Genomic DNA, 141,284 nt, shown 5'->3' on the forward strand with positions numbered 1-141,284 from the left:
ATATTAGAACAACAATGATTAATTTGATTCTGGTTCATTATATTATCAATCATTTCAAGGATGACGATGTAGTTGTATTTAGTGATAGAACACCGAAAGCATCGACACACCTTCTCGTAATACCGAGAAGACATATAAAGTCAGTGAAAACACTTAAACCAAGTGATTTACCAACTGGTATGTTGTTAACATCGTACGAGTGTTTATATTCAAATAATGTTTGTTTCGACTAATCAATAGAGTTATACATCTATAGTTTTGAAAATGAAAGACATTGCACAGACTATTGCTAACAGAGATTTCAGTGGGTCTGCATACCGACTTGGATTCCATATACCACCTTTCTATAGTATACCACATCTTCATTTACATCTACTTGTCGAACCGTTTACACCAACAAGAAAACGATTTAATTATACACCTCATCTGGGTGGTCTATGGTATAAATCAGTCGATACAATCATTGAATCATTATCAAAAGATCATATTGTATAGGTAGTTTGTTTTAATAGCTTTATCATATAAATAATAATATTAAATTTTGTAATATATTAAATAGTAATAATAATAACAATATAGATATTTATCTAAAAAAAATCAATTTTTTACAAGAAAATATAATGATCGATAATACAATGATACTAATTCTAAAAAAATTACGCGCGCTTTTTTGAATAACAAACTTGTATCTTTTTTTTTTTTTTTTTTTTGTAATTTGAATTTGTGTTAAGTGATTGCTTTTGCTTATTTATTTAGTTATAATATATCATCTATTTAAAAGATTTATAAATATCTTCATATATAATTAATTAGTATTTTTATTGTTTGAATAATAATAATAATAATAAATAAATAGTTAGTTAGTTGAATATTTAAAAATGGATTATGTTGATGGATCACCTAAACATGATGACGATGACGCCGTTTCATCGCCACCTAGTAGTGTTGGTGGTGAAGATATCGAAGAAGATGTAAATTATATGTATGAAGATGAAAATGTTATTGTGTCGTCCGAGGGTGAAGGAGATGACTTGGAGGACGAGGATCTAATAGAGGAGGACGAAGCAGATATACACAGCGAAGAGGACAACTATGAGAAAGAAGGTCTAGACGAACGAGACTACCAGGAGTTGCCTGCCGAAGAGAGAAGAAAAGTAGAAAAAGAAATAAGAAAGCGTGATCGTGTCGAAAGAAGTCAGAGAAACGAATCTGCAAGACGTGCTTTCAGATTGCCTGTTTCATTGGTTGCAGATGATCAAGATGAATATCTAGAGTTGGACAGTGATCAAGAGAAAGAATTAAAAGGTAAAGTAATCAAAATCAATCAGAATCATTAGTAAATATCAATAAACTAACATTTATATATTTCCTTATAAATACATCAAGTTAAAAGACAAAGATTGGCTGATAACAATAAGAGAGTAAAGAAATCAAAAGAAAAGGTTAAAGTAAAGACTATGATTGAGGATGAATACGACGACGATATAGCATTCAATTTTAATGAAAAGACAAATAGAATCGATGAAGCAGTAAAGAAAGAGGAAGGTGATGATGATGATGAAGAAGAAAGTGACGAAGAAGAAGAAGTATGTAAAACATGTAATATTAAATGTTTGGTAAAGAGTTTTAATTATTAATAATACTTTTTTTGTAACTTTCTTTATAGTATGTCAAAGGACAAGTTAAATTAGAGGATCCACAAGGTCCACTGAAAGAATATATTATATCAGAGGCACCGAGAAGAGAGATCATTCATAATCTAACGGATTTCATTGAGAACTACACCGACAAGAAGGACAACTTGGTATACAGACAGAGAATTCAACAGATGTGTGCATCCAACTTGGAGAGTCTACTAATCAACTATACACATTTGAAGGAACCGTTTGACCAATGGCTGATAAAAGCACCCACTGAAATGTTAGAGATATTCAATGAAGTCGTATTCAAAGTGGTTCTAAAGATGTTTCCAAACTATAGAAACATTGCCAAGTCTATTAACGTTAGAATCACTCATATTCCAACATTATATTCATTAAGAGAAATAAGGTAATGTTAATAACTAAATGATTGCTCCGATATGAATTCATACTAATTAGTAGTTTCAAAATTTAAAAAAGACAAGCGAAATTGGATCAATTGATAAAGGTTGGAGGTGTAATTACAAGAAGATCAAATGTATATCCACAATTAAAGTTTGTAAAATTCGACTGTGTAAAGTGTAAAGTAATCATTGGACCATTCTATCAGAATGGCAATCAGAATATTCAAATCGGTATATGTCCACAGTGCCAATCGAAAGGTCCATTCTCGATCAACTCTGATCTGACAGTGTACCGTGATTTCCAAAAGATTACACTCCAAGAAAGTCCGGGAACAGTACCTGCCGGTCGTCTTCCAAGAACCAAAGAAATCATTCTTTTAACAGATTTAATTGATTCTGTTAGACCTGGTGAAGAAATTGTATATACAAAACAAAATATTTAATAATAATAATACAAATCTAATCTAATCTTTTATATAATAGGAAGTAACAGGTATATTTAAACATAATTATGATTCAAAGTTGAATCATCAAAATGGATTTCCAGTGTTTGCAACTATTTTGGAGGCAAACTATATCAATAAGAAAGAAGATCTTTTGGCATCTTTTATCTTGTCGGAGGACGATGAGAGGGAGATTAGAAAGCTGTCAAAGGAACCCAATATTGGTAAGATGATTATACAGTCAATTGCACCGTCAATCTACGGACACGACGATATCAAGATGGCCATTGCCATGGCGCTGTTTGGTGGTGTACCAAAAGACATCGATAGGAAGCATAGAGTCAGAGGCGATATCAATGTTTTGTTGGTTGGTGATCCCGGTGTTGCAAAGAGTCAGTTTTTAAAGTACGTAGAGAAGACAGCGCATCGTGCAGTCTATACAACTGGTCAGGGTGCATCTGCTGTCGGTCTTACCGCTGCTGTTCGTATCGATCCGCTAACGGGCGAGTGGACTCTGGAGGGTGGTGCTTTGGTGCTGGCTGATCGCGGTGTTTGCATGATCGACGAGTTTGACAAGATGAACGACAAGGATCGTACATCGATTCACGAGGCAATGGAACAACAGAGTATTTCCATCTCAAAGGCCGGTATTGTCACTACCCTGACTGCTCGTTGCTCTGTGATTGCCGCTGCCAATCCAAAGAAGGGACGTTACGATCCAAGCTATTCTCTGCTGAATAACGTCGATCTGACAGAGCCAATCTTGTCTCGTTTCGATATTGCATGTGTTGTTCGTGATACTATCCATCCGATAAAGGATTCACAGCTGGCGCGATTCGTTATCCAATCACATCAACGCTCACATCCAAACAATACCAACGAAGCCAACAACTATTTGGTGAATGCAACTCAGCAATCGCCAATCTCACAGGAAATGCTAAGAAAATATATTATGTATGCCAAGCGCAAGTGTACTCCGAGAATCTCAGAGATCGATCGTGAGAAACTCTCACAGCTCTACGCCGAGATGCGTCGCGAGTCTGGCAATGGTGGATATCCAATGACCGTTCGTCATGTCGAATCGATGATTCGTATGTCAGAAGCACACGCCAAGATGCATCTGCGGGCCAGCGTAACCGATGAAGATGTCAATATGGCCATTCGTATCATGCTCGACAGTTTTATCAACGCACAGAAAACCAATCTGGCAGGTCGTCTACGTAGAAACTTTTCGAAATACATTACCTATCAACGTGATGTCAGTGCACTTCTTTTCTATATACTTCAATCATTGACCGAAGACTATTGTAGTGTATACATGTTGAGGCATGGTGGTGATCCTCCACAAACCATTGAAGTACCACTCGATGAATTTGAAACAAGAGTATGTTTTTATTTCTATTAAAATTATCTTTCAAAAAAAAAAAAAAAAAAAAAAACAAATAACAATAATATTAATAATACTAATAACAATTTAAAACAATCAATCATAGGCAAGAGATATGGGATTACATGAACTAGATAAGTTTTATGGTGCCAATGATTTTACGGAGAAACGATATAAAAAGACAAAAGATAGTATCATCTATATGAGAGTACCAAATGTCAATGGTGCATCAAAACAAAAGTAATTATAATAAATTATATATATATAATTTTTTTTTATTATTCTTTAGTTGGAATAATTGAAAAAAAAACTAAATTAATATCTTGTCTGCATGAAAAATCATTGTAAATTGATTGATTTTTGACAAAACATAATACTATTATCATAATAATCAGATTTAGATAATATCTTGATCCAAATTTCAATTTTTACAAATTTTGCTCTTTTTAAATCTTAAAATGTATGATGACATTTGAACATCAATCAATACCCACTATTAGTCACAAAATATTTGTTTTTTTTTTTTGTTTTTTTGAAACTTTTTTAATTTTTTTTAAATTTTTTTTCATTTTTTTTAAAGTGAAGTCATTAAATTTCGTTGTTTGAATTAAAGCAACTAACAACAAGTGCCAACCAACAACTATTAATAATAGTAATAAACAACAACAACAACAACAACAACATATTAACTTACGATAACATCCGAGACCGATATCGAAGCTTTACTACTATTATTAAATAAAACAAAAAGGTTAATGTTAGATCATCTTACTTCCTATTTGAATTTGAAGTTTGGCTCGAACTCGGCTCAGTTTTTATCTCCCACATTCATTATATATAGTAGTACCACTAATAGATAATAGTCACTAGAAGTAAAAATCAATCTTTTATATAATCAATAACAACCAATAATATAAATTCACAAAAAAAAAAAAAAAAAGTTATAATTAGTTTCTTAATCACATATCCTATTTAATAGTTTGAAATCAAAATGATTGTAAACCTACCGCCAAGGTGGCACTATGAAGGAAAGCATGGTGTTTGTTGTGATGGCAGTTGCGATGGTGGTCATGTAGACAACGATATGAAAGGGCCCAATGACTTTAGCAACTGGGTGGTAAAGGAATATATTATGACTGGTGAATATCCTGGTAACACAAGTGACGAACAACACTTTAAAATATTACAATCTCTGGTTGACAGTGGTATGTTTCTATCAAATTAATTAACATTTAAATAATCATTTATTAATAATATGAATGTTTGTAGGTTTAACATTATTTGTATGTCTGCAGTTGGAATCTGAATTAAAACATTTCAGACCGTATCAAGAGGATCTAAAGCAGATTGCAGCCAAAAAGAATATCGAATTGGAATTTTTACATTTTCCGATTGAAGATGGTGGAGTCGCAGAGAACCTCGATGAGCTATCGGATTTCATTGATTTATTGATAGAAAAGTTAAAGAGTCATCGTATCTACCTGCATTGCTGGGCTGGTCGTGGACGTACCGGTATCATAGCTGCTTGCCTCCTTGGAAGATTGTATCAAGTTTCCGGCTTGGAGGCATGTCGAAGAATACAAGCGTGCTACGAACAGCGTGTCGTCGGTTTTGGTGAGTCCCCAGAGTATCATCCTCAAAAGATGCAAGTTATAAAGTATTTAAAGAATTTACAGAGTAAAGAAACAAACAGTTAATTACTTATTGATCGATTTATTTGTATGAAATAAAAATAATAATAATAAAAAATAACAAAACAAAAGAAATTTAATTATTTACAAAAAAAGGTTTTTATTTTATTAATTGCTTTTTCTTAAAGATAATATTTTATCGGTTGAATATTCTTGCTGGATCATTATGAAGATTCTCTTGTGTCTCTTGCATTAGACCCTTTTTCTTTATACACAATATAGAAATGGATAAGTTAAGAAAAGAGAAAAAAAAAAGAAAAAACAAATTTACAATTTCTTTTTAAATAAGAATATGATATTAGATATTACTTTATGAATTAATTAATGTTTGAAACCAAAACTTACTCTATTATAGTTTGAAGTTGAGCTAGATTGAGTTTCTTGGAGACTGAAACTTGGGGGTGCTAAAGTGGCGTTTTGTACAGAGATAATGGGTGGGGAATCACTGTAATCTCCTAGGAAGTCCTCATGTATCCAAGGTTTCATTGTTGGCTTCTCCATATGTCTAAAAAAGTTGTCCATTTTGAATATTTTTAAATTCTTTTATTTCTAAAGATGATATTTATTTGTTTAAAGAGAATGAAAAATTGATTTAAAACAAAAAAAATGTTCCGACGATTTTATAGAGACAATTGTGTTTTTTTGATATAGGATTGAATTCTCTATACAATTTAAATTCAAATTAATACTTAATTAAGATTAATTAATTTTTAATAAATGTTATATGGTTTATGGTGTTCTTTTTAACTTGAAATTTAAATGGTTGGATTTGGAAAAATAAAAAAAAATACAATTATTGGATAAAAAAGTTTTTGTTTAATTTTTTTTTGTTTGTTCTCATTGCAGTAACTAGATTATCAATAATGAACCCCATTCTCTTTGAAAAAAATGGAATGTGAGAAGTTATTTATCTTTTGCATACCTATATGGATAAAAAAAAATTCGAAAAATTTCCATTTATATAATCTCATTGATATGTTTTTTTTTTTAACCATTTAAATTAACTTTTAAACCTTTTGAACAGTATTTTTGTAAAAAGCACTTCAATAATCATATGATTTTATTAAATTCACCACCACCACCACCACTTTAATATAGTACTATCCCTCTTTCATTTTTAAATGGATATCTTGGACATTGGGATGGAGATGAAAAATTATCATTTTTAAGAGCAAATAAAATTAAAAAAAACCCAACAAATACAAAATGGTTAATTATACCTAAATATGATGAAAGATATAAATGATATAACATTTGATTTTTATTTGACCCCAGGTTTTAACAAAAATTAATTAAAATTTAAATAAGAAATATTTATGTACATATATTTGAATAAGTTTATTTGAATAAAATAAAATAATTTTGTTTAAAAAAAAAAGAGGAAAAATTATTATTATTTGTAGTTTTTGTTTTGTCTAAAAAAAAAGATTATTTATAAAGGAATTCTTCTTTTACAATAAGTCCTTGATCATTCCACTCTTGGAAAGCCCATTGATTCTTCTTAACATTTTCTCCTGCATAAGTAAAGTCTAAATACATTTCATAGGCTGTCAAGTTTCCATCGACAATGACTTTTTTGACTATTATTTTTTTGTTGTAAAAATAAAAGTTAGATACAACGAAATATTTGATTGTTGAAGCGAAACAAATAAAAGTAACTTACCAGTAGCTTCATGAACAACGGCATTCTCAGTGAAGGCAACCTCTGATGCTCTATTTTCTTCTCTACCATGACGATTGGTTGCATCTCCATTCTCATACATTACAATATCATTTGCATAATACTTGTCGAATACCTCCAAAATTCTCTTTTCACCAACTGCTTTCATTATATCCTCCAATTTCTCTCTAATTGTTAAAGTACTTGAGGTCGATGTTGTAGTTGTTGTAGTAGTCGTAGTAGTTGGAGCTGGTTCTTGTGGAGCTGGTGGATTTGATTCCACTGGGTGACTTGGTTCGGAAGCAGGTGGAGGTTGTTGTTGTTGTTGTGGTGGAGGAGCATGTTGCTCTGGTTGTGGTGGTTGTTGTTGTGGAGGATGTTGTCCACCATTTGGTTGCGGTTGATTAGATGCATCAGTTTTCTTATGTCTAGAAAACAATTTCTTAAAGAAACCCATTATTATTCTTTTTTTTTTTTACAAGTTTATGAAAATAAATTATATTGGAAATAAACAAAATAAACTATTTGTTGAAATAAATAAAAATTTGTAAAAAAATAATATAATGTAAAAATTTAATAATATTAAAAACAGTAGTAGTAGTGTTTGTAAATAAATTTAATTAATTAAGTAGGAAAACTATATGTTGTTTTTAATCCAATAATATGTTTAATATTGATGTATTTATATAGTAATAGGATGAAAACATAACAATTTGTTTATGTTGTTGTGGAAGAAGAAGAAGAAGGAATATGAACACACGGTTGAACATGAACATTAACAGTAACAAAATCATTACTATTAATTTGTTTTTGTTTTTTTATTTTGGTTTTTATCACATTGATTTAACCCCACTACACAATATTTTTACCCTCTTTTAAATTAAACCGAGTTCACCTATTTTTTCATTGGAAGTCATGGTTTGTTTTATTTTTATTTTCAAAAATTTCTCTTTTAATTAAATTTACTTTTATTGATAGCGCTCACCCCTTGACACCCCTATTTAAACATTCTCACCTTAAATTTGTCTGTTGAACACAAAGACAAGATGGAACTAATATTCGCGCCGTAATTTAAATATTACTATTTCATATATTTAAAGTTACAACTTACTCTAGATTGTAAAATAAGAACTACTATGATATTATTAATTCATAATTATTAATATTTTATTGATAAGTCTATTAATAAAAAATATTATTTTAAAAAATATCTGGATGTCTTTTTTTTTAGGGATATTTTTTTTTTTTTGAGACTTTAAAGTCAAAGAATAATGTATTTACAGATATTTTTTTATACAAGTTTAAACTGTTTAGGACTCAAGATGTAACAGTTTATTCAATGAAACTTTAATGTTGAATAAACATTGTTGACTTTGATCTTTATTTTCCACTATAATTAATAAAGATATTTGTTAAAATTATAAAATTTTAAAATCACTTTTGAAAATTAGGGAATCGATATTTTTTAATTAAAACTTTTACCTTTTTTAAACCGCTAAATTTTATCATAAACACAAAGTAAAACAAATCAATAACAGTTCCACACATATATTGATTAATTTTAGCATTTCAACAAGATATCAATTTAAAAATAGAGCTTTATACTATGAATTAATTAAGCACCACACTTACTGATTACTAAAGATTCATTTACCGCAGTTGGTCAGTGGATTATTATCCGTCAAACTTCACCAGGCTAACAATTGTGTGTGATCTTTATAATTAATAGTGGTTGTGGATTCCTGAATAATCATGAAGTCTGTTGGTAAGCTGAACCATCCATCTACTATAAATAGTTCTTTAAAAATGTAGTAATCAATCAAACAATCAAACAATCAATCAATCAATCATATAAACAAATAAACAAATAAACAATCAAAAAAGATTTAATTAAATCAGCTTAACTGTACTTTTATAATAAATAATAATTAATAATTAATAATAAAATGGGAGGATCACAAAGTAAACAATTACAATTACATCAAATCATTGATGATATTAAGAAAACAACAACAGTTGTCGATGAGAACACAACTTCGATGAATTTGAAGAATTCAGTTGTCAATGTCTCATCCAAGTTGTTGAATTCAATTATCATTCAGTTGGATGGTACTGACTCTGAGAGAATCTGCTTCAGTCTACCAACATCTGACAAATGGTACAAACAAAAGGATTCCTACTTCAAATTCAACAGTGATACTCTCTACCGATCATTGCGTATCAAAGATCAGTTCCAGTTTACTGCCAACAACGATAAATTCGATGTAACCATATCGTTAAACTCTGATTTTACCATGTTCATCGGTAATCAAGAGGAAATCAAAGATCATCAACTTATGTACTATGAATATTATTATAACTATAGTATGTATCATAAAGTTAAAAACATTCATTTCATTTCACTTTTCTAACTAATCAATTGTAATTTAATTAACATTAAATAGATGATGAAATCATTGATATTCCATCAAAAGTAAAGGTAATTAAACTATCAAACTCATTCAATTCCGATTTGAATCTATTCTTTAAGGATAAACTTGCAAACTCTAATGTTGTCTCGATTTGCTTGGGAAGAGATTTCAATCATTCGTTGGAGAATGTCAAGCTTCCACCTACTTTGGAATCTATTCGTTTGGGTGATTCATTCAATCATCCAATTAGAGCTGGTTTGTTGCCATCGACCGTTACCAGATTGGCATTTGGCAAGGGATTTGCTTCCTACAATGAAACTGTATTGCCAGTGAACTTAAAAGAGCTTGCATTTGAATTCCACTGCGATGTCAACCAGCTACCACAATCATTCCTAAAGTCAATTCCATCAACTCTAACCAGTGTCGGATCTGTAACACCAAGCTCACTCGATCTCCTCAAGAAACAATTCCCATCGATCGAAACGATATCTCTAACCTCTGAGATTCCACAGAATTTAGAGAATGGCAGTATTCCATCGACTATCACCGAACTCACGATCTCTGCACCGACCAATGTAAAACCAGGTTCCATTCCATCAAGCATCAAGCGTTTCAATCTCGGTTTGGGTTTCTTCAGTGGTGAACTCAATGACATCCTGCCAATGGATGCAAAGTACGACAGTTTGGATCTCGGTTACAACCGACATATTATGCCACTCGTAGCCAACTCGTTGCCTTTGAACATCAAGCACCTACGTCTTCCAAGTAGCTACAATCATCCATTGGTTATTGGATCGATTCCCAAATCAGTAGAGTCATTGCATCTCGGTTATGAATTTGACCAAGAGCTTACTACCGGAGTCATCCCCAACTCTGTTAGAGAACTAACTCTCAGCGGTGACTATACCAAACCACTCAACTCTGGATCCATTCCAAACTCCGTTGAAACACTTCATTTCCGTACTTACAACCAAAAGATAAAGAAGAATGTGTTGCCATCCTCCATCAAAACAGTGTCGTTCAGTATCAACGCTTTCCAAGGTAACGATAAGAAACTCATCGAGTCACTTCCAGTATCTGTACAGACCATCTTGATCTATGAATTCACTCAAGCCAAGGTTATCGTCAACTGCAGAAGAATTGAATCAGATCGATTCCTAATGATCAATTGTCAAAAGAGATCATCAATCGTTGGAGGTTTCATCTCTTCCTCATCATTGAATGATTTACTTATAGAGTTATCAAATTCTGAAAATTAAATAATTGTTTAATTTTCGATTCAACATAAAACATCTATGTTTATAACATTTATTATAATATCTATCTATCTAAAATAAATAAATAAATTATAATATTCTGTTAAACATCACTAACTATTAATTTTTTTTTTTTTAAATAAATATGTTTTATTTTTTCTTTTATTATTAAACAAAATGACAATTATAATTTGTTTTGGTCTCTCTTTATTATTACTATTATTAATATGAAGATGAATCGGATACAGTTAAGAATGAAATCAATGTAAATAATTCTGCATTTACATGTTTTTTTACTATTTCACCGGTTGTAAGTGAAACGTAGTAGATGGTGTTGGAAGATACGTTGTCGTGACCTGGCGAAATAAAGTATCCATCCTGGATGATGACTCCGTTACCTCCACAGACTTCAGTCTTGTTGTTGATCGATGTGATCTCACCATTGCTTGGGTCGATTCTGACGAAGGAACGTTCAGTACCTATATACGATGCAGTAGTACCGTAGAGTGCATTCGATGTTGGATCATATGCCAGATTGAACAGATTGGTATCCTGTACGTTGAACCCGGTGAACCAGATGGCATCACTGACCTTACCATCCTTGGTAGAGATTGGAATGATTCCTTCTTTGGTGGTCTGTGTGGAGTTGTCGAATTGTTTGAAAACAATGAATAGCTGTGAAGTGGTCTGATCGAATGCATACACTCCGGAATACTCGGAATCATCTGAAAACTTTCCTGTCTCCAACTTGTGTTTGACAGCACCTGTTGTTTGGTCCAACTCTACAACATCGAACCAACTTGGAACAATTGAATTTGGTGAAATTCCAATCAATTTCTCAGAGTTGGAATCATAAACTAAACATTGTACATACATCTCTGTAGATTCCTAAAATAATATAATAATTAGTATTTTTAAATTAATTTAAATAATAATAACAAACTTACTGGTGAATATCCATTAATAATTAATTGATCATTTGTTAAATCGATACCATAGAGATTGTAATTCAATCCATCACTTAGTAATGTATAGTAGGTGGTTCCAGCGACTGCAGTAACACCCCACGACAAACCATTGTTATTTAGAGTGCTAGCACCTTTAATTCTGGTGACAACATGACCTGGGAATGGATTACTATCGACTTTCGAAGGGCTATAGCTACGAATTGTCATTTCAGTCAATCCATTCTCTTGAGCAAGGAATGTAAAGCCATTGGCAACACATAAATAACCTATTGCTAATATTAATATAGATAGATATATCTTTTTATTAAACATTTTATTTGTTTTATAAAAAAAATGATGATACTATAACAACTGGTTCCTATTATTGTTGTAAAACTTACAGTATATTTACAATTGAGAGAAACACTCAAGATATCTTGAATGATCATTGAACATTCTAAATCAAATTCTAATAAAATGATATCTAGAATGTTTATAAACATTTTAGCATGAATGAAATGTGTAAAGCCATCATAGAGTACTACATATTTTTTGAAGTCCAAAAGTTGGTATTGGATCGGGGAAACGACCCAACAAGAGAGAACAAAAACTACAATTTCAAAATATCTGTGGAACCAAAAATTCATAGGTTCAGATATTTCAAACTAATTCCTTTTGGGAACCAATTTGAGCTCCGAAACAATCAGAAAAAAAAAAACAAAGGTAATATTTGAGAGAACCAGTAAAAGGGTGAACATTCTTAAGCAATATTTTTTTTTTTTTGCTATTTATGTATTTTGATCAAATAGCTTTGTCTTATTCTATTTAAGTAAATTACTTATTATATCTTGTAAATGAGAAGATTTTGAAAAAAAAAATAAAGAACTTAATATTTTTTGATTATTAAAAAAAAAACTTTTGATCAAAAAAAAAAAAAAAACCGTTGTTTTTTATGATTATCCTTTAGTTAAGCTTGTTTTTATTTGGTTTAGTGTTTATATTTTATTTTTATTAGTAGAATATCATATAAAAGATGGGTATTTTAGAAAAGATTAAGGATATCGAGTCTGAAATGGCCCGTACCCAAAAGAACAAGGCCACAGAGCACCATCTCGGTATGCTCAAGGCCAAGTTGGCCCGTCTTAGACAACAACTTTTGGAACCACCAAAGTCATCTGGTAAAACTGGTGAAGGTTTCGAAGTATTGAAATCTGGTGATGCTAGAGTTGCTCTTATTGGGTAAGATCTCAAATCAAATATTATCAAAGATAAACGATCCACGTGTGAATCAAATCACTAACCTATTACAATATTAATAATAATAATAATAATAATAATAATAACAATTATAATCAAACTAGTTTCCCATCTGTAGGTAAAAGTACAATTCTATCAAAGTTAACATCTACACAATCAGCACAAGCAGAATATGAGTTCACAACCTTGACTTGTATTCCTGGTGTCATTCAATATCACGGTGCCAGAATCCAGTTACTTGATACCCCGGGTATCATTGAAGGTGCTTCACAAGGTAGAGGTAGAGGTAAACAAGTTATCTCTGTTGCTAGAACTGCTGTAAGTAATAATATAATACATATAATAGAAGATAGATAGATAGATAATCTAATAATTTGATACAAATTATTCACATCATAGGATCTTATATTGATGATGCTGGACTCTACTAAAGGAGAAATTCAAAAGAGATTATTAGAGGAAGAACTCGAAGCAATCGGTATTAGATTAAATTCACAACCACCCAATATATATTTCAAACAAAAGACTGCTGGTGGTGTAAACTTTACTGCAACTGTAGGACTTACAAAGATTACTGAGAAATTGGCCAAGTCGATTCTACATGAATACAAAGTATGTATTTAGATATATTAGTAACACTTAGTAAATACATAACAAACAGTTATTAATAGTTATGTAACATTTATAGATTTTCAATTGCGATTTAGTGGTTAGATGTGATCCAACAGTAGATGAATTAATCGATGCCATCGAAGGAAGAAGATCATACATCCGATGTTTATATGTATACAACAAAGTCGATCAACTCTCGATGGAGGAAGTAGACAGATTGGCCAGACTACCAAACTCTGTCGTTATCAGTTGTAATTTAAATTTGAATTTGGACTATCTGTTGGATAAGATTTGGGAATACCTAAGTTTAGTTAGAGTCTACACAAAGAAGAGAGGAGGTAACTATCATCAACACTTTGTAACGATAATAACACGATGGATGACTAATCGATTTCTATTTAAACTACTATTAATTAATTAATGATTACAGAGGCACCAGATTTCAATGATGCTGTTATTTTAAGATCGGGTGCAACAGTGGAACATGTCTGTGGTTATCTCCACAAGGAATTGGCAAATCAATTTAAATATGGTTTGGTTTGGGGTGTTTCCGCTAAACATTGTCCACAAAGAGTTGGACTTGCTCATCCACTGGAAGATGAAGATGTCATTCAAATCGTCAAGAAATAGTGTTGACACAATAATCGAACATCAATAATAAAATAATAACAACAACACCACTTAAACCAATAACAATCAGTATAACCAGGATCAATAGTAATAGAATAAATCTCTTATATATTTGATTATGATTTGTTTTATTTTTAATATGAACATTTTTTATTTTTATTGATCAATAACTAAAGCAGTTATTTTTGAAAAAAAAAACAAAAATAAAAATCAAAGAAAATTCAAAGAATTAATTAGATTTTTTGTTGATTCATCCCACAATCAATCGAAGGTTGTTTGCAAATGATGTTTATAAGTTGTTTATTAAACATAAGATGTTGGTGTTTTGGTCTCAGTGCACAAAGTAAACGTCTTACTTCGTATTTCTCAAAAACAAACAATGTATCATGATTCAATCTGGCTGCGTAAAAGACCTCCGATAGCGTAGATGTTAGGCTTACCTAACTTCGTCTCTCATGGTGGATTCGGGACCATGAATTTGGTTCCGATGAAACAAAAAATAACCCCTTGGTAACTTACAAAAAGAAACCAACCACGCTATCGGATGTCGCGCAATCACTGAACAAGACCCACTTTTGTACTTTCAATCTAACTTTTGTACTTTCAAGCTATCTTTTTTTTTCATCTATAAATACAATGCTTTTGTTTTCTCTCAATTAGTTTTGTATATATTTATTTATCTGTATATAAAAACATTAGTCGCGTTTGTATGGTAAAAAATTAACTTATACTTGTTCAATCACAGCATTGTTAAGTTGATTTTTACTTTTTTAACCTCAGACTGGATAGAGTCTGAATCCATCAGTGTGTCAAAAAAATTGTTGTTTTTTATTTATTTTTTGACATGATTTTTTTTTGACCTTGATTGGAAAAGATAATTATTTTCGATATGCAATATATTGTTTTTAGATATCAAATGAATAATGGAGAGTAATAATCAAATAGATAAAATATTCGTTAATCTATCACATTTAAATAAAATAATAGGTTGTTTAGATGAAAACATTCACAGAATATGTTTTAGTTTGGTGTGCAAGAGATGGTTCAATGAAGAGATAAATATTTAATATTCAACACTGATAATATCTATATTAACTCTAATAATAATAATGATATTACTCATAATCATAAACATGCATTGTTGAATGTGAATTTCAGTTTGAAGAAATATTCCCAGAAACATTACAATATCACTTTGAATTGCTCCAATATTTAAGCGATAAGATTCTTTCGATTCCATCCAACGTAAAGATCGATAAGTTGATAATAGAAGGATCCATTAATCAGGAAAATTGTTCACTTTCACTTCCATCTGGAATCACATCAATCAGATTAGATATGACATTGGACCAAGGAGATGGTTTTTAAGAATCGATGGAAATGATCAAACAACTCTGAAAGAGCTACGACTTCCATATTTTGATATCCAACCCCGTGCATTCATACCAAACACCATTTAAGAGTTGGATATTGGTGGCAATTCACTTATTTATTGTTTAGATTTGATCAAATCAATCGATTCAATCAAAACACTTATGTTTTGAAATTTCCAAAAATTGAAATCATATCACCAGAATCTTTCAAAACAATCAACAATATCATCTATACTGTAGAAACTAATAGTAATATTGTTATTTACAGAAAGTTAAACGATAATTATTTTTTAATGTATAGTAATCTTTTTGGAAATATAATAGCCAGAATATTCCATCAATCTAATTTACCAACGAACTTAAACAAACAATTTAAAAAATATATAAAGTCTATTCCTTTAAAATAAATATTACTATATGTTTATTATATATATCATAAATTTTACAAATGATTATTTACAAATTCTATTTTCGAATCGATGTATTCATTCAAAAGGTCATGTAATTCAAAACAATAAGGTAATCTTTTTATCATTTGCTGAAGATAGAGTACCAACTTATCGATAGGTATCGAAATATTTCTGAGAATCCAATGAACGAAACTTGAATTGTGTAAATGCTTCGATTTTTTTGATTATATCAAACTCTATTGACTCGATTGTACATTCAGTACGATTCGCTAGCAACCATCCAAGAATATCTATTTTTTCATTGTTTAACGCTTGAATGAGTGCCTGTTTTGTACATCCTTCACTACGGTTTTCATTTAAAAACCGGATAATCTCCAATTTGTTGAAGGATGCATCACCCATTGTACGCTCACTGAATCCGAATCTGTTTTTTACTCCATCGTTGTTCTGATGGAAGAACTCTACCACTTTAGGATTTCCGAAATAAGCAACTCTTTTCAGTATTTTCTCACTTGGTAGATCACCAGTGTTTTCTTGGAACCACTAAAGCATTGCCACGTCGCCAGCCGATGCTACGACATCCAATATCTGTCCGTGTGAATGACCTTCTGTACGATTCTCTTTCAGCCAATTAACCATTTCCAAGTTAGAGTTAATGGCGGCTATGTTCATTGCTGCTACTGAACATCCTTCTGTACTATTCACATTTAACCATTTCACCAATTCTATATGGCCCGCACCAACAGCTGTATCCATCATCTCGACAGTGTAATTAAGATTACAACTCTCTTTCAACCATGTAATAATATAAAAACGATTTGCCTGTGCTGCGAAATTAAGAGATTTCGATGTACTTCTATGTGTTGTATTGGAATGTAACCATTTCATGGCATCGAAATTGCTTGACATAGCTGCTAAATCCATTACATTGTCTGGGCATACACATCCAACACCATAGATAAATTTGAATAGCGTGAATCTATTTGGATATTTTATTGTTGAAGATATGTATTGTGGTTTACTTTGGTCAAACAAATTGTTATGTAAAAACAACACATATTCTAGGATATGTTGATGATTTGCAGCGAAACCAGAATAAAACATATCGGAACTCGCCAAATCTTCGGATCGATTCTCTGCTAACCATTTGATTATTCCTATATCACCGTAGTAAGCAACTTCATTAAACACATTTCCATCGATTTCAGATCGAGGTTGATCAGAATGCTCTTTCAATTTGCCTAAAAGCAATTTTATCACCAAATCACCAAATCATCGGAATGCGGTGAAATTGTAAAGGCACTAATATAATTCCAGTTGTAGGTTGGAAAGCGGTCGAAAAGATAGTTTATCATATTCATTCTACCGTACATCGAGCAGCAAGTTAACATGGGCTTCATAACTATTGAGAAGACCATAATCTTCGTTCAGTGTGATCTCTACTTTGTTTCTTCTCTCGATTTGAAAGTGCTCCAATAGGTACTCGAATGTATTCATATCATCAGCTCTGATCGCACCAGTAAACACTGGATAGCTATTGTAATTGATAGGTTTGGTTCTATCGCTGAAATAGATTTCAATTGATCGATATATCCGTGAGCAGCTAACACCTCTGGTAGAATGGTTACTCTATCCCATTTATAATGAAGTCTACCATTAATACTTGAAATATCAACTACATATTTGAATATCAATTTATTTAACACTATATTATTAAATACCAATGTAAATTATTTTTTATCCATTTCTTCTATTAAAAAAAACAAATAGATCTAAAAATTATTTAAAATCTTTTACATTTTTAAAAAGTTTTGTTTCAAAGAATGATCACCAACCACTTTTCTTATTAAAAATTATTTTTTTTTAAAACAGATATATAAAATGGAGAGTTGCAGTAATCAAATAGATATTTGTTAATCTATCACATTAAAATATTAAATAAAATAATAGGTTATTTAGATGAAAACATTGACAGAATATGTTTTAGTTTGGTGTGCAAGAGATGAACCATTGAACAATGATAGAGATAAATATTTAATATTCAACACTGATAATACCTATATTAATTCTATTAATAATAATGATATTACTCATAATCATAAACATTTCAAGCCAACTGTGCAAATATTGTTTGACCAGAACGATTCTAATTTTATTCAAATGCAAAAAGAGGAAAAAAATGTTTGTTTACAAAAATGTGTAAAAACATGATTGGAGTATTAAAAAAAAAAGTTATTTTTAATCAAAATTTTTCAAAAACAGAAAATATCTTTGCAGTTTTGATTTTTTTTTTTTTGTTTTTTTTTAGATAATTACCTCTGATGTGAGGTAAAAAAGAATCAATGATTGGCTTCGGGGGGATAAACACCTGATCAAACATCAAGGATATACTCCACAATAATCAAAGTCGATTAGATAAATAGTTATTTCGATTCAGATAACTAACCAAGTTAGTAGCTTTTTCAACATATAATTTTAGTTTTACTTTTGTGCACACAACAAAGACAGATATATAAATATTAATCATCATTGTATGTAATCAGTTTAAAGTTATAATAATAGTAAGAAATTAAAGCGTATTGTTTTCATCCACAAAAAAAAAAAAATCATCGATTCATTTCTTTATGTTCATTGTTGTTTAAATTCTAATACAATTTAACCAAATTAATTATTTTTATTTTCACAACAAGAACAACAACTAAACACTAAAAAAACAACACACCATGTATATCACATGATTTCAAAAACACTCTTAAAAACGAATCACATATAATCACACACACAATTTTCAGCTTAACACTTTCAAAGTATTACTAATTTTTTATCATTATTATCTTAAATTCAACAAGTCTCCTTTTCTTCCCTAATGAATTTACATAGCTTAATGAAATCGTTTTGTTTTTATTTATACAAATAAAAAGTTATGTTTAGTTGTTGTACTAAAATGTTGGCAACAATCTACACCCTTGCAACTATACAACAAAGTATGTTGTTTGAAAATTTTAAATTTATAATTATCCTTTCATAACTTTTTATTTTAAATATGTAGACTTATCTTTTTGGATTTGTTTTTTTTAATATTATAATTTTAATCATTCTTCTATCTATACATAGAATCATCATCACACAATATATATATATATATATTTTTTTTTAAAAGTTTATTTATTTCTTCTTTTATTTTAAAACATAAACTAACAAAATAATTATATTTAAGAGTCTTTTTTATATGAGTGATTAGTTTTAGTTTTGCTCAACATCATGACGATCAGAACTGATTCCAAAAACTCTATACACAGCAATCGTATCATAGAGGATGAGTCAGATAGCGATATAGAGTCTGTCAAAGAAACCAAGAGAAGAAGAAGACCTTTTCAAAAGATTGGAATAACTTTTCTGGGTGTTGCAATCATTTTCTCATTGTTATTAGTTACAGTGCCCGCAGCATTGTTAAATCATGTAAATACTTTTGTAGATGGTGTTTTGTTTCGTGCACTGTTCGCCGCTTTTGTAGCATGTCTCTTTATATGTTTATGTTCGATTTATTATCTTGGTGGTGAAAATCAAGCTTGGGAGGTAGGAACAATCAATCGATCAATCAATCAAAGATATTTTTAGCATCAAATTAATTATTTTTTTTTTTTACAATTCATTCTCTAGGATCCAGAAGGAAATGATCTTAATTTAAGTTTCCAAAATATTACAGTGATTCTAGGTATTGTTATAGAGTTTGTTCAATTGTTTTCATTTTCATTCAATCAGTTAAGTCCATTTTTGGGATCAGAGGAATTAAGAAACTTGAACTACCTAGCAATACCTTATGAACCTGGAAAAGTCTTTAGAGTCATGTATTGGGTTCTATTTGTAGTTTCTTTCTCCCCATATATATTTGTAGTATCAGTTAGATTAATTTTACATTTCTATACTATAAGATTGTAGGTATCAAATCTTTTAAACAACAAACCCAAATCATTAAAAATAAAACTAATCAATCAATCTTGTTTTCAATTGAAGTGGAGAATCATATACATCAAATTTTATAGCTAGAAATGAACAAAGATATTATTCGATATTATGGTTTCTTGTAAACACTATGTATCTACCAGTTATGAGTACTATGTTTGGTGGTGTTGATTGTACATTCCAATCCGATAATAATATAGTTTCTTGGGATTCCGATCCATCATTAACTTGTTTAAGAGTAAGTGAAATCACATAATCTCAGTCTGCATACAACTACTAATTTTTACTAATCAATTTCAAACGTATTATTATTTCAACTTTAGGGAATTCATATAGTTTTCATTGTGTGTTCAATGGTTGCATTGGTAGTTTATTATCCAGCAGCATCATTTGCGCAATCTCAAACACAAAACATTTCGGATATTAAATTTAAACCAACTGTAGTATTTATATTTGCACAAGGTAAAGTCTTATTGGCAGCCATGGCAGGTAAGTTTAAAACAACAATATTGAACATCTCTAAAACTTCCCATTCATTTGTATCTAACAATTTTATTTCAAGTCTTTGCAACTAGTTATATATATGTATATCTCGCAGCAGTTATAGTTGTGAATATTGTATTTTTAGGAATTAATGTTATATTGGAGCCATGTATTGTTGAATGGGTAAATCGTATGAGAACAGTATTTTTTTCATTTTGTTGTATTTCAACGATTTGTTCATGGCTAGCACTGATACCAAATATCAAAGATTTCGTTCCAATGATTTTAATGATATTTGGATGGGTAGCATTTGCCGTCGTCTATTCAATGTTGTATTATTTTGAAATTAATCTTGGTATTTCAGAAAAAGTAAGTAAATTCCATCATCATTTGAAATTAATCAAGTAAAACTAATAAATTAAATCAATCTAGATATTTTCACTTATTCGCGTCAAAGAAACACCAAGAAAACCTCCACCTGAATTAAATAAGAGTAGTAGTCATATAAACCAAAACCTTTAATATCATATATAAAATATTAAACTCTTATTTAAAATATATTTATATCATTAACAACATGCACACAGTTTATTTAAAAAGAAGCTTGTACTTTATATTTACTACCTTTTTTCAAAATCATTCCTTGATCATTGAGTATCGAAAATATTTCTTCAAACTTTTCGATTGGCATTTTGTTTTCTTTCATTATTTGATAGATCTCATTCTTTGAGAATTCATTGATGCCTCTTTTCGTTGATTCACGACTGAGTACCGATGTGTATTTCTTGACCAACGATGCTTTGCTCATTCCAGACGATCTTCTGAAATCCACATTTCCATATTCATCTTCGAAAGTTTCAATGAGTGATTCTTTAAAGATTTCAACCACATCCAATGCGTCTGATTTCGTAACTTCTTCTCTCAACTCTAATTTTGCTCTTGCTTCGGACAATCTGATGAGTGATTCCAATTGTCTGGTAGTAACAGGTGCACTGTCTTGTTTCGATGCTCTGTTTCTAAGTTCCAGATAAAAGTTTTGTATAACTTCGATTGCTTCATCAGAGAGTTGGGGTGTAACAAATTTTTTGGCATAACTAATATACTTTCTCAGAATGATTGGTGAAATCGCTTCAAATTCTTCGTTTGGCTGTAATATGAGTTTATAGAGTAAAGGCATTGGTTTGCCTCCATTTTCAAACTGACTAAGTTGAGAGAACATCTGTGAGGACTGTGATGATGTTGCTTTTCTTTTATTATCATTTCCAGAGTGTAACTATTTAAAAAAGAAAGTTAATTAAATTTTTCTTATAAAAAAAAAACAAAAAAAATAAGTTAAACTTACATCCATAATATGATGAGAAATAATTTTATCCATATTTTGATTCGGTTTATCTAGTAGAATGAATATCAAATCGAATCTGGAAAGTAGAGGTGCTTTCATTTTAATGTTTTCTGCAACGGTTTTAGCTCTACTGTAATGTCCACCAGCTGGATTGGCAGCTGCTATGACTGATGTTCTTGCTGGTAGATTACACACAATACCTGCTTTGGCTATACTAACTGATTGTTGTTCCATTGCTTCCAATAGTGCAGTATGTTCTTTCTCCATCTTATCGAACTCATCTATACAACAACAACCTTGATCACCAAGAACCAAAGCACCAGCCTCCAAAGCAAAATCACCAGAACCACCCTCTCTTGTCAAACTCACTGTCATACCAGTTTTCGTAGTATATCCACCACTGACATATACACCACGAGGCGATATATTCTGGAATGCTTTCAACATCTGTGATTTACCAAGACCAGGATCACCGACAATCAGGACATGCGGATCACCACGAATAGGCAGCTTGTTCTTTTCACTCCTTGCATTGCCACCAAAAAGTGCTAGTGTAAGTCCTGCCTTGACCATCTCATGTCCATAGATAGATGGACAGATCGAGTGAACGATGAGATGAAAGATGTTGGGTTGTTCAGCGATCGCTTTGATTCCATACATGTCCTTCAGTGAGAAATTAACATTATCATTCTTTGTATCATCAGTATTCTTGTTGGAATCTATTGAATTTACATCTATGTACATATAATAAACAGTCTTGTTAGTATTGTGGAAGCCATCATCTTGTTTCAAAACCTTAATGATTCCACTGGCAGTAACAATATCACCAGGCACCACAGATTCCACCAGATCTTCAGTGAGTTCACATTCAATATTCTTTGGAATACCACTCTTTTGATCCTTCTGATCGGGTTCCTCTTGTATCTTTATCTTTTGCCAATCGACGGTGACAGCGGTGTGTCTCAATGGTTCGAATGTCTTACTCTTGCAAGTCAGCTCTTGACAGGCAGTCGGTAAAACAACACGACCCTCTGAGAAATGTTTCAGTTGCTGATGACCACACGATGCGCACCGAAACACCATCGATCTAACCAGTGGTTTCACATAGCCAACTCTAATGACAGTTCCACGAATCGACACAAACTTGCCAACCAGATTCGACTTTAGTTTCTTCATTGGCAAAATCGGTTCAAAGTTGGCAATTCTCACATTGATCTTCTTCTTTTTGTTGAGAGTCTGTGTAGTCTGACTGTATCGTAGAGTGTCATCTTCATCCATTACCAACGGACAATAGAGAATCTGGTACAATACAACACCCATACAATCGATTACAAACTGTGGTTTCTCAATCAGTAGCATATCGAATCTATCGGATGGTTTGAAAACATTATTCTTCAAAGACACATAATCCAATGTAATTGCATTGTTTTCATCTGCAGCATATATATTCTTTTATAACTAATTAGATATGATGATATTCTTGTTAAAAATAAAAAGGTCAAGTACTTACATCTTTACAAAGCACTCTAAAATAAGGTAATAGCAATTGAATGAATGTCAATCTATCTTGATTTAGTTCGAATTCATCTTGTGCTACGTTTAATGCAGATTTAGCTTGACTATCTATCACAGGGAAATACAAACGATAACCAATCAACTCTTCTAAAGTATCTATATTTGGATATACATGTTGTACAACATCCTCATCTACACGCATCAACTGTGTATTTGGTGGGTGATGATTATCTCCATTAAACATGATTCTTTAAATAAATAATATTTATCTGACATATAATAAATAACTCTTATTAAGTTTTATCTACAGAGTTTTGTTTGAAAAATCAATCTGCAATTATATTTTTTTACAAGAAAAATAAATTTTTCGAACTTCTTTTAAAAGGGAAATTTCTTGTCTGAAATCTAAAGAAGTAAATTTAATTGATATAACTTTTAAAATAGACAAGAATTGTTGATGTTCCATATTAAATAAAAGGTTGGTGAAATAGAAAATAAATATTTTTTTCAAATCATTTATTAAATATATGAAAATAAAAATAATAAACTGATTTTATGACCATATACATATGTTGTTGGATCCACAAGTTGACCATACTGTTTGTTGGAATACTCTGATGAGATCAACTACGCTGTTTAGATGTTGTTTACACTCTACTTGTTTCTTTATGGTAAAAGTAGTTGGATCGTAGATATAGATGGTACCGAAAGAACATGCCCATGCATAACTGCCAAACTGGAGAATCTTTGTGATGGGAGAAGACAATTCCAATCGCTTGATAACGTTTCCTGTTTCATTCCAGATGCTGACGGAGCTATCTTGACAGGTAATCCAGATGTTTCGGTCGACGCTACCAATGGAAAGAATAGGTTGACTATGTTCATTGTGAATAGCAACCACCTGGTAGGTCCGAGGATCAATTATACACACCATATTGTCATGAGTACACCAAATGAGATTTTGATGGAGTATCATTTTGTCGGTACCTTTCCAATCGGCGCCACTCTCTGAAACCTTTATCACTTCAATAAGATCTCTACTTCCACACTCGAAAATTAAGAGAACCGGATAGTTTTTGAATGCAACCCAGATCTGTGTGTCCTGTGATGGATTCAAATTGATTGTTATCATCGCAGAAACAATGGGAGTACTTGGTTTTCTTGAGGGAATAGGTGTCAGTGCATTGTTGGTAGATAGAGTGAATGATGTACCCAATGTTGGATTGGAAGTAGAGTTTGATATTGAATTTGTGTTTGTATTGTTATTGGAGTTTGATGACATTGAATTGGACATTGAATTGGACATTGAATTGGACATTGAATTGGATATTGAATTTGACATTGAACTACTTGTAGTACCACCAGTGATAAGAGTGATTTCATTAAGATCAATACGGTCTAGTGGAATATTCTGATTGATCACTCTCGATATGGCCAACAGCCATTGATCTCTTTCAGTGAGTGATTTAAACTCCAACTCTAACTTTCTTGATTCTGGATCCGTGATGTGTAGTGTTACCTTGAGTGGAGTCAAAGCCGATGGTTCTTCAATAGATGATCCGGCCAATATCACAGTACATTTCGGTGATTTATCACTTTGTTTCTTATAGTAGGATAGTGTTTTATTCTTTCTGTCCAATACGAACCAACGTTGTGCCCAAGATTTTCTTCTAAGTGCACTGGTACCTCTTGCTTTCTTATTGATATGCTCCGATTTGAATTGTGCCAAACTATCGTCACAGTTTAATCTCCAAGCATTCCAAATCTTGATGTAGCCATCTTCTCCACCCGTCCAAATATGTTCTTCGTCGACCAGCAACATCGAATGAATCGGTCCTCTATGTAGATTCGTCTCGTAGAGGATCCGCTTACCATTCTCTGCATTCCAAATCATCATAGAGCCAATTGAAGTTGCTCCCCAAACTCTTCTATTCTCCCACAGCAACGATGTAATTTTCAAATCTATCGGTTGTGTTCTCAATGACATTTGTAGTTGTCCACCGATTGGAAGTGTTTCCTCAGGGTTGGCAGTCTTCAAATTCTGATAGGTCATCTGTGGCTGCGAGAGAAGTGGTGGACTAATCATATTGTGACCGATCATCAATGGAGAGATACAAGATTGACTCATACTTGGTGATCCCAGTGCTAGCGAGAGAGAAAGTGGTGTCTTTGGTGACAATCCACTTGGTGACACTGTCAGGGTGATATTCTCACGTTGCAGCATCTGAAGAAGACGCTTGCAGATCTTGGTGAATGTAGGACGTCTCTCAACTTGTCCATCCCAACAGTCTCGGAGCAACGAGCAATAATCTTGTCCAACAATAGACTGTGTGTATTGCGATGGAATCGATGGACGTAATCCACCTTTGATTTCCTCTTCCAGCAGTGAAACCATCGTGTAGTTGTACTCTCGATAAGGATGTTGACGTGTCATTATCTCGTGCATAATCAAACCGAAAGCATAGACATCCGACTTGACTGTGTATTCCTCCTCACGAAGAATCTCTGGTGCCACCCAAGTGATGTTACCAACCGGGAAATTACGTAGTTTATGTCGAAGTGCTTGTATGATCATACGCGACGACAATCCAAAGTCACCTACTTTTGCGCGGATTCTTCCATCCTTGCGAGTGAGTAGAATGTTTGGAGATTTCAAATCACGGTGTAGCAACGGTGGTGAAACTGAGTGAAGGAAATTCATTCCTTTGGCAATGTCCAGTGCCAATGCAATGCGATGCGCCCAGTTGTCATTGAGAATGTCACCAGAGTTGCTATGCAAGAATTTGTAGAGGTCGCCACCATCGACATATTCCATCACCATGGTAAATGGCTGAGTAGTAAAACCTATGAGATTCACTACATTCTTGTGCTTCAGATCACTCATTACGTGAATCTCCTTGCGAAACTCTGAGAAGATACGAGGTGCATCGTCACCTATGACTTCGAGCTGCTTGACGGCAACAGCCACTCCATTTAGCTCAGCGGAATAGATCTTTCCACTCGCTCCACGACCAATTAGTTTTGGAACTTGTATTGTTTGTTCAGCCTGTAACTCTCCCTTCTTTATCGTTCCACGAACGACTAGACTTTGATTTTTCTGGTCGAAATTCACTTGTAGATCGTTGTGTTCGCCAAACGACATTTGTTCAGAGTTGAGTGGGAATCCTTCGGCGAGCTGTGTGGAGTTTGGAATGGTTCCTTCTTTGGTGAGCAGTATGGTCTGACTTTGGTGAATGTCAGTGACATTGGAGTTTGGTAAGACAACTCTGAGTGTTCGTCTTTCCTTTTCCAACTTTATTTGGTCGTATCTCAACTTTTTCGATCCCGATCCCCAAAAGTCTACGAGTGCTACATCCGGAACAAAGCTCTCCAGTGAGATACGTCGAGGTCCACACATTAGGAACCAATTACCATTGGAAGCGGCCGATTCACACTCGTTAAGTGTGAACAGTGTCTGTTGTACACTTGCTTTCAAAATACAATGTGGACATGGAATGAGTTGCGATGCTTCCAACGAATACCAACTGCTACTGAGTGCTTCGATAATCTCGACAATGAGACGTAGCAGTTTGGCAGCCATTCCTTTTCCAGTTCTAAGATCGCTTCTCACCGATACTTTGATGGTCATTGTCGAGGGACTGACTTCAATCAACGACGTTGCCGCTGGAACATATGGATTGGGTGAACTTGCTTCCAACACCAATCCATTACGCCAATAGAGAATTGGTTTCATTGAATACTCTTTGGAAACAATCAAACGGATCAACAAACGACTGAACAAACCGATTGGAATGAACACCATTTGGAACCAACGATTGTATTCAACCCGAAATTGATCGTTTGGTGGCCATAGCAAATCAAAAGATGGACGTTTGTCTGGAAGTTGCGAAGGAATGATGAATCGCTTTGAGAACTCTGGTGCATTGGGATCTTTGAGGGTAAAGCTATTTTGATGAATGATTCCACCTCTTGGTAGTGGTGACATGACACCACTCACATTGCTATCCATACTGGGAACCTTATTGAAATTGGTAGAGGTACCGACCACTGAATTGTAATCGATAGAACTTGATCTTTGACGGTATGAAGTTGGTGTAGATGGTAGTGATTGTTGTGTTGCCAATGCAAGATCAATATTTGATTTTCTATTGGGAGTGGTTTGAGTTGGAGTAGTTTGTTGTGGTGATGATTGTAATTGGAATTGTTGTTGTTGCTGTTGTTGTAATTGTAATTGTAACTGTTGTTGTGATGATATCAATAATGGAGATAACACCTTTTTCATATCGGATTGACTTGGTTTAACACTGGTACCAGTAATTAATGAACTATTCTGTAAACTATTATTACTATTTACTGACTCCAATTGTTGTTGTTGTTGCTGTTTCGATTGGAGATAGGGAGACGATATATACTCCATATTGGACAACTCGAATTCCAGTGGAAACATCAATTCGAATCTCTCTAATAAATTAATAAGCAAAGTTTGAAAAGATTCATCTTCTAAAAACTCAGGTGATTTCCAAATTTGTAATAAATCACTACATTTAAATATTAAATAAGTTTGAAATTAATGTCTGTCTCGTAAAGATTGATTCGAATATAGTTGTTATTGACATACCTCTTTTTTAATATACCATCTTTTATAAATTTATGTTTGGTTGTAATTATGGAAGCAAAAATATCAGTTAACCATTGAGGATCCAGGAAAACATAATTTTCAGTCTGTAGCGAATTTAAATTATTATTGCTATTGTTATTAATGTTATTACTATTACTATTACTGGTGGTTGTCATATTTTGGAAATTTAAATCCTCAAAATAGGCAACACAACCCATTGAAGATAATGTTTTTGTTGCTACTTTGACATGAATTTCATCATGGAAATCCAGTGAAGATAATACCATTAGTGTATAACTATATAATAATAATAAGTTATTTAGAATTAAATTGAATGTGTAAAGATATTTTTAATAACTTACTTTTTCCAAGATAATACAGGTGATGTCAATGATGATCTTTTCTTGATTATTAACTTTTCAAGTTTCATATAGAGATCGGGTACTTGTTGTTTGATGAACGGCATGTCTTGGATAGCCTTTTTCAAGAGGTTCTGGAAGTTATCAATACCAACCAATGAAGTGCAACTCAGTACACATATACCTTTGAGTTTGAACTTTCGGAAGTATTTCATGTAGATATTGTTTAGGATCTGGTCTAGTTCGTCCTCGGTATGAGTTTGAAGGAATTCATCAAGATGAGTTCCAACCAGGATGATTGGGGCATCCTCTGCTTTCATTCGAATCGAATGTAACCAAAATTCAACTTTACTATTCACTTCTGGTTTGCATAGATCCCATACCACCGTATACAATGCTTTATCAGTCAAGAACATCTGATGTGTTGTATAATACAACTCTTGACCTGCACAATCCCAAATTGACATTGTTACTTTTTGACTATGACTCGTATTACTACCACTATTATTATTGCTATTACTACTATTGCTAGTATTATTATTATTACTATTAAAATTATTAATATTACTACCTGATCCTGTACCACCACTTCCACCACCGGATGTTACGTTGTTTGTTGAAGCATTTCCAGATTGATCCATTGTCGGTCCACTATTACTATTATGTCCACTGCCAGCAGAAGAGTTGGTATTTATGTTATTATTATTGTTGTTATTTGAATCATTACTATTGTTACTGGTTATTTTGTTCATCATTGTGTCTTGCATAGGACTGGGTGTGGTTACTGATATTTGAGGTGAAGAGCTAAAGTTGGTGAAACTACCTAAACTTAATGCGTTGTTACCATTAATATAACTATTGTTTGGTATATCCAAAACGATTTTAATTTCATCGATATCGATTCCATCTGTAGAAACATTGCTACCTAGATGATCGGTTGTCTTTACCACCTTCTTTTTCATCTTTAGACACTTGACCAGACTGGTCTTTCCAACATTCTCTTGGCCGACCAACATGAGTTTAACACGGAAACTAGGGTCACCAAGAAACAAATCCTCGAAATATCGTTTAATTTCACCAAGTCCACCCTCGGCAATTCGTTTCGGAGGATTCTGAAGGTAGTCAATGGTTCCGATCAACGTGAGATTCACCAACGATCGACAGTTGATAAGATATAGCGGGAGAATAGATATGATATTATATGAGAGATCCAGACTCACCAGATTGATAAGTCGCTCCAATTCGGTAGGTAAACTAGATATCATGTTGCCAGAGAGGTCGAGACTAGTGACGTGTGTGAGGGTTCCAATGATGGGCGGAACCTGAAGTATTCCAAGTCCGGAGAGGTCGAGTGTTGGCGAACCGGTGTACCAGCACCGGTAGATACGCTCCATTGCTACATCTCTAAACGATCGTTCGAACGACATGTTTAAATCACGATTTCTAACGACTACTTTGTGGTCTATAGATTCGAGGTAGTTGTTGTCGATCGTTACCACCGAGAGATGGTACGGTAGATTGCCGAGTGTTCGCAACCGATTATTCGATAGTTTCAATGTGAAAAGTGATTCAAACGATGGTAGTTCAATGCATTCGATATGATTATATGATAGGTCTAAATTGACGAGGTTCTGAGGTAGATGCGATGGTGGGATTGTTCTCAGGAGATTATGCGAGAGTTCCAGTGTTTCCAGTTGGTGAAGTTGATTGAAATTATCGGGTAGTTCTGATATTGCGTTGTCACAGAGATTGAGACGACGTAGATTGCCCATTTTATTTGGAAACCAGTAGGGTATTTCCACTATGTAATTGCGCTGCATGCTGAGCACTTCGAGTGCACTCATCTGTCCGATGAGCGTGGGAATCTCACCGAGCAGGTTGTCATCCAACTGCAAGTGTGAGATTCGATAGAAATCGATATCACCAAACCATTGCCTATCGAGATAGTGTAACTGTTGTTTCTGAAGATTGAATTTATATTGTTGTTGGAAATGAAGACGTGGTGACGTCAACATGGACAATTGATTTTTAGTGGTTATAACTTGTGATGAGCTTAATCCACTTGTTTGATTTTGCTGTTGATTGCTAATATGGTTATTGTTATTATTATTATTCGATGATCTGTCATCTATATAACTAACAGATCTATTTTTTCCAAATTCCAATTTTTGTTCGACATGTTGTTGTTTTATCAAATTTGAAACAACATTTTCATCTTCGTTTTCCTCCAATATGATATCCAATGTCTTTGGAATTTGATTGATAACAAATGATCGATTATCACTTATTACATCAATATCCATATTTCAAAAATCAATCTATAAAATTCCAGATTACTAATTTAGTTAATATTTTGATTGTAATTAAATTATTTGGTTGATTAGATTGATTTGTATGATTATTTATAGTAGATGTAAAAACTAATGATTAATTATAAAATTTACAAAAATAGAAATACTAAGTAAATTTCATTAAATACTAAAAAAGATAAATTGTTTGATTGGATATTTTATTATGATAAAATAAATTTGATTGGATTGATTTGGATTGATTATATGTTTTTAAAATTTGATGAGAGATTTTGATAATATTTGTTGATTATATGGAATTAAATTCATTTGATATAAAACTAACTTTTAACTTTTTTGTAATATGTTTGGTTTGAGTGGTTAGCTAAATAATAATGTGGTAAGTGATATTTAAATAAATAAATTAATAGTATTCCAATTTTATATTTTATTTATTTATTTATTGTTTTTGATTCTAGAAAGTGTGATTTATGTGCTTGACTGACTGACTAGTCTGGCTGCATTGTATGGTTCGGAATTTTATGTAAGTTTTTAATTAAATATATGTTGTTGTTGATGATGATGATGTGCTTTAAATTTTTATTTCTATATGATATATTTGGTTATTGGTGTGTGTGGTTGTGGGGTGGTGGCACAATTAATTAGTTATATCCAATATTTGATTTGTTTTTTTATAATATTTGACACCCCAGATATGATGAGTGACACCGTGTGTGATGTGGGAGCTTTAGTTAGGTCGTTTTTTATAACTTTATAATATTAATATTGATTTGATGTATTGGAATGATCTAAAAAAAGTGTAAATCTTTGATTGCTATCATCGACTGGAATTTGTGATTTGATTTGATAATTTCACTATATAGGAGGTTGGTTTTTAAAATTTTTGTTTCAAAACTTCATATGTTTGTGTTTTTATAAATTTTTATTGAAGGTATACTTTGAATAAAAGAGGAGTTTCTAAAATCTTTTGTTAAATCCCTTTTTAAAAAAATTTATTGAACTTTATTTTGTTGTTGGAAATGTGGATTTGTGATTGTAAATTTGTTGATAGGAATACGAATTTTATTGTTGATTTGATTGATTTACCTTTTAAAATATAAATAAGACTTTAAGTAATACTGTTGTCTATATTCGCTTTATGTCTATTGATGTCGAATAATTATTATTTATATAATAGAGATATTGCAATATACACACAGTTTTGGTTGAATCTTATTTTTAGTTGAAGAGATAAAATGATTAAATAAATAAAAAAATAAATAAATAAATAAATAAAAATTTTAGTTGTTTTTCTTTCTTTTTAATAAATTTTGTTGTTTGATTTAAATTTGAATGTTGTTTTATTTGATTTGATTTGATTTGGTTTGGTTTATTTGATTTGAAATATTGATGGATTGGATTTGGTGTTGTAACAGTTGCTGTTGTTTGTTCGTACTGTTTGAGTGAATGGAGCAAAGACGACATCGAATTAGTCACAATATTATTCTATTTCTTACTTCAAATAGAGTAGTAAGTAACTACTTTATTTATATATATAATCATAACTACAGTAGTGTTTATTTATTGATTGGAGAATAGGGGTACTGTATTAGAGTGAACAAATCACTTATTGATTGATTGTTTTTGTATAACTGTGGTATAGTGTGTGTGTGTAAGTGTATGTAAGTGTATGTGTGATTGTATTATGTGTATGGTGTGTTTGTGTGTGTGTTTTTTTAGTTTTATTTTTTATCAATGAGGTATGTTTGAATTGATTTTCCTCTTGCTACAATAAAGCACTCTTGTATCAAATAAATTACATAGAACATACATACTTACTAATCAAAACCTTTAAAGTCATGAGATTGATGCTGATTTTCAATAGTTATTCATACTACCATTTATTCAATCTTAGATCTAAATGATCAAATTCCATTGATAACACTGTACTAGTAGTCAATGCTCTTGTAGTTCAATGTCTAAGCCATGATATGTTTGTTGTTTAACTTTTTTGATGATATTAATTTTACTGGTTTGCTAACCAAATAGTATTCCTTTGCCATTCATTCTATTTTGAAAAGAATTACTTGGCTCAGGTTTGAATAAGTTTTTCATTTTTACACACTAATTGAAAAAAATAAACTATTTTGTTCGTTATCGAAAAATAAGGGCCTAACTCTTTCAAATTAATTAAAGAATAAAACTTTATATTCTAAATCTACTATAAAAATGCTTATATTTATCTAATTTTTATTAAAATCCAACAAGGTTTGATATTTTATTTAGAATCTCTATCATTGAAAAAAATTTAACATATTGTATTTTCTGTTAAGGTTATGTATTTTGAGACTCTGAAATTTTTCCTAAATAAATAGATTATACGGTTATTTTTCAAGTATTTATTTATTTTTGTTAAGATTATTTAAATAATTAATTAATCTTCAAATTTGGTTGTGGTTTGCAGGTTTCTGGTGGATTAGTATTTGGAAGTCCACAACCTTTTGGAATTTGGTATCCATAGCCATTTGGAGATGCATTGTTTGGTTTGGAAATACCAAAGTGACAATCGGTGAATATATGAGCACTGAAGTTAGTTCCATCGTATCCAGCTACCAAGTTGTTATTGATCAACTGGGCATCGTTATCGATATACTCTAGGGATGGATCATTCTAGATTGGAGTTAAAATGAATGGACCAAACTTGTCCATAACCTCGGCAACTGGAATGACACATGCATATTTTCTGCCTGGTTTGAGTTCAAAGTTGAAGTTTCCTTTGTCATCGGAGGTGGTGTTGGCAGCTGGAGCAGTAAGGTTGGTTTGATCGTAGAGATAAACTCTGACATTTGGAATACCAGGTTCACCACAGTCTTGTCTTCCATCGGAATTGCAGTCGAACCAAATTCTTCCGCACTCGTAGGTGCTGGGTGCCGATGGAGCGTACATATCGACGAGTGCACCAAGTCCGGAGGCCTTTGCGAAATTTCCTGGACTGGCTTGGTTGTAAATTTCGAATCTGTTAAGTCTGGTTCCATTGTTTGTGTCGATGAAAGAAACTCCACCTTCGTAGGCATTCATGATATCGGAACCAGAGGCAACAATACCGGTTGGTCCGGCACGAGCAACACCTCCTGCAACATTTTGGCCACGAGTACCAGAGGCATCGAGGAAGTGATATCCTCCGGGACCAGTTCCTTGTCCGGGGCCAGGTACTGATTGTCTTCCACCACATTTACCATACGCTTCAAACTCGTAATCTCCGTATTTGTTTGGACATGCCAAATAAAGATCTGGCCAGGATGTTCCATCTCTGGTATCTGTGGTTCTATCTCTGACTGCAATGGCCATATCACCAGAGTCGTCAAAGGCCAATTGTGTTATCATTGGTTGTGGTGTAGTTGCGGTTCTTGACCAAGGTGTCCACTTTACTCCTCCTCTTTCTTTGTAATCGAGATCAAATTGAACAATAACTTCCCATTCCTGCTTAGAGTTGAATCTCATAATAACACCATCAAGTTGGTCACCTGTTTCACCTGTACAAACACCTCCAACATAGAGATCTCCCTTAAAGATTTTGACAGCAAATATCTTCCAATCTGCTTCAAATTTACAAGCTTGGTTTGGCACTTTCATCTTGAATGTGTTAGCGGCGGTTGGTTTCGCTTTCAATGGAATATGAACGATTTCATTAGTCCAGAGATTGGAAACAAACAAATAGTTTGGAGTACTGTCCATGTCACCTAACGATGCTTTTCCTGCATAGATCGAAGCTAATTACGTATCGCCTGGTATAGAAGCGAGATTATGTATATTGTCTGGTCCAGAAAATTCATCACCAAAGATTTCGTCTAGATCTACATAGGTGCTAACATTGAATGTACCATTGGAGATTCTGTAGATAGCACCTTGTCCAGATGGTCCAAAACCAGTTTGAAATTTATAGAATGTTTGATATTAATTGTTTCATCAACTTGAAAATAAATAAGATATCATCATCTATCTAAACAAGTATATTATTGAAAAAAACAAAACAAAACAACAACTCGAGATGTTGTTTATCCGCATTCATAAAAAAAAACAAACAAACACAGACAAAACAAAAAAGAAAAAGAAAATTGTGCTAAGCACAAACAAACAAACAACAACATCATCATCAAAAATAAAAACAGGTGTTAACAAACAAAAAGCAAATAAACAAAACTCAATAATCGACAATAATGAATGTTATATCATAATCCAAAAGAAAAAAAAAACCTTGATAGGCTATCATGTGAGTTGAAATTTCGTGTGCATACTGATAACAATAATAGTTGTACTGAATTACCATTTATCAACAACTGAATTATCATTCAGTTCAGTTTTGAAATATGAAAGCGATGATAAAAGATGATATAAAAAAAAATATGTCAACAGTAACTGATAAAGGTGCTGTTCTATCACTGCAGTATATATCATTGGACGGTAGTGTTTGTTTTATGTACGCACAACTCACTGTACCCCCAAGGATATGCAAGTTGAAATATGATCATCGTATTATAAATATTGAGAGGGTGAAGATAGAATAAAAACTTTTGTGCAAATCATTCTGACAAAGTAAATCATTTTTTAAAAATAAATAATACTATTTATTTTATTTATTAATTTCATTTTTGATTTAAGAGCAGAGTTTATTTTTTTTTTCAAATAAAATATTTGATGGGTTTTTTTAATTAATTAAAAATGTAGCCAATGGATTTTTTTTGTTTTTTTGCTTTTCCTAATAAACAAAAGGTGATCTAGATAGAGCTTGGTACTCGTTCTTTTCATCTTATATCTATTTATAATTATTACAAGAATATTATATTATAATTTTATAATCTTGTTTCTTTATTTTATTTATTTTATTTTATTTATTTATTTATTCAATTAAAAAAAACAGTATATTTGTATAATTTATTAATTTTAAATTATAATTAATATGATTACCATGAACGATAATAATGATAATGATGGTGGTAGTGAAATCTCGTTTATAGATGCATGGTTTGCTAATGCAAAGAGTGGCAATCAATCGGAGGTCTGTGAACTTCTGAGATTGAAGAAAGTGCCAATCGACAGTGCCGATCACCTCGGAAACACAGCACTTCACTACGCAGCAACTGCCGGACATGCTTCAGTTGTAGAATCACTTATCAAGAGTGGTGCAAATGTAAATTCTCAAAACAAAGTTGGTGATGCTCCACTTCATAAAGTATGATATCAATCAATCAACCAAAAGCAACTTATTGATTATCTCAATCTAACTTGACCTGATTTTAATATTTTAATATTTATTTATATGTTAGGCAGCAGCAAGAGGAAGATTAGAATGTGTAAAGTTATTGGTTAATCTGGGCAAAGCAAATATTGATCTAAAGAATAAAGATGATGAAATTCCAATCGATTTAACTAAAGATTCAAATATTCAATCCGAACTGCTACCCGTTTGTAATGGTAATGCCTATCACCAACTTAATAATTACAACCAATCTTAAACAATCAACTAATATCACAATTATTATTATATTACTTTTTAGATTTCGATGATGATGACTCTGATGATGATAAAAAAGATGATTCAGATTATGACAGTGAAGAAGAAGGTGATGATGAATAAACTGAACATAGTCATAATCATAATTATATACAGAAATGATACTAGTACAATACATATATATATATATAAATATTTATCTTTTATAAAAAAAAAGATAATAAATCAACCAAACAACAATCAACCATTACCAACATGTTAAATAAATTAATACTACTATATTTTATTAAAATTGATAAATTTAATGATTTGGAGAGGATGCAGATGCACTTATACTTAATTTACATATTGAATTATTTAATTTTAATTTATCTATATTATTTGAGTCTACTTCAATAGTTTGTATACTATTATTGTTGTTGTTGCTGTTATTGTTGTTGTTGTTCCAATAATTTCTATTATTTAAATACCAATCTAGAGTTTGACGTAATCCATGATACCAATCAACTTGTTGAGTCCAACCTAATTCCGCTAGTTTTGAACTGTTTAAATGATATCGTTGATCGTTGAACGGACGATCTTGAACATATTCTAACATGTTTGATTTAGAAACATGATCACCACCGTTGTTGTTGTTTTTATCATCTGGATATAGAATATCAATGAGTGTTTGAGCAACTTGAATATTGGAAATCTCAAAGTCAGTACCGATGTTGTAGATCTCACCGACGATACCACTGTGAAGAATCAAATCGAATGCTCTCACAACATCGTCGATATAAAGATAGCTGCGGACATTCAGTCCATTGCCGTGTATAGTACAAGATTTGCTCTCGAGCAGCTGTGTAATGAATTTCGGGATGATCTTCTCCGGATACTGCTTTGGTCCGTACACGTTGTTGCCTCGTGTGACGATCGCCGGCAATTGAAATGATTTGTGATAGGATTGCACCAGCAGTTCTGCCGCTGCCTTACTGGCAGAGTAAGGGTTGGTCGGCTTGAGAATCGAAGTGCACTCGGATGCACCCATCGACTGGCCACTGGGTGGTGACGATCCATACACTTCATCGGTGCTAATATATATGAATCGCTGCACTCTATGTCGTCGTGAACACTCCAAAAGATAATGTGTTCCCAATATATTATTCTCTGTGAAATTGATCGACGATTCAAATGAATTATCAACATGTGTACTAGCTGCAAAATGAATAACAGTATCTATATTTGATTCCTCTGTAAACAATCTATCAAGCAAAACACTATCCAATATATTTCCCTTTTAAATAAAATGAAAGAAAACAATAAGTTAACTCAATTTAGCTATACACATGTATATATACATACTTTACAAAATCTATAATTATCATGTTCTACACTTGATAGATTTAATAAATTTGAACAATAATCTAATTTATCTAAAACTATTAACCTATATGTTTTGTAGTGTTTCGATAGATATACAGTGAGATGTGATCCTCTATATATTTATGTAAGTAAGATTTAATAATTGAAAGATATCAAAGTATTTAGACATACATAAAACCAGCACCACCTGTAATCAATATAGATTTTGGATGATAACTATTTTTTTGACAAATATCATCATCATTTTCACAAAAATGATTCATTTAGATAAAGATTAATATAATTATACACTTTTAATTAAAAGATCACAAATAAAAGACAACAATATAAAATTAAACTTTTTTTTTAATGAATTAAATATATAAACAAACATACAAAAAAAAAAACATACAAAAAAAACAAAATTATAAATAGATCACCCCATTTACCTCCGATGAAAAATTATTCAAAAGTCTGGAATAAAATGTGGAATAATTAATTGATACATATAAATGCTTTTTTCAAAAATGAATAATAACTATAAAACCCTATGTTGTGAATATTGATTATTATTATTATTATTAAATATATATTTTTTTTAATTAACATATAATTTCTTGTTTAATGATTCCATAGTTTTGAGTATGTTCATTACATCGTTGAGATTACATTGTTCGAGATGATCGACTATCGATCTCGAGTATACCAAGACCTCTTCAATCTTTGATTTCACAAGTTTCTTGAGATATTTGAATTTATCGTCGGCGGTCTGAGGCGATGATGTATAGAGTGCTTTACTTGTGGAATTCAATGTGAATTGAAATTTCCTATAAGATAATAACTTTGATAATTGTTCAATTTCCTTATTTTTTGATTTGGATTATATTAAAAGTAAGTAACAGTTTTGTTTGATTATGTTGTTGTTGTTGTTGTTGTTGTTGTTGTTGTTGTTGTTGTTGTTGTTGTATTATCTTTTAAATTAATTATTACATACTTCTTGAGATGATCTAATGATCTTTGCATAGACAACGAGTGTATCTATATTGGGTGATTTCACAACACGATCATAGATTGCAGCGATGTTATATTTCATATCGTATCGAATGAGCGTGTATACTTTGTCACGATGAGTGTCCAACTCTGACAGAGGTGATATCTTTGTGACTGGCGATGACAGTGATAGCGGCTGAGGAGGTAACTCACTCGTCAGAATCGAAGGATGTCTTAATTGTTGTTGCATATGCATTGGTGGAGAGTTACTTAGTTCCATTCTCTGTGGAATACTATCATTGATATTAATATATTTAATTTGCTGTGGTAATCCATCTCCATTGTTGTTGTTGTTGTTGTTATTGCTGTTGTTGTTCTTCATTGCCTTTGTTGGTGATGTTGACAATGAAACATCATTATGATTATTTATAACGACGTTACATGTATTTGGATGTCTGGGTGATGCTGAAACTTGAATGATGTTTCTTGGTACTGATTGTGTTGGTGTTACTGGATTAGCTGTAGGTACTGTTGGTCTTGGTGAAAGATTTGGTGTTGTTACATTATTGTTGTTGATATTTACATTTCTTGGTGATATAGGTTGTGGTGTTGTAGTTGCAGATGTTATAAGTGGTGATGGTGTTGTAGAGGATGAAGATGTATTAGTAGTCGTAGTTGTTGTTGCTGTTGTTGAAATAGTTAAGGTAATTGGTGCAATGTTCGATGTTTGTTTCTCTTTCATATTTATATCATCTATAAATGGTGATATGCTATTGCTACCACTGATACCATTGCTATTACTACTATTGTTATTATTATTATTATCGATCGTCAATGAATTGGCTACTTCATTACATCTTTCAATCATTCTTTTCTCAAGATATGCAATCAATTTCTCATGTGATCCAATTGTGATGGCACCCAACAATGTGTAGTCTTCAATAGGGTTGCTATCCAATCGCAGCTGTTGGAGTGCACGACAATAGCCAATGGAGAGTGGCACGCTTGAAATCTGATTCTCTTGCAACTCTAGAATCTGAAGACGTGTCAATTTACCAATGGAGTCGGGTATCGATTGAATGGCGTTGCTTTTGGCGCGCAGCTCTATCAATCGATCCATCTCACTGAGGTGTTGAGGCAGTGTTGTCAACTTGCAGTTGCTGACGTCGAGAATGGTGAGACTGACGCAACCGACCAGTGGAAGTCGGCTCAGTGGATTGTTGCTGAGATCCAGATGCTCGAGTTCCGGCAGTGTGAGGTGGTCGTCGCTAATCTCGCTTATGTCATTGCCAGCCAGTGAGAGTGAACGCAGCATTGGCAGATGTTTGAGATCCGATGCACCTCCGAATCGAGTCAGTTTGCAACAGCTCAAGTTGAGCTTCACCAAGGTTTTGAGCCAAGCCGATCCTGGAAGTCCGATCATAAGCAACGATGAACATGGATTACCACTGAGATTCAGTGACTCTAACGATTGAAAATCATTTGACAAATCCCATTTGAAATCGTTCAGTTGATTCCTACTGCAATTCAACTCTTTTATGACCAATGGTTGTAATTTATTCAGTGGTTTTCTCAGCTGATCTGGGTATTTCGTCAATTTCAACTCACTAAGATCCAACTGATTTCCACCACTTTTATTGCAATTTACTATTCTTGTTTTTATCATATTCTTTTTTTTTTTTTCCAAATTCAAATTTCTATAAATAAATAAATAAAAATAAATAAATAAAATAAAACAAAAATATACAAACAAATAAAATTTGAATTTAAATCAAAATAAAAATAGTACCAACCAATAAATCTATTATTAAAGTATAATATACAAAAATATAAATATAAATTGGTTTTAGATACCTTATTATTTTTTGATTAATTAATAATATTTTTTATAAAACTATTTTAACCAACTAATAGTAGTGTGTGTGTGTAAAGTGATGTGTTATGGTGTGTTTTGAAGTGTTTGTTGCTTGTTACTTGAAGAATTAATTATCTGTGTGTTAACTGTTTGATGTGTGATGATTGTTTTTTTTGAATTTTTAATTTCTATTTGCCTGTACACCTATACAATGAATCATTCAATTCTATATCTTTAAATATACCTTTTGAAATTCGAAATCAATTGATATCTGAACAGTATAGATAAATAGGTAGGTAAATAAGGATGTATATGTATTAATTCTTTTTTTTTTTTTGTTTTATTGATTTATGTATGAATGGAATGTGATGGTGATGTAATAATTTAATAAAAAGAAGAAAAGAGGTTATAAATACAATATGTGTATATAATATATAAATATATATTATTTCACAAAGCTAAAGAATAAAAGGTTGATATAAAAAATCATCACAAAATAAGATCATTAAAACTCCATCTAAAAAATCATTTGCGCGTTAATCCTGAAATTTAATTTTATTATAATAATAATTTTTAATAAAACTTTGCAAATCATCATCTTTTCACTGATTTTTATTTTTTGTAAAAATTGAAAATAAGCATTGCGATTGTTTTAAAAATAAATTAACATTATTGATATTTGGAAACTAAAATTAAGCCCGAATTATTTATCCAGATTCCGATTTTAAATTTGTGAGTTTTGTTTGTTTGTTTGTTTTTTTTTTTTGAAAATAAAGAGGGTATGGAATTTTTATTTATTTATTTGAATTCCTTGTTGTTGAGTTTGAACTCTTCGATTAAAGCATCGACGGTGATGGATCCACGAACGACATTGTCTCTGGTTCTGACGTTGACAGTGTTGTTGTTCAATTCCTCTTCACCGACGACCAAGATGTAATTGTATTGGGACAATTGAGCCTCTCTGACCTTCTTTGGAAGGGTCTTGTCAGAGAGATCGACGTCGGCGTAGAAACCGGCGTCAGTGAGAGTCTTGGTGACGCTCTTGGCGTAGTCGGCAAACTTCTCAGAGACGGTGGCGACCAACACTTGACGTGGTGATACCCAGAATGGCCACTTTCCAGCGGTGTGTTCAATCAAGATGGCCATCATTCTTTCGACGGAACCGAGAATGGCACGATGGATAATGACTGGACGATGACGTTCCTCTGGTCCGCTACCCATATACTCCAACTCGAATCTAATTGGCAATTGGAAGTCCAATTGAATGGTAGCACATTGATGTGCTCTCTTCAATACATCGAAAATTTGAATATCAATCTTTGGACCATAGAATGCACCATCTCCTGGATTTAATTTCCATGGCTTTCCAAATTTATTCAATGCATCTCTCAAAGACTATATATATATTTAAAAAGATGTGATTAATATCATTGTATTAGTTTGTACAAACAAACATTTGTTATTCACTTACATTTTCAGCGACATCCCATTGCGCGGCAGTACCCAAATGATTATCTGGACGGGTGGACAACTCGAGTTGGAATTCGAATCCAAAGATACCGTATACGTGTTGCATGAATTCGAGACATGACGAGATTTCTTGTTCGACCATGTCTGGGGTACAGAAAATGTGTGCGTCGTCCTGTTGGAACTTACGGACACGGGTGAGACCAGTCAATGCACCGGCCAACTCGTTTCTGTGCAAGACACCAAAGTCGGCGAAACGAATTGGCAACTCACGGTACGATCTCGAACGATTACCAAACATCAAACAATGCGATGGACAGTTCATTGGCTTCAACGAGTAGTTTTGATCGTCACACTTCAAGTTGAACATGTTCTCACCGTATTTAGCCCAATGACCGGATTCCTCCCACAACTGCTGTGAGAACATGGTTGGGGTGATGACTTCGGTGAATCCACGACGGTGATACTCGTGACGAATAAACTCGACGAGACGATTGTAGATTCTGGTTCCGTGTGGCAAGAAGAATGCACATCCCGGTGAGTATGGATGGAAGAAGAACAACTCTTGGTTCTTACCGACGTTTCTGTGGTCACGCAGAGCAGCCTCCTTCATGAAGTTCTGGTACTCTTCGAGTTGCTTCTTGTCTGGGAATGCAATACCGTAGACACGTTGGAGTGGATCGTTCTCAGCCTTACCCAACCAGTAGGCAGAGGAGTTCTTGACGACGCTGAATGCCTTGACGTAGCTGGTGTTTGGAAGATGTGGACCACGACACAAATCGACCAAAGTACCGCAACGGTACAACGAGACGGTGTCCTCAGCTGGAATCTTGGAGATAATCTCAGTTTTGTATTTGTTGTACTTGAACAGCTGGAGAGCGAGATCTCTTGGCACGGCCAAACGCTCGAATGCTTGCTTCTCTTGGACGATCTTGTTGGCGACTTCGACGATGGTGGCATAGTCTTCGGAGGAAACGATCTTGTTGTCGGACATGGCCATGTCATAGTAGAAACCCTCGTTGGTTGCTGGACCAATACAGAGTTGGCCACCGTAGATACGCTCCATTGCTTGACCGAGGATGTGTGCAGAGGAATGCCAGAAGGTCTTCTTACCGGCTTCAGAGTCGAACTTGCAGAGTACCAAATTACAGTCTTTCTCCAATGGTCTTGCAATGTCCCAGATTTGCTCGTCTACCAAAGACGATACAATGGCGTCGGCCAAACCACGACTGATTCCCTTTGCCACCAAATATGGAGTGGTTTTTCCAGCGAAACCATCGACAACCTTTCCATCTGGTAATGTAATTTTAATTGGTACATCTGGGAGATCTAGTTATTAATGATAAACATACATTTTGTTAGTTATGTTGATTCTCATTTCTATTTATCTTCTTTTCTTAGAATGTGTTATTCTAAAACTACTACATACTGGCAATTTCAGCATCATGCTTTGCCTTTAATTCATCCCAAATCTTGATTCTCTCAGTGATGTACTCTGGGTTAACCAAATTCAATTGAACCTTTCCTGGCTTCTCTTTCTTTGGTTGTTGTTGCTTTTGTTGTTGTTGCTTTGGTGCAGCAGCAGCAGCGGCAACTGGTGCAGCAGTGGTTTCAGCAGCAGCTGGTTGTTGTTGTTGTTTCGTTTTTATTTTCCATTTTGATTTACAATATTACTATAAAAAAAAATAATGAAATAAAGATATCAATATAATAATATGTAATATTTAAAAATAAAAAATGTTTAAAAAAAAAAAAAAGCAATCAAAGTTTTCAACACACAGTTTGTTCAATTCAAAAAAAATGACCTTACGTTATGATTTATTTTAAAATTTTTTTTAAAAAGAATAATTTTTTTTTTTTGTTGACTTTACACAATTTTTTTTTAATTTATTTTGAAAATATTTTAGTTTAATAGTTTTGTTTAATTAAAAACTTAAATGTTTGTTGAAATGTAGATTTGATTTGTTTTTTTATAGTTTAAACAACACTATTTATAGTAGGGGAGAAAGGTGAGAGGGTGAATAGTGAAAGGGAAGGGGAAAAGTGTGAATTGGTGAAATTCTTGAAAAAATAACAAAAAAATAAAAACCAATACCAAAAGATGATATTTTATTGTAAACTTGGTATTACTAATATTTTTCTCATCTAAATATATTCTTGAATATTTATCATATCAATATATTTATTGGTCATAATATACTTTGTAATTGATGTAGTGAATTTTGGTAAAACAACATTTATTTTAATACATAAATCCAAGCGGATTCAAACTTTTGATCAAAAAAAAAAAGTTAAATACAAATGTGAAATATGATTGTTCATTGAAAAAATGACATTGTTGTTGTTGTTGTTTATGTATAAAATTGGCTGGGTATAATAATATTATTATTGATATATATGGAAAAAATCTACCAGTCATTGCTAATATTTAAAGAGTTTGAAAGGGTGGCATCATTGATTACAGATGAGTTGGAAAGATATTCAGAGTCCTGCTGCGATGCTTGATTATCATTGGATTTTACCAAATTGATGCTATCGTTTGATGGATTGCTTTCAATCTTTGATTCGTCACTCTCCACCTCGAGTCCGGTGACTGACTCTACCTCTTCATTGGCCTGATGCTGGTTGCTCTCGGAAATGGGTGGACTGGTGACTATACTATTGTGGTCAGTCTCCGATTGGTTGACTGCGATGTTTGAGCTTGGCGATTCATCACCCTTGTCATTGTCACCACTGTTACTGTTGTTGCTATGACTGCTGCTGCTACTGCTATCGTTTTGGTTCAGGTTGTTATCGCTGCTGCTCGATAGTGCGATGTGATTGTTTTTGTTGTTGTTGTTGGTAGTAGTTGTGGGGTTGTTGTTGTTGTTGTTGGGAACAACCTGAGCACTGGCACTGCTGCTGTTGTTGTTGTTGTCATCGATGGAAAGATTCGATGGTTTCAATCTTGATTGTTGTTTGCTGCTGCTGTTGCTGTTATTGCTGTTGGTGAAATTGTTGTTAAAACCATAGCTGTTCTTTAGCTGTTTATCGGAACCACTACTGCTTGAGGAGTGTCTAGAGTGTGACAGATGGTTTTTGATTCTGTCTTCGAATGACTGTGGAATGACACCATCCATCTCTTCGTGTAGGAAATCATCTTGTTGACTGTTGATCAACTCCTCTCTGCTCAGAATAGAGCTCTCACTACGCAACTCCATATCTAGATTACTGTGATCGTCCAATATCGATGTTGAAACAGTTGCACAGTTGGATTGAAAGAAACGTTCACTACCACTGTCGGACTCTTGATTGTTAATAGATGGTGGTGATGTAATATTAACAATAGTAGATGTATTATTATGATTATTATTATTAGTATTATTAGTTCCATTATTATTATTGCTATTTGATAAATTTGTATTTGTTGTAGTGGTGGTTGTTGTTGTGGTAGTAGTTGTTGTAGTTACAGGAACAATGATATCATCATTATTATTATTATTATTATTATTATTAACTTGTTGTCTGTCATTGTCTTGATCATTATCTTTATCCAAGCTAGTTGTCGTTGACAGCAATGATTCAATATCATTATTATTATTATTATTATTTTCATTGTTGTTTTGATTGTTATCTCTATTTACACTATTATTATTATTTTCACTCTCTTGAGTATTATTTTCACTATTTATATGGTTGTTGGTTTCAGTTTGATTTGATGTAACATCAGTTGATTTCTTATCTAAAATATTATGATTATCATTGTTATTATTCTCTGTATTCTGTTGTTGTTGTGGTTGTTGTTGTTGTTCATTGTCACTGTTGTTGTTGCTATTATTATTGTTGCTGTTGTTTGTGGTGTTGGTGTTATTTACAAAACCTTCATTATTTACAGGAGGTGGTGCTATTAGAGATAATCTGATGGCTTCAAGTACCATTAGTTCCTCGACTTCGGAAGGTGAATAACTTCCACTGTAGAGCATATCTTGGAAACGAGCACTGCTTGGGACTGCAGGTGGCACTTTGGCACTGACTGGTTTGGGTGGAGCGTAAGCAGGTGGAGGTGGACGCGGTGCAATCATAATGGGTGCTGCCACTGGCTGTTGACTACCACTACCACCACTACCACCACTGCCACTGCCACCGCCATTGCTATTCGTCTTATTCTTACTCTCTTTCATTGCCTTTTCAATCTCTTCTTTCTTCATCTGAATGGTCAACTCCATAACCTTGGCTTGTTCCATCTCATCCTTCTGTATCTCTTCCTTTGTCAATGGACCAGTATAAACTACACCATACGATGGTTGATTACAAAATGGACAACTACAAAATGTTAACAATAACAACCTCATATTAATATCACATCCGTTTGATACATCAATCCCCATTCAATCATTGTGTAGTACACTTACCATACACTACTGGCATCAGCCGTTGGTTTCTTTATTTGTAGATAACATTCTGTACATATTCCTTTTTTACAACACTTTGATCTATTTAGACTTGGATAATACTATTTTCGATCGAATATGTATTATATTAGTTTACTATGTTATTATTATTATTAATGTTAGGTTAATATCAATACATACAAGTAAACAAATTGGACATTCTTCGAGTGATGGATTCTCACTCTCGACAGCAGGATATAAGGGAGACAACTTCTTGTCGAGAATCAACTTTCTAACTGTCTTTGGATCCCATTCACAATCTTTGTATATTCCACTGACACAAGTGTACTTACTATCTACCTGATTGTCACCTTTTTTACTAGCCGAGTTTCCCATTGTAGATCAATCACACCAATCAATCTTTAACAAACTATAATACTACTACTAAAACTCGACTTGTAACCGTAACTGTAACTTGTGATATTAACTAAACTAATTGACTTGCTATTATTATTATTATTATTATTATTTTATGTTTATTATATTGTTTTTAAACTATTTTACAAAACACTTTCTAAATAATAATATTTAATTATGATAACGAATAACTAATAATGATAAAAAATGAAAAAATATATTTATATAAAATTAACTATATACAAAAGTAGATTTACAATAATAAACAAATTAACAAAGTTGATAACAACGTTTATTTTTATGTTTTTCAATAAAAACTATAGGAGTTAGTGAGTGAGTGATTCAACCTATTTTTTTAAATGTTTTATTAATATTATTATTTTTATTGCAAACAACAAAACATTTACTAATTTGATTAATATATGAAAAATAAAAATAATATTTAAAATAAAAATAAACACAAGCAAAATTAATAAAGCAATTTATAATTTGATTAAGAGTAAAACTAAAATACAGATAGATATATTTAAATGCTATGTTGTATTTATTACTACTACTACTATTGTTATTATAATTATTATTATCAAGATTTGAATATATTTGTTACTAAAACCTAATAACTAATGATTAGTTGATTGAATTGATATTTTATTATAATATAAATAAATTTTGATAGATATACTGTTTAATATAGAAAAATTTAATTAAAAAATTAAAAAAAAAAAAACACTTCTTTTTAATATAACAATAATTATTGATGTCTTGTAAAAAAAATAACCACACACTCTAAAAAATTAATGTTTTTTTTAAATTAAATATGTGTAATTATTAATTGTTTTTATTATTGTTTATGTTTTTTAGCAGGTCGACCTTTCTTTTTAATGGGGCTATCAGCTTTATCTGTAGTATCAACAACTGGTTCCTGCTTCTCTTTACTGCTGTTATTTGATTTCTTTTTATTATTGATTGGTTGTTCTACTACTGCTTCTGTCTCTGCCTCTTCTTCTTCTTCTGCTTCTGCTTTGTGTGTTGTTTTATGTTTCTTATTTACAGTTGATTTGATGTTTGAAGATTTAGTTGTTTTCGTTACTTTCTTTGGTGGTGATAGACCATCTTTGGTGTCGTCGTCTTCCTCCTCCTCTTGATCATCACTATCGTCTAAATAGTCTTCGTCGGCATCATCGTTGTTTTCGGTTGATTCAATATTAACATTCCATTGTTTTTGTTGTTGTTTCTTTGATTCCTGTGGATCCAATGAGAGATTCAATTTGATAACATTTGATTCATCATCACTATTATCATCATCATCATGATCGTCATCACCATTGTTATTGTTCAATCTACCAGGTAAACTAAATCTAAGATTCTTATAGGGTGTCGAACTGTTACTTGATTTACTGGATACCGACAATCTGAGTGCTGATTTGACACCAGTATTAGTTACATTGTTAGATGTAGCTGTAGTTGTGTCGCTATGGGATGATGGCGAAGAGAGTGCTGACGACAAGTTCATCATTGGTATCGGATTCTGTGGAGCTGAAGTTGTCATCTTCAGTGGCGTCAGTGCAGAGGACAATGAAAGCTTACCGATTGGTGTTGCAAATGGTTTGTTTGGTGTTTGTCCACCAAGACTGTGTCTCTTTGGTGTATGGGAGGTGTTGGCGGCGCCACTTGGTGTGGAACCTGTGGTTGGCGCGACGCCACCGCCAATCGACTGACGCGACTTGGGTGTCTTGAGTTGGGGAACGACAAAGTTGGTGAGATCCGCCTTACCCGGAGTAGACATGTTCTTTCCGGGAGTCATCGATATGCTCTTGCCTGGAGTCAGTGATAGTTTGCTCGGGGTCATGACTCCACCGATCGACAATCGGCTCGGTGACTGCACCGACTTCTTGTTGAATGTCTTCAGGTCGTACTCAATCTCTTTAGCTAGTTGGCGATCCGCAGACATTATATCGTTCATCTCTGTCTTGTAGTCTTTGTACAACTCCTTCAGGTAGACCATAAGCTCACGAATCAGCGACGATCGCTTCTTCTCAAACAGGTGTTTCAGCTGTATCACCACTGGAACAATGAATTCAATGACATTCTTCTTGACGATGTTGGTCAGGAGTTTGGTTTGTGCAGCACTGACTGCTGCTTCGGCAGCACTGACATCCTCATCGACGTCGGCAGCGCCAGCTCCACCACGCGACAGTGTCTGCAGCTTGATTTCCTTGCATGCCAGAATCGACAGGACATCGTACACCACATTGGCACAGGCAGAGAGTGGTATCTTCTCGTCGGCCACCTCTGCCAGTACTTCGTGGGCGAGTTTGCTTACCAGCTGGAATCGATGTTCATCACCGATGTTCTGTAAGAATATTGTGTAGATTGCCATTCTCTTCTTTCTACCTTCATCTCCCTTCAGAGTGAATTCATCCTTTGAATTGGATGTGTTGCCGCCAGTTCCATTGCCAATAGAGAATACCAAATGATTGTTTGCTTCTTTGTTGTAGTTTGGATGAGCAGTGCATTCATTCAACACAAAAATAGTGTCCAAAAAGTGAGAGTAGAATATATTCTTTGAGGATGACACCTCTTGTTGTGAAGCTTGATCCTTGGCTGTTGCTTTCGATTGCTGTGCGGTTCCATATTTCACTTGGAGTACATTCATCAAACAAAAGTGTGCGAATTGTGAAACAGTTGGTGAAGGATCGACCAGTGACTCTACGAATCTATAGAATAACGATCCCTTCCATTTCACATAGTCCTCTTGGAGTAATCTTGTGAGGAGAATCAAAGTTTGTCGACGTACCAACTCTGACTTGTCACGCAAACAACGAGCAATGTTTGGAATGTAGTTATCAACCAGCTGAGTGTAACGAATGCACAGATCACACATGACAATCATTACATTGTTACGAATAACAGGCGAGTCCGATATTTCAAGCTCCTTTGCAAATGTGGCAATACACTTCTTGGCAAGACGGTCGTCACCAAGACAGAGCTTACCGAGTGTAATAAAGGCATGAGCACGTACCGACTGGGGAATAGCCTGATCCTGTGAAGAGATAGCAGATTGTCCACCGTCTGTAGTCAAACTCATATTATTGATATTCGCTTTGGTCGGAGCAATCAGTGCCTGCACCATTGTCTTTATTCTACTTGGAACAGTCACCTGAGGAATCTGGATAATCTCACCAATTACAAACAGATATTGTCCAATCAACTCTTCCTCCTTGCTAATTATCTTATTATTTCCAGAAGCAGTAGCCGTTGTATTATTTGATTCATTCTCATCGACACTAGACGAGGATGATTTGCTATTACCATTTCCAAACACATAACCACTCATTCCTTCATCACATGTATTCAAAATATCTCTTGTCCACAAATCGATTGCTTTTTCGATTTGTTGTTTTGATTGATCTCTATTAATTCTAACAGTAGTCTTTGTTAGATAATATTATTGAATTGTTAGTTTGTTTTATGGATTGATTTAGATGTAAAAATAATAATAATAAACACTTACTTGTAAAAGAATGGCAATGAAAAGATTAACATGCTGTGGATGATAAGTGAATTGTTTAACACGATACATGATGTCAGTGTAGATTTCATTGGCTTGCTTCTCACTGAGATGCGGTGAGATCTGTTCGATCAAGATGAGAATGTTCGATACAAGTTGGATGATTTGGTCGGGTGCAGAATCGTTGTTGATTTCATCACAGTATTTCTCCCAGGTGGAAAGGATCAGTTGTTGATCCAACTTATCGGGACAGCAATATCCAATCTTTGAAAGTAAAGTCCAACTTCCAATCAATCCAGTTTTCATCTCGAGTGCACTCGATTTGATCAATGACTGTAACGCTTTGATAAGCTGAGGAGTGATCAGCTTCTTTTGAGACATCAATATACAACACTTGTGAAGATAGGCAGTCATTTCAAGCTTAACAATACGATCGAGTATTTGTGCTGTTAAACTAGATGACGATGCTTTGCTATCATCTTTTTCTTTACCACTACCAGCGGTAATTGAATCGAATATCATTGTTATCATTGACTCTAGTGATTTGTCGGCAACGGTTGATTCACGGTCAGCAACCAGTGGAAGTACACTGGTTATCCAAGAGTCAGCCAGTTCGAGATCGGTACGGAAGTGTATGAATAATCTGGTCATCGATTGGATTACCTGTTTTCTTATCAATGGTGAAGTATCGTGAATTCTCTTTGACAGTACACCAATGATCATTCGATTGCACTGACTGGTATCCTCTTGTTGCATACAGAGCACCTCTAGCACTTGAATGGCCGACTTTCTTACACCGGATTTCTCGTCGTCTGCACGTTTCGCCAAGAATTTCATCAGTGAAGATTGGTCGCCTTCCGATGCCTCTGCATCCATACCAAAGGCAGCTTTCAAGTATGGTTTGAGTGTATCGATAGTCTTGTCATCCTGCAACAACAATGCCAAACAAGACAGTGCCTTTGAACGAACTGTCGATACTTTATCCGACGATCTCTGTACCAATATACTCAACAACTTTGGAATGAACACACCATTGTCTATATTCTCCAACATCAACTCTGGTTTTTGTAATAAACAAAGTGCAACTTCAACTGAGAACAATCTAAAGTTACTCTTTATATATATATATAACCAAGTTAGTTTCGATTTGTTAATCCTGGATATATAGAGGGAGAGAGAGATTAACATAATATATTTACCTTTGTATTCTTTGAGAATGTTATTAGGAATTGAATGAATCTTTGGGTGTCTGGAAGTGAGGAGATGATTTGGGTGATGGACTCCACAGTGCCACTACGATAGTCTGCTTTCTCAGGTACACGAACACATATATGTTGTAGGAGGACGAGTATTGACTCTTGAGTGCTGGGATTACTCTCGAGTAACTGATTGATGAATGCAATCGAGTTGTCGCGATCTACATAGAGTTGCTTGGGTACTGTTACTGGAAGCGAACCTTGAATGGTGGTGAGTGTCAGCATTGACACCAGCTCCTTTAGGACGGGTGGTAACACACGACTGACAACTCCATGTCGTCCAGAGATGAGGGTGTTCAATACCTGGAAAGCTGACTTCACCAGTTTACTCTCGTCGCCGGTAACACTGTTCTGACTGCCTTTTTTCTGACCGGTTTTCGACTTGGTTTTCGGTCGACGGAAGTTGATGGATCGAGAGAGCGACGCCACAACCTCAACTGTATATTCATAGGTCTCAACAAAGCTATCCAATGAGAATCTCTCAAGAATCCACTGAAGATCATCAAGTAGTTCAATTACACTTGGAAGATGCTTTGATATCTCTTCGTTGGCTGCATCTTGTTGTTGTTGCTGCTGTTGTTTTCCACCCTTTTTCAAAGATTTTCCAGTTGTTCTCTGTGATGATAGTTGATTTGGATTTTCATTTTCATCGTTGCTGTCCATCGCCATATCGGTGTTGTTGTCGTCGTCAGCCTGTGACTGTTGCGATGACTGTGAGAAGATGTCGGACTTCTTGTTGACTGCTGGCTTTGCACGGAGTAACTTGAGCACAGAGCGGTATGCACTTGGATGGAACATACGTCGTGAGAGAACCACCATATACAAATAGACAGAGGATGCCAAGAATTGTATTTCCTTTCCACGTGACTCTCTCTCTATCATCCAATACATTAATATACACAATGACTTTACGGAGATCATCGATTGTTGAATAAAGTCTGAGAACTCATTCGATTGTTGTTCCATCTCCTCTTCCTCTACATTACATTTCTTATTAAATTCAATATCTACATCTTCTTCTTTTTCTTTATCTTCTTCTTCTTCTCCTTCTTTTTCTTCATCTTCCTTCTCCTCTTCTTCATCTTCTTCATCTTCATCCTCCTCCTCTTCACTGTCACTATCTAAATCCATATCATCTGTATTTCTTCCTCTCTTTTGATTGGTAAGTTTCTTCTTATTCTTTGTCTTTTTCTTTGTTTCTGATTTCTTTTTCGATTTTGCAGAGTTGTTTTTTGCTGATTGTTTCTTGTTGACTGGCAGTTGCTTATTGACTGAGGTGTCTACAGTGATGATTTGTGCCAGTCCAACATTTGAAGAGATATCTTTTAGGCGCGACAATAACGACTCTAGTTGATCTGCAGAGATAACGTTTGCGACAGAATCCAAAATCTCTTGATCAAACTCTGTCAACTCTTGTCCTCTCCATATAGTATTACATAATTTATCTGTAATTTGATCTAAACCAACTGATAGAAATATCTCAAATATCTTCTTTTCATTTAAAACTTTACTATTACTGCCACTACTACTATTCGTTTTCTTTTTACTATTATTAGTAGACATTTTTAACTTAATTAAATATCTTACTAAATAATAGTAATTCTATCTATCTATATCTATCTTTTTTTAAAAAATAATTTAAATAATATTCAAAAAAAAACAAAATGTGATTCAATCAATTATTATGTTAAGAATGAATAGTTTTCGCGCTCTTTTTTTTTGAATTTTTGGCGCGCTGACTTCTCACCACCCAAAGTTTCAAAACACTTTAAAAATGTACTCATGCTTATTATTATAATTAGAGTTATCAAAGTAAAAATTATAATTAACAGGATATTTGATTTATATATACAATGATTATAGTTGATTGTTGTGATTGATTTGTAAGTTGTAGTGTTTGGTTTAGTTCAGCGTCAGTGATATCTTGGAGTAGTAGAGTGTGTCCAGCTTTGACTCTGACCTCTTGATAGGCGTTGTCTTCTTTCTCTTGTCTTATAATGAGGTCGGTGTTGTATGAGTAGACCGCTATGTTTCTGTTGGTTATCTGGTGTGGCTGGTTGAGGTGTTGCTGCTGGTGTTGCTGCTGGTAGATCGCCTCGTCCGGTGTCAGTGCAACGCTCGACGAGTCCAAGCCGAGCGTGAACGTCTCGCCACAGCTCTGGAAGTGGTGCACTCGGACGAGGTGCGTGGCAACCGCGTCTTTGGTGAAGATGTTAAAGTCTGTCGATTCGTCTTGTGGCGGGTGTGTCACCACGTAGCCAGAGTTGTGTGGCGACGACACTGGCGATCCATTGCTATTGTCACTGCTGCCAGTCGACTCCACCGATAGCTGCATCATTCTCGACGAAATAGCATTGCCACTGCGTCTCAGACAGTCGGTTTCCGACGGAATAAAGATAGAGTCGGTCTCCCAGCCACCACTGAAAGTATAGGGTTTGAAGTGTTCCAACTGCACCGGTTGCAACGGTTTCTGTCTGTGGAACAACTGCAGTTGGTTTCCTTTCATTAGCACCAGTGATCTTGTATAGCCATCGAATGTAGAGAACGGTCCAACCGTACTGACAGTAGCTATACTCATGAGTCAGTTGAACAATATCAAATGATCATTTGTCAGATTCACTTAAACAACATTGTTGATCTTGTCATTCTTTTCTTACTTACCGGAAGATATTCTCCAGGCGAAAGGATCCTGTATTGTCATTGACTCTGGTTCGATGTGAATTTGCACTGATTTACCTTTACCACTCTTCCAAACCATATGTTTGTAATTTGATGAATCCTTTGCATACCACTTCATTTTTCAAATAAAATAATCACACTTATTGTTTAAATATTCAGATTAATTAACTAATAGTTAATAAAAATTACTTTTTTTCCTATAAGAATTTATAATTAATTAAAAACATATAAAATGAATAAAAAAACCACACAATTAAATAAACATGTAACCCTGGGTGTTTTATTTTTTTTTATTTTTAATTTAATTTTATTTTTTTGATATTTATTTCTTTTGTTAATAATAAAATGAATGGACAAAAAACAATGAATTTTCATAAACAATTAAATCTAGATTTGATCAATTTATTATTATGTTGATATAATAATTATTAGTTAAAAAGAAATATAATGTTATAAACATTGTTTGTGAATTTGCCAATATTGCAAATCAATGCAGAGCTTTCAGTATGGCATTTGGGTGTAGAAGTTAAACCTGAATGAATAGGCGGCATTGGTGTTTCATATCACTTCTTCTTATCTAAATCATATATTATGAAAATCTTACTAGTTTTACTCGGATTGGAATGTTTTGGTTTAAGTTTTGAGTATAAATCCAATACAATTAATTAGAAAGATATGAAGTTGTTTTGTAAAGAATCAATAATAATATGTCACTGATATCTATATGGCAAATCGTTGTGAACAGACAATGTCTCACATTTACAATAAATAGTTACATATGACAGTTGTTTTCGAAATTTCGAGAAAAAAAAAAAGAAAAAATGATATGTGTGAGATGAAAAAGAGTTTTGTTTGAATTTATTCAATAAAGTAAATAAAAATATGTTTAATATTAGTAGTAATAGTAATTATGTACAGTTAAATGAAAATACATGGTTTCCTCTTACTCAGAGGAGAACCGATTCGGTTACTTTGAAGATGAAACTGAATCCGCGACAGGCACTCAAGACATTCACATTGCCCAATCAAGTACCGTTTACATTGATGCTAGTCGACAATCCATATGAAAGTCTCTCTTTCTACTTACATTGTCAAACTGGAAATCATAGCACCGTCAAAATAGATTATGAAATAACACTTAAACATCCTGAATATAAAAATAAAGATATTAAAAAATGTATGTTAATTATTACTACAGGTAAACGTTGTATAAATATTATATAAACAAACTTAAAAATTATTATTATATTGATTGATTGATTGATTGATTGATATATAGGTGGATCATTTGAATTCAAAGAAAGTAATTCGTATATATATGAAGAGGATTTCTTGGATTCTTCAAAAGTTAAAAGATACACAAACAACAATCAAGAGATGACATTGGTGATAAAGATCAATCAGGTGCAGGAAAAGAAAAATGGAATATTCAATCATATAGTGGATGAGATCGATAAGGTCAATAAGTTGTTTAAGTACAATGAGATGGCACAGCAATCACTGATACACTCTTTCTACTTTATGCCTTTCTTGAAGCGTTGCATCCTCGAGATACCACGATCCAATTTGAATGCAATCGTCGAGTCGGAACCACAACAATCGCGAAACTGGGTGAGTGAGTTGCAGTCGGTGCTCTACCGGATGTCGAAAGGACAGGATATCACTGAGAATCGGCTGACCTCTGCCATCAAGATGTCGGGTTCACTCGGTCTGGCGCCGAGCAACATCTACGAGTTCGAAACAATCACCACGAAAATGATCAAAAAGATTGCGCAACTCTCGGACGAAGCGAACAAGGAAGAATTGATCTACCACTTCTATATGGGACTGGGCGGTGTCTACAACGAGACCGATATGCACGCCATCAAGGTGGAGGGAGACATCAACTTGGACATACTGAACTACATGAAGCGCGAGTCACTAATGGTACGAATGATCGAGCAGTTCCCACCGGTACTCTTCATTTCACTGCCGACCAGTGATATCGCGGGTAACGACCATCTCAGAAACATATCGACCACCTTCCGAGAGGATTTCTACTTTGAGGAGGTGTTGACCGAGGACGAAGTAATGGATCCGCGATCCAAAGAGAATCACTATATCCTCTACAGTGTTTGGTGTCATGAGCATCCCTCAAACAACGCTAAACAGGGTGAGTTCTTTACTTTCTTGCGACCACTGGATCAACCTCACTGGGTTAAAGTCTCATCGAAATCAGTCGAGGAAGTACATCACTTTAACTATGTATTGGGTTGCTCAGCTGGAAAAGCAAGATCTGAACTTGCCGATAATTCAAGTGGCTTCCCTCAGGAAGCAAGAAGTTGGAAATCAACAACTAGTTATGCTTGTAAGTTGATATTTAAATAACAATTATTATTATTCATACAGTGTTCATATATTCTAATAACTTGTTTTTTTTTTGTTTTAGATATGTTGGTATACGTTTTAGAATCAGAGACAAAGAAACTCTTTAATGAAGAGGATTCAAGATATAATATAAATTTAGACGATCAGTATGTTTTTAAATATTTATATTTGATGATTATGTTATTAATTAAACTCTCTCTCTCAATCTTATTTATAGATTATCAAAAGAAAAAAAGTTATCATATGATGAGATGAATGATGCAATGCAATCAAAAGATGTTAACACCACGACAACAACAACCACTACTACCACCATTTCACCAGCAGCAGAGTTGCTACCAAGTATTGATGATCTTTCATTGGAACAAATAGAAGTACCAAATTTCACTGGAATGGATGAATTAAAGATATTCGGAAGTCCTATAGATGATAGTTTCATTAAGAAGGGTAATGGAAAGAGTAGCAGTAATAACACAACATCCACTACTACTACAACGAGTAGCAGTGGTAAAAGTAATACAACCAATGCATCATTAAATAAATATGAGAGACGTTTGGGAATATCAAAACTACAGAATGAGAATCTAAAGAAGGATGTAGAGTTTATAAAGAAGAATACCGATACAAACAAGAAAGAGCTGGACAGACTGAAAAAGACATCCGATGACTATCGCAAACAAATAGACCAGTCGAATGACAAACTGAAAAAGGCAAACAAAGAGAGAGACAACATTAGAAGCGATGTCGATCGTCAGAAATCGTTTGCCAACAACCAGCTCAAGTCGCTCGAAGCTCTGAGAAAGGAGTTGGCTGCCACCAAAAATCAAAAATCCGCGGTCGAAGCTGAACGTGACACCATCCACAAACAAGTGCAAGAAGAGAAAAAGAAATCCAACAAAACCGATCCAAAGTTACTTCAAAAGCGTTTGGAAGCAATGGAGTTAGAGAACAGTCAGCTCAGTGGCGAATCATCTCTTACACAATTGGATCATGAACAACTAACAGTTATTGGACATAAACTTAGTAAATCTATATTCAACATTAATGAACAACTTTTGACACTTGTAAATATGAATTCACATAATAATATATATATATACTAATAATAGAAAGATAATAATACTAACATTTATTTCTTATTATAATATTATAGAGTAAAGCAAGAGTATGTGTCATTTGCTCAGAACAAGCGAGAGAAATATGTTTCTTGCCATGTAGTCATTTCGTTACTTGTTTGAATTGTTCGACTATCATTACAAAATGCCCAATCTGTAGAAAGGATATTAATAAAAAGATTAAAGTAATTAATAACTAAACAAAACAAACAAACTAATGTTACGCTATTCTTATTTTTTATTTTGTACAATTTGTTGGTTATCCTTATAAAATGTTACATTGACTATTTGATTCCATATTTTTTGCATCGACATACAATGTGTTTTCCAATTCTTTCAAATTAATGAATGCAATGTTTGATGTTGATGTGAGAATGAAGTGATCTTCATCGATTCTCTCGAGAGAGTAGAAACTATTGACACCGTAGATGTCGATCTTTATGATGGTCGATTTGATTGAACCGACACCGTATCGATTGAGAAGCTCGATCCGACAATGAATCGTTCTAATTGAATCTGGAAGTCTCTGAAAATCTATTTCCGACTTGTAAAAAGGAAAGCTAAATGTTTCGACAGAGTTTGGTATCGATCGAATATCGACAGGATGTTCTTGATCGTTTTCGAAAATATAGAGATTCTTTGTCGAAGCCGGTATCACTCCTTGACAGAGATACTGCGATTTCAAAGAGGGAAGCCGTAGCGTTTCAATGCCAAACGGTAGACTTCCAGGAACCAGTGGCTGATTATAGCCAAACAATACGAGTTCTTTGATGTTGGCCGGCAAATGGCCGGGTAGAATGGCAGACTTGAAGTCCGATATACAAAGATAGTCGTAGTGAGCATCTCTTGGCAGTACATTCGATTCTACATCGTAGGTACTGCTGATAGTCAGATGTTTGATTGACGAAGGAATATACAGAGAGTTGGACGTGCCAAACGTAGACAACGACAGATCCAACTTTGTTAGAGTATTAGGGAAATCGCCTTGTTCCATAAAACCAACTGGAAAATCAACGCTTATCACCAATGACTCCAAGTATGGAAGATGCTTTAAATGTTTGATCCAACTCAAAGGACAATATTCAATTGTTGTCAAAGTTACAGGTAGTATTGTTCTATCTATTAAATCGAATTCATAATCTTTAAAGAAAAATCAATATAGAAATTATAGAGATAAGTATAATATTAATGAAATACATGACTCTTATAGTTCATGATCGGTATGTTATATACATACTGTATAACAGTAATTTTTTCAAACCTAAAGGAAGATGATTACTCTGTAGTGGAAAGCTATAGTCTGATAATCCTAGAGTATCAATGTTTGATGGTAAACTACCAGGCTGCAGTTCTAGGTTGTACCTACGCAATGAAACCGTTCTAACATTTGATCTCTCCAAGTGTGATTTCATTCTAGAGATATCGAAATCTTTTATCTCTAAAAGTGAAACACTACTGAATATAGGTGATATTACTGATTCCTTCATAAATGTATCTATTGTAAATCAATATGAATATTTAGATATTGACTGATTTCAGTTTGTTCTAATTAGATGATATATACCTGTTGTTGTATAATTTAAACGATTCTTAAAATGATTAGGATTCTCTACGATATTCAAATTCAATTGTTTAGTGATATTATCTTTTTCACAACAATTGATATAGGAATTGAGAGATCCATTCGAGTAATACTTGGCTAGAACCAAATAGTGTAGTCTCTCTTGAAACCAACGTCTACAAACTAGAGTGAATCTGATTCTATCGATATGATCATCAAGAAAACTGATGATTTTCTTCAACAACAAATGTGATAGTTTAATAAATACATTATTATTATTTGAGTTATCATTATATTCTCTATTCATTTTATTTACTTTATATATTACATCTTATAAACTATATACACACTGATAATTATTGCAAAAAAAAAAAACATTCAGATCACATTCCGAATCTAAATCAAATTAGTTAATTAATTAATTAATTTTTTAAAAAAATTAATTAAGATTAATTTATTATACAAAAAAAATGATCGATTTATTTAATTAAAATAATAGACAAACTATTGAGTACTACAATTATTATTACTCTTACTTTCAACTTTAGATTTATCATTGATTATCTTTTGGTGAACTCCTGCGGAATCGATAAACCATAAACCAATATATGGTGAAACGAAATAGTTGCTATAGATACGATTATATTCATAGAGATTTTCACTTTCGTCTTCACCTTTAATCTTGGTCACTGTTGGTTTGATCGAATCTATGCCATATTTCTCTATTAGCTCCAAACGACACTCAATGGTTCTAATTGAATCTGGTAGCAATGAGAAATCGATTTCTGAAGTATAGTCTCCAAGATTTAGATACTCAACAGAGTTTGGAATGCATCTAGCATCGAATGTACCTTCTGTCTCCACTTGAAACAAATAGAGATTCTTTGTCGAAGAGGGTATAGCTCCCTCTACCATATACCGAGCACTTAGTGAGGGAAGCTTCAAAGTTTCAATTCCAAACGGTAGACTTCCAGGTACAAGCTCTTGGTTATATGAAACCAATACGAGTTCTTTGATGCTAGCTGGCAATTGATTTGGCGTAATAGGATAGGTAATATCATAAATATTAAGATATTCATAGTTGGCTTCTCTAGGTAATACTAGTCGCTCAGTTAAATCTGGAGATTGTCTACTGAGTGTTAAATCCTTAATAGTGGAAGGAATCATCATCTTTGGATCGAGTGGTGAGTTTGACCAGCTGAGATCCAACTTGGTTAAAGTCTCTGGGAAATCGCCAGTCTCCAAGAACCCAGAGGGAATATCATCTGCTAACTCCAAAGTAGTTAAAGATGTAAAGTGTTTCAATGACTTGATCCATCTACAAGGGCAACCGATAATTGTATGCAATGCCGGAGGGAGATGCTTCTCGTCCAGCTTTATACCACCGACGAAACCAGAACCTTTGAGATAATGTTAGGCTTTCGAGTAGAGGTGGCAATGATTCAACTTCATTGATATACTCATAGCCATGATTGAATTCCAACTTTCTCAACGATGAAGGTAGTGTATCTTTCTCCAATCCATAGAAATACAATTTAAATGTCAGCTCTTTCAGGTTTGACGGTAAACTATCTCTTGTCAATCTGCCCACACTATCCAACACCAGAAATTCAACGTTTGATCTCTCCAACATATCACGGTACTTTGAAACATCTAAATTGCGTACAGCAAAAGTAATTGATTTAATATTATCTGATATTCCCGATGCTGCTAATTCATCTATATTATATCAATCGAATCATTCAATTTTAAATTAAAGGATTAGTTACGATTAGTTAAGTTTATTTAATTATTAATATTTGCAAATATACCTTCTGTAATATATTTAATATGATGCTCCTCTAAATCATCATCATCATCATCATCTTGGCTGCGAGTTGAAAGTTGATCTGATGAAATATACAATTCACACTCCATTTTATGTTCATATGCAATTGATTTGTATGCATTTGACAACATACTAGAGTTATACCGTTTGGCAAGAACTAAATAACTATATCTCTCTTGAAACCAACGTTTACAAACAAGAGAGAATCTAAATCTGTCAACATTTGTATCAAGATAACAAACTATTTTCTTTATTAATAAAAATGATAAATTAACAAATATATTATTATTATTATTAATATTAATAGACATTTATTTATTTACTCTTCGTTTACAAATTTAAACAATAAAATGATAATAATAATATTAATCAATTAAAAAGTTTAATTTCTAATAATTAAAAAAAATCTGAAATATCTTTATTTGTGTAGAGTTCAAACTATTGATTATCGATAATAACTTTTTGTCAAGATATTAATATGTTGATTGATCTCAAGGAAGATATCTTCATGAAACACTAATTTGTAGAGCTGAGTTGCACTGATTAAAAAAAGATATGTGAATAGTTACATACACCTTTAGAAGTCAACAATTTGAAGATCTTTCTTCTCTTTAGTGATGTGTTGAGATAGCACATACATAGTAGAAGGTGAATATCTTCAATATCTTTAAAGATCACTTCAATTTCTTAGATCACATGCATGTTTGTTTGAAACCAAACCAATTCATGGTTTCTTTTAATGATCAAACAATGTGTAAATCTACTCTATTTATTGACCTGTCTAATCTATGCTCTATAGTAATTTATTTGTTATAACTTAAAACATTAAGATTGTAAACTGAACATTGTTAGATCACCATCTTAAGTTCGAACGTTTTTAAATAAATAAAAAAATTTTAAAAAATAAATAAAAATAAAATATATTAAAAAATAATAAAAAAAAATTCTTCGAACAAACAACAACAAATATGATAGTTTTTTAATAATTGTACCATTTGTTTTTTTAACCCAAAACAACAATAATAATAAATAAATCTCTAAAACTATTTTACTTATTTATTTATTTATTTATTTTAAATTTTGTTGTTTCTTTAAAAGTTATAACAAATCTTTTGCAAACTTTTTAAAATATAAATAAAAGTTAACTAGTTTTTTTTTTTTTTAGTAAGATCTTAATTAAAACTACATAATATTATATCATTACTTTACAATTATTTATTTATTTATTTAAATACAAAAAAAACAACACCGATTTTGTTTTTTTTTTTTTTTTTTTTTTCTTTTACTTTTTTTTGTTAGATTAGATTTTAGCTTTACATATTTTATAGATATAGTTATATAAATAAACGAATGAGTTCAAAGGTTGCGAATAATAGCGGAGTTGCAACACCAACACCAACAGCAGCAGCACCACCACAAAATGGATCACCTAACAAAGGAAAAGATGTACTTGTAAATAAAGTATTTTGTCATATCTGTCAGAATCCGGATCCCGACATCGTAGAGGACTACGCCAAGGGTGATTTGATTTGTAGAGAATGTGGTGTGGTGCTCGGTGATCGTATTGTAGATGAACACAGTGAATGGCGTACCTTTTCCAATTCAGAGTCCACCGGTTCCGACCCCAATCGTGTCGGTGGTCCAACGAATCCACTGCTCAGAGACTCGGGACTCTCCACCGTCATCGGCAAGGGTACCTCCAAAGATTCTTCGGCACTCTCGAGAATGCAGAATCGTGGTGCACTGGCGAACGGCGACCGTAGTCTGCTCGCCGGTTTCAAAGAGATTGCGCGTATGGCCGACCACATGGGTCTGCCACAAACCGTGCAAGACACTGCCAACGAACTGTTCCGTGAAATGGACGACAAAAAGTCGATGAAGGGTAGATCGGCCGACGGTATACTGGCGGCATCGCTCTACATTGCCTGCAGAATCGAGGGAATCACTCGTACCTTCAAAGAGATATGCGCACTCTCAAACAACGTCTCCAAGAAGGATCTCGGTCGTTGCTACAAGATGATGAAGGAGGCACTGGCCAACCGTATCAATCTACAGGCAATCTCCACCGAGGACTTTATGACTCGTTTCTGTACCAATCTCAACTTGCCACTCGATGTAAAGCGTGCTGCCGAGCACGTCTCTCGTACCGCAATGGAACTGGGCATTGTTGCCGGTAAGAATCCAATCTCTGTGGCGGCGGCATCCATCTACATGGTATCACAACTCAGTCCAGAGAAACGTACACAGAAAATGATATCGGATATCAGTGGTGTCTCTGAAGTCACTATTCGTAATGCCTACAAAGATCTCTATATCAAAAGAGAACAATTGTTACCACCCAATTCACCATTCTTAACCAACGTTGCCAATCTCCCATCGTCTTAAGTTCAACACGTTACTCTGCAAAAAAAAATCTTTATTTTTTTTTTTTACTATTTTTTTTAACTTTTTTTTTTTTTTCCATTCCAACTTTTGTCGTATGACATCTCCCCTTCACATTTTGAAATACTGCATTATTTCGAGTAACCTCTTTCTCTATCACTTCTATTTATATATAAATATTTAATCATTCTTTTCTAGTATCAAGTTATCATAATAATATGATATTATAATTAAAAAAAAACAAAAAGGTAAGATTTACTTTATTATTCTTCTTTACTCTCTCCTTTCTTCTTTCTTCTCTCCTTTCTTCTTTCTTCTTTCAATTGCATTCTTTTAAAAGAACATATTAACTTCTATGCGTATGTCTCTGTTGGAGGAATGCCAAATTAAAATTGAGCCATCACTTTACGAAACACTACTATTATTAGTGTTTCGTCATTATCGGTTCAGACAAACAATTCAAACAAATTCTATTATCTCTAATCTCTCTTTTTTCAATAATTTAAATTGATTAAAAAATTATTCATTACTAACTTGCTTTTTTTTGTAAACAGATAATCAAAAGAAAAATAAATAAATTTAATTTGTATAAAACAAAAATAAAATAAAAATAAAACAAACAAAACATTTGTTATTCATTCAATTAAACTTTACATTATTTTAATTTATTTATTAAAACTTATCTTATTTATTATTTTTATTTGTTTCGTTTTCATATAAAACAACCAAAGAAAAAAGATCCTAAAAACCGTTGATTTTTAATTTCATTGTTGATTTTCGCGCTTAAATTTTTTTGTTTTTTTTTGTTTCGATTCAAAAAATAACAGATTTATAGTTATAGTTTTATATTTATAGAAAGGTGTTATTTATCTCATAGATATAGATAGTATCAAACTATGAGTATCAATGGAAATAGAAAGAGAATAATAGAGGAGGATGACGAAGATGAAAATGAACATTCCAATAACAATAACAATGTTAACAATCAGAGAAGAAGATTAGACATGCAACCAACACAGAGTAGTGGTTCCACACCTGCACCGGCATCACAGAACTACATTACGGTACCACCCGCCAAAGTCTATATGGAGGGTAGTATCGTTCGTGTCAAACTGACCAACTTTGTCACATACACAGAGTTGGAGTTTGTTCCTGGTCCGCGTCTCAACGTCATCATCGGACCGAATGGCAGTGGTAAATCATCGATTATCTGTGCGTTGGCACTCGGTCTCGGTGGTGGACCGGCACTGCTCGGTCGTGCCAAACAGGTGTCACACTTTATCAAGCACGGTGAGGATCATGCTATCATTGAGATCGAGCTGTACGTGCAGACCGGAAACATCGTTATTCAGCGTCTCATTCGTAAGGACAACTCCTCAGAGTACAGAGTGAACCGTAGCAAAGTGACAGCGAACGACCTGCACGAACTCATTCGTAAACACAAGATTCAAGTCGACAATCTCTGTCAGTTCTTGCCACAGGATAAAGTAGTCAGTTTCGCAGCGATGACACCGACCGAGTTGCTTCAGGAAACAGAGAAAGCAATTGGTTTACACGATCTCTATGAGAATCATATGAAGCTCATTGAAGAGAGAAAGAATGTATTACAAAAGCAAACTGTAAGTACAATTATTAGAAACTTTACATTTACTTATTGTTGTTATCGATTGTTTGTTTTATTAATAGTACGTACATCTACTCGATATTCATAGCAATTCTCTGGACATGAGGGTATTTTAGAGGATTTAAAGAAACAGAATGAAAGTTTAGAGAAAGAGGTAGAGAGATTCAAACAGAGAAAGGAATATCTTCAAAAGGTTGATCTATTCCAAAAGAAGAGACTATGGGTGTTGGTAGATATCGCACAAAACGAAGTGAATGAAGCCACTCAAGCCAGAAACGAAATAGATGGCAGAGTTAAAGCTCTTGAAAAAGAGAAAGCACCATTACAAAAAGCAGGAGAGTAAGTTTTATTTTATAGTAGCAGTAGTAGAATAGCTTTACTAATATATTTATATTTTAATTTATTAGTGTATTAAAAGGTAATATAGAGAAATTAGATCATGAATCAACTAAACATAGTACGGATGTCAAAAAGACAGAACAAGAGACACAGAGAAAGAGTGCTGCCATTGAAAAGTATAACGATCAAATAGATAGCTTTCACAACGAGTTGGATAACATACAGAAGCGTGCTGATGAAAGATTGGCAAAGATTGCACTAGCCAGACAAAATCAACAGAATTTGACGGAGAATATCAATAATTTACCAAATGAAGATGTTACTCGTGCTAAAATTGTATGTATTATAGTTTGTTTATTAAAATTAATATGTATTGTAGTTTGTTAATAATTAATTATCGTAATATTCATACCTGCTATTATAATAGGAAGAGAAGAATAAGACATTGAGAGAGATAAATGTTCAACAAGGACAGATAAGATCGGATATTTCAAATGCAAAGAACTATTTGGAGACTTTGAATATGGAGTTGAGACAAGTGAATGGTGGACTCGATGCACTTAGTAATATCAATGCAATCAAGTTGGAATCGTTGCGACGTAATGCAAAGAGTGTCTTTGATGCCTATCAGAACATCAAGATGCGTTTGAAGGATAGATTCAACAAGTATGTGTACGGTCCTATCTGCTTTGAGATGAACGTACAGAATCAGGAGCACGCCAAATACCTCGAGAATGCTATCAATTTCAATACACTCACAGCGTTCGTCTGTCAGTCAAAGGAGGATCGTGAGTTGTTCTACCGTGAACTCGATGCGCAGAACATTCGTGGTATCAATTCTTTTGTACTTGCCGGACGTCAATACCAACTGGGGACGTGACTATCAAATCGATAATCTACAACAGTATGGTGTGGAGTGCTTCTTGGACCAGACATTCGAGGCCGATAAGCTCATCAAGGATGTACTCGTAAGCACCATTCCACTGCAAAACATCGCTGCTGGAACCAAAGCATCGATCGGCAAAGAAGAAGAACTGCATCGTAAGACTGGAATCCAAGGTTTTTTCACTCCAGTCCGTTCCTACAATTACTCACAATCGCGTTACGGTGATAAAAACACAATAACAAGAATCACCGCACTTAAAGATGCTAAACTTTTATCACAAGGTGGTATGTATCATTATATCATTATTATTATCTATCTCATTGTTACTAAATCAATATGAATAACGACGCAGTTAATTTACAAGAGAAAAACAATTTGAATCGTAAAAAGCAAGAGATTGAAGGAAGATTAACTGAAGCAAAATCTGCACATTCAAAGTTGCAAGATCAAGAGCAGGAAATCAATAGGCAGGTAAAGATGATTCATACTGAGAGACAAGAGCTCCAGTCTTTGTTGGACGAGAGAAAGAAACTCTACAGTAAACTCCATCATCTTAATAGACAGATCGAGGATATGTCGGTTGAGGAGAATACCGATCAAATGAAGGCTGACATTAAAAAGAAGATTCAAAATGCACATCTCCATAGAGTCAACAACATCAGAGAGGTCACCAATTTCCTGCTACAGATTGGTATGTCCATGTCGCAACGTGATCTCGTCACTTTGAAGAGAAGTAAAGCAGAGGCCAAATACAGAGTGGAATGCGCTGCTCTTGAGAATCTGATTAGACAAATCAATGATCTTAAAATCAATCTAAAGACTGGTAAGTTATTATTGAAAAAACCATCAACACAAAAAGACAAACAATTTACTGATATAATATTTAAAAAAATAAGCTATTGACCAGTTTAATGTTGCAAAGAAAAAGTTACAAGGTGCAACAGAAGTAGCTGAAAGAGAAGCTCCGTTTGATGATTATGCAGATATGTTTGAAGGTGTAAGTGGTAGCATTGTATTGTTATTGAATTCAATTTATTAATCACCTTTTTATTTATTTAGATGCCTGATGATATAGAAGAGATTGATGATGAAATCGAAAGCTATAATGAAAAGGCAAGACAAATAGGTAATACCGATCCTAAAGTTATGCAAGATTACGAAAATAGACAAAAGGAGATTCAAACTCTTACCAATAAAATCGGAAATCACAAGGCAGCGTTGGAAGAGTCACAGGCAAGAATGGAGGAGCTCAAGAGCGAATGGCTCATTCCAGTCAGAGAGTTCATTGCCGATATCAATGAGAAGTTCACACAGTTCTTTAAGGAGATCAGGTGTATGGGTGAGGTCTTGTTGGGATACAACGAGAAGGACCCAGATAACTTTGAGCAATACAGTATTGATATCAGAGTTAGATTCAGAGATGAAGATCCAATGCAATCACTTACTGCTCATTTACAATCTGGTGGTGTAAGTAGTTTTATTTTTTTTTTCGCAAACTGACTGGTAAACTAATATTTTATCAATTTTGCAAACTTTACAGGAAAGATCAGTTGCCACTATGTTGTTTTTGATTTCACTACAAGGTTTAACAAATTGTCCATTTAGAGCGGTAGATGAAATCAATCAGGGTATGGATCCAAAGAATGAACGTATGATTTTCGACCAGATTGTAAAGTCTGCCAACAAACCAGGTAGACCTCAATACTTTTTGATTACACCAAAGCTTTTACACGACTTGGAGTACTCTAAAAATACTACTGTTCTTTGTGTATACACCGGTCCATGGCATGTCAACCAATCGGAATGGGATAAGATGTTAAAGAAATGTATCGAAGCAAAATCAAAATCAAAATAAGACTAATCCGACAATGTATAAATAAATTCAAGGTAACACTTGCTTTGTTTTTTAATCAAATTTAAACTAAATCAATATGTTTAAATCGCAACTTTTGTGTGTCAGCAAACAAGCACTCAGAAAATTAGTTGGTGGGACCAAGTCAATTGTTATTGAGATGAACTAATAAAGCTTAAACCTTTTAAACATGTTTTGAATAAATAATTATGGTAGGCTACAATATAAAAGTATTTTCACTTTTTAAGGTAGAGGGTATGTAGAGTTGGAGATTTTTGATAGGGGGAGTAAGAGATTAGTTACTGACAGTATTAATATCAATAATAATCGTACTTTATAACTAAAGGAGAAGATTCCGATAAGAGAATCATTTGATCGTTGACTGGAGTTGGTGTTGGTGTATCCTCGTCCATTTCATTTTCGTAAAGTGAATTGATAAATGTTGAGTCCTCCTCTTCATTTCTCATTCTGCTGTGCCAAATATAAACCTGTAATAGTGTTGGGATGATGTCTGGTACGAAATAACCAAGAGTCAAAAACATTTCGTCATTCATAAACTTTCCTGTGATTGGATTATACAAAAATATGATTGCTCTAGTTAAGAAACAGAAGCAAAAAGCTAAAGATAAATAAAACATCTATTGACCAATTAATTAAGAAAAAGACAAATTAGTTCTCAATTCCTAATAACTCTCTTAATAATAAAACTATTCTATTTATACCTTTCGAAGTTGAGTAAGTTGATTTCGGCAAACATCTTTGTCTATCGATGTATATTTATGATAAATCCTGACGACTGAAATTAAAAATGATAATCCAAGTAATATTGATATTATAACTGAAAGAAAAAAAAAAAGATGATTTAATGGTTAGAGAAGAAATAGTTACTTTTAGATTTAATTATTGTTGTTACCTTGATATAATGTATTTAGTAAATAAATTGTACTTCCTTCTTTTTTAGATTTGTTAACAGTAAAGAATAAGATAATTAAAATAATTTGAGTGGTAAACAAAGAACAAATAAGCACAATGAAGACTTTTTTCAACCTTGGGAAGAAATCTGATGATGATACATATGTTTGGTAATACATTTCGATCCTAAAATAGGTAATGGATTAATTGATTTGCTTTTTCTTTTAACTGTATATCTTGTTGCTCTAATTTTACCAATAAAAAAGAATAACCAGTAAACCTGAAACATAGCAATTGAATGATAAATTATTTAAAGTAAATGTAATTGGTCCTTCTCCAGTGGCCAACCGCAGTATATACCAAACGGTTCTACCCAATACAAATAAGAATATAAATGAATGAAATAGCTATTTATGTATATGATTAATAAGATTGGTAAATTGAAATATAGCTATACTTGATGATGATCTTACTCTAGATATTATAGCTGATTCTTTTCTTTGAAAAGATTTCCAAAATGAAATCATACATATCAATGTAAGAAATGAATATAAAATAATAGCTAAAAGTTCTATAACAAGAAATACTGTCGATGCCATAGTTTTTCGCTATCTGTTTATCAATCAAAGATTGACTCTATGTATATTAATTAATTTAAATATATATGTATATATCTGATGGTTTGAGATAAAATAATAATAAAAATCTAATTTTCAATATTAAATTGTTGATAACTAACTATTCTAATATTATTATTCTTCAATATTATAATTTTTATCTTATATAATTCATATCAAGTAGATATGTTATTTTGTTAATATTATTAATAACTGTTACATTAATAATTAATAATGATGATGGTAATGAGTAAAGATTGATTGATCAAAAAAAAAAATTTAGTGTTAAGATTAAATATTTAGATAAAAAAAATCAAAAAAAAATTTATTTTGGTAAAAATCGTTGTGATTACCATAAAAAATATCTTGAGTTTTGGGGCTGGTGTTTTCTTTAAACTTTTACAAAAATTAATCCTACCTCGTCCCTATTTTCAAAGGTTGTTGGTTTTCGTGCATAAACATATGTATATGTAAGGGATGTAACTGAGAATTATTATTATTATTAATAGGGGTGATGAAGTTGTTGTTGTTGTTGATGTTTTTAAATGGTTGGTCTACCTCTATCGTCGGTGAGGAAACCCCATACCAAAGCGTTTGGAACACTCTTGATAATGTCATCGGTGATTGTGGAACGACGATTGTTTTTGAATGCTAATTTCGCTGCGTATCTCACCAAAACACATCCGGCATAGGCTGCACTGGCTGCTGCCGATTGGTTTTCACCGATACTCTCCTTAAGATGCTCTAGCTCCTCCGAGGTCTTGCCTTTCAAAGCATTCTGTGTCCAAGCATAGAATGTTCCAATGACACCGGCCAACACATCACCCTGACCTCCACATCGCCTTGGCATACCAGCTTTATCACAAGAATAGCTGATAGTTCCGTCTGTAATTATATCTTCTTGTCCTTTCTGTACAATAACAACATTTCCAAGTCTATATTAATTGTTTAAGTGAGAATAAATAGAAGTAGAAGAAGAAGAAGAGGAAGAAGAAAAGATAGATATAATATTAGTTTGTTATTCTTTACATTGATTAGCGTCTTATTATTATTATAATAAAAGTTAAATAACTTACGCTTTAGCTAAATCTGATGGTGATAAGATATTATTGGAGTTATCGTTGTTCAATTTTTTGGCAGCGTCAGAGAGTGCTCTATACTCGACAAAGTTTGGTGTTAAAATGACTTTATCATAACCTTTTACCAACTCTAAATCTTCACAAATCAAACGAAGAGCATCACCATCCAACACCATTGGCAAATTTATATTTCTAGCAGCCTTGATCACCTCTTTAGCAGACTTCCAAGCGATTGATGATCTACCTAAACCTGGACCAATAATCAATACATGTATAGAGAGCAACCATGGAATAATAGTTGATGGATCCATCTAAAATAAATAACAAAATCGAAAAATAAAAAAAATAATATTAATGTTAGTCAACGTTTGATTTAAAACTATAGTTAATTTACTTACTTGTTGATCAAGTGGATGTACTATTAACTCTGGAGAGAGTGTTTTGATAGCGGTTGCCGTTCCACCCTCTGATGGTGCGAATATGTGAACAATGTCAGCACCGAGTCTGAGTGAAGTAATGCCAGCAAAGAAAGGTGCACCTGTGTACTCTGCACTGCCACCAAAGACACCGATACGTCCGCACTGTCCCTTATGCATATGATACTCTAAACTTGGTACATAGCTCAAAAAGTGGTTTAAGTTTGTTGGTAATTCAAAACTATCGTCCATTGACATTTTTTTTGTTGTGGCTGTTGTTGTAGTTGATAAAGCTCCTTTAGATAAAGTTGAGTATGTTCTAATGTTATTTAATAATAAAGTTTTATTTTTATTTTTATTATTATTATTATTATTTGTTGATTCGTATATATTACTATTTAAAAATTTATAATTTTGACAGTTATATTTTAATTTGCTTGAAAATAAATAACGACGAGAAGAACTTGTGATTGTGGCGGCAACTAACAACAACTCATTGCTGATCATGATGTTCATTTTATATGTTTTCAATTTTTGAATTTTTTGAATTTTGTAAAAAAAATTTTTAATATTATCATGATATTATGGATAATTTAATAATCAAACTAATAAAACACTTGTAAACATAAGATTTTTATATTATTGGTTTTAAGCTTTTGAGAATATAAAGTAGATGATCCTAAGAATTTATCATTCTTTGGATTCCCAAAATGAATTATACAAAACATTTTAATTTTTTACTATTTTAAATTAATTGTAAAAATGGTAGTCTAAAAATGTTAATCAATAACTATCATTGAGATATTAAATGATATAAAATATATATTTGACAATAAATTGATCGTGAACCATTGTTTAACATATTTTGAGATTATTTTATTTTTTAATAAAATAGTTCCAATAATTGCTCACAAAATAAAATAGAATGATGACTACATATTTTTTTTTTAAAATTAAAAAACTTGTATAACCAATGTGATCAGCAATCTCTAACAGTTTTGTCACTGGTTTATTCTACACCAAACCAGGGAATGCACTGTGACTCCATCTATGAACAGTTTTGAATTTTTTTAAAAAGTTTTTAACTCTGGGAACTTTGACCGAATACGATATAAATATTTTGCAAAAAAAAGTTTAATTTAAAATATTTTTTCATTTTTATCTGAACCCTATAATATATTATCAAAGATATATTGAATTGTCAAAGTTAGTTAGTCAGTAAAAATAATAGAAAAATAAAATAAAATAGATAATAATGGATTTACAATTTATATTGACACCTCTTTTAAAGAGTTCAATCGATAGAATTGTAATGAATGTACATAAATTAAAGATCGATAAAGAAACAAAAGATCTAATAGATAGATATTCAAATTCGACTATTGACAAATCAAAATATATACCTTATTCTCTCATAAAAAAGATTTCTGAATTTTTAAAAGAGATCTATTTAGAAGAAGAACAACAAACATCGAATAATAACACTGTACAAACAACCAATGAACAAGATAAACAATCGAATAATAGTAATAATATAGAAGTACCATGTTTTCTACAAGATATATTAAAAGGATCAACAGTTTATATAGAACCAAAACCAGTTGAAATCGAAGTAAGTTAAACTCTCTATTCTCAATATTGTATTCTTCTTTATCACCTGATATTGATATGAAATGATAAACTTTTAAGGACCCCGAAAAGATAGCGAAAAGACAATATTTACAAGGTTTATACAATGAGCAAAGATATAAAAAGATGGTCAAGAACGTCGCTGGCGAGAGAGAGGATGCTATGGAACTTGGATCGATTTCATCACAGGCATCGATCGGTCTGAATATTTTGGCTACATTTTTCACACTTTTGGCATGTGGACTGTTCCTCGGTGGAAAGATGTGGGATAGCTACGTACTAGGTTTGGCATTGGGTCTGGCATTCGGTATCATCGGTGTCGCCGCTGAGGTGTGGCTCTTTGTCATCAAGAGCTCTCAAGTACAGTTTGAAAAGGACAAGTTGAGGGTAACAGAGGAGCGAATCGGAGATATCAAGCTCAAGCGAAGAATAAGAGAAATCAAAAAAGGTATTAGCATTGTAGATCAAAACAATCAGAAAACTCTCACGATAGTCGATGAAACAGAACAAACTGCTGTTGTTCAAGAGAATCAGTAAGGTAGTACGTTCAATCATCAAAGATTAAATAAATAAAAACATAACATTATTTTTTTTTTGTTTTTTAAATATGTTTAGTTGAATCATATAATATATATGGTACGATGATTAACATTGTTTAATTTCCAATGGAAAATTATTAATATCAATATGAAACACTTGATCTGAGCAAAGGTGAGATAACAAACATTGTTTTGAATATTTGATAATGCAAAAGTCATTTCACCATCATCAAAATTAGAGTGTGAGTTTTAACCACAAGTTGTGGTGTTGATCCTCTATTATAACAAAATTTAGTGTTTTAATATGTTTGATTTTGGTGGTTATTTATTCCATGCATATATATATATATGATATAATTATTGTTGGGGGAACATTATTTTAACAACTTTAACATCAAAAACAACTAAAATTGATTGATTTGAAATAAAAAAAAAAAAAAAAAAAAAGATAAATAAATGTATTATTGTTTGTTTTTAATTTTGTATTAAAACACAAAAATAAATTTAAAAGTTTTTTTACAATTAAATATATATTTTATAATACAAGTTTCAAGTTCTATCTATTTAAAGATAAATAAGAAGTTTGAAAATAAATATTTCTAATCATTAAAATATTTTTATTAAATTTATAAATATATAAGACTCATTCATTCATACTTTCAAATAATCGCACAATCATTTTTAAATTCTCCCCCTTTTTTAATATAAAATCATTGAACAAATTACTATTAGTATTATATAATTATATTTTAATTGTTTTACTAGTATAATTTATATATATTTTTGTCCAATTAATTGGACTTTTTTAAAGATGCCAACCAAACAATGTATTATTTGCTATAGTTTTGTATTACTTTTAATATTTTATCAAGATACTGTTAATTGTTTGTATTTTTTTTTCAAAGAAAGAAAGAAAGAAATTTCAAAATAATTAATTAAAAATGAATTTCGAAATATAGGCGATGTATTACCAGAAATTTCAAGTATAACATATGATCTTCACAAGTATTATGTTACAGGAGATATGGAGAATAATGTAAATTATCTGTTGAAGTTTACGGATGCAGATCAAAAACCTGTCTATAGTGTATCGTCAACTGCACAAAACAAGACAACTGTTGCAAATATTGATCAAAATACTGTGAATAGTTTTAAGGTTCAATATTGTAGTACAGATAATCCTGATTTGTGTTCACCTTTAAAGGATATTAATCCTTTTTGCGTCGATGGAGACATTATTAAGATCCCTACTCAATATGATATTCCAGTTCCAGTGACTGGTAGATTTTTTAAATACATTCAAAGAAATACACCAACTTTCAATGTCGATGCAAAGTTTAACACTATCAACGATACTTTTGCCTACTTTTCAATATCCAAAAGTTTTTTCTATCAATATATTTCCAATACAAACACAGAGACAACTTTGACTTTTGATTTATTAAAAGCCTATCCTCAAATTCAATGGATTGGTATGTATTTAATTTCTTGGAAGTATCTAAAATTAGTTTTTATTAATTAAATAATTTAGATCCAAGTATCAGTTCTGTAACTAAGAATGGTGGAGTTTTAACGATCAATGGTGACAACTTTGGATATGATGCAAACAATATAACAATTCAGTATGATGGTACACCATACCCTATTGATAGAGTCTATACAGACAATTCCATCTTGATGGCCACTATTCCAAACTCATTAAATAATATTAAAAACATTTATATACAATCATATAATAGAGCATCTAAAACATTTGATTATAGATATGGTAATTATTTAAATTTTGATATCTGTCTTATTTTTTATTAATCATATACTATTAATTATAGTAAGAAATGTTGCAATTTCAGTAAAACCTTATTCCACTTTTGGTGGTTTCGTTTTTACCTTGATTGGTTTCAATTCAAAAGAAATAAGTGAAATTCGTATGAACGATCAAATCTGTACTATTCAAAGTGTAGTTAATTATAATTCTTTAATTTGCGGAATATCTTCTCTAAGTGATACTGGAAACACTTACTTTCCAAATTTATTTTTAAAAGATGGAACTAAAGTTATCGGCAACATCCAAACCTTAAGCCATACACCAACGGTTCAATATATCAGTCCTCTAGACACTAAGGAAGTTCAATTTATCATTTCAGACCTACCTATCAATACTACATCACAACTTTCTCTATCCATTGGAAACTCAACTTGTGTCATTAATAATAATAATTTTAATCAAGGATCAAATAGATTTACTTGTAATAGAGATCTTACTTCTTCAAGTCTAACTATTGTTATTCAAATTGGAAGTGTTATTTTGAATCTAAACAGTAAGTAATAGTAATTTATGTAGAATATATATCTATCTACTAATCTTTAAATTTAAAAAAGATGTTGTTATTATATATAAAGTTCAATATTTTAATCAGGCAGTTGATATATTCGGTTTGAATCTAATAGAACCCAAATCACTAAATTTGTTTGGAGGTTTCTATGAAACCAAATACTTTGGAAATAATAATTCTATTATTGTTTTTCAATGTTATAAAATAGATAAAACAGTGAACTATACATATACCCTTGATTTCCCAGGTTCTATTCAAACTCACCAAGGAAATTTAATATTTTTCAATCAATCAATTATTTCTACTGGTGGAGGTACTACTATTGGAAGTACTACCGGTGGTACTACTGGTGGAGGTGGTACAACTGAAGGTACAAGCAGAGGTACAAGTGGTGGTCCATTTATACCTGGTTATCCTAAACCCAATGATGGTAAATATATCAAACAAGGACATTGTACAAATTAACATATTTATTAACAAAACAAATCTTTTTATACTTTTGTTAAATTTTTCTACAGATCTAAAGAAAATTATTATTATAATTGCTCCAATTGCTTTTGTTGTAATATGTGGTCTGATAGTAGCAATTATCGTTATTTACAAGAAGAAACAATCAAATTTGAAGAGAAATTATGCTTCTGAAGAAAATAATTTGGATTCAAGCACCAATCCTCAACAAAAGACTAAACTTACTCTTGAGAATATGAGTAAAGATACTGATGATTATGACCATTTCTAATTTATATTTAAATAAATTTATATTTATCTAATTTAAAACTAAACTTTATATTTTAGAATATTTGTGAATTTATTTACACCTCTTTCATGCGAATATTCTTTAAAACTATTGATAATATCAATCATAATAAACACATGATACAGATATTTATATTAATAATCAAATTTCTTTTAATTAAAAACTTTTTGATTTAAAATTATTTTGATATTTGAAAGATTCATTCTCTACATGTATGAATCAGTTGAAACTTTATTTATTGTCTACATTTGGTTATTAGTGTGTGATGTTTTAAAAGTGTTGTGTTCGTTGAAAGGTGGGAATATAATAACTTTAGATTGATTGTCTATTTTCCGCTCAATCTGTCGAATCTGTGGAACTTGGTCTTGCAGTTTGGACAGCTGTGCTCGACGTCCTTCATTGAGTCGACACCGAATGGAATCAAACAACAACCCAACCAGCAACCACAGAGAATGAGAATGACACAGACCAACCAGACCATACCACCGACGACATAGTCAGTTCTGGTGGTGACTCTGTTGTTACAGTGACCACAGGTGACATCAACTGGGATCTCACGGAATTGGACGGCGGCTTGAGTGACGACGACGGTGGTGGCTGGTGCGGCCATGTAGGTTTGTGGTGGGGCACCGGCTGGTGGTGGATAAGCACCTTGTGGTGGTGGAGCGTAGTATTGTTGTTGTGGTGGGTATCCTTGTGGTGGTGGAGCGTATCCTTGAGGTGGTGGAGCGTAACCTTGTGGTGGTGGAGCGTATCCTTGTGGTGGAGCGCTGTACTCAGTTCCTTGTGGTGGTGGAGCGTAACCTTGTGGTGGTGGAGCGTAGTATTGTTGTTGTGGTGGTTGTTGTTGTGGTGGAGCACCTGATGGTGGACCAGTTGGAGCTGGCGATTGTGATGGTGATCCTGATGGTGGTTGTTGTGATTGTTCTTGAGTCATCTTTAATAACTAAATTGTGTTTTTAATAAATAAATAAATGTTGTAATAATAATAATAAATTAAGTAATATTATAATATAGATAATAAACAAAAAACAAATAAACAAATAATGTTAGGTTATATTCTTTAAAAATAGAATTGGCAAAAAAATAATAAATCAAAAAAAAAAAAAAATGAAATTTTTAACAAAAACAGTTGAGCAAAATGATTTTTGGCGATGACAAATAGTTGGTCAGTTGTGTGCAAGATTTATTTAAATCTAATGACAAAAAAAAAAAACAAATAAACTTTTTTGTAAATAAACAGGTGGTGATGGCTGATAAAAAAAAAATTGTGAAATAAATGTATGTAATGGCGGTTTTTTGCACTTTCTATGACAAAATTGTTGTTGAAATGAGGGAGCAGATCGTTGGATATTTATATTTTTAATCGTATCAAACCCTCATCAAAAAAAAAAAAAAAAAAAATCAAAAAATCAAATTAAACAAAAATAAAATACAAGAATTTTTTTCTATACCTTGAAATAGCAATCACTCCCATTAGTTTTTCTTTTCTTAAAAATCTGAGGAACTCAAGAGTCTCTGGTGTAAAAATAAATAAAATAAATTAAAAAAACTCAAGATTTGTAAATTGTGGTTACAAATTATAATCTCCATGGTGTTTTAATCCCCCATTCACTACACGCTGATTTGTATGTTTTGAAAAACCTGAGAATCAAGAAATGTTTTGATCTGATCGCCACCTAAGTTTGCTTGTCAAGTAATTATTGCGCCTCATTATCCAAATTTGGTTTGTAATTACAATTAATTTTTTATTTAAAATAGAGAAATATATATATTAAATTAAACATTTACATATGTTATAAACTTTAAAAAAAAAAAAGAGAGAGAAATAATTTAAAGTTAATTTTTTTCTCTTTTCTTTTCTTTTCTTTTTCTTTTTTTTCTTTTTTTCTTTTTTGATTTTGTTTTGTTTTGTTTTGTTTTAACAATAATAAAAAGTTATACTATTATGAAAGATGATGGGTGATAGATGAAGATAATCTAGAGATAAAGATAATTAATAGTTGTTGAAAGAATAGTTGTGTTGTTGTTGTTGTTGTTGTTGTTTATCGTTGAGTTATTTTGATTGTTGGTTGATTGTTTTGGTTGATTGGAATCAGGAAACATCATTATGATGTGGACTGTGCAATCTCTAAACCATCAAAGTATGGATGTTTCAAAGCTTGGGTGGCAGTGATTCTCTGAGCTGGATCGTATTGAAGCATCTTTTGAAGTAGATTCAAACCTTTGTCGTCGAGTCCATGAACGATCGATGACAATGGATGTGGTGGATGTACAGGAAAGTCGGGCTTGTATTCAGGCAGTTCAGTGATTGTTGGCCAGATCTCCTCATTGGGAGTACCTAAAATCTTAAATATTCTAAAAAGCTGGTCGCTTGTCCCTGAACCAGGGAACAATGGACGACCAGACGCCATCTCTGCGAAAATACATCCAGCTGACCAAATATCGATCGGTGTTGAATACTTTCTCGAACCCATCAGCACATCTGGAGCTCTGTACCAAAGTGTAACCACCTCATGTGAATAGGTACGCACTGGAATACCAAATGCTCTAGCCAAACCAAAATCTGCCAATTTCAATTCACCTTTCTACACAACACACACATTTATTATTATAATAAAAGTAAGTAAACTGTTCTTCTTCCCTCTACTCCTTATCTATCCAAACAACAATCTCAAATGATACATACTCTATTGATTAAAAGATTTTGTGGTTTGAGATCTCTGTGTAACACTCTGTGATCATGACAAAAAGCGACACCTCTCAACAATTGATACATAAATGATTTAATGGTTGGCTTGGCGATTTCACCTCCGCACTCATCGAGGTACTTTTTCAAATCTTGATCCAAGTATTCAAATACCAATGTTAACTTTCTCTCTGTATGAATTACATCATATAATCTTTAAATTAGATATGAAATAGTATGTATGTATGTTTGTATTTAAATTAATCAATGTTTTGTTAGTGATCTCTTTTTTACTTGTATAATTAATGATGATGATGATGATGATACCTACCTAACAATGTTTGGATGTTTCAATTCTTTCAATAGTGAAATCTCTCTGATTGCAGTACATGGTACACCTTCATCTTCAGAGTCCAAACGAATTCGCTTCAATGCAACAATCTCTGTTGTATCACGATTCTTTGCCTTGTAAACGATACCATAAGTACCTTCACCCAACTTTTCTATCTTTGCGTATTTCTCCATTAGTTAGCTCTACTCTTGTTTATTCTCGAAATATATATTTATATTATGTTAATTGATCAATTGATTGCTACTGCCACTATTACTTTATGACAATTTATTGATAGATCTGCTGCTTTTCAAATCGTTGTTGTTGTTGTTCTTGTTATTGTTGTTCTTGTTATTCTTCTGTTGTTAGTTGTTTTGTTTGTTTGTTTTTAAATAAATAAACGATATAAATATACAAGATATATAGTTTTTGAAAAAAATTTTGAAAGTGATTTAGTTTAAAGGTAAGATGATGAAATTATATTTAATGATGATGAAAATTAAAAAAAAAAAAAAAAACAAAAAACAAAATATAAAAAAAGTGTAAAGTTTAATTAAAGTTTATGAAGTTTTTTGTTTAATTAGTATTGTGTAGATATAAAATATATAAAGATAAATTTCTTTTAATTTAATTAATTGTTTGTTTTTCTATTCTTTAGAATATCAATATATTGGTTATCTAATCAATGATTTTTGATTTGGGTACAAACAAGAGTAAAAAAAATAAATAAAAAATACACACAATAAATAAAAAAACAAAAATAATAATTGAAAAAAAAAAATAATTCAAACTGTTCGATTGAAATAAAAAGAACCAAATTTGGTAAAATAATGGATCAATATACTGTTGTACATTGACAAAGACATTGTTATTTTAATTTTATTTTATTTTATTTTTTTATTCTCACCACCATTTTGTTTGTTTTTTTTGATTGTTTGATTGTACAAACATACAAACATTTTGAATATGACATTTCTCTGTTTTGATTGAATCTGATATTTATTGTATTGTATTGTTTTTTGTGTATCACAACAATGTCAATCAATAATAATAATAATCGTCAGATGAAAACATTATCTTTCATATACACATAAACAATAGAAGTAAATTTAATTTTATTTATTTTTATTATTAATCAAATTGAATTGAATTTATATAAATAAATAAAGATCATTTATTTGATCAAATATTTTTTATTAAGTGATTTTTTTATTATTATAAACATTGATAGTTGAATTAATTCAATTCAATTTATCTGTATTTTAAAAATTAATTTTAAATTACATTATCTTATTTTTTGATTTTCTATGATTACACTAAGCTTGATCATTGGCTTTTTTTTGATGTTCTATTTTATACAACTATCATTACTATATTATATCTATCTAGTCTAATACAATTATTATATCTTTGTACTACTCAGAAGATGCAATAGCTCAGCACAAATTGCCTTTACTTTATCGTCTGCCTGTTGAAAATTGAAATCTTTGCCAGTATCAAAGTCCATATTTGTAAAAAATGCTAATATCTGTTGTTTCAAAAAAAAAAGAGTAGAGTGTTGTTTAGTTCGTTAGAATTACATTGTATTCGTTGCTGTTGTTAGTTTCATAATAATTGAACTTACTGAATCACGAACTACATAAAACGAAAACATATGATTATCACCACGAATATGAATGTGTTGTACTTCATCTTGATACTGCAAAGTTGCACCTAAAATGTAAAACAACAACAACAACAATAAGTAATTAGTTTTTGCTATATTATAATTGATGTTATTTAGTAGATAGATAGATAGATTACCAAATGTAATTGCATATGTCTTTAATTGGTGTATGGTCATCGATAGATCTTTCTCTTTATCTTTTTCTTTCTGTGTTTGTGTGCCTGACGTTTCAACTCTAATAAAGTAGTGCAAAGGTGAGTGTGTGTTAGCAAAAACAATAGGTGCCAATGATAACCAAGAGTTATCCTAAAATAGAATTGATATGCATACATAATTTCACCGTTCTTATCCATAATAATACAATTGGTAGTGGTTGGGAATAGCTGTTGTATATCCTTAAGTTTACTTTGAACTTGCTTCAATAGTTTCGGTGCAATTACAGCATTGCTTCTACTACAATTGGTCATTCTCTATATTTAATCTATTATCTAATTTTATATTATATATTATTTAAATACTTTCGAAAAATATCATTGGTGTTGTTTTTTTAAAACAACAGTTTGTTATTTTTTTTAAAAATTTTTTTGTTTTTAAAAACAACACTCCTATTACTAATAATAATAACAATAGTAATAATAATTGATTTAGATGTATAGTAATCAATTTAGTAATTTTAAATATAAATCAGAGATTGTGAATGATAGGGAAGTAATATCTATTGATAGTTCGAGTAGTGACAATGGGAGTGATTTATTTGAAGATATAGTTGATCTTGAGAGTAGAAATGATGGTCTGAACAAAAGTGTTGTTGGAAATCAGGAGAACAAGATTTTACAACAATACTCTTATAGTGGTGTCAATTGTAGTAACAAAAAGAATAATAATAATAACAATGATGGTTATCATAGAAAGCTTCTACCGATATCACAATCGAATATAAATAGATATGTTACAACAACCACTACCACAACAACTACTACAACTATGTATAACAAGAGTTTTGAAAACGATGATACTGAGTTCAACTTTGATTTCGATGATGATCTATTTATTAACAATAGTAATAATAGTAAAAATAATAATAATATTATTATAAATGAATCATCAAACTCTTCTTTTACATTCTCACAGCTATCGAATGAATCTTTTCAAAACAAAAAAATAACAAGTATTAGTGATCAGAATAGCAGTAGTAATGATATGAATGTGAATGGTGACGATTATTTTGATTTTCAATTTGATGATGGTGATGGTGGTGACGATCTGAGTTTATCAAATAGTGTCCTTACATCCCAAAAAGGTAATTATTTATTATAAAAAAATAGAAATAGAATAAATTATCTAAATCAAAATCCATAAAATAGATACCAATACAAACAAATCTATAGTTAAAAGAAATATGGTAAGATTATTTGATTTATCTAAATATTAATTTTAAGTACTTAATAAAAATTAAAAGAGTGAGCTCGATTCATTTATTGGATCAATTTCCAGTGATTTTACCTACCAAGAGGAGTTTAAACAAAAAGATATAAATCATAAAGAAATCAATCCAAAACACCAATTCTATAATAATATTCATATCAGTATCTACAAAGAGTTGATCAAAGTCCACAGATCACTTTTAGTATTATCACATTGTATTTCATATCTCCCAGTTTTATTACTCTATATTATCAACAAGACATACACAAACAATGCAGGTAGCAACAAGATACTATGGATCTCCAAATCCTTGAAAGACAAATCACAGATCGAGTCGATTCTCTATAAAGAAGGTTTGCTCTCACAATTCCAATGCATTTCAAGTACAACCAGTCAAGAAATCAAAGCAGATTCATCAATCATCTATATGAGCAGATCAACCATAAAGAAATTTGTTGATGATTATAGGTATGTTTTTTTTTTATTGCTTATCTAAAATATTTATTTTATTTACTAACAAACATTGTTTAGAATCTTTATAAAAGATTACAAGTTTATTATATATGAAATGGTTGGAGATAACATAGAGAATGAAAGACAAGATTATCAAAGAATCATTGGAGACTACAACAGTTCTTTGTTAATGGTATCCGACCAGCATTCAAAAGACTATTCTCAATTCTTTAAATATTTCAGAGTAGAGGCAGGTAGAAGTGTTATAGTGATACACTATTCATTGGAACTAACCTTTAAATCTCCACATTAAATAGTTTATCTTTAGCCAATATGAAAGTGAACAGATATTATCGAATTTCAAGACACTGCTGTCAATTGAATTAAATAGTATGTGGAGTTGTATTGTTATCAATTATATAGGATATGACTAACAATTTTAATAGTACCTATTAAGAGACTGCTTACAGATATTTCCAAAGTTATCGTTGAAAAATCATATCGTTTAAATTCAAAGAAACTCTTTACATCACCTCTATCACACTCATCATTACCACTAAGGTAATTAATTAAATATATATACATGTAATCAATGTAATGCAAACACTAATATATTTTAAATTTAAACAGAAAGTTACCCTATTCACAAACTGACGGTACATCTGATTCAGAAATTAAAGAAGTCCAGTTCTTGAATAGCTTGTTGGTTAGGCTCATCAATCAAGGAATATATTTAACTCAATTATACATTAATTCTCAAAAATACTATCGATTATCAAGTAAGTTAGTTTGATAAATAAAAACATTATATTTGATTTATTTAAACTTAACATATAAACTCTTTTCTAGAGGAAACAGAGACTATTTTAGAATCAATTAGTTTATATAGTTCAGAGATTGAAGCTGGTATATTGAATGACCATCCAAAGTTTGAGTGCCTAAGACAATTTATACAAAGCCAATTGCAAAGATACATTGATGACCCATCTACATTCCTAAAAGTAAAGTATTTCATTAGACTCTACAAAAATCATCAATTAGCTAACTGGGTTATCTTTAGATACTTGTAATTGTTAAAGATATTATGTCAGCTAAGCACTTGGATGTTATTTTAGGAAGAATAGATGGTTTAAAGATGTATACAGTTGAAAACAATACAACACTATCGTATGTATTCTTGTGCTTAATGTATTCACAGAACACAATTAACATATTAGTATTAGTGATGATGTTAAATTCAATCGATCAAACTGTATTATATGGGCAATGGATGAACCGTTTGAGTTGAATATCAATTGGATTCTTTTTTCAGTGATAATAGAATTTGATTTGTTTTCTGATGAGCAAAATCAATATCTATCGACCAATTGTATTTTTAATCATGCTAAGTACCTATATATATATCATAGTATCATGATCATTCTTTAATCATAATATTGATTTTTAATTATTATTATTATTTTAGATTATATAAACTCTGTGTTACTTCAAAATCAGTTCCCGTTCTATTTGGAGAAGAAAGATCGTTCATAGATACACATAAGCAGTTGAGATGTTTAGAGTTTGGAAGTGGAGAGCATTTACAGCAGTTATATCAACCAATTAATTTGAAGAGACTGACTGCCAACGGTAGAATCGATAGTTTAAAGAAGCAACAAGTTACCAACAATATCAATATCTATGAATCGGACGCCAGTGAATACGATATGCCATTCCTGCAACTATCGCACCACATTACAATCATAGCTGGTGAACTACTTCTTGGAAAGTATCAGTTGGTTCAATTTCTAGATAAAGAGCTCAACATATCGTTGGTAGAGCGATCTGTTGATGACGCACATATCATTCTCGACGAGTCGAATTGCCTAATGATATTCGATGATCTTATCAGTCTAAATCGAAAAGAAACAACTAGCAGCATCATTAGAATATCACTTCAGTACTCTCATCTTTGGATAGTTTTACAAGTTAACGACCGATCTCTTCAGTCACAACAATCAAAGGAAATCATTAGAGAGCTCAACGGATTACTTAATTATCTAGATATCAAAGTTTCCATTCGATATACGTTTTCATACCAACAAACAGCTTCATTGATAAGAGAAATATGTGAGACTATACCTACCAACAACCAAAATTGGAGTAATGTAAGTATTAAATAGATTTTAAAACAAATGAATGAATTGACTAACAAAATAACTAATCATATAGATAGAAATATGGTCAAATAGGAAATGGTTAATGGAGAATGAAACTTTGGTATATAACCTTATAATAATGCTTCAATAGTTAAACATAATAATGATGATATCATAGAATTTAAATATAGCTAACTCTTATTACATAGCATGAGCGATTATTATCTAGAATACCGGGATTGAATTCATTTGCAGCCCAACTATTACTTACATGGACAAATCTATCATACTTTTTAAAGTCTGACATTCAAACACTTTCGAATGAATTCAAATGGATATCTGCTAAAACATGGGTAAGTAATATAGACCAACCAACTAACTCATTGTTTTTACAAATATTTATTTTGTATATCTTTAAAGAGTTTTGTTGAAAAGTTAATGAATCTCCCTAAAGAAAACAACAACAAACCACAATCTAAAAAACAAAAAAATTCCAACACAACCAGCAGTATTAGCAATAATAGTAAGATATCAAAGAAACCGACGCTACTACAACTTAAACAAACTAAATTGGATCAATTCTTAAAGTAATCATTATTTACATGATTTAATGTGAGAATAAATATTTATTCTCCCCCATCAGAAGTTCATAAAAGTTTGAATTTTTTGAATATGATGGGGGTTGGCGCCAAATATTCAAAAAAAAAAAATTTTAGTTTTCAAACCGTTAAAAAAAAACATTCCAATTTTCAATAAATGAATTTGATCGATTTTTTAATCTTTCCAAAATAATTATTATTTATTTTCAATATGTGTTGCTAACTTTTATTTATTACTTTAATTATTAATGAATAGAATAATAATATTTTAAGATATCTCCATTGAGTTTGTGTATTTATTTGCTTATTTATTTAGTGTTTGTTTGTTTGTTGTTCACTTGTTTATCTTCATTCCATTGGTTTCACCATTTGTGATATCTCTCTCTTAATCTTGAGCGAACTGAACTCGTTTATTAATAGGACCATTTAAATAATAATATTTGTAATATAATTGTAAATAATTTAGTTGTGTTTTTTTCAAAAAAAAAAAAAAACAACAATAACAACAAGATAAATAAATAAAAAAAAGGTATGTTTAAAAAAAAAATTATAAATATATATATTAATATTAATTTTGTGCGGATAGACAAGACTAATCAAGTATAAAACAATAATACAATGCATATCTGATATTCCATTAATTATCAGATTGTAAATAATATCGATATTTGTCATATGCCAACCTATATATATTTTCATTCATACATTCATCAATTCATACATTTATATATAAAGGGGTTTCATTATTATTATCATTAACAACCAACAACAGCAAAAACAAAAACAAAAAACAAAAAAATAAAAATAAAAATAAAAATCAATTTTTTTTAAAAATAATTAATAAATAAATAATAGTTATGGTGAATGCCAAAACACCCTTGTTTCAAACAACAAACATTAACAACAATCAAATAATTATAAAAAGAAAAGAATAGAATAGAAAAAGAAAAGAAAATCACTAGATTAATATTTAAAGTAATAGTAGTAGCTATTGTTTGTTTGTCTGTTTGTTTTTGTTATGTTATGATATGTTATCTCATCGCACCGCAACACAATATCTCAACAAATTATAAGCTTGATTCTATAGCAATCAATTCATCCTATATACTATTTTATTTTTAATCTTGATTATTTATTATTTCATTATTTAACTATTGTTTATTAGTTTATCTATATTTAGTTTAGTAAAAGATAATCATAAATATTCCAAACGAAAAAAAAAAAAAGAGAATAAACTAGAGTCGATAATCAATACTTCGGTTTAGGCAAAGGTTAGTATTAAAACTACTCTACTCTACTCTACTTCACTTCACTTCACCATCGACAAAGGCATTCGACTCGACTCGACTCTTCTTTCTACTTAGCATAAAACCGACTTGCTCACTCTTTGCATGCATGTTCTATTCGAACTCAAATCATACTGTTGTTGATTTGTTTCAAATTGAACAATGTCGAAAAGAACGGTCGGTCGGTCAGTCAGTCAATCAATCAATCAAATCATAATAGATTACGATCGTTTTCAATCAATTTTTGTGTATTTGTATATATGTGTGTGTGTTCAAACGGATACAGATTTAGATCATTCAACCAAAGTTTGTCCATCACTGGATTCCTTTGGTATAAAGCAATTCCATTGAAAGCCTGGCTAGGCTTGGAAGTCGCCGTTCATTTTCAAACAACACCGCAACAACATGTTAACCACACATGCCTTATTTATCAAAAACATTATTAGCAGTTAGAGTGAAACTCACCGTTTTTATTTTTTTCATTTTCAAATTTTTGAAAAAAAACATCACCCCCACACCTTTATTTTTGTCACCAGTTTTTAATAATCTAACTAAAAATGAAATGAACATACAAAATCAGCTAAAAGAAACACCTACAATATAATATTATACAACAACAACAAAAACCCATATTGATATATTGAAGATAAAAATATAGATTAATAATTATTATTTATCTATTTAATTAAAATAATAATATATCAGAATCTGACAAAAATATCAGTTACTATATTTATCTTTTTTTTTTTTTTAAAAAAATTAAATATCATAAAAACAAATTATAAATTATATAATTATTATTGGTTAAATTGATTTTAATAACTGGTTTTTTTTTTGTTTGTTTGTTGTTTGTGAACATTCAATGAAATTTGATTTATCAATTCTTTTTTTGTTATCTGGTGTTATTCTAAAAAAAAACACAAAAGTTTGCAATATATATTTTATTTTGTTGGGTCATTTCTCAATATGTTGACTGACCACTTTAGTTACTTTTATCAATTTAAAAATACTCTAATAAAATTATGATATTAATCACCATTTTAATATAATATATTTCATATTTCGATCCAAAAAAATTTTCCACTTTTTTAGATATCTTGGTCTTTAATTCTACTAGGATTTACGGAATTCTGGTTACACAAAACGATTCTTTTATGTTGAGTAGTGGTAGCAATAATAGCAGCGGCAATGGTGTTGCTCCAACTTCATCCTCGTCCGCTGCTGTAGCAAACTCCACTCCTACAACATCGTCCAACAACACCTATCAGATTTCACAACATAATACTCCAGCAAAAACAATGATTTTTCATAACAACAATAATAATCAAAATCAAAATAATAATAATAATAATAATCATAGTGGCAGTTTGAATGGAAGTGGTAGTGTTGGTAATGGTGGTTATCAGATGATATTCTCTCCTGCGCTCAGCTCCTCTTCAAGTTCAGGTTCGCTGATTATGTCAGATACCGCATCGACTATCAATGAGAATTACACTCAGGACGAAGATACCGAAGACGACTATGACTACGATGAATACTACGACGACGACGACTTGTCTTCGAATCTGTCCTCATCGACGACAATCACTAACAATAACGGTGGCGGTTCATCGGGCAAAGGAAGACTCAACTCATCATCTCCACAGCCAAAGGAAAAGAATCACAGTCGTGGCAAATGGACACCGGAGGAAGATGAAATCCTGCGGAAGGCTGTCTCTGACAACAACCATAAGAACTGGAAAAAGATTGCTGAGCAACTACCGGGTCGTACCGATGTACAGTGTCACCATCGCTATCAAAAAGTACTGCATCCATCACTGATCAAAGGTGCTTGGACCAAGGAGGAGGATGACAAGGTTCGCGAACTCGTTGCCAAGTTTGGCGCAAAGAAATGGTCAGAGATTGCGCTCCACCTGAAGGGACGTATGGGCAAGCAATGTCGTGAGCGTTGGCACAATCATCTCAACCCAAACATCAAACGCGACGCTTGGACAACCGAAGAAGACAAAATCATCAAAGAGATGCATGATAGGTACGGTAATAAGTGGGCAGAGATCGCCAAGCATCTGCCGGGTCGAACTGACAACGCCATTAAAAACCATTGGAACTCCTCAATGAAGAGAGTCACAACCAAGAAGGAAACTACCACACAGAAAAAGTCAACAGGAACCAATGGTAGTAGTCGGAAACGTAAAACAGATTCACATGATAATAATAATAATAGTAACAATAATAATAATAATAATAACAATAGTAACAATAATAATAATAATAATGATAGTAACAACAACAATAATCATAATAATAATAATAATTTTGAAATGTCAAGTAAGTAATTGTTTGAAAATTTAATAATTATAGTAGTATAAGCTAATATTTATTTTATTTTCTAATCTAGCTCATTTGGTTTCACCATTTAAAGAAGCTAATCTAAATCTTAGTCTTGATGTGCCATCACTTCAACAATATATCACTGGTATCAACTCATCACCAAAACAAAAAGAATCACCATTAAGAATCAATAATTTAACTCAAGATCATCACTTTCAAAATATTATTACACCAATTAAACCATTTTCCAATCCTGGCAACTCCAAAAAGAAGGCGAGAATAGACTTTTCACCATCGGTAAGCAATCAAATCTAGAAAAACAAAAACTGAAATTTCCAAACCATGTTACTAATAATTATCATTTATTTTAGAAACAAACTGATATTTTTAATTCAGATTTACCTCTTCCAGATCTATTACTATTTTCTCCGATTCAAAAGGTACATGATCGATCGATTCTAGAGACTTCTGAGCTGTCACCTCTCAAATCACCCTTTCACAATACATTTTTCGATACGCCCTACAAGAATGCGTCGTTATACGACCACTATTTCGACTCACCATCCAAATTCCAGCCGTTCAGTCCATTCAAGAGCAATCCTTCACACTCTCTGCCTTCATTCAATGTTTTATCACCATCTCAACCCAACAACAACTATAACAATTCATTCTATCACAAAAACCCATCGACACCCAATGCCATTTTACCTTCAAGTCCTTACCATTCGCTCTCGTTGATGTCACCCTCCAAACAATATCAAGCACTGCCGCAACCAACAACAACAACTACAACAGCAACCTCCTCGATTATATCTGCGCCAACCAGTCAATACAGCTCTCTTAGTGGTAAATTTGATTCGTCACATCGTAAAATCATTGGTATTCAACTCTCGGACAAGGGAATCGACAAGAACTCGCTTAACACTATCAACTCTAAACTGAAGGGAATCGATACATCGGCAACCTCCACACCATCATCCATCTCCAGTAGTGACCAACATAATACAAGCGGTAACAATCTCTTTGTTCCAACAACACCATTCAAAGATCCACTGCCACTGTATCACAACAGTCCAAGCGCTCAATTCTTATCAAACAACAGTTCTGCCTTTTCAACACCTGGCAGTAGTCGTGACAGATCAAGAATGTCTCAGAAATACCAACAACCATTGTTTTTTGATCAAGATACAAATCCAAGTCCATATAAGAAATCTCAGCAACAACAACAACAATCATATAATAGTGATACTAGCAGCAATCATGATAACATTAATAACTCAGTACAAAATAATAATCATAATAACAATAATATTAATGAATCTGTAAACAAGAATATGAATATTATGTACAATGAACAAAGTGACTGCTCCAGTGCCAATACAACTCCGAGCGACTGTTCATTTGAAGCACTTAAACTTTTGAAAGATAATTCTAAACATTCGATATTTACTAGGGCCAAGCAAATCCTTGAGCGATCTAACGATCAGACACTAAAGATATCCAACATTAGCATATCCGATATTCAAGTGCCATCTTCACCATCCACCTCTGTTTCCAACTTTATTTATATTCTTACACCCTCATTGATGAGAAAATCATCAATGACCGAAAACAACAATAACAACAACAACAAACCACATCAACAACACTCAACAACAACGACAACAACTAATACTAACAATAATAATAATCATAATAATAGTAACAACAATAATAATCATAATAATAATAATGGTAATGCACAACCAAACTCGTTAGCAACAGCTCCACAACAACAACAACCCAATACTAATAACTTTAATTATAATCAATCACTTCACACAAGTATAATCTCGACATGACACTAACCCAAACCAACAATTCAATAAATAATTATCTCATTTACCCAATTTTGCTCCAATGAATTGAATTCATTTACAAAAAAATAAAAATGTTTGCATCCAACTGAAAAATTTTGTAAGACCTTGAGCAAAAAACACCCCCACACAACGAGTATCCAAATTTTGAATAAAAAAGCAATGCCCACCTCTTGTCTCTGGTGTGTGCAATAAAATCAAAATCTTGATCGAAAAAAAAAATCTAGAAAAATAGATTTTGCGGTTTTTTATTTTTTTTTAATTAATTTTTAAAAACTTTAATTTGTTTCAATTCTTTGTATTATTATTAGATTTTTTTTTTTACTTTCTATTTTTTCTATTTTTTTCTATTTTTTTTATTTTTTTATTTTTACACATCTTAAAAATAATTTGTTGTTTTCCCTTTGACTAAAACGTCATCAACTTTTCATCTCGAGGCAACTCAACTCAGTATCAGCGCGGTATCAAACTATATACCAATATAGTATTATATCAGATATATATATAGCAGCAGTCAGCCAACTCTTAAAACCAAAAACTTGTAAACAAGGTAAACAATAATTTAATCTAAACTTTTTTAACAACTCGTTCATAGTTTCAGATGGGAAGATAATTTCCTATCTGATACTATTCCCTTTTTCCATTTTCCTTTTTCTCTACATATTGAATCATCAACTAATTTAGTGACACTCAACACACCAACACCAACACTTTGTTTTCACCATTACTACATCACAATATTTTGTTTTAATTTTTCAAATATTTAAATCCGTACTCAGATAATCGCAACAGTCTTGAAAGCATATATAAATATAGTAACAACTATTTTGTATCTCTTCAATTGAAATATACAAGAAAACTATCACCTTGATGATATCAAGTTGTTGTTGTTGTTGTTGTTGTTATATATCTGTTGTGCTATCGTTTTTTTGTTTTGTGGTTGTCATTCATCAATTAAATTCATTCATTTTCAATTTTAAAATTGTATCATGTAATTTTACATTCTATCAGGTGTAAAACATGCCAAGGTTGAAATTGTGTTGTGACTTTTAAAATAACCAAACAAACTATTTACATTTTGTGGTAATCAAACAATGTCAATCAAACAATCTATCAAATAATCGACCATGTAAACTTTATCACCACCACCATCACCACGCTCATTATATACTGGAGTGGTGGCTTCGTGTGTGATGGTAGTGAGCGATTTCCAAAGTTAAAAAAGGCTGTTTTTTGTGAGAAAATATATAATAGAACAGCAGTAATGATTGGAGGATTTTGGTTTGTTATTTATTTATTTATTTTTTCAATTAAGTTGTTGATTATTATTATTTTTTTTTTATTTTGTAAAAGTGGTGGGTTGGTGAGTACACATTTACATATATATAAAATAGTAGTTATTGTTATTGTTGTTGTGTGTTGTTGTGGTGTTGTTCTGGATAAAAGAGTCAATACCACCCACCATCACCCAAATTTGTTTTTGATTAATCATAAAACACACACACACACAAAACACACACATTTATTTTTCATCCAACATTGGCATCTTTAATAACTAATGACACAATGTATGTGTTTCTAAAATGATTATCAATACCAATGTGATTCATTCCGATCATGATATGTAACATTGGAACTAACTACTTCCATACATATTGATTGTTGTTGTTGTTTAAATTTATAAATTTGAATTTATTATTGTTAACGCTAACAATAAATTATAAATGTGTTAACAATAAATCACATCAAATCACACAACACACACATATAACTCATATAGATTAATGGTTGTTCCCTCTTTTTCAACTAGTACAATATCTATCTTGACTAAAACACTACCACACACACACACAAAACAAACACATTAAACCAAAGAATAGAAAAAGAAAGAAAAGAAAAGAGAAACAAATCAAATCAATAACAAAATAAATAAACAATAACAAATCCAGTTATCCATCAACAACACATTAGTATAACATTTTAAATTTTAAATTAATAATCATTATATAATTTAAATATAATATATCTTACTTAATCAACTAGAACAATTATAATTTCTATAAATCAACTTTTTTTTGTTTATTTATTATTTTCTTAATTTGTTTTTTTACAACTTGGTTTAATTAATCCAGAAATTTATAAATAATAATAATATTTCCAAAACATATATCTTGAAATAAATTATAAATAATTTATTCATTAATAATTTAAATCTTTCCATATTGTTTATTTATTTGGTTATTGATTATTATTTTTTTTTTCCAATCAATATTTTCAAAATTATTATAAACAATAAAAAAAATGAATCAATCAGCCAGTTTTTCATTGTCAATACCAAATAGTCCACCTGTTTCAACAGCGACTACAACAACTACCACATCGACTACATCATACAGCGGTGCTTCGACACCAAAAAGCACAACAAGCCAATCACCAAAATGTTCACTCACACCAAGAGGAGTGACACCACGACAATATCCGCCTCACCACTCTAACAACACCTATGGCAACAACAATCATTGCTACTCACCACAACTCTCACAATCATCACCACTTCCATTGCCACCACCACCACTTTTACCGACACCATCTACACCACCGACACCATTCCTATATCAATCGAAATCGGCCATACCGATAAACCCACTGGCCAACTCCACCAACAGCATTGCCAGTGCGGGATACAATGTAAATGGCTATGAGAATGGGCTGATGACACCATCGTCTTCATCGTCGTCCATCTCACCATCGGCATCACCATCATCAATGTCATTCTACCCACTATCTTCACAGTCACTACTGAACACCACCAGTAACACCAACAACAATTCCAGTTCTGGACCGAGTAGGTCGAAATCACAGAACTCCACATCAAAGAAATCATCTAAATTATTTTCCTCTCTATCTTTTGGACACTCATCCTCTGCACATCATCATCACCACCACAAAGAAGCGCCTCTCTACTCGCCATCGAAAGGATCAAGTTCTGCACCAACCACACCTTCCTTACTAACACCAACCACTTCAAGATCACAGATACCCCACCCCTCCACAAACAACAGTAGCAGCAGCAACAACAGCAGTAGCGATAAACTTACGAAATCAATCAGTAGCAGCAGTAGCAGCAGTAATAGCAGTGGCAGCAACAATAGTATCAAGCCATACAAAGTACACAAGAAGATCAAGTATCGATTAAAAATGACTGAACTATCAGGAGGAGAGAAACGATTCGTATTCGATTTGGAGGGTAGAGATCCAGATTTTTGTCTCTGGGTCAAAAAGACCAACAAGAAAGATGTTGTTCAGGATCGTCTTTTCGTTCTGACACAATACAATGTATATTCAATCAAACGTAACAAACTCGGAAAGAAGCACGTACAACGACAAGGTCACCTCTATGACCTCGTTGAGATCAAAACCGACGACATCGATCATGTATTACTACGTTTCTCAACATTCACAATTGACATCAGTGGTAACAACACTGGTATTACCATCCCTAAAATTTTGATCAATGCATTCCATCGTATCAGTTTCACATTCTCTTTGGAGGCATCTCCATCGTTAATTATTATTCCAGTTGAAAGACAAGCTCCTGAAATAGAGAATATTGGTAAGTTACCGTATAACTCAAAAAAGAATAATTATAAACAAAATCCAAAACATTAGGTTTTAACTAACATCATTTTTTCTGTCGTCTATCTATCTTTAGATCCTGGATTTGCACATGGATTCGTTGAAGTATACAAAGCACAATGTAATTATTATAATTCTCCATTTGTTTTGGATTTAGTTCAATTCTTGGAGGAGACTGTCTCTCAGGGAAATAGAGAGTTTTGTTTGGATGATTTCGCAGGTATCGATAAGACAGCGGAGGGAGCTATCAACTTGATTCCGGTCATGGCATCACTCCGTCACAATACATACTTTGATTCGTTCGTATGTCACAACAAGACCAGAAAGGAGGTTCCTCAGTTGCTGGCTGACGTGTTCCACCACAATCGTACGCTAACTCGTGTTTCGCTGCGTGGAATCGATACCGACGAAGGTTGGGTTCAACTTGGTGACGCGCTCCGTGAGAACACATCGAACGAGTTGCGTTATCTCGATATCTCTGACAACCCTGTTCGTGACCGTGGTATCACATCGATCACCAACGCAATTCGTGCATTCTCACGTGAGTTTTGTCAGTTGTCAGCATCGAATATCGACCTACAGTCCAAAGGTGCTGCAGTTATGTTCCGTTCGCTCCAAGCCAACTACGCCAGTTCTGGTGCCATCGAAATTTTGGATCTCAGCAACAATCATCTCGGTACAACCGGTTCCGATCCACTCCAAGATTTCTTTGCACTGATGAACTCATCCAATCCAAATCCAGAGAAGCCGATGCGTCATCTCAATCTTGAGAACACTCAGATCGACACTCCTCGTATCACCAATGCCATCCGTCAGGCAAACGTACAGAATCTTCAATTCCTCAATCTCAGTGAGAACAAGTTCACCAATGAATCGGTACAGGGCATCTGTTTGTTGATTAGCAAAGGTCAGAATCTGACTGATATTCAGCTGCGTGGTTGTGGATTGTTGGGTGAACAAGTTGCTCTGCTCATTCAGGCTTGCACCAACGGTGCCGCCGTCGAACAACGTTCACTCGATCTCTCCAACAACAATCTCGGAAAGAACGGTGCCCTAACATTTGCACCGACCATCAAGAATTGTACCAATATCACATCACTCCTGTTGTCGTTGAACAACTTCCGTAAGCGTGGAATGACCTACATCATCAGTGCACTCGAAGAGAACACCACACTTCGTTCGATCGACCTCTCAAACAATCTCAAGAGCGGAAGCAAAGCCGACTCTGTCATCGACCACTTGGCACGTGTCGTGCAACGTCATCCAAACCTCGAGAAACTGGTGTTGGCCGGTCGTGACTCGCGTGGATTCTTCTTGGGTCGCGAACTCCTACCGTTGGTGAAATCGATGAACGAAGAGAGCCGTCTCGTCGAGCTCGACATCAACGGCAATGCAATGGGTGACGATCTCTGTCGTGAACTCTTTGAATCACTCAAGAAGAACTCGAGTTTGCGCACATTGAACATCGATAACAACGCCATTGGATTGGCCGGTCTCGCAGCAATGAAGCGTTGTTTCAGCGTCAATCGTACACTCTCTGACATTCCCGTGCCAACTCGTGATATCGCCAAGATTCTCGGTGCCGCCAAAGACAGAAAGACCACCAACGACAAGATCGCAGAGATTCTCAACGATGTCCAATGGGCATTGGCAAACAACAAGAACGGCATTCCCTACACCGACATTCCATCGTCCACCGTCAAGACCACAAGTGTCGCCGTGTCGTCGGGATCGACACCAAACTTTAGAGCCACCACATATATTTCCAATCCATCGTCGCCAATGATCAACAACAACCGATCGAGCGCCGACGACATTGGAAGATACTCTGCCGGTGGCGCCGCACCTGCCTCAACCTCACACTTTACACTGTCACACAGCTCACCCGCACCAGCACAAAAACTATACAACCCACCACCTCCACCACCTCTTTACGATCCATACCAACAACAACAACAAAGCTATCAACCACCTCCACCACCACCACCCGCTGTCGATAACAACTATGATCAATACTCTTATGATCATCAACAACAGGAACAACAAGAACAACCATCGGCAACTGACTATGATCAACAATACTACAACCATGATAACACCAACACTACAAGTTATGACGAAAGCAATGCAGATCATGACCAACATCAACAATACGATCAAACTCAATACGATCATTCACAATACGATCAAAATCAATATGATCAATCTACAGAACACCATGATCAACAACAACAATACAATCACAACGATACTGCATACGAATATGAGGCACAGTACTAAATAATCAACAAATTCAATTTGAATATAATAAACATTTATTGTTTTATACTTATGTAATATTATAATTTTAAAATAAGACTTTGATTTCAACATATCTTGCTACAATCTCCAATATGTTAAAATTGAAAGCCTTGTTGAAGAGGGGAATGTTGATGAACTAAAGAATATATGTACAATCGTCCTTTTTGTTTGTATCTACAACTACCCAGAAAATTAACAAGAGATCTCTTTATTTGATTTATTTTTTGTAAATTAACAAAATAAAATAATGATATCTTTAAGTAAATTTTAATTTAATTGTAATCCTTTAATTTAAAATTACTCTAACAAAAGTGTTCAAATGAAGTTCAAAAACTTTAAAACAACAATTTTGAAAAGCTATTTTGCATGGTGCTCACCCATTGAAAAACCCACATTTGTTTATCATAAATTTTGTGAGGAGCATTATTCAAAAAAAGATTTTTTTTTGCAAAAAAAAAACCCAAAAAAAAAGAAAAAATAAAATTGAAAAATTCACTATCTAGTTGTATGGTTGATCATTAGCAAAACAATAATTAAGAAACTTTGTAATTTATACATATATTATTATCATCATTATCAATAATAATATAAGAACAAACCTTGTATTTAATATACTATTCGATATTTTAGAAAAACAAATCACCTCCACCTTGTAGAATATATTTATAAATAATAATAATAGAAACAATAAAAAAAAAAAATGGTAAAATCATAATATTATATCATATAAATCAATAATAGATCGAGATTCATTCAAAACCAGTGGATAATGTCAAGAAAATAAATAAAAAAACAACAGATCATACACATACATGGCAACGATTATTGTGATTAATGATAGTTACAAAAAAATAAAATAAAAAAGTGATCATCAACTATCTATCAATCAACATCACGCACAGACTGATCTTAATTAGAGATGAATATGAAAATATAAATATAAATATAAATCACTAGACAAATAGTGTGAAGAGGAGTGAAATATTATTGATCTATTATTTTCATCATCATCATCATCAACTACATATTATTACATTTAATCAGTAAAGAAACTAACTAATAGTTGTTAATTTATTTTCAAATCTTAGGTCTATCACTCAAATTTCAATACTGATGCTGGTTATCGTTCAATCGGTAACTACCCAATCTTACCATTGAAGACCACCCACAAGGGTCCAGCTCCAAAGGCTGGTATGTAATCAAAACAAACAAAACAAAACAAAACAAAATAATTTAGAATCAATATGATTACTAACTATTCTAATTTATATGATCGTTCAATTCAATTCAATTCATTAAAATAACAAACAACAGATCCAAACTCTCAAGATATTATTGATGAAGCATTGGAACTTTTCAAGGCCAACATTTTATTCCGTAATTTTGAGGTTCAAGGTAATGGTGATCGTGTTTTGATCTATTTGACTTTGTATATTACCAAGTGTCTCTTGAAGATCGCCACCTGCAACAAGGCCGACGCCGAGAAGCAATTGTTCACCATGGCACAAGAGCAATTCACTGTTCCAGGTGACTCTGCTTTCCCACTCGGTGGTATGATCACCATCCCAAGCACCCGTGATGCCACCGACGGTATCCGTCAATCACTCACTCAGCTTCGTTTAGAGTTAGGTGTTCGTCTCGTCCAAAGAGTCTACGCCACCGATCCAGCTCGTCCAAACAAATGGTGGATGTGTTTCTCAAAGAGAAAGTTCTTAGGAAAGGCTCTCTAAATAAGAATCTACAAAAAAAAATAACAAAACAAAACAAAACAAATAACACACATACCATACTCTCAAACAATCACCATCATGAAACCAACAAAAAACAACATTATATTTAAGTTAATTAACAATTATATTAATAAATAAATTAATAACATCTTAAAAACAATATATATTACACACTTATTTGATCATCTTTTCTTTATTTAAATTAATATTCTAGAATTATGACATAATATATATATATAAATTTTATATAACAATATATTGCTTTTTTTGGACACAAAAATCTTCGAAAAAATTGATTTTTAAAATTTTTTTTAGAAGAATTAATATTTTAGTTTTATTTGGTGGGTGTATGATGTTTAAACTTAAAAACTTGATTTCATTTTATTTTCATTTTTGATTAACTAATTAATTAATTAATAGATATATAGATATATAGATAGATAGATATGTCAAATCCATCAACACCTTTAAAAAGAAAAAAGACTGAAGAGATCATCAAGAATGGCAATGGTGATCATCCAGTTGCTACCAACGCCTACAGAGAGTTGAAGAGAGTGAATACAGTGAACTACGCCTATCAGGAATCGAATGGACATTTGAAACCACTTAATGGATTCGTTACACCACTGCTCACCGATATGTATCAGATAACAATGGCTTACAGTCTCTGGAAGAATCAACGTCACAACATTCATACGGTGTTCGATCTTTACTTTAGAAAGAATCCATTCCGTGGTGAGTTTACTGTTTTCGCTGGTTTGGAAGAGGTCATTCGTTTCGTATCGGATTTCCACTTTAACGACGACGAAGTAGAGCACATCAGATCTCTGATTCCAGATTGCGATCAAGGTTTCATCGACTACCTGAAGACTCTCACCTCGAAGGACGTCACTATCTATGCTCTCAAGGAAGGATCCGTTGTCTTTCCACGTATTCCACTGATTAGAATTGAGGGACCACTCGCCGTATGCCAACTCTTTGAAACTACTCTACTGAATCTTGTTAATTTCGCTAGTTTGGTTGCTACCAACGCTGCAAGACACAAGCTGGCAGTTGGAAAAGATAGAGTTATGTTGGAGTTTGGTTTGCGTCGTGCACAAGGACCTGACGGTGCCATGTCTGCCTCGCGATACTCCTACCTTGGTGGTGCCGACGGTACTTCCAATGTTCTTGCACATTGTTTCTTTAGCATTCCAGTCAAGGGTACACATGCACACAGTTTCGTTACCTCTTACAACAGTATGTATCCATTTAACTCTAAAAAAAAAAAAAAAAAACCTCTACTTACATTCTTTTTGTTTTTTCGATAATAGGTGTATCAGATTTAGTTGACAAGACACTCGTTGGTAAAGATGGTAAAACATATAATCTATTTGATTTGGCATTGAAGTATAGAAAAGAAATGGGATGGACAATCACAAACGAGAGTGAATTGGTTGCTTTCACAGCATATGCTAGAACATTCCCCAATGGATTCCTTGCTTTGGTAGATACCTATGATACTCTCAACTCTGGTGTACCCAACTACTTGTGTCTTGCACTGGCACTTAATGAAATCGGTTATAAAGCAGTTGGTATTAGATTAGATAGGTAAGTTAGCAAACGAACAAACAAACAACAAAACTTTATATATTTCATATATTAACATTTAATATTCACTTTATTTTTAGTGGTGATTTATCATATCTCTCCAAAGAGAGCAGAAAGATGTTCAAGACGGTCGGTGAAAAGTATAACATTGACTACTTTAATAAATTCCAAATCGTTGCTAGTAACGATTTAAATGAGAGTACTATTCACGATCTCAATAGACAGGGTCACGAGATCGATGTGTTTGCCATCGGTACCAACCTTGTCACCTGTCAAGCTCAGCCAGCACTTGGTTGTGTGTTCAAGTTGGTAGAGATCGACGGTCATCCAAGAATCAAGCTATCTCAAGAAACAAACAAAGTAACACTTCCCGGTAGAAAGACAGCATACCGTCTCTTTGGTGAAGCCGGTCACCCATTGGTAGATCTGTTGCTGCTCACACCGACCAACGCCTCTAGCAGTCCAGATGAAATACCAAAGGCTGGTGATAAAGTGCTTTGTTTGCATCCATTCGAAGAGCAGAAGCGTGTCATTGTAACACCAAAAGCGGTAGAGGAACTTCACATCAAAGTATTTGACAAAGGTCAAGTCATGACCAACCCACTTCCAAGCTTAGAGGAAGTACGTGCTTTTTGTCTCTCTGAGATTCAACGTATTCGTGAGGATCATCTTCGTGCTAGCAATCCAACACCCTACAAAGTCAGTATTACAAAGAAACTCTATGATTCATTACATAGTCTATGGTTAGAATCTGTACCAATCAGAGAAATGAAATAAAAACAAAAGCAAAAACAAAATAATACATAATATGTATGTATAATAAATATTGATTTGTTATTATAATCGAGTTTATTTATTAAATACTCCCATAGAGATTGATAGTATTATATTATACTATTAATATTATTATTATTATTACTATTTACAATTAATAAATACTTTATGTTTAGATTGTGCAATATTACAAGGTGTCTATATATATATTTGTTTGTTTCTTTGTTGCTTTTATACGTTATCTTCTGATGGTGTTACTGTTGTTGTTGAGTCTGTTGCTGACATTTCAATTTGGGTGGATGGTTCACTGAGAGATGGTGGTGTAGTTGAGACTGAAGATGAAATTGGTGGTGTAGTTGATACATTTGGTGAAGAAGTCTCTGATTTTGGTGGTAGAGCAACAAGTGGAGTTATCGATGAAGTTGATTGTGTTTTAAATAGTTCAATTCCATTTACTTTACGTAAACTATCTGATGCCGAGAATGTATAAGAATCTCCTCTAGCAATAGATGATGATTCACTATCCAATCTGAAACTATCTTCATATTTCTTTGATAAATCAACTATTTAGAATTATTAAAAAAAAAATATATTTTTTGTTAGTAATCTTATCTATTTTTATTTTTTTCTTTACTTTAATATTATTTAATAGCTTACTTGATTGTACACCAGATCCAGTATCAAGACTTGTAGAGCCGGATTTCGATGCAATATTTCTTACTCTTCTAAAGAGAATATAGTTCTTTAGTGAGTTTCTATCGGCCATGACCACCATGACAACGATCATCTGTCCGACGTCTACAAGCATTGTAATGGATGTCTCCAATGGGAAGTATTTGTATGGCTTATCAAGAACAAAGTTGAACAGTACATCGTGTAGAATGATAATGGTGACACTGACAACGGCAGTAGACACTAGGATCTTTGTCTTTCTGATGATCTTATCAAAGTGTTTCATCTTGTTTCGCTTTTGTGAATTTCTCATTCCACGAACGAATGTTACACCATTGAATACCACCCACGATGCAAACAGAATAAAGAATCCAAAAAATCCAATCGCTTCGAGCAACGTCAGATCTCTGTAGAGACACAATATCTCCACTGGCAACTGCCAGCAGAAATAGAGAATAACCAATGAATAACTGACTATCCATACTCTCTTTACTGCTCCCAATCTAACTTCATCACTTATAAAGAATGTATACAATAATTGCATCCTATATATATATATTATATTGTATTATAAGAAGATTGATTGTTTATATTATTAGTTAGTTTTTTTCATTCAAATAAAATGTATTTTACAATTGTTTGTTGATAGTTACCAAAATCCAGCAATGAAAACCCATTCTACCAAGACAAAATACACTCCAAATGAGAAAAAGAAATAGTATACACTACCGACTTGATAATCATGTGGGTTTACATATCTTAAAATATCACCTGTAACTCTACCTATAAATTTTTATATTTTTTATAATAATAAAAAAAAAATCAAGATTAAAATTTTGTTGACTTTTTTGTTTGCAAATAAGCTTTGCAAGATTAAACTTACAGGCACAAAACAATGACATTGATAAATAGGTAAAGAATCTAGTATTTACATTCTTTTTTTCCATAATAACCAACAGTTCAAAAAATGTTTGGCCAATGTTTACCAGTAAAAAGAATATATATATTAGAATTCTTATTCCCCAGAATGAATACATTAATCTGTCGGTTGCAATCGATCCTGTGTATGTGGAATCATCGTCGACACTCGAAGTGGCATTTAATATATCCATCTTGATATTTTATGTTGAGTGTGTGTGTGTGGTTTCTAAATGTCTCCTTCCTTTAATTTCTACTACTATTTCCTTTCTTTTAAAAAATTCACTTTTATATTATACAAATAATTAATAAAGAATTGGCTGATCTATTATTCGAAAATCCGAAAGGAAAGGGGACCTCCACAAATCTAATTTAAAAAAAAAATAAAAAAATAAAATTAAAATTAAAAAATTAAAAAAAAAACTGCAACTGAATTGGCTTGATTAATCAAACATTATTACAATGAGGAGGGAATAATTAAGGATTGATCAACTATTTAAAAAAAAAAAAAAAAAAAAGAACTTTACTGTTTTACATTTTGATTTAATGGATTTTGTAGTTTTCTATGACAACAGAGTACGATGAACTCGTTTTGGGGGGTTCGATTAACCAAACAGTTGCATTTGCTTTTTGCTTTTTTAAAGTGGTTTTAGAAAAAAATATCAGTTCCCCCTAACCAAATTTTAAAAGAAAATTGTTGAAATTTTGAAAAAACCTCGTAACTTTTGGATCTTTGATACACTTAGAGCCCAAAAAATTGAAATCAGATCTAAAATGCAAAAATAGAAATGTAATAGTCTGATAACCAAACAGTACCACATTTCGGGGGTGATCTATGAGATTTTTCAATTCATCAAAAAAAAAAAAAATTGACTTTGGTTTATTTTTTCTCAAATAACGAATCAAGGGTAGACTTACCAGAAGTAACCAGGTTAAGGCCGGTATCCAGTATGCACAAACCATCTTTAAATGGTCGAAACAAATTAAAAGATTAATACATTACACAAAAAATAGATGTATAATTTCCTATTCAATACTATGATCTGATAAAAAAAAACCAAAAAAATTCTTGATGGTTTTCGTGAGTCAACATCGAAGTTATTTTGATGAGCATATTTATTCTCTCAGTTTGGTGGTTATACGTTAACAAAAAAGAAATTCTATTTGATGATTGTTTGTTCACCTAATATGAAGATGAAATAAATAAACAATGTTTAATATATCTACGGATAGACTGTTGTTCTACAAATAAATGAATGTGGTTGTAGTGGATGAATGTGTTAATAGGGTGTATGTAGATTTTTAGTTTGAAATTAACAAATTATGATATCACACTTTCACCGAGAAATCCCACTTTTGTTTATCTTGAAAAATTATATTATATCTAGAATGAAATTGTATCACTAAAGAAATAAAAGAATAGTAGTTGAAGAAATATTTTTATTTATTTTAGAAATAATTATATTTTTAAAGTTTATCTATTTATTTTATAGTTTTTTATCAATAACAAATATTTCCTTTTTTTTTAATAAAAAAAAAAGAGATGTGATAAAGTAAAAAAGTAAACAAACTAGAATTTAGAATATAAAAAATTATATGGATCAAACAATTAATAATACCAGATCAAGTATTTCTAAAAACAAAGATATTAATAGACAATTATTATCCAAATTTATATAAAAGTGAAACCATATAATTTTGAAAGGGTAAAGTTCATCATCTGTTTATTTCTGAACCACAAATCTATTTTGTTAATGTATGATACTCATTATATATATTATTAGCACCACCACTGGAAATTCAAAATTCAATCTTTAATTTCAATGTATTCAAATATAATTCAAAAAGATGATGAAAATAAATTGTGTGTGAATAAGTTATAATAATGTGTTTGTTTGTTTAGTAACAAAACTATTATGCTGTTGCTTCTAATATCTCTAATTTGTCAAGAGTTTCAAAATATAATTTATATTAATTTGTTATTGTATTAAAGTTTAAAATATATTTATTAATCGAATAGTTACCATTTTACTCCAAACATACTGAATCAAAGAAGATTTTAGTTTAATGATTATATATGCTAAATAGAGTGGGTATGGGAGTGGTTCGTAGGAATGTGTTGTTGGCAATAATAATTCGATCACCTTGTTAAAGTTGTTGATGGTTTTTTTTAATATATTCCACAATAATTTTATTCTAACAGTAATAAAAATATCACCTCCACCATCATCAAGCTTAACATACTAAAGAATCAAGAATACATTCACACACAAACACACTGACACATACAAATAAATAAACGATCTAAATGCCACACCACTCTTTTTGTCAACTAAACATCCACCATCCAAATGAATTTAGATTTGTCTTACAATAACAATAGTGTTATCGCACGATAGTATCCTCTTTTCATTTTTTTAAGAGTTTGTTTTGTTTCTTGTTTCCCTATTCCAATTCTTTTCTTTTCAGTCAGTTCCTTAATCAATCCAAAGTTATATCAAAAAGTTAGATTTAATCAATTTTTATTTATTCATTTTTAATTCTTGCTAAATTCACACATTTGTTTTTATATTTATCACTTCCGTCGAATATTTAATTATTGCAATCAGATAAAGATATTAAAATATATGTTTGGAAAAAATAAAGAATTTTAGAAATAAATATAGATGATTTACAACAACAGGATTTGGAATAACAGAAAGAATAAACAATATAAAAAAGGTATATATTAGATTTAGAAGACCAAAATATATATAAGAGATTTTTTGGTGCAAAAAATCTTATCAAGATTTAAATTTTTATTATTTTATAAATATTTTATTTTAATTTTTTTTGGCAAAAAAAACATCAAAAGTGTAAAATCAAAAAACACTCATATCATCAGTAGTTTTTTTTTTTCAAAAAATAAATAAAACAAAAATTTTTGATCGTTGATTTTTTTTATAAAAATTTTGATCTAGAGCTATTGATTAATATCGTTCAGCCCTCTTAAAAACTTAAAATTGGGCAATTCTCCTTTAAGCCCCACCACTTGGTGTAGATTTTAAACATCGCAATAAAAATCACACTCACAATACTCCAACCAAATTTTGTTATTCTCTACTTTTTGGTCAAATCAAACTATTAGTTTCATAATTATCTCTAAAATAATAAAATAATAATAAATTGTAGAGGAGGGAAGCAATCAACAACACCCCACTGCTCATTATTGTACATTAACAACACAAACAGACCAAATAATTATAAAGTAAATAAAAAAACGAACCTTATTTAATTTTAATATTAAAATTCAACAACAGAGACAAAAAGGCAGACACAAAAGGTACATCAACAACACATCAATCAAAAAAAAACAATCAAAGTCTCTATTCCAATACATTATCATTTTTAAACAAAACAAAAAAATGTAAATATTTACAACCTCCCCGCCATCAATAAAATAAATCTGATAAGAAAACATAAAACACCAATAATCATAATAAAAATTCACACAATTTATTGATCAAAAAACCCACAACAAACAACAACAGCCAAACAAAACCAAAAACCAAAACAAAGTAAAACCACTAAACATCAACGTTGATGCCCATCATATGTATACATATATTATTATTTTTATGAGAGCGCTCTCTTGATGTTTATAATTCAATGCAACTTTCTTTATTATTGTTATTATTATTTTAAAGAGGCTGAAATTTTAAAGAGAGACAAATCAAATAATTCTTTAATCATACTCACCATTACCATTAATTATTAAATATAAAAGAGACCTTTCATTATTCTTTCATTCTTTTTTATAATTATCATAATATATCAGAGCCTTTGAGGAGCAGCAGTAGTAGTCATAGAAATAATAATTTTTATTTGGTTTAATTTTTAAAAAATATTTATTTTATTTTAATTTTATTTTGGTTCTTTATTTTAATTGATAGTTATCTTTTTAATTGTCTTTTAGTTGTTTGTTTTGTTTTGTTTTGCCAAACACACACACACACACCATTCAACAAAGCAGCATCACCACAGACAGTTGGTTATCTGTGTGTTGTGTGTGATTTCAGTAACAGTAGTAGTTATAGTATTGTGTTTGATTGTGCTACTATTTATATTTAGTTTATTGAAAACAACAATAATTGTGTTTTCATGAGAATCCAATTAATTAATTCTAAAACTTAGCAATAATCAACATCATCGTTACCTATTTTATCATCATAAATATTATCATCATCACATCTAAATATTATAGTTTACAACAGTAGTAATAACAATCAACCAAACCAATAACAGATAATATAAAAATATATATGATAAACAATAATAAATCATAAAAAAGAATTACATATAAAATTTGTTTGTTGGCCAACAACAATATCGACAAACATCTCACAGTTTTAATCAACTTATTTATTTATTTATTTATTTGTATAATAATAGATTTTCATTTATAAAAACTTTAAAAGTAAAAATTAAAGTAGTCAATTCGTTAAGTTATTTATTTATTCGTTCACAAAAAAAAAAAAAAAAAAACAACAGATTAGATTCAACTAAACAAAAAAAAAAAGTATTTATTATTACATTCCATCACATTCTATCTCTTAAAACATTCTTTTTTTTTTTTGGATCAAATCACAATCCATTTTAGAACAATTTTTAGTTTTTTTTTTTTCAAACTATTTTTAATTTCTTGTCTTTCTTTTCTTTTCTTTTTTTTTTTTGTAGTGATATTTGTAATCATTCGATTTATTTATTTGTAATAAAATTTTTATTTGTATCTTAATTGTATCTCGTAAGTTTTGTGAAAATTAATTAAATTAAAAACCAAAATAAAATAAATAAAATAATATAATAAAACCAAATGATCATTTTCAATCAATCAATCAATCATTTAATCATAATATAATAATTTATTTTAAAATAAACAAAAAAAAAATGACAGAAGAAAGAAAATTACTAAAACATCAAATTGAATTTCAATTACAGCAACAGCTACAGAAATATCAATCTACCTATCAAACACCATATCAGATAAGGCCTTCTTTACAACAACAACAGCAACAACAGCAACAGCAACAGCAACAGCAACAGCAACAGCAACAGCAACAGCAATATAGTCATAGCCCACAGAATCATCCACCACTTCCACCGTTACCACATCATCAACAACAACATAATAATAACAATAGTCAATATAGTCGTTCACCCAAAGGTGGTATTTTATCAATATCTTCTCAACCACCATCAACACCACAACCACCATCAACCTATTCAATAAAGTGTAGTACAAGTCGTTTCGATCAAAACAGTGATAGCAGTTATTATAATCAGAATCATCATTTCGAGGTAGAACCAGAGGAATCTGAATTTGAAGAACCAGAGTTTGAAAGTGAAGAATTAGAAAGCGAAGAAGCAGAATACTCTTGTTATACACAAACTGAAAATTATTATTACCCTTACGACGACAGTTCAGAAATGTCAGATACTGCTTTGGCATCTCCAAAGTCACATTTGGACGGTGCCTCTGAATTAACAAAAAATAATAGCAATAACAACAATAATAATAATAATAATAATAACAATCATAATATTCCAACTATTACAACAACATCAACAACACCATCATCATCATCACCACCATTATTATCAACGTTACCACCAATAATGCAACCACCTCCACCATTAATGGCACCACCAATGTTACCAAATAACAACAGCAACAATAATATAAATCATAATCAATCGGAATCAATAGACTATACAGCACGTTGGTCTATTTTACATAATAAGATGAAATGCGTAGACGACAAGCTGGATCCATTGAAGCGTGGATCGATTTTGATAGAGCATCTCTCAGAGATGAACAAGTTGGCAGCATCACAGGTGATGGTGATGAACGAAGAGGAACAGGTCAACTCGGACGGAAAGGACAGCGACGATCTCTCTGTGAGCAGTGCCAACCCACCAAGTGACACCATCGTACTCACTGGAATCAAGTTGTTTAACGATAAGCCACGCAAAGGTGTAGAATACTTTTTGTCACAGGGACTCATTGAGAAGACACCACAATCGATATCAGAGTTCCTACATACATGTCCACTGCTGAACAAGCGTGCAATCGGTGATTACCTCGGTGAAAGCGATGCTTTTTGTATCGAAATACTCGAGGCATTCATCGCAAGATTCAATTTTCAGGACTTGGATTTCGACATGGCACTTCGTCAGCTTCTCTATTGTTTCAGACTGCCTGGTGAAGCTCAGAAAATAGATAGAATCGTACAAAGATTCGCTAATCAATTTTATAGAGATAATATTAAAAGTGGTATATTTGAAGATCCAGGTAAGCTATTAAAAAAACAAACAATTGCTTTTAAAAACAAATCTACATATTTATTAACTAATAATATTTATTACATTATTATTATTATTATTATTATTATTATTATTATTATTATTTTTAGACGCTGTATATATATTGGCATTTGCTATTATTTTATTAAATACCGATGTTCATAGTCCTGTTATCAAGGCGACATTGACCAAACAGAAATTCATAAAATCACTCTCACGTATCAACAATGGCAAAGATCTTCCTCTCGATTACATAGAGGATCTATATGATAGAATTTGTTCAGATGAAATCAAAATGAATCCATCAGAGTATGTTATAATAATATAGGATTTATAGTTATTCTTAATATTAATTTATTATTTTCTTTTATTAAAGTGCACAATTCCCGTATGCAGTTAAAAAAGGATGGTTATATATTAGAGTAAAAGGAAAGGTAACAGAAAAGTGGAGTAAGAAATGGTGTATTCTAAGTGAAGGATCACTCTATTTCTTTAGAAAGCCAAGTGATACTATTCCCATTCGATATTTACATCCAACCGTTATCACACCACAAGGCAAAGAGGTCAAGGGTAGAAAGTATTGTTTCAACCTCAACCATAGTTCGCCACCCATCTTGATGGACATGATTGCCAAAGAGATGAATCAATTGTCGACCAACAAACACAAAGCACTTGCCAATCAAGTTGACCAACAGCAACAACTGGTATTCCAAAAGATGTTGCAAATGACCGCCAAAGATCGTCCTAAAGTACCGAGATTCTGGGATAGCGTTGCCGAGAAGATGGGTGACGAACTGAGTCCGAGCGTCAACAATATTCTGCGGTTGGAACAGATGCCCGTCGAAGTACTCGACACCGATTCAGTGAGCTCTGTCGACACACTCTCGGAATCTTCGCAATCCGCTGCCTTTTACGAAGAGGAGAGTGTCTCCAGTTCGATCTCTTCAAGTTCCTCCTCGCCAAACTCACCGCTTTCCAGCTCGGTGCAGCAACAGCACGGTGGCAAATATCTTGACGTCACAGATCCAAAGAAGAAAGGATTCTCATTGCGATTCGGCAAGGCAAAGAAAGAACAACTACAGATGCAACAACAACAAGGATATCAAGAGAGTTTGGCACGAGAACGTGAAGCTGCCGCCGCCGCTGCTGCCGGTGGAACCACCAACAACAACAACAATAACAATGGATACCCACCAAATCACTCACTGACACAACCAAGACCTTCGCCAACACCCTACAAACCTGGATCATCCTCTTTGATTAGATCATCGAGTATCTCAACGTTCTCAACACCCTCATCGATGTTGTCTTCATCGCCAGCCTCATCACCATTGTCCGGATCCACCAACTCCAACAGTAGCAACCAAAGTTCTCCAGGTGTACCATCATCTGCATTATCTTCAACATCCACTACACCAAGTAAAACTCCACCATCTTTCCACAACAACAACAACAACCATAGTAATAATAATAATCATAGTTCAACCACCACTACAACAACAACTACATCCAACAACAATCATACTAAATCACTTGAACAACAAAACATTGAACACTTGATGAGACTTCAACAAAAAATGTTGAAATCATCTAAACAAACCACTTGTATACTCAGTACCGAAAGTAAGCGCGAGATGGAATCATGGACCAGATTAATTCTATCACAATTCCAAAAACAACAACACTAAATTATCAAATTTATATTGATATGAGAAAAAATGCGTCGATCAAACGAAGAATCAGAAGAAAAAAAAAAACACAATTAATAATATTTATTTCGATCAAAGCTTAATAAGTGAACATCAATAGAAAAAAAATCATGTAAAATAAAATTAAATTAATGTTAACACCAAAAATACACACATATCTTTATCCATTTTTTTTTTGATTTGATAAATTTCTTAGTTTTTTTATACCTGCTAATTTTTAAAGAAAATTTAGAGAAAAAGTGGGAAGTGAACTTTTAATTAATTGCTTTTTAATTAAAGAAACTCAGTGTTGTTATTTTCAGTTTAATCACTTTTTTTTTTTTTTTTCCCAAAGTAAAACTCCTATTTATTTATTTATTTAATTGTATAAACCTATTTCTCAAATAATAATTCGATCAACTAAATAATTATTTTTATAAGATGGGAAAAGGTAATAATAATTTAGTAAAGTTGGGTGATTTCACAATTACGTCAATTTCTGATCCGGGTGGCAAGCCTGTTTCAGAAGATTTAACATTTGGTATAGATGAATTTTTATTACCAAAAAAGTCAAAGCAAAGATATAATAATAAATCCAAATCAACAAATTCACAAATAAATAAATCCAATAAACAATCCAATAATAATAATAATAATAATAATCATAAAACTTTTTCCAGAACAGAAATTGAACAGCTTTTCTCTTTTAATTATAAGAAAGATATTAGAGACATAGCTGAGGAATATATTCAAGATAAGAATAGTAATACAGAAGAAATGGAACAAGAAATAGAAGTAGCAGAAGAAGATTCCGGAGAAGGTGGAAGCAATGGTTTAACAGTAAAGGATTTTGAATATATTAGTACAGAAAAAGAAGAAGAAGAAGAGAAAGAAATGGAGTTAAAGAATAGTAATAATATTGTAGATAGTAATAATAGTAATTTTGAAGATGTAGTTTTAGAAATCGAAGAGGAAGAAGAGGAAGAAGTTTTAAGTTTTAGTGTAAATAGTTTTTTGGATAAGTGTGATTTTGAAGACAGTTGGGAAAATGAATTTTTTGGAGTAAAGTTTGACGGTGAACATTTGAGACACTGCAACAAAAATAAGAAGGATAGAATTAAGAGATTCTTTGAAAGCTCATACCTGAGTAAGAAGGAGTCCGATCAACGTGCATGGATGTCAAGATACTTCTCCACAGTCAAAGGTGGTGAGCCATTGCGTCAACAAGAGAGATTGAACAGAACTTTTAAGCCAAGCCAAGATCAAACCTACGAAAAGGAGTTGCAGGCTGCCATGTCAATGTCCGCCGCTGAATATGACCGTACCGTTGGAAGATCACTTGCCGTCACAACACTTACTCAACGTCAAATTAACGATTTGCTCAACCGTGAACTTACCCCAGAAGACTATGAATTGCTACTGCTTTTGGACAACTCAGTCAAGCCAAAGACCACCCCAAAGGAAGTTTTGAGAACATTGCCAACCGTAAAGTTCTCGCTTTCCAACACCAATCACTCCAATTGCGATACATGTATGGTTTGTCTCAACGAATTCAATCCAAACGAAACCGTTACCAATCTACCTAAATGCAATCACATTTTCCATGGTGAATGTATTAACAATTGGTTGGCAAACTCTTCAAGAAATTGTCCAATCGATGGACTGCCTTGTTTTGATTGCTGACTAAATAAATATATTTTAAACAAATCAAATCTTATTTTTTCTTTTTAACTTTTACCTTATTATTTTTTAATTAACTTTTTTTTATCACAATCAAAAATAATTTTTGCAACAATTGTTGCTGAGTTAGTAGACGAATATGTAATTGGTCGAGAGATAGACATTACTAAAGATACCATCCACTGCGTATAGTTAAAGTTAGAATTTAAATCTAACAAATAAATAGATGAGAATATTTGATAGTTTTGAACAACAATCGATGCAGTTCCAAAACAATTGGTTCAAAAACTTGAAGATTCAAAGAAATTTAAATTTTTATTGTACAACTCCTTCAATGATGATAGTTTCTTAAGATGATCATCAGAATAAATCTACTCGTCTGACCAATCATCATCGTCGTCATCATCATCTACATCATCTTCTCTCATGTTTCCTCTTCTTTGAGCCATAGCGAATGCAAGAGTGTCTACGAGTGAACGATTACCAGCATCATCAAGTTTGTGGAGTTCTGGAAGATCTTGTTGGGTGTGATCGACCTTCTTGAGACTGGCACCTCCTCTGATAGCAGAGAGTAGATCGGCACGACCACCGCCACCACCATCGCCACCACCTCCACTGGTTGGAGGTGGTGGTGGTGGAGGAGCACCACCTGGGGGAGGTGGGGGAGGAGGAGCAGATTTCGAAGGGGGTGGTGGTGGAGGTGGTGGTCCTCCTGATGAAGGCTTGTGTGCAGGTGGTGGAGGTGGTGGCGCTGAACGGTTGCCCGATGGTGGTGGAGGTGGTGGTGGATTCGAACGGTTGGCAGACAAACCTGGAGGTGGTGGAGGTGGTACACCACCACCGGCAGCAATGGACTCACCGATGACATTGACAATGAACTGAGCGGTTTCGGCATTCTTCAACTCCTTCTTTGTGATACCGGCAGACTGGAAAAGCTTACGCCAATCGGGTGGAATGTTACGGATTTCGAAACCTTGCGATGGATCCCAACCGATGTGAGATTCATGACGGAATCCGGAGGGTGCTGAAATCACCATGACTTCATCCTCCTCATCGGTGTTACCCAAGAGTTTGTCAAAGAAACCCTTCTTCTTCTTCTTCTCTGGCTTGGAGGCGGTGGATTGCGCAGCAACCAAGTTGGTCGAAGACTTTTGTGAAGAGGCACCAGTGCTGACGAGGTTTGGACGCATGCACTTTTGCAAGGCTTCGTTGAGCTCTTCGGCTTCCTTGACATCGGCAAACGACAAACCAAAGACGGCACTGTCACCCTCAAAGGTGTAGAAGAACTCACGAGCACGGTGCAACTCGAAACCTTCGTACAACTCTTGCTCGAAAACGACACGTGTCGACTTCAAGTCAAAGATCTTGATGTAGTTGGTCTTTTCGATACGGTGCGAGATGACAGAGCAGGCACCGACGACACCGGTGTACTCCCAACCACCTTGTTTCACTTCATACAATCTAGCTACTGTCGATGACTTTACATCACAACTAGAGCTATGAACAACTCCTAGTTGATTCTTTTCTTGTTCAGTTAATGTCTGAACACCCATTTACTATTATTTATTACTACTTATTACTGTTATTACTAATATATCTATATTTTTTTTTTTGAAATGAGTTTTTTTTTTTTTTTTTTTCAACTAATATGTGACACAACTTTTTTTTGATTAAATTGTTTGCAAAACCCATTTCTCAACTATTTTTTTCTATTTTTTTTTTTTTGCCAATCATATTTTTGTATCAACCTATTATTTTATTTATTTTAATTTCTTTTGATCAAAAAATCTTCCATTTTTTTATAATCTCAGAATAACCAGTAACATATAAATTTAAAATGAATAGATAAATATGATTAAATCAAATATAACACACAATATTGATAAATATTAATTTTAACTGTTCAGTTTTTTGGTTTTTTTTTTTTTTTTTTGGGTGATGGGAAAAAACTTGGGTGGGTGAAAATCAATCAAACCAAGAATCATATTCAAAATTTTTTTGGATTTATTTATATTTTTTAAACTATTATAATAATTTTTTTGTTTTAAAGAAAAAAAGAAAAAGAGAAATGTTTGCTTTCTTTAAAGAAAAAAAAGATAAAGATAACTCTATCAAACCAAATGTTAAACCAAAGAAGAAGCACCCACAAGGAACAAGCAGATATACTTTGAGAAAGAGTTTGAAAGAAGGTTTCCTCAAAGGAACTCTTGTCAGAGACTCTGTTAAATGTCCACCAGGTGAAGTGGAGAACGATTGGATTGCAATTCACACCATCGAGATCTATAATACGATGAACCATTGTTATGCGTTCGTACAGGATTACTGCACTGAAGAAGGATGTCCAAAGATGAATGGTAATAAAGCAACCTATCTTTGGAGTGATGGTACATCAAAGCCACAAGAATTACCTGCAAGAAAAGTAAATATCACAATACATACATCAATGTGAATGATAGATTGTTTAGTTGATTATCTAACATTTCCATTTCCTTTAATTTATTTGCAAATATTTATAGTATATTGATAATCTATCAAATTGGATTGGTGATCAAATTGATAATCCAGAGATTTTCCCATTAGAAGATAATTATACAAAAGCATTTAGACCTGCTGTAAAGAAGATTTTAAGTAGAATTCTACGGTAACTATCGGTTAATACATTCGTGATTCTTCTTTAAAGTAGATAAAGTTTAAGTTAGGTTTAACTAACAAATATTCATTCTTTAACATTTATAATAGTGTATATTCACATATTTACTATCAACATTGGGCTAATATAAAGACGTTGGAATGTGATAAACATATTAACACATCATTAAAAGTATGTTTAAACAACTATTACAACTCAGTTGATCATTATATTTAGTTTCGGTAATATAACTAACCAATTATTGCTCGTTTAGCATTTCCATTGTTTCGTTCTTGAATTTAATCTGGTTGATGAAACAGATTTGAACTTGATGAAAGATGTATTCGATAAGATTTAAGCACAAACAACAAATAACAACATCAATTTCTTCCAAAACAAAACAACTCAACCTCAACCTCAACCTCAACTCAACTCTCTAGATTTAAAATCAAATATAATACTACAATATTGTAATACAAACAACCGAATGAATTAAAAAAAAACTCTTTTTTTCTTTTCTCCTCTAAACAAAAAAAAACAAAGATAATAATAGTGTAAGTTTACAATAATACTTTGATTTATTTTAATATTTCTTTTAATTTATGACCATTTAACTAATCCTTCTACAATCTCTTGTAGCCAAACGAATTCGTAGAACTTGGCGATATTACCAAAAATAATTAATCTGTGTATATTAGTAATTAAAAATAATAAATAAAACAAAATGATTATGATAGAATTAGATAAAAAAGAAATAAAAATACTTATTAGTTTGATTGATATATTTAAGGTGTATAATTATAAACTTACTCTTTTTGTAAGGTTGAGCTTGGTTCTCTACATTGGTATTGACCTGAACAGGTATGACAAATGTCACTGAGATTGTCAATCTTGATTTGAGCACATTTCGAGCATTTCAAATCCTGAAGATGATATGAGAGTGATCGACGCTGCACAGTTTCAACGAGGACACTTTCGATTTGACCTTTGTTGTAGTTGTTACCGCATTGTGCGCAGACGAGCTTGTTGTTGGTTGCGTTGTCACGCAAAAGATCAATGTCACGACACGAATAGCAGTAGGAGCAAATGACATCGGACATCACATACGACAGACATGGATCTTTGAAAACCGCTTCCTCTGAGAACTCACGGATATTGATGATACGCATCAAGTTCTTACGGAGACGTTGCACTTGGTTATGAAGTGATTGATCCAACATCAATACGTGACAGACCGACTTTACAAACTCTAGTGCCGGATTGGTAAAGTGCAAGTGACTGCCTGGGAGCGTTGGAAACTCATCGGTATTCTCTGAATACTTTAAACCTTGAAGAATTTGTACGATTCTATTGTTGTCTACAACCGAATTGAATTTATAAGGCAGCAACTTGTCTTCCTCTTCTTCATCGTCTTCATTCCAATTGGAATTACTGTTTCTAAGAATATTCTTGTCAGCATTATTATTATTATTGTTATTGTTGTTTTCATCTTCATCTTGTTTATCATTATCATTATTATTATCATTGTTGTTGTTGTTGTTGATGGGTGTTGTTTTTGGTTGAAGAATATTTTGAATTCTCTGTTTCTCATTGTGAATGTAGAGTTTGTGGATGAAATCAGAGATGACCAAGAGGAATGAGTTTTGAATGGATGGTGGCAGGAACTCAGATAGATTCCAATGTGAAATGAGATCGGTGGTTTGGTTACTGGTTGTGTCTGGCGATACTTTGTTGTTTTGATCTTGGCTGGGTGGTTGTTGGTATACTCCACCAAAGTTGGAGACGTCCATCCACAGCAGATTATTCCAAAACTTTGTAGGTTTGATTGTGATCCAAGAGAATAGCTCTTTCTTCTTGATGACAGTGATGATATAGCTACAATATTGCTTGGCATCTTCGATCGATGTCTTCTGGGAGCACAGGATGATACGGTTGAAATTACCGTAGATCACCTTGCAACCGAGTTTCTTGAATTCGAAAATCAACTGTAGGAATACCTTTTTCATTAGTCCGTGAAGAGTACGATGAATGATGGGATCGTACATTCCACTGTAGGGCGAACTTATCCACCGGTAGAAATGAGTCAACAGCAGATCGGGAGTCGGGTTGTTTCTGCGATTTCCCATGACCAAGTCGAGCGACCAACGAGTCACCATCTTTCTGAGAATGTTAAACTCTTTGTCGCAGCTGTTAAACTGCTCCATTGCTGCAGAGGTTTTAACGATCTTTTCGTAGTTTGGCTGCTTGTCGACAGAGTTGTCAAAGTTCAGTGTTTCACTGTCACCGTTGTTCAGTTGTCCACCGATGATTCCCTCGATATCTGCGAGATGCGATGACTCTAGAATTGTATTGACAGCCAAACCACCGATATTCAACTCGAAACAGGCGCTGTTGTAGCAACCCGGTTGGTTAATCTCAGTCTTGCCGAGTTCCTCATGGAATTTGGCGTCGTCCTCTTCGGAACCACCGAGGTCTGGACAATTGGAGAGAGACATCCACAGGAGATGATTCGACTCCTTCAGCATTCTAGAGTAACAGACATCAGAGACAAACGAGGCATAGTCACCCTTGAGATTACCGATTGGAATATTAGCGTAACGCGCCAGTCCAGTAAAGTATTTGATGTAGTTGTCGACTTCGCCAATACGTGTCAAGAGTGGTTTGAGTGCATGAACCTCCCAATTGAATGGTGAATACTGTGAGTCATATTCGTGAGAAATCATTTGAACTTTGGCGAATTCACGAAGCAATGGGATGTCATGATACATCTCGACGATATTTACAACCTGAGTCACCAAAATAGTGGCACCCTTACGCTCGGATTGATATTCCTCGAGCATCTTGTTGACGGAACGTCTACCATTCTCCATCGATGTGTCAATCTTAAAGTTAAAGGTAATCGAAGGATACTTCTCACCGAGTGAGTTGAGAAGTTTCTTGCTAATCGAGTGCGATTGATATGGATTAACAAAAATGATTGTACCTTGCTTGCTGTGGAAGTTGATCACCGCGAAAATACCATCTTTTCCATCCTTACTGTTGTGATAGAGATAGATCTGATGGAAGTTGGCCTCCGACATATAGCTAGAGGATCGATCAGATCCACGCGATTGAATGCTGTCAAGTGGATATCTACCATTGGCATTTGGTTTGGCGTTACGACGCAAACTAGCCATGCAACCGATCTGGACAATCGCAGAGATGTCGAGTGGAGTCTGTGTCTCGTAGACACCTTCGATTTGTGGCAGTGTAAAGAGTGTCGATAACTCTTTGGAGTTTTTGATGAATTCATCCTCTGACATTGAGTGTTGTGTGAGATGCAGACGTGGTTTCGAACGTGGAGGAACGGCGTTGGAAACCACCGGATTGGCACCATCGTATGGGTCGCGCTGGAAGCTGTTCAAGTAGAAATGACGTTGTAGTTCCACCTTGATTGGGATGAGCTGATCACCTATCAACGACCAGAAAGTATAGAATCCAGGATGATTGGTTGGATCGATCGATATGATATGCCATACTCCTTTACGTACCGCTTCATTCTGAGAGGTGAAGAAACCGTTGAAAGATTTGGCACTGTTGGATTGAACGGTCTTGAGCTCATCGAAATCCACTTCCTTTCCAGTTTTTTTCGCTTTGATTCTCGAACGCAACTTTCGCCAGTGTACTTTTTTGTGTTTTAACCAACCGTCAAAGTCAACTTCATACTTGGGACACTCACCAATAAGTTGCTCCTCTTGGTGACGCTTCTTCTTGTTGGCCGCCAGGTCAGAGGCGGTGGTGGCGCCAGTTCGTTTGTGCTTTGTAAACATTGGCGGTTTAGATGCGGCATCTTGGAATTTGTCCTTGAACATATCCTCGATGTCATCCATGTGTTGTGCCTTGTCAACCTTGTTGAAGAAACTGGTGATCTGTGTCTGTTGTCTCGAGTCATTCTGGCGCTTCAACTCCTTCAAGATCCAATCGGGGTGGAGTACACGTGGCACTGGATTCTCAACGTTCTGGAGTGCGGCGGGAAGTGTAATCATCTTTTGAATGACACCGGAAAGACGTTGTCTGTAGTAGTCCCAATCGATAATGTCACGCAAACCAACATCTTTTCCCTTGGTCCACTTTCGCAGGAACATCACTCTGACCTCTTCATCGGCGGCAAAGATCTCAGTGGGGATGGTACGCTCTGTGACTGGCGCACCAGCAGGCTTGTTGGCAATGATATACTGGCACTGCAGACCGGCATCCTTAACAATCTCAGGACCGAGGAACTCCTTCAACTTGAAAGCCGTTCCGATGGCAGTACTCTTTTGTCGGTCGTACTCCTCGAGCTTCTTGCTCATCTTGGACGACTCTGTGATGAGACGAATCAACTCCTTCTCATCGTAGCCATCGGCATGAGAATCCAGTACATCCAGCCAGTGGTTGGCAACGGCGGCAATCGCGTGGTAACAAGTTTCCAGTGTATTTCCTTGCAAGAAACACTGGAACAACTCTGTTTGGAACGTCTTGATGAGCTCCAACTCACCACGACGCTTAATCTCGAAACCCTTCAACTCTTGGACACCTCCCTGCTTATTGAAGACGGCATAACGCTTTTTCAGCTTGACATCCTTCTCCTTACCCGTGGGAATAAACATACATCCGTAAGGACCGTCCGATTCAAACTGAATCGAACACTCACTACGAGTGATATACTCACCGTTCGGACCCAGCTCTTGGTATTGGTGGTTGGTATAGAGTTCGGCAACACGCGCATTCAACAGCGCATTGAGAAAGTTAAACTTTTTACTCTTGCCATTCTTTAGCTTGAGCGAGTATTCCTCGGGGAACGACTCTGGCAGTATACACCAGATACCGTCGGTGTCCAGCTCGAGAGGACGACCGAGTTGCTCCACAGCGATACGTGCATTCTTGATGATGTTACTACCGGTGTGAGTTACGATACCGGCCATCTGCATAGAGTACCAACGAGATCCCTTTCTCATTACATAACCATAGAAAGAGTTGAGAATACACTTGTGTGCCAACTGCATAGATTCGTACATAATAACCATATTCTGACACTTTCCGAGATCGTGTGAGCTCGACCCTTTCTGTGCAGAATCCAAATGTCCTTTCCACTGACCATGTAGATCCTTATATACATATCTTCTATCACGGAACAACTTTACAGTATCGACATAGAATGAATTCTCTCTCATACAAACTGTATCCGATTTAATTTCATTTGAAATAATATGAGTTTTCTTATATACTTTCCTGTTGACAAAAAAAATATTAGTTGGTTAGCTATTAAATTCATCACAATAACAAACATTGTACATACTTTGAATATTCTTTTAATCTTTTTCTTAACATTATATTTTGTTCCTCTTCTGTGTGTTCTGAGAATGGTTTTTCTTCTGGTCCAAATCTTTCAGATTCGAGCTGTTGAAGAATTAAACGATACTCTGAGAAGTTGGAGGGTGAATAGTCACCTCTCCACTCCCAATTCAATGTACGTTGACAGTTGCTCTCTGGTTTGTTAAAGTCACAGGTTGCACAAAACTCGTCGGTGACAATCGAAGTTGGCTGAAGTCTGTTGGTCAAGATAATGTTTGGATACATAGCACTTACGTCCAAATGGTAGATCAACGGTTTGCTCTGTTGTTTCGGATTCTCTCTCAGTCCTGTGAGACGCGCAACAATATCGTCTTTGATCTGCTGGAAGTTGGTGAGATCATCATCGCTGACACCGGTCTCTTTCATCGCCTGCTGAATGATATTGTCGACGGCATCGATGTGAGTCTGAATCGCTTCGGCATCCAGCGAGAAGTGCGTGGGAATATCAGAACGGAAAATACCAGACTCAAGACACTCGACGTGTCCACCGACGTAGGTTTCCGATTCTACCAAGTGGCCTTTGTAGATCTTACGTTGCTCGTCGATGTGTTTGTTTGGGAAGATGACATTGGCACGGAATGCCTGAGTCATGAGTAGCGCTTCACACAGCGAACCGGAACCCTTACGCAGCACATCGTCGGGATTCAGCGGAATGATGTTACAGAGTGAGAAAATGAAGGGATGGATATACGACATGTACAGGTAGTAGGTGGCGACAGCGTCAGACACTGAGTAGTTGGCGAGACGCTCGGGATCTTCACGTGCCGACCGGACCATCTCCTCGGGATCCAACTCCAGCGGATTGTAACGCAGCTTCTTACGAACGACTTCCTTCAGACGGTGACTTCCGTGTGGCAGATAGGAGTCACGCTTCACCCAGCAGAATGCGTCCATATGTACAGCGGTCTGACCACGATAGTCTTCGTCCACCGTCTTTCTAAAGCCAATCTCGCGGTACAGATCCATTCCATGGTGTTTGGTACGCGCGTCTACAAACGGCCAATCGAAACCGTCACCGTGATAAGTGACAAATATGTGCGGACGCAACTCACGAATGTGAGAGAAGAAACGCTCAAGAGTGGCGCGCTCGTCTGGCTCATTGAAAACGGTGAACGGTCCTTCGTACTCTGGCTTGGGGGTGTACTCAAAGTCGTCGATATCCGCAGCGACAATCTCACGATTGACAATGAGAAAACCCTGGCGATCCAACATATAGGAAATCATCATAATCGAATCGATCTCTGGATCCGGAAACTTCTGTGGCAAATGCGTGGTTTCAATGTCAAACGCCAGCACCTTTGGATCGGGACGCTCTTCACGCTCGAGCAAGTGGCGCACCGTCGTTGGCGCGGTGGGAGAATCGCGCTTCACCTCGTACCACAGACCGACACGAATCTCCAGATCGATGGCAGCACGCTGGTAGTAGGTGACATCGTACTCTCTGATATCCAATATATACTCTGTAGCTTGTTTGGAGTGCGCCGACTTCCTATCGGAGCGGGACACCACCGAGTAAGCAGCGAACGGATCCTCATAGGCTTCGGTTGTCGATTGTCTCAGTTTGTTACGCTTCACCAACGGCAGTATATCACTACGAATTTCCAGTAGAGTTTGTACATTATGGAACCTTATCTTTAAATATTTCTTTTTGATTCCACTTAAATGATTTTCCTATATTTTTGTTTGTTTTTTTTTTTGTGGAAAACAACCAAATTAATTAATAAAACTGGAAACAACAAACTTGAATGATCTGATTGATCACCGATATCATACCAAATCTAAATCTTCTTTATCAATTAAATCTATTCCAGCAATCTTATTCTCGTATTGACGTTTCAGGTAGGTTTCCACCTCGGTGTGATGGTTGTCCTTGACGTAGATGTAGAAATAGGGATTGTAGATTACCCATGCTCTAAAGGAGGTTGCATCCTCTTGAATAAAGAACAACTCAATGCTTGCTCTATCGACTCCACTCTCTTTATCTTTTGATGAACTCTTTATTTATATCGTTATTTGATTAGTATGTTAACAATCGCAATGCAATTCAATGCTATACCGTTAGTTACTTACTGGTTTCATATTTAATAACCAACCAGTTCTAAGTGGTTGAAATTGATCTCTATCATCTTTATCTGTGTGATTTGTATGACTGCTGACATCCTCGATATCATTATCAATCACTTCATTGTTATCTTCATCTCCACTGTCTTCGATATCATCATTATCCCATCGTTTGTTAACCTTGAATTTATTGGTCGATGTAACTTGACCACCACCACCACCACCAGTTGTAGTATTATCATTATCATCATCTCTATTTACTTTATTATAATAACTTTTATTATTACTTTTTCTATAATTATTGTTGCTATTATAGTTATTATTATTGCTATTATTATTATTATTATTATTATTATTGCTATTGTTATTATATGTATTTCTTCTATAACCACCGGATCCGGATCTACCACCACGACCTTGTCCCATCATTTGGTTGGCAGTACCCGTAGTATTTCTCTTTTGATATCCACCTCCCATTTCTTTTTCTTCTTCTACTATCTATTTAATCTATCTATCTATTCTTGTCTAACTAATGATTTATCTTATTTATATGTTGTGTAAAAATTAATAAACTTTAGAAAATTAATTCAAGTTTATATGATTTATCTTTTTTTGTAATAAAATATGTATGATGAACTCTCAAAACACCAAAGTTAGAGAGACAATTATATAATGAATGTAATATACTTTATTGTAATACAATATAGATAAAGATATTTGTTAGTTAAATTTAAATTAATTAAAAAAGAAAATAATTATAATTATATTATTCAAAGTTTATTGATAAATTCAAACTTTCGATTTAAATTTTAAAAAAAGCGCGCGCACTTTTACTTTTTTGTTAATTTTTAAAAAATATTGGGGATGTTTGTTTAGATGGAAGTTCGGCAAACCTTTGGTTGGAAGTGTTTTGTTTGTTGTAGGGTAAACTATAGGTGATTGGATGAATCGAATCGAATCGAATTTATACGATTGTAAAAATGATAATAATATTTGACAAAGTAATATAATGGGAAGTACTGTAGAAAAAAAAAATAAAGTGAAAATTATAGAGTAATAAATATATTGGTTGATTGATTAATATGTTGTGTGCTGTGCTAGTATTGTTATTTTTAAACCTGTTGATATCCATGGTAAGCAGTACCGGAAATCTTTCCACGAATAAACAAAACACCATCTGTAATCAAAGTTCCAAATCCTCTCCAGAAATCGATATTTGGGAAAATATTGGCACCTTCATGATGTCTAACCTTCCAATTAATAATGGTTCCAAATATTATATATGCAGCTGAAACCGAAAGTAAACTAAAATTATAATAATAAATTAGTTAGTTATTTTGCTTTTTGATAAAAACCATTTGTATATTAATTGATTGATTGGATTGATTGATTTGATTGATTGAATGATTGATTTGATTGTTGTCAAATTTGATATTTACATGATTACGAAAATCCAACCACCACCAAGTCCACCCTTCTTTGAAGACATGTGATTTCCACACGCAGCAGTGACGTTGATAATGACCTGACAGTTTCCGATCTCGGTGATCGATTGAACTGACTCCTCACCGGTGCAGAGAATGTTGATGGTAGTTTTACGCACATTATTTTGACCTCCACATGTGCTTCCGGTTTGATAATCAACGACACCACCGTCTTCATCGTCGGTTCTCGGTGAGATTTGGATCATATTTTGATTACCAAAGGTGTACATGGTTGGACGTGGTGCACAGACCGAGGACGGTTTCAATTGAACTGCTGAATCATTACAAAATTCATTTGAACTGCAAATACTGAAATGATATTTCGCTCCACTAGTTGAACCTGTTCCAGTCCAGTCCTTACTATAATAGATAATAATGAATAATAATAATGTATACAGAATTAGTCCTTTTTTTTACTTTTCTTTTTCTTATCTTTTGTTTCTTTTTTTTCAATCAATCTTACCCAGCCAACTTTGTGAAATTGTAGTAAACACCTGTATCTTCATTATTTAATTCACATGGATTTACAATTTGTGATTGAGCAATCAATGCAAACACTGAAAGAATAACGAAAAATAATGAAAATTTCCAATATGTCATTATTTTATTTTATTTATTTTATTTTATTCTATTAAATAAATTTATTTATGTGTATGTGTTTTGTTGGTTATAAGTTGGAGTGTAAAGAAAGACAAAGGACACAAAGATGATGGAGATGAGAAGAAAAAGAGAGAGAAGAATAGGAGTTATCTTGTTGATTAATGATTGTTCGATGAGTCTCATAAAGAAAAAATCCCAAACCAGACTCAAGAAAAAGTGAGTAAAAACTAAATATCAAAAAATAAAATATAAAAATAATGAAAAATAAAAAAATAATCGTACCATCGCACACGCTCTGATATCTTCGTTTTAGATAAAAGTAAAAAACTAAAAAACCAAAAAAGACACAATAGGTGGGGTGTAATTTTGATGTTTGAGGACCAAAACAACCTAGCCAATAGTGTGTGGGATCTTAACTTTTTTTCGCAGATAAATAATAAAGTTCTTTTGAAAATTTTCTAAATTTTTGTAAAGAAAATTCCGGAGACGTCTTCACTATTGCTGAAATATCAATTTTTTCGATTAATTTGTGGTGTTACATTACCACCCTAACCTTTCTCTCGAGTTTTAGCAAAACTTTGATTTCAAAGTGACGATGTTGATTTAAAAGACCCATTATTTGTTTAAAAACTAATCAATACAAGTGCTTGTTATTGATGGCATGATAAATAAATATATTAGGTTGGTTGTGAAAATGAAAATATCGATTTTATTAGGATAACAAAACATAAAGCATTGTCGACAATGCTCCTAAAGAGTTCCGATGCAATTTAAAATAGATGAGGCATTGGAAATGAACAACAACTTTTCTTTATAAAACAATTAGGAAATATCTCATTGTTGTTTAAAATAAAAAATAGTTATTTTGATTTCGATATTTTAGTAGTTTAAATTTAAAAAGATATATTTTTAAAGGTATCTTACTAAAATATCTATCAAAATATACTTTTTTAAGTGATACTCTTTATTGAGTAGTGACTTTATAAAAAATATATATTTATGTGGTATGTATACAATCTACATTGTTATAGAATTCTGTTTAATTAGTGATGAGTGAAAGTAATAGAATATTGTTTTTATAATTATATATTATATTTGTGTTTAGTTTATTTTATTTTATTTTGATTAAATCGTATAACAATTATATTTGCACTACTACATTTGAATTTTTGAAACCAAAGTAACAGACTTTTTAAAAATTAATAACTGTTCCGCCCTAAAAAAAATTTTCAAATTTGAAATTCAAAAAATGATGAACATGTAATTCTACCGGTTTGAAAAAATACTGTTAGAAGTTGTGATTTTAATTTAATGGATTTTGAGTGAGGCTCTTATGATTTATTTAATTCATCTAAAAGAGGAAAGGATAAATTAATATATAATATATATATTTATTGTATTTTGTTTGTTTTATTGTTTGTTCGTTCTTTGTAAATACTATTATTAATATTATATTATTATAAAATATATAATTATATAAATGTCTCTAAACTTTAATAATAATAATAATGCTAATATTAATAGTTGTATAAATTTTAATATATTTAATGATTTTGAAAATAATAATGAAGAAGAATCAAATTATAAAAATGATAAGAAATCAACAACAAATAGTAATAGTAAAATAATGATATCACCATTACTACTATCGAGTAAATCACCAAATATCAATTGGTCAAGTACCAATAAATCATCGAAAAAACTGTTGCAACAACAAACGAAACAAAAAAAATCAAATCCCTTCATTGGACCAAAGTCTACCGGCAAGATTCATTTCCCAGAATTTCCAGTTTCATGGACTGTTGTTCCGCCACCACAAACACACTCACAGGCATCCAAAGATGGATCTTCTTCTTCCTCTTCGAGACCATGCAGCAACAACTTGAATCCAAAGAATATATTTAATTTCTCAAAGCTAAATGAAAGTGCTGCCACCACCACCACCACTTCTACATCGATGTTGATGTCGCCATCCATCAGCTTGATGCCACCCACTACCAGTAGCACTGCCACACCCTCACAACAACTGAATACCAGTGCCATGAATATCTCGATGAACAGTTGCTATAGCACAGGAACCGGTTACAGTAGTTTTATGCAGTCTCCACCGAGTACACCATCGCTCTATATGGCATCTGCCACTCCGGTCTCTGGCAATGCAGTGGGATATGGCCGATTGGAATGGTCGATTGATACACTCTCCACACTCCTACCTGTAAATATTACCATTGACGAGACCACCGCCGATTGTGACCAAAATGACACTTCACTTGCTGGCGGTGACGACAACAACACATCACAACTGATCTCCTCACTTCAAAAGTGGAAACAAGAAGATGAATTGATAGCTAACCAATTCTTTGAGAAACCATCTCCATATGAAACTGTATCATCATCATCATCTTCAATTATTGTATGTATATTAACATCTATTAGTTATTGTTTTATATTTGTTACTAATCATTGAAATATTATAGTGCCAAAAGAGAAAGTTAACTGATAGTTTTATTGATTCCGACGCTGATGTCTCTGGAATTTCTATTGTAGAGGAGTGTGATCATCTAGTAAATCAATTAACAATTTCAAATAATAATAATTATAGTAGTAAAATAACATCAACAGCAACACAAAGATCAAGTTATGGTAAATATATTATAAAAAGAATACCAGTAGATATACAACCTCAGCAAACACAACAAACACAACAACAAACACAACAACAACAAATCTGTACATTATTAGATGATGACTTATTCCTTACACCAATAGTACCAAATAGAAAATTAACATCATTAACTCCTCAAACACCTTTAATTTTAAATAATAATAATAATAATAATAATAGTAATAATAATAATAATAATAATAACAATAATAACAATAATAATAATAATAGTATAGTATCACCATTTTTAATACCATCAACACCAACCAATGATATATCTAATATATCAAGTATATCATTGCCAACGACACCGACATCCACCACAACCAATAACAACAAATACAAGTTTAAGCAACCGAATATGCCAGTGATACCATTATCGTTACCAGAGATATCACCAATCAAATGTAAGCAGCCTGCAACCGATCGATATTTAAGTTCACCACCGACCTCTCCAATGAAGTGTTGGTCCACTCTATATAACGTCGATTATGATATATAAATAATCATAAGTAAAACAACAACAACAACAACAACAACAACAATAATAATAATAATAATATTATTATCAATGAATTGATACACAACATTTAATTATTAGTTGTATCAATCAATATATTTACAAATAAATAAAACTATTAAAAAATCCGTTGTTTTTTTTTTTTGTTAAAAAATCTAAAGTGTTGATGAATTTCATTTGATTCATAAGATAGTAAACTATATCTATTGAAATATTCATTCAATGAAAGAGAATAGAGGTGTGATCATTGATGAAGGTATAGATCAATGTTACTCATTGACATTTGCTAAGAAACAAAACAATGGTGTTGCATGGATATCAAAAGAACAATATATTAGATCCGATATCAAATGTGGTTATCCAAATTGTTTAATATGTAAAAGTAGTAGTAGTAGTAATAGTGATAATAACAATAATAATAGTAAAAAGGATAAAGACAGTAAAGATAATAAAGATAGTAGTAGTAATAATAGTGTACAATATATAATAATACCAGATATAGATAGTATAATAAATTATTTAGAGATATTCGAATTACAAGAGGTAATAGATAGACATTTCATTGTGATAGTAGAGACAGTGTATAGATATGTACAGTATAATAGTGGTCCAAAGTACTTTGAACGTCTCAAACAACTGATAAACAACAACAGAGCAATCTACTTTACCAACGAACTCTTCACAGAAACATCAATTGAGAAACAACAAAACGAATCATTACACCAGTTCAATATCAGAAGATTGATAGCCGCTACACAATGGTATAGTAATCATCTACAACAACAGCAACAGCAACAACAACAACAACAATCAAAGACAATTAGTAAATTATCAGTTATATTTATAACATTGAATAAGTTAGAGAATGAAAGTAGTTATCATCAATATGATAAAAAGAGTGGTAGTGGTGGTGGTGGTGGTTCAACTGTAAAAGATGGATATTTAACATTGTCTAGTTATTTGACTATGCTTGGTATTGTCACTGCTTCGGAGTTGTACGATACTCTTTGTCTAAGTTTGACGTTGACTGGTGAGACTTTGAGTGGTGGCGGCGGCAGTGGTGGAAACGACAGTCAGTTCTATGAGAGATATTGGAATGACGATATCATGCAGGTGGAGTTGAAGTCTGGAAATATTATTGCTGGTAAATTGCATATCAATCAGTACAGTCGTGATCAAGCGTTTGTACAGTTGCCTGCCGATAGTATTTTTGCTACAAAGATGGCTGGACAAGACAAGATCATGATAGTCGGAAGGAAGAACATCAACAGAGCGATACACGGTGACAAAGTTGGAATTGCATTGTTACCACCTGACCAATGGATAAGCAACGAGAGTGACTCTTCCATGTTGAGGGATGACATTACCGAGCAAATACAGAGTGATCAAGTCACTGCTATCGCCGCTGATGAGGAGCAACAAACAGCCGGACAAACAGCCGGACAAACAACAGGAAAAACAACAGGGGATAATGGTAATAAGCTGATAACTGGTAAAGTTGTTGGTATATTTCAAAGAAATTGGAGGGATTATGTTGCTACAATAGAGAAGGGTGCATCGGTTGCCTCTAATTATGTTATGGTGGTTCCGCTCGATAAGAGGATACCCCTGATTCACGTGCCAACCAGGAATGCAGTAAACTATGTGGGGAAGAGGTTGGTTGTTAGATTGGATCGTTGGGAGTTGGGAAGCAGTCATCCTTCGGGTCATATTGTCAAGGCGTTGGGTACAACCGGGGATCTCGAGACAGAGTTGCTCTCGCTCATCAATGAGCACGAAGTCGCTCTGCCAAAGTGGACACCGCAACTGCTGGAGGGACTGCCTTCGCCCGGTTGGAAAGTGCCGGACGCCGAGCGGAAATACCGTCGTTCCATTGTGACGAGTCATCGCACTATGAGCATAGATCCACTGGGTTCAAAGGATATTGACGACGCCATCTCGCTTGGCTATCTCGCCAACAATCGCATTGAGATCGGTGTACACATTGCCGATGTCAGCTTCTTTGTTCTCGACGGCACCAAACTCGATGAGGAGGCAGCACGTCGTGGAACCACGCTTTATCTGCCCGATCGTAGATTCGACATGTTGCCTGCGATTCTCAGTGAGGACGTCTGCTCGCTCGTCGGTGGACAAGAGCGTTGCGCCATGAGTGTCATCTGGACGGTCAACCTCAACAACATGACCATTGAATCGACTTGGTTCGGAAGGACTATTATCTTCTCCAGTGCGGAGCTTCACTATCAACTGGCGCAGGATATCATCGATGGCCGAGTCAAGCAGGGCATGGACAAAGACGACGATGTTACCGGTGGAGGATTGAACGCCGGCTACAAGCGTCGTGTCTATAACGACACAAAGATAGAGGAGCTGAGAAACGATCTACTGGTACTAAGAAACTTTTATAGAGTCATGAGAAAGCAGAGAGAGATGAGCGGTGGTTTAGACTTGGAGTCAATAGAGGTTCGTTTCAAATTCAACCAGAACGATAAAACACAGCCCGATAAGATCGTATTGAAGAACGACCTCGAGGTTCATTCTCTCGTTGCCGAGTATATGATCTTAGCGAACGCATCTGTCGGTACGAAAATCCATTCACACTATCCTGGTGGTGCATTACTTCGCAGACATCCAAAACCAAATCAACTTGGATTTCAATCATTAAGAGAGTTATTTGATTTATGTGTATGTTTTGTTTTTATATTCATCTATCAATAGCTAACTAACAAACTAACATTCGTTTATATACTAGGGATTTAAATTGGAAACAGATACCAACAAAGATTTAGCAAGTTCATTGAATAATGCTGTCGATGGAGATGATCCATTTACGAATACAATTATACGTTTGAAAACAGTTAATATTTTATCGGAAGCAATGTATGTATATATGAAATTAATGCTATTTGTTAAATACATTTATACTAACCATTTGTTGATGTTTTATAAATTACTAGTTACTTCTCAACAGGTTCATTAAATGTTATTGAATATTATCATTATGGTTTGGCTTTGGAGAAGTATACACATTTCACTTCACCCATTAGACGTTATGCCGATATTATTGTGCATCGTCAGTTGTGGGATGCCATTAACAACGTTAGAAACGACAAGTATCAAGATCACTCAGTTTCAAAGCTGGCTGCTCACCTAAATGTACGGCATCGTGCCGCCAAGACACTGCAGCGTGATGCCACACAGATGTTCCAGTCACTCTACTTTAAGCATCATCCAAAGCGCTCGGTTGAGGCAATCATCACCGATATCCGTTCGAATTCGATCGTTGTCTACGTACCAGAGTTTGGACTGCGCGATCGTATCTACCTGGTGACCAAAGACAACGAGTACATCACACCGGCCCAATGGAAAGAGTCACGTGGTGACATCACCAACATCAAGTTCAGTCCGCTCGACATTGAAGTTAGATTCACAAAGGAGCGAGATACTATCAAACTGCAGGTGTTCGATCATGTACTGGTCGATATCACAACGCAACAGGATGAATATCACATCCCGCCAGTCAAGATGGAGCTGATACAACAGATGGAGAGAAAACAACGCAATCGACAAATCAAGGGTGAAATGATGAACAATAAGAAGTTGATAGATCAAATCAAGACGAAACAAGACGATAAGAACGATAAGGATAAGGATAAAACAACCGCAGATATCTACGGACAGATCAATGCAATCGACGCCATTGTCATTCCATCTAAATCAGCCGGTGGTAAAGAGCAACAATCGATCTACGATTTAATCAATAAGTTTTCAGTTGGATTACAAATCATTGAGGAACATGGTGGTACTAAAATTAACTATTCCAAAGGTAAACAACAACAACAACAACAACAACAACAACAACAACAACAACAAGCAACATCTATTGAATCAAATACTACTTCAACTAATCAACAAAAATCAACAACAACAACATCCAATAATAATGAAGTATTAAAACTATGGTCAATGAACGATAAACAAATTAAAGACTATAGAACAAAGACAGATCGTGCAGTTCGTGATGCTATCAGTAATAAATATAAAATGATGAATAAGATGATCGGAATAGAAGAGGAGGAAGACAACGAAAAGATCGCACCAACTCAGACTGTTAAAGAGAAATATCAAGATATTATTAATAAGACAGAGCAAAACTTTGCAAAACTACAAAGAGATATTTATAAAAGTAGAAAATAAAGATTAATAATAACTAAAATAAAACTAAATTCACAAGTTTTAAATTATTAAAAAATAATGTATTATTATTGTCAATCACTTTCAAACTTAATTCATCGAGTTTATAAAACTGAATTAGAATTATTGATGATCACCATCAAAAACACACTTTGATAGTTGTTTATTTTTTATTGTATTAAACAAACGTTCTTCAAACCAATAAAATAATTAGTTTATAATAATAATTATTTTTAAATAATAATAATAAATATATATTGTTATATAACAACAAATAAATATAGATTCATACCTTAGTACTGTTATTAATCTATTTTCTATACTTATATATATAGATTATTATTATTTATTATTATTATTATTATTATAAATTAATTGTTTTTTTATATTTTGTTAGAATTATAAAGATAAAATGGAAGATAAACATCAAGATATCATTGATAATAATACAGTTGTTGAAACAGCAACAGAAGTATCAACAAAAACAACAACAACAGGAACAACCACAGGAACAAAACCAGAATATGACAAAAACAAAGATTATGCTAATGATCCAACACTACCTGAGCTCATCGTAAAAGATTATATGCATTTGTTGGAACCATTCATGCAACCTCCAGAATCACCAACATCTCGTGTATTCAAAGCTGTATTTATACCTTATCAGGCTTATCAACCACTTATCGATATCTATGTACAACAAAAAGATTTAGATTCACAGTAAGTATATATATATTCAATGTATTTTATAAATATATTGATCAACTTATATATATATATTATTTATTAGAGCAATGAAAATGTTCAAATATCATGGAGTTTGTAGAAAGTATTTGAGTAAGAAAGATGAATCGTTTCTCTTCTTTCAAGATCTACACAAGAAACCAGACGCTAGATACAATTTCCTATTCAATGATAGAGCCTCTGACTTGATGAGACCAAGACGTATTTTCTCTGGTCATGCTATCTTGGTTCGTACATCCATGAACAAAGAGAAATCTTGGATAGATTATCATGATATCACTGCGGCTGAGCTTGAAAAAGTCATGAGATTCCTCAAACTTGGTACCTACTATGATTTCCTCAACAATCTTCGTGGTACCAATGATATATTATCTACCATTCTCTGGCCAGATTCCATAGTTTATTCAAAAACTGTAAGTTATTGTCAACTACAACAATAATCATTTCATCTTTTATTTACCTTTTTGTTGTTGTTGTTGTTGTATCTCAAACTTAGAATTGGACATTTGAGAAAACACCATTGGCAATATTGAATGAATATCTCTGTTGGGTTGGTAAGGCGGTATTTCAACCGGTGAAGATTGACTTTAAGAAGAATGGACCGTTCAGTTGTTTGTATACGATCAACGATGTCACTCCACCAAAGACACTGGCATCCGGTATTCATGCGCAAGTGAAGAAAGCACAGATGGATTTGGCACATCGTGTGTTGGTGTGGTATCAATCGAGACAGATTGCACTGCTCTCCGACAAGGAGTTCATCGATGACGATACGAGTTACGAGGAGTTCGAAGAGGCACAGGATGCATTCCTAAATGAACATGCAAGCCAAACAGCAGCCAAAGCACAATCGTCGGAATCGGAATCACAATCGTCGGAATCTAAAAACGCTGGTGATAGTGGTGACGGAGTAGACAAAGCAACGGAATCACTTAAAACCAAAGGTGTTATTTCAACTCCTCTTGTTGATTACTTTCCTCCAACGTTTGTCGCTTGTGACAATTATCATTTGGTTTTCGACAAGTACAAACTGCCATTCGATTGTGATATAACCCATTTGGCACCGGAAGGAAAAGTAGTTAAATATGAAATACAACCTGGTGTCAATGAACCACCTGATTTTGGATCAAAAGTATTTGGTATGTTTTATTTTAATATATAAGTTATTTACAATTGTTAACATGTTTAAACAATATGAATTTATTATAATACATTCAGTGTTAGTTCGTACTTATTTACCTGATGGAACATGTTTGGATGATAATTCAAAGACAATGATGTTTGAACTTGGTTTACAAGGTTGTATCATGGGTTTGGAGATGGCTCTTTTCAGTATGAAGATGAAGGAGAAATGTTTGGTTTCGATCGATCCCGAGTATGGCTATGGAAAGCTGGGTGCACCACCTTTAGTTCCACCCAATACACCTATTATCTACTATCTTGAGAATACCGACATTCAATACAGAGTACTTCCATCACATCAGGTCATCAATACCTATTCAGTTGAACAACGTCTAGAGAGTGTATCACAACTTCGTGAACAAGCTAAATCTGCATATGCACGTAGACAATTTGGAAAATGTTTAAAGATGTATAAAAGTGTATGTATTATGTTATTTCATTGATCAACATTGTTGTTTGTTTTATATTAATTAATCATTCAATAATATTTTATTTATTATAATAAAGGCATTAAGATATATAAGTCTTGATTCTTTACCGAATTGTAGTCAAAGTGAATGGGAATCATTGAATGAACATGGTGCTCGTATCTGTACGAATCTCGCCATTACTTATTCTATGATTAAACCACCCATTTGGGAGAGAACCAGAGACTATTGTATACAGGCACTAGAGTATGTCGAAGAAGACTCCAAGGCACTGTATTGGCTAGCCAGATCATACTTGACGATCCTTGACCTCGAGAATGCAACCAAGACAATTGACAAGGCAATCGAATTCGGTGACGACGATTTAATGGCTGCTTTGCTTCAACTGCAAAAACAAATTCAGAGAGAAGTTGCCAATGATCTGGCAAAGGAAAAGAACGTCTACAAAACAATGTTCAACAAATTTTCAGAGGAACAGCAAATGTATGAAGAAAAGAAGAAGAATAATAATAATACTACCTTCACTATTCCAAACGAAGAGATTGACAATGATCATATCAATCCGTATGGATGTGATTATATCAGTGATTCAGATGATGATAATGATAATGAAAAATAACTTTTGAATACTATTAAATTCTAGAAATAAAGCATTAAATCAAATATTTCTATTCGCTAATCTTTTAACTTCTACAGAGCTATGAGTGACAAGATGTAATAAAAGATATAATACAAAAAGGATAAAATTCTGATGTTTAATAAAAATGTCAGTTGATTCAAAACTTTTTTCGTTATGTTTAAGGTTTATTTATTTTCGGTGATTTGATCTTTCATTTTGAATTCCCCAATCTTTTATCATGCTTACACCAGCTCTTTTTGATCTGATATTTGAAAATAAATAGTAAAGCATTGACAGTACGCAGAGGAAACCAATACTTGAAATGATTGCTCCAACTGAGAAAGAACTATTATCTAGAGCTCTTGAGTTGAATACCATTGCACATATACATAATACCAAACCGAAATGAGTTTCCAAGTCGTTTAAACTTTTTTCTTTGTATGGAGAAAACAGCCAATTGATACAAGTGAAAAACAATCCAAATGTTGACAAGATCAATGCTTTCGTATTGATATGATAGATTGTTGTAATGGTGGTGCATACAAAACAAAGCGATCTGGCAATGAGAATGAGGTCCCAAAACTGAAATCCTGGTCGATATTTCTTGCAAAAGTTTTTCAAATAGTAGCGATTCTGTCTTCTCCATTGAACAAAGATAAAGAGAGGAGCTCCAATTAAAATGAAAACGATAACCGCTATGGCAATTCCAAACATTGGGTAGTGGGTATTCGTAAAGCACTTCACACTTACATCCGTTGAGAGGACATATTCATCACCGATCTTGTAGCAAGAAACCAAGCTGAGTGAAATGAATGCCAACGGTGTATAGATTGTAAGAATTTGGCTGAATACTATATAAAACCATTCGTTGTTGAATCGATTTTCAACGATATAATGACTGAATCTTCCAAATATAGCGAGAGCCAAATCTTTTCCAATGGTGAGATAGGAGCATAGTGTAGTGACCAAGAATAAAAGGACAAACGACAGTGCTTTCTTCCAAATATAGTTGAGTTGGTTGGATAAACAGGTGGTAGGATAGTAATCTACATCGAAATTGAAAAGCGGTAGAATGAGAACATATCTAATGTCAAACGAGATGACACCAACAACTTGAATGCAATTCAAGAAATTGAGAATGGCCGTTGCAGATGGCAGTCGATAGAGTGTCATTAACAGGATATAAATGAAAAAGAATACGACCAATCCAGAAACCAAATAGTAATTGATATTGTCGGGACAGTACTCACAGTACACCTTAACTTTTGTATAGCCAGAAACACAGTCATTACAAAGTGTACCGGTTTGGTGTTCACGACATTTTCCTAGTTGACAGATATACGGTTCACAACCATAGACCTTGGCTGGATAGCTATCAGGAAGAATCCACCAACCGGCCATAGCAGAAATTTGTGTTCCACCTGCACAAATTACTTGTGATGTCTGGTAATACTTGCAACTATAGCAACTCTTACCATCCCAGCCATAGGAGCCAGTCGGACACTGTGTACATGCGTTATCATTTGGACTTGGCATGTAACCTGGTTCACATTGAGTTATATTGATCGAAAAAGTTCCAATAAAACCGTTTGTCGAGTTGGCAACAAAGTTTAATTCAGTTCCAACTGGTAAATCCAAAGTAAACGTTTGGGTAAAGAATCCTTGTAGTGTGCTTGGTATAGTAAATGTTTGAAAGCGAATTCCATTCGCCAGATATAAATCCAATGTTATCGATATTGGTGAGCTTAACAAAAGAATCGATTGCTCATAGTAATCATATTCGCTAACAGCAATAATAAAACTTGTGTTTGGATGAATTTTGTCATAGTTTAAAAGTGTAATAGACATTCCAACAGGACCTAACATAATTATAATAATAATAAGTAGAAATAATGTAAATAAATTTGTTTGGTTTAATGATTTTCGATGTTTTAACAAATATTAACTTACTTGATGATATATATTTTCCATATCCATTGATAACACTATTATCGATGAATCTGTTTTTTAATATCGGTGTATAGGTACAAGGATTTAGATCAGTACAATTTCCAATGTAACATGTAGGTTGATTGGTAAAACAGACTGCGCCAGAACCGACAATAACTTGGTTTTCTTCAAACAATGAGTTGGCAAAGAGCGATGTCGAATCAATGTTGGTTATAATACCACCACTATTGGATGCATAGTTTTGCTTGAAGATGTTGTTGATCGCCCAAAGTACAGAGTTGACAACAAGAAAGACACCTCCGCTATTTGGATATTCCGTGTAGAGTATGTGTGAACCTGGTGCAGCAACACGATTGGCGTAGTTGTTTTTGAATTGGCAGTCGCTAATCACGACTTGGTCGCAATTGGCAAACAGCGCGATCGTACCGGATGCACCCTCCATATCGAAGAAAGAGGAACCGACAATATCGATCGGTGTCGTTTTGTTGAGAATCAGTAGACTCGACGAAAGAAGGAGCGATTTGAATGTTGAGTTTCGAATGAGCAGACTACCTTGCGAAGTAGATAGAACCGATATGATATTATCGAAGATCTCAGCTCTAAATTCAGAGTCTATTATCTCGATCGACGAGAATACACCGTGAATCAACGATGGTTGATGTGGAGTGCCATTGTCAACGAAAGTGGTATTTTCCATTTTCAATTTCGTATAGGTTACATCAATAAGAACTTCGTCCTGAATGTTTTCAGTGAACAGAGAGTTTATGATACGTGCGGTGGCAGCACCCGTTTTGATTGTACCTTGGTTCTGATGATAACGAACGTTGTTAATGTACAGTTTGCCACTGTCGATAACAGAGATGAACGGATAGAACAAATAGATATTCGAGTATATAGTGCTGTTGACTAGATATAGATGGCTGCTTATCATATCGATTCCAGTCAGATCGCTTTGTGTATTAAAGATCTCACAATTGTAGATTCTAATGATTGATCGAAGTCCAGCCATAATATTTGTATATGGACTTGTAATGTTGCTGAATATACAATTGTCAAACTCTGCTGAACTCTGTCTGAAATACATCATGATTTCACCGGTTTGAATATTTTGGAACTTACAGTGTTTGAACAAAAAGTTGGAATAATTGATGGATCCCACAGAGTATTGGTAGGATGCTAAGTCCATAAATGTAGTGCCTACAATGGTAACGGATGAATCTTTGGCAAAGATTCCACCGGATGGATTCGAAGAGTTGTAAACACAATCGAGGAACGTTCCATTGGATCCGACAATGTTGAACGTCTTTAATTGCCTGTTATCAGTGGAATAGATATTATCCCAGACTGAATTGTGGAGGTTGAATCTTGAGTTTATCAAACTTATTGCTTGAGTTGAAGATTGAAAGTAAGATTCACTTAATGTTATCTGTGAACTCTCAACGACAATCGGGAAGGTAGTTGCCAAGAATAGACCAAACGTTTGGATATTGACTAGAGTGGCAATAGAGTTGTCAATGATAGTGATCATCTGTCCGATATTACAAAAGTAGAACTGCAGTGAAACCATTGATACTCGTAGTCCGTTCTCAATCTTGATGAGATGGAAATTGTTGTTGGTGTCAAATTGGGTTCGACTGATCTCAACAGAGAGTGGCTGTTGGAATATCATAAAGGGAGAAGGCAGATAGTCTGGACAATAGTTCTTACTGACAATGCATCCCACAATCTTTATGAGAGACATGAATGACGATAGCAATGGCGATTGATTATTGAGTATCGTTGATTGCGTCATGGTTATCGACGAGCTCGATGAACTGATAAGCGATGCCACCTTGGTGTTGTTCGATATCGTGATGTTGTGCATTATCAACGATGAGTTGTTAATGATATTGATAAGCGGACAGCTGTTATTTATGAAAATGGTGTCGACAAGAGTAACCGGAAAGTAGGAATTCGTTTGGATACTGATCAACGGTATCAACGTCGTTGTCTGTGGTATACTTGTAAACAATGATTTGGAAATGGTGGTAATTCCGATACCCTCGTTCAACGCAATGATACCGGGTGCCTTTAACTGATAGAATACAGAGCTTTCAAACAAAACATTCTTGATATTGTGTAGCATGATTCGATAGATTGTTTGATTGAATGTGCAGTTAATAAACTCAATGCTATTGCCATTGTCGATTGTATCGGGAACTTCATCGTCAGTCCAAACCTGATCGAACGTTGCATTGGCAACAGAGATCGAATCGAATGCAACACCCAGAAATACGTTGGAAGTCGTTTCGAAAATGGTGTTGCTAATCGTTAGATTTAGGTTTTGATTGATGGCGATGAATATGTAGCCGAAATTACTAGAGGTGATGGTACAGTTGTCAAACGAAGCAGAGTAGGCACGCAGATAGAATACCGATGCCATATTGAGAAGGAACGATGAATTGTAGATTGCAACACGACATGTAAAGTGAGTGGATATCACAGTTGCATTGACACCATCACCCATGAATTGTTTGATAGCGTTCAACTCGATCGCTGTGTCAGGACCGAGCGTGAATATCGCCGCCTGTCTGTAGTTATATGATATACCATCTTCCAATCTCAAATAACTGAACTTCAATGTTGTATTGGGACCGGTGACAATCATCATCGGATAGGTAAATCCAATGGCAATGGACTGCTCAGTTTCACCGAGCGATGTGACAGTTAGATTTTTCGATAGATTATCCATAGCATAGACGGTTGCTTTGTTCGCCTTGTACAGAGGATATGTATCGTTCAAGTAGATAGTATAGCCAGACGATATCGATGCAATCGCACGTTGTAAACTACAAAATGGATTATCTATACTACCACTACCACTAATATCATTACCCACTGTAGAAACATAAATATCATTCTCTAGAAAAAAAAAAAAACAACATCCGTCAGTTAGTCATCAAACAATACACTACTATTATTACTATTAATCAATAACATACCAATTAAAACAGTTGGAACTGATACTAATGAAATGTAATCAACGATGAACTGATAGGTTTGTAGTTGATTTTTCAGTGTTGATGGTTTATAATTGAAACGTAATATATATGTGCTACCATTTGCAAATTGAGTGACATTGATTGTAACTAAATGATATTGATCTAATGAATAATTTGATGGAAACAGTTCTCCAATGATACTATCATTTAATTTAATTGTTAAAATTGGTTGATCTATATCATCATTATAATTATTATTATTGCTATTATTATTATTATAATTTTGATTGTTATCACTACTACTACTATTATTATTTGTATTATTAATTTGATTTATCTGTAAATAGAAACGAAGTAAATGTTGATTGTATATGGTTGTGTAATTTATATTTGCAAACTTTATAGGTAGTGATTCTAAAAGATGTGATTGGTTTTGAAAGAGTGCATATGCTACACCTTCGTAGGCGACATTGTTTTCCGGTAATGAAGCACTGTAATCGAAATCATTTGATCCATTAAACTGTGAAATGATTGCACTTTCCGATAAGTTTGACCATCCTTTCTTCCAGCCATTCTCTAGATCACCTCTATAAAGATCTGATTGCCATTCATCAGGTATTTGATTTGTACATATTAAAATTTTATTAAAATTATCTATATTATTATTATTATAAATTGGTGTGGTTTGTTCAAGTTGTTTTAGTTGTTGTTGTTGTTGTTGTAATAAAAAATCAAAAGAGTTGTGTTGGTAATTGTGTTGGTGGTGATTGTTGTATTGCGAATCTTTAAAATTATCACATGAAACAATTTGTAAAAGATTTATAAATAAAAATATATATGTAAATATTCTAACTAAATTATGGTTATTCATTTTTGTATTCTTTATTTCTATTTTATTTGTTCATTTTATTAAATTGTTTTAGTATACATTAATTATAAATTTATTATTGAATGATCTGCAAGCGCAATGTTATTGTTATTTTTAATCATAGAAAAAAAAACTGTGACGGATTTTTACAAAAAAATCTTTATCTTAAATCAGATAGATATTTTTTTGTTTTTTGGAATTCGAGGAGGAGGGATGTATAGACAAGAACACACTTTAAATTTATTCTAATAACGGTTAATAACAGGTGTGGCAACAGAACTTTTGGTCACTCGACAGTTTCTTGCAGTCTTTAACTTTAACGGGACATTTGAAAGTACATAGAGGCACATACCCAGGATTCTTTAATCCTTGTGAACAAACTATACCCACAATAATTAATATTATATATAAACAAATTATTATTTTAGATTTCATCATTATTATATATATTCTCGATTTAGAAATTTAAATAAGTATATTTTTTTTTTATTATATTATTTGTTATAAGCAATGTTTTTTTTTGTTTTTTTTTATAGTCAATTGACTACCCTCATTATT

General features: G+C 33.1%; 45 protein-coding genes across 45 annotated transcripts in view; 20 read left to right on the plus strand and 25 right to left on the minus strand.

Moving 5' to 3' along the window:
* The window catches only part of PPL_12491 (uncharacterized protein), a gene marked incomplete at both ends in the record, with an annotated part of 702 nt that extends 207 nt beyond the window's left edge, over positions 1 to 495 (plus strand). The window contains 2 exons of the mRNA XM_020583222.1: positions 60 to 177; positions 257 to 495. Of these exons, the coding sequence (XP_020429409.1) occupies positions 60 to 177; positions 257 to 495 (357 nt within the window). The remainder of the gene's footprint in view (positions 1 to 59; positions 178 to 256) is intronic.
* A 383-nt stretch (positions 496 to 878) lies between these two features.
* Positions 879 to 4,176, plus strand: mcm2 (MCM family protein; the record flags this gene model as incomplete). Its single annotated transcript, XM_020583223.1, has 7 exons — positions 879 to 1,305; positions 1,387 to 1,586; positions 1,667 to 2,049; positions 2,121 to 2,463; positions 2,528 to 3,871; positions 3,981 to 4,114; positions 4,164 to 4,176. The coding sequence occupies 7 exons, from the start codon at positions 879 to 881 to the stop codon at positions 4,174 to 4,176; spliced, it is 2,844 nt and encodes a 947-aa protein (XP_020429410.1).
* A 119-nt stretch (positions 4,177 to 4,295) lies between these two features.
* On the minus strand, positions 4,296 to 4,702 carry PPL_12493 (uncharacterized protein; the record flags this gene model as incomplete). The annotated part of the gene is made up of 3 exons (XM_020583224.1): positions 4,296 to 4,367; positions 4,569 to 4,602; positions 4,647 to 4,702. The coding sequence occupies 3 exons, from the start codon at positions 4,700 to 4,702 to the stop codon at positions 4,296 to 4,298; spliced, it is 162 nt and encodes a 53-aa protein (XP_020429411.1).
* A 163-nt stretch (positions 4,703 to 4,865) lies between these two features.
* Positions 4,866 to 5,571, plus strand: PPL_12494 (protein-tyrosine phosphatase family protein; the record flags this gene model as incomplete). Its single annotated transcript, XM_020583225.1, has 2 exons — positions 4,866 to 5,079; positions 5,144 to 5,571. 2 exons carry the CDS (start codon positions 4,866 to 4,868, stop codon positions 5,569 to 5,571), a joined length of 642 nt encoding a protein of 213 aa, XP_020429412.1.
* A 130-nt stretch (positions 5,572 to 5,701) lies between these two features.
* On the minus strand, positions 5,702 to 6,087 carry PPL_12495 (uncharacterized protein; the record flags this gene model as incomplete). The annotated part of the gene is made up of 2 exons (XM_020583226.1): positions 5,702 to 5,770; positions 5,911 to 6,087. 2 exons carry the CDS (start codon positions 6,085 to 6,087, stop codon positions 5,702 to 5,704), a joined length of 246 nt encoding a protein of 81 aa, XP_020429413.1.
* Positions 6,088 to 6,993: 906 nt separating this feature from the next.
* PPL_12496 (uncharacterized protein) lies at positions 6,994 to 7,682 on the minus strand (the record flags this gene model as incomplete). Its single annotated transcript, XM_020583227.1, has 2 exons — positions 6,994 to 7,145; positions 7,229 to 7,682. 2 exons carry the CDS (start codon positions 7,680 to 7,682, stop codon positions 6,994 to 6,996), a joined length of 606 nt encoding a protein of 201 aa, XP_020429414.1.
* Positions 7,683 to 9,171: 1,489 nt separating this feature from the next.
* On the plus strand, positions 9,172 to 10,895 carry PPL_12497 (FNIP repeat-containing protein; the record flags this gene model as incomplete). The annotated part of the gene is made up of 2 exons (XM_020583228.1): positions 9,172 to 9,589; positions 9,670 to 10,895. The coding sequence occupies 2 exons, from the start codon at positions 9,172 to 9,174 to the stop codon at positions 10,893 to 10,895; spliced, it is 1,644 nt and encodes a 547-aa protein (XP_020429415.1).
* Positions 10,896 to 11,114: 219 nt separating this feature from the next.
* Positions 11,115 to 12,342, minus strand: PPL_12498 (uncharacterized protein; the record flags this gene model as incomplete). Its single annotated transcript, XM_020583229.1, has 3 exons — positions 11,115 to 11,780; positions 11,840 to 12,132; positions 12,252 to 12,342. 3 exons carry the CDS (start codon positions 12,340 to 12,342, stop codon positions 11,115 to 11,117), a joined length of 1,050 nt encoding a protein of 349 aa, XP_020429416.1.
* A 530-nt stretch (positions 12,343 to 12,872) lies between these two features.
* Positions 12,873 to 14,338, plus strand: PPL_12499 (OBG GTPase family GTP-binding protein; the record flags this gene model as incomplete). Its single annotated transcript, XM_020583230.1, has 5 exons — positions 12,873 to 13,078; positions 13,201 to 13,414; positions 13,496 to 13,708; positions 13,785 to 14,066; positions 14,141 to 14,338. 5 exons carry the CDS (start codon positions 12,873 to 12,875, stop codon positions 14,336 to 14,338), a joined length of 1,113 nt encoding a protein of 370 aa, XP_020429417.1.
* Positions 14,339 to 16,268: 1,930 nt separating this feature from the next.
* PPL_12500 (uncharacterized protein) lies at positions 16,269 to 16,523 on the minus strand (the record flags this gene model as incomplete). Its single annotated transcript, XM_020583231.1, has 1 exon — positions 16,269 to 16,523. One exon carries the CDS (start codon positions 16,521 to 16,523, stop codon positions 16,269 to 16,271), a length of 255 nt encoding a protein of 84 aa, XP_020429418.1.
* Positions 16,524 to 16,664: 141 nt separating this feature from the next.
* Positions 16,665 to 18,227, minus strand: PPL_12501 (ankyrin repeat domain-containing protein; the record flags this gene model as incomplete). Its single annotated transcript, XM_020583232.1, has 3 exons — positions 16,665 to 17,362; positions 17,647 to 17,826; positions 18,212 to 18,227. 3 exons carry the CDS (start codon positions 18,225 to 18,227, stop codon positions 16,665 to 16,667), a joined length of 894 nt encoding a protein of 297 aa, XP_020429419.1.
* Positions 18,228 to 19,382: 1,155 nt separating this feature from the next.
* PPL_12502 (uncharacterized protein) lies at positions 19,383 to 21,089 on the plus strand (the record flags this gene model as incomplete). Its single annotated transcript, XM_020583233.1, has 6 exons — positions 19,383 to 19,697; positions 19,782 to 19,969; positions 20,136 to 20,322; positions 20,408 to 20,573; positions 20,647 to 20,936; positions 21,000 to 21,089. The coding sequence occupies 6 exons, from the start codon at positions 19,383 to 19,385 to the stop codon at positions 21,087 to 21,089; spliced, it is 1,236 nt and encodes a 411-aa protein (XP_020429420.1).
* A 70-nt stretch (positions 21,090 to 21,159) lies between these two features.
* mcm8 (MCM family protein) lies at positions 21,160 to 30,704 on the minus strand (the record flags this gene model as incomplete). Its single annotated transcript, XM_020583234.1, has 10 exons — positions 21,160 to 21,840; positions 21,910 to 23,358; positions 23,420 to 23,672; positions 24,143 to 24,275; positions 24,352 to 25,569; positions 25,969 to 27,962; positions 28,043 to 28,339; positions 28,405 to 28,486; positions 28,586 to 29,513; positions 30,693 to 30,704. The coding sequence occupies 10 exons, from the start codon at positions 30,702 to 30,704 to the stop codon at positions 21,160 to 21,162; spliced, it is 7,047 nt and encodes a 2,348-aa protein (XP_020429421.1).
* A 2,655-nt stretch (positions 30,705 to 33,359) lies between these two features.
* Positions 33,360 to 34,322, minus strand: PPL_12504 (uncharacterized protein; the record flags this gene model as incomplete). Its single annotated transcript, XM_020583235.1, has 1 exon — positions 33,360 to 34,322. One exon carries the CDS (start codon positions 34,320 to 34,322, stop codon positions 33,360 to 33,362), a length of 963 nt encoding a protein of 320 aa, XP_020429422.1.
* A 1,324-nt stretch (positions 34,323 to 35,646) lies between these two features.
* On the plus strand, positions 35,647 to 36,324 carry PPL_12505 (ankyrin repeat domain-containing protein; the record flags this gene model as incomplete). The annotated part of the gene is made up of 3 exons (XM_020583236.1): positions 35,647 to 35,919; positions 36,014 to 36,161; positions 36,245 to 36,324. 3 exons carry the CDS (start codon positions 35,647 to 35,649, stop codon positions 36,322 to 36,324), a joined length of 501 nt encoding a protein of 166 aa, XP_020429423.1.
* Positions 36,325 to 36,502: 178 nt separating this feature from the next.
* On the minus strand, positions 36,503 to 37,829 carry tgds (putative dTDP-D-glucose 4,6-dehydratase; the record flags this gene model as incomplete). Its single annotated transcript, XM_020583237.1, has 4 exons — positions 36,503 to 36,938; positions 37,263 to 37,477; positions 37,546 to 37,678; positions 37,738 to 37,829. 4 exons carry the CDS (start codon positions 37,827 to 37,829, stop codon positions 36,503 to 36,505), a joined length of 876 nt encoding a protein of 291 aa, XP_020429424.1.
* Positions 37,830 to 38,143: 314 nt separating this feature from the next.
* On the minus strand, positions 38,144 to 39,655 carry PPL_12507 (uncharacterized protein; the record flags this gene model as incomplete). Its single annotated transcript, XM_020583238.1, has 3 exons — positions 38,144 to 38,372; positions 38,446 to 38,516; positions 38,540 to 39,655. The coding sequence occupies 3 exons, from the start codon at positions 39,653 to 39,655 to the stop codon at positions 38,144 to 38,146; spliced, it is 1,416 nt and encodes a 471-aa protein (XP_020429425.1).
* Positions 39,656 to 41,188: 1,533 nt separating this feature from the next.
* Positions 41,189 to 44,094, minus strand: thrS1 (threonyl-tRNA synthetase; the record flags this gene model as incomplete). The annotated part of the gene is made up of 4 exons (XM_020583239.1): positions 41,189 to 41,785; positions 41,862 to 43,186; positions 43,287 to 43,478; positions 44,058 to 44,094. The coding sequence occupies 4 exons, from the start codon at positions 44,092 to 44,094 to the stop codon at positions 41,189 to 41,191; spliced, it is 2,151 nt and encodes a 716-aa protein (XP_020429426.1).
* Positions 44,095 to 44,265: 171 nt separating this feature from the next.
* On the minus strand, positions 44,266 to 46,623 carry PPL_12509 (uncharacterized protein; the record flags this gene model as incomplete). Its single annotated transcript, XM_020583240.1, has 3 exons — positions 44,266 to 46,159; positions 46,249 to 46,277; positions 46,429 to 46,623. 3 exons carry the CDS (start codon positions 46,621 to 46,623, stop codon positions 44,266 to 44,268), a joined length of 2,118 nt encoding a protein of 705 aa, XP_020429427.1.
* An 862-nt stretch (positions 46,624 to 47,485) lies between these two features.
* On the minus strand, positions 47,486 to 54,208 carry PPL_12510 (non-SMC condensin II complex; the record flags this gene model as incomplete). The annotated part of the gene is made up of 6 exons (XM_020583241.1): positions 47,486 to 50,077; positions 50,159 to 51,268; positions 51,355 to 52,997; positions 53,372 to 53,610; positions 53,716 to 53,979; positions 54,069 to 54,208. 6 exons carry the CDS (start codon positions 54,206 to 54,208, stop codon positions 47,486 to 47,488), a joined length of 5,988 nt encoding a protein of 1,995 aa, XP_020429428.1.
* A 764-nt stretch (positions 54,209 to 54,972) lies between these two features.
* PPL_12511 (RING zinc finger-containing protein) lies at positions 54,973 to 57,772 on the plus strand (the record flags this gene model as incomplete). The annotated part of the gene is made up of 6 exons (XM_020583242.1): positions 54,973 to 55,267; positions 55,370 to 55,701; positions 55,747 to 56,437; positions 56,519 to 56,603; positions 56,675 to 57,521; positions 57,611 to 57,772. The coding sequence occupies 6 exons, from the start codon at positions 54,973 to 54,975 to the stop codon at positions 57,770 to 57,772; spliced, it is 2,412 nt and encodes an 803-aa protein (XP_020429429.1).
* Positions 57,773 to 57,837: 65 nt separating this feature from the next.
* On the minus strand, positions 57,838 to 59,440 carry PPL_12512 (uncharacterized protein; the record flags this gene model as incomplete). Its single annotated transcript, XM_020583243.1, has 3 exons — positions 57,838 to 58,712; positions 58,810 to 59,067; positions 59,137 to 59,440. 3 exons carry the CDS (start codon positions 59,438 to 59,440, stop codon positions 57,838 to 57,840), a joined length of 1,437 nt encoding a protein of 478 aa, XP_020429430.1.
* Positions 59,441 to 59,637: 197 nt separating this feature from the next.
* PPL_12513 (uncharacterized protein) lies at positions 59,638 to 61,272 on the minus strand (the record flags this gene model as incomplete). Its single annotated transcript, XM_020583244.1, has 3 exons — positions 59,638 to 60,533; positions 60,727 to 60,852; positions 60,945 to 61,272. 3 exons carry the CDS (start codon positions 61,270 to 61,272, stop codon positions 59,638 to 59,640), a joined length of 1,350 nt encoding a protein of 449 aa, XP_020429431.1.
* Positions 61,273 to 62,311: 1,039 nt separating this feature from the next.
* On the plus strand, positions 62,312 to 63,346 carry PPL_12514 (transcription initiation factor IIB; the record flags this gene model as incomplete). Its single annotated transcript, XM_020583245.1, has 1 exon — positions 62,312 to 63,346. The coding sequence occupies one exon, from the start codon at positions 62,312 to 62,314 to the stop codon at positions 63,344 to 63,346; it is 1,035 nt and encodes a 344-aa protein (XP_020429432.1).
* Positions 63,347 to 64,239: 893 nt separating this feature from the next.
* PPL_12515 (structural maintenance of chromosome protein) lies at positions 64,240 to 68,047 on the plus strand (the record flags this gene model as incomplete). The annotated part of the gene is made up of 9 exons (XM_020583246.1): positions 64,240 to 64,962; positions 65,056 to 65,306; positions 65,375 to 65,642; positions 65,734 to 65,972; positions 66,127 to 66,476; positions 66,557 to 67,015; positions 67,089 to 67,189; positions 67,252 to 67,659; positions 67,733 to 68,047. 9 exons carry the CDS (start codon positions 64,240 to 64,242, stop codon positions 68,045 to 68,047), a joined length of 3,114 nt encoding a protein of 1,037 aa, XP_020429433.1.
* A 314-nt stretch (positions 68,048 to 68,361) lies between these two features.
* PPL_12516 (uncharacterized protein) lies at positions 68,362 to 69,555 on the minus strand (the record flags this gene model as incomplete). The annotated part of the gene is made up of 2 exons (XM_020583247.1): positions 68,362 to 68,663; positions 69,414 to 69,555. The coding sequence occupies 2 exons, from the start codon at positions 69,553 to 69,555 to the stop codon at positions 68,362 to 68,364; spliced, it is 444 nt and encodes a 147-aa protein (XP_020429434.1).
* A 559-nt stretch (positions 69,556 to 70,114) lies between these two features.
* Positions 70,115 to 71,796, minus strand: PPL_12517 (ATP-dependent (S)-NAD(P)H-hydrate dehydratase; the record flags this gene model as incomplete). Its single annotated transcript, XM_020583248.1, has 4 exons — positions 70,115 to 70,508; positions 70,650 to 70,963; positions 71,051 to 71,462; positions 71,675 to 71,796. 4 exons carry the CDS (start codon positions 71,794 to 71,796, stop codon positions 70,115 to 70,117), a joined length of 1,242 nt encoding a protein of 413 aa, XP_020429435.1.
* A 527-nt stretch (positions 71,797 to 72,323) lies between these two features.
* PPL_12518 (uncharacterized protein) lies at positions 72,324 to 76,308 on the plus strand (the record flags this gene model as incomplete). The annotated part of the gene is made up of 8 exons (XM_020583249.1): positions 72,324 to 72,680; positions 72,758 to 73,230; positions 74,080 to 74,120; positions 74,196 to 74,708; positions 74,768 to 75,004; positions 75,066 to 75,554; positions 75,637 to 75,999; positions 76,088 to 76,308. 8 exons carry the CDS (start codon positions 72,324 to 72,326, stop codon positions 76,306 to 76,308), a joined length of 2,694 nt encoding a protein of 897 aa, XP_020429436.1.
* A 159-nt stretch (positions 76,309 to 76,467) lies between these two features.
* litaf (lipopolysaccharide-induced TNF factor like protein) lies at positions 76,468 to 77,263 on the minus strand (the record flags this gene model as incomplete). Its single annotated transcript, XM_020583250.1, has 2 exons — positions 76,468 to 76,475; positions 76,810 to 77,263. The coding sequence occupies 2 exons, from the start codon at positions 77,261 to 77,263 to the stop codon at positions 76,468 to 76,470; spliced, it is 462 nt and encodes a 153-aa protein (XP_020429437.1).
* A 1,171-nt stretch (positions 77,264 to 78,434) lies between these two features.
* On the minus strand, positions 78,435 to 79,540 carry cdk5 (CDC2/CDK family serine/threonine-protein kinase; the record flags this gene model as incomplete). The annotated part of the gene is made up of 3 exons (XM_020583251.1): positions 78,435 to 78,914; positions 79,016 to 79,229; positions 79,347 to 79,540. 3 exons carry the CDS (start codon positions 79,538 to 79,540, stop codon positions 78,435 to 78,437), a joined length of 888 nt encoding a protein of 295 aa, XP_020429438.1.
* Positions 79,541 to 80,748: 1,208 nt separating this feature from the next.
* PPL_12521 (uncharacterized protein) lies at positions 80,749 to 81,479 on the minus strand (the record flags this gene model as incomplete). The annotated part of the gene is made up of 4 exons (XM_020583252.1): positions 80,749 to 80,874; positions 80,971 to 81,059; positions 81,150 to 81,247; positions 81,343 to 81,479. The coding sequence occupies 4 exons, from the start codon at positions 81,477 to 81,479 to the stop codon at positions 80,749 to 80,751; spliced, it is 450 nt and encodes a 149-aa protein (XP_020429439.1).
* A 181-nt stretch (positions 81,480 to 81,660) lies between these two features.
* Positions 81,661 to 91,661, plus strand: mybA (myb transcription factor; the record flags this gene model as incomplete). The annotated part of the gene is made up of 15 exons (XM_020583253.1): positions 81,661 to 82,312; positions 82,524 to 82,905; positions 82,969 to 83,144; positions 83,337 to 83,451; positions 83,521 to 83,669; positions 83,740 to 83,956; positions 84,356 to 85,037; positions 85,102 to 85,149; positions 85,238 to 85,381; positions 85,449 to 85,615; positions 86,893 to 87,020; positions 88,006 to 89,241; positions 89,312 to 89,541; positions 89,616 to 91,068; positions 91,609 to 91,661. 15 exons carry the CDS (start codon positions 81,661 to 81,663, stop codon positions 91,659 to 91,661), a joined length of 5,832 nt encoding a protein of 1,943 aa, XP_020429440.1.
* Positions 91,662 to 93,401: 1,740 nt separating this feature from the next.
* PPL_12523 (uncharacterized protein) lies at positions 93,402 to 97,016 on the plus strand (the record flags this gene model as incomplete). Its single annotated transcript, XM_020583254.1, has 2 exons — positions 93,402 to 94,713; positions 94,813 to 97,016. The coding sequence occupies 2 exons, from the start codon at positions 93,402 to 93,404 to the stop codon at positions 97,014 to 97,016; spliced, it is 3,516 nt and encodes a 1,171-aa protein (XP_020429441.1).
* Positions 97,017 to 97,737: 721 nt separating this feature from the next.
* naprt (nicotinate phosphoribosyltransferase-like protein) lies at positions 97,738 to 101,134 on the plus strand (the record flags this gene model as incomplete). Its single annotated transcript, XM_020583255.1, has 7 exons — positions 97,738 to 97,740; positions 98,126 to 98,228; positions 98,352 to 98,727; positions 99,083 to 99,114; positions 99,212 to 100,006; positions 100,081 to 100,357; positions 100,438 to 101,134. 7 exons carry the CDS (start codon positions 97,738 to 97,740, stop codon positions 101,132 to 101,134), a joined length of 2,283 nt encoding a protein of 760 aa, XP_020429442.1.
* A 72-nt stretch (positions 101,135 to 101,206) lies between these two features.
* PPL_12525 (uncharacterized protein) lies at positions 101,207 to 102,915 on the minus strand (the record flags this gene model as incomplete). The annotated part of the gene is made up of 6 exons (XM_020583256.1): positions 101,207 to 101,251; positions 101,297 to 101,329; positions 101,369 to 101,694; positions 101,789 to 102,348; positions 102,499 to 102,586; positions 102,687 to 102,915. The coding sequence occupies 6 exons, from the start codon at positions 102,913 to 102,915 to the stop codon at positions 101,207 to 101,209; spliced, it is 1,281 nt and encodes a 426-aa protein (XP_020429443.1).
* A 4,732-nt stretch (positions 102,916 to 107,647) lies between these two features.
* On the plus strand, positions 107,648 to 110,751 carry PPL_12526 (pleckstrin domain-containing protein; the record flags this gene model as incomplete). The annotated part of the gene is made up of 3 exons (XM_020583257.1): positions 107,648 to 109,052; positions 109,174 to 109,372; positions 109,440 to 110,751. The coding sequence occupies 3 exons, from the start codon at positions 107,648 to 107,650 to the stop codon at positions 110,749 to 110,751; spliced, it is 2,916 nt and encodes a 971-aa protein (XP_020429444.1).
* Positions 110,752 to 111,192: 441 nt separating this feature from the next.
* PPL_12527 (RING-H2 finger protein) lies at positions 111,193 to 112,434 on the plus strand (the record flags this gene model as incomplete). Its single annotated transcript, XM_020583258.1, has 1 exon — positions 111,193 to 112,434. One exon carries the CDS (start codon positions 111,193 to 111,195, stop codon positions 112,432 to 112,434), a length of 1,242 nt encoding a protein of 413 aa, XP_020429445.1.
* Positions 112,435 to 112,802: 368 nt separating this feature from the next.
* On the minus strand, positions 112,803 to 113,984 carry PPL_12528 (neural Wiskott-Aldrich syndrome protein; the record flags this gene model as incomplete). Its single annotated transcript, XM_020583259.1, has 1 exon — positions 112,803 to 113,984. One exon carries the CDS (start codon positions 113,982 to 113,984, stop codon positions 112,803 to 112,805), a length of 1,182 nt encoding a protein of 393 aa, XP_020429446.1.
* A 515-nt stretch (positions 113,985 to 114,499) lies between these two features.
* PPL_12529 (Mob1/phocein family protein) lies at positions 114,500 to 115,297 on the plus strand (the record flags this gene model as incomplete). The annotated part of the gene is made up of 3 exons (XM_020583260.1): positions 114,500 to 114,850; positions 114,948 to 115,072; positions 115,171 to 115,297. 3 exons carry the CDS (start codon positions 114,500 to 114,502, stop codon positions 115,295 to 115,297), a joined length of 603 nt encoding a protein of 200 aa, XP_020429447.1.
* A 363-nt stretch (positions 115,298 to 115,660) lies between these two features.
* Positions 115,661 to 122,971, minus strand: PPL_12530 (DNA polymerase epsilon catalytic subunit A; the record flags this gene model as incomplete). The annotated part of the gene is made up of 5 exons (XM_020583261.1): positions 115,661 to 115,745; positions 115,871 to 120,310; positions 120,378 to 122,104; positions 122,207 to 122,428; positions 122,504 to 122,971. 5 exons carry the CDS (start codon positions 122,969 to 122,971, stop codon positions 115,661 to 115,663), a joined length of 6,942 nt encoding a protein of 2,313 aa, XP_020429448.1.
* A 635-nt stretch (positions 122,972 to 123,606) lies between these two features.
* On the minus strand, positions 123,607 to 124,578 carry PPL_12531 (uncharacterized protein; the record flags this gene model as incomplete). The annotated part of the gene is made up of 3 exons (XM_020583262.1): positions 123,607 to 123,799; positions 123,934 to 124,338; positions 124,442 to 124,578. The coding sequence occupies 3 exons, from the start codon at positions 124,576 to 124,578 to the stop codon at positions 123,607 to 123,609; spliced, it is 735 nt and encodes a 244-aa protein (XP_020429449.1).
* A 1,480-nt stretch (positions 124,579 to 126,058) lies between these two features.
* PPL_12532 (uncharacterized protein) lies at positions 126,059 to 127,745 on the plus strand (the record flags this gene model as incomplete). The annotated part of the gene is made up of 2 exons (XM_020583263.1): positions 126,059 to 126,991; positions 127,056 to 127,745. 2 exons carry the CDS (start codon positions 126,059 to 126,061, stop codon positions 127,743 to 127,745), a joined length of 1,623 nt encoding a protein of 540 aa, XP_020429450.1.
* Positions 127,746 to 127,985: 240 nt separating this feature from the next.
* Positions 127,986 to 131,957, plus strand: PPL_12533 (Putative mitotic control protein; the record flags this gene model as incomplete). The annotated part of the gene is made up of 3 exons (XM_020583264.1): positions 127,986 to 130,445; positions 130,513 to 130,640; positions 130,718 to 131,957. The coding sequence occupies 3 exons, from the start codon at positions 127,986 to 127,988 to the stop codon at positions 131,955 to 131,957; spliced, it is 3,828 nt and encodes a 1,275-aa protein (XP_020429451.1).
* Positions 131,958 to 132,366: 409 nt separating this feature from the next.
* Positions 132,367 to 134,927, plus strand: flpA (FKBP-type peptidyl-prolyl cis-trans isomerase; the record flags this gene model as incomplete). Its single annotated transcript, XM_020583265.1, has 5 exons — positions 132,367 to 132,674; positions 132,745 to 133,111; positions 133,195 to 133,837; positions 133,917 to 134,299; positions 134,388 to 134,927. 5 exons carry the CDS (start codon positions 132,367 to 132,369, stop codon positions 134,925 to 134,927), a joined length of 2,241 nt encoding a protein of 746 aa, XP_020429452.1.
* A 189-nt stretch (positions 134,928 to 135,116) lies between these two features.
* PPL_12535 (uncharacterized protein) lies at positions 135,117 to 140,729 on the minus strand (the record flags this gene model as incomplete). The annotated part of the gene is made up of 3 exons (XM_020583266.1): positions 135,117 to 136,786; positions 136,878 to 139,778; positions 139,859 to 140,729. The coding sequence occupies 3 exons, from the start codon at positions 140,727 to 140,729 to the stop codon at positions 135,117 to 135,119; spliced, it is 5,442 nt and encodes a 1,813-aa protein (XP_020429453.1).
* Between the last annotated feature and the right edge of the window lie 555 nt (positions 140,730 to 141,284).

Source organism: Heterostelium album, assembly GCF_000004825.1.
Source record: "Heterostelium album PN500 unplaced genomic scaffold PPL_scaffold10, whole genome shotgun sequence".
In the NCBI taxonomy this organism is placed as follows: Eukaryota; Evosea; class Eumycetozoa; order Acytosteliales; family Acytosteliaceae; genus Heterostelium; species Heterostelium album.